The sequence below is a fragment of the Scyliorhinus torazame genome, chromosome 1 (assembly GCF_047496885.1).
Source record: "Scyliorhinus torazame isolate Kashiwa2021f chromosome 1, sScyTor2.1, whole genome shotgun sequence".
Taxonomy (NCBI): domain Eukaryota; kingdom Metazoa; phylum Chordata; class Chondrichthyes; order Carcharhiniformes; family Scyliorhinidae; genus Scyliorhinus; species Scyliorhinus torazame.
This window is the reverse complement of record NC_092707.1, coordinates 97,161,646-97,305,824: the sequence shown is the minus strand read 5'-3', so window position 1 is coordinate 97,305,824 and position 144,179 is coordinate 97,161,646. Positions and strand designations below refer to the sequence as shown.

Genomic DNA, 144,179 nt, shown 5'->3' with positions numbered 1-144,179 from the left:
GTTGCTGTATGTGGCGGATCCAGTGGAGGGGATGGTGGAGGTCATGCAGATCCTAAGGGAGTTTGGGGACTTCTCGGGCTATAAGCTCAATGTAGGGAAAAGTGAGCTCCTCGTGGTGCATTCAGGGGACCAGGGAAGAGGGATAGACGATCTACTGTTGAGGAGGGCGGAAAGGAGCTTTCAGTACTTGGGGATCCAAATAGCTAGGAGTTGGGGGACCCTGCATAAACTTAATTTGACGCGGCTGTGGAGCAGATGGAGGAGGACTTCAAACGATGGGACATGTTGCCACTCTCGCTAGCGGGCAGAGTACAGTCGATTAAAATGATGGTCTTCCCGAGGTTTTTTTTTGTGTTCCAGTGCCTTCCAATTGTGATCACCAAGGCCTTTTTTAAGAGGGCAGGCAGGAGCATTATGGGTTTTGTGTGGGCGAACAAGACCCCGAGGGTAAGGAGGGGGTTTCTGGAGTGTAGTAGAGATAGAGGAGGGCTGGCGGTGCCGAATCTGGGTGGCTACTATTGGGCAGCCAACGTGGCGATGATCCGTAAATGGGTGATGGAGGGAGAGGGGGCAGCATGGAAGAGGTTGGAGATGGCGTCCTGCAAAGGAACGAGCCTGAGGGCGCTGGTGACGGCACCGCTGCCGTTCTCGCCGACAAGGTACACCACGAGTCCGGTGGTGGCGGGAACGCTAAAGATCTGGGGGCAGTGGAGACGACACAAGGTTGCGGTGGGAGCCTCGGTGTGGTCCCCGATCAGAGATAACCATCGGTTTGTCCCAGGAAGGATGGACGGGGGGTTCAGAGCTGGCATCGGGCAGGGATTAGAAGAATGGGAGACCTGTTCATCGATGGGACGTGTGCGAGCTTAGGGGCGCTGGAGGAGAAGTTTGGGCTACCCCCGGGAAACGCTTTCAGGTACATGCAAGTGAGGGCGTTTGTGAGGCGGCAGGTGAGGGAATTTCCGTTGCTCCCGGCACAGGGGATTCAGGACAGGGTGATTTTGGGTGTATGGGTCGGAGAGAGCAAGGTGTCGGCGATATACCAGGAGATGAAAGAAGAGGAGGAGGCTTTGGTAGAGGAGCTGAAGGGCAAATGGGAGGAGGAGTTGGGAGAGGAGATTGAAGAGGGTCTGTGGGCTGATGCCCTGAGTAGGGTTAATTCTTCTTCCTCGTGTGCCAGGCTTAGCCTGATAGAGTTTAAGGTGATTCACAGAGCGCATATGACAGGGGCGAGGCTGAGTAGGTTCTTTGGGGTGGAGGACAGATGTGGGAGGTGCTCAGGAAGCCCGGTGAACCACGCCCATATGTTCTGGTCGTGCCCGGCACTGGATGGGTCCTGGACGGGAGTGGCGAGGACTATATCTAAGGTGGTGAAAGTCCAGGTCAAGCCAAGCTGGGGGCTAGCACTATTTGGAGTGACGGACGAGCCGGGAGTGCAGGAGGCGAAAGAGGCCGGTATCCTGGCCTTTGCGTCCCTGGTAGCCCGGCGGAGGATTTTGCTATTGTGGAAAGAAGCGAAGCCCCCCAGTGTGGAAGCCTGGATATATGACATGGCAGGGTTCATCAAGCTGGAGAGGATAAAGTTTGCCTTGAGAGGGTCTGCGCAGGGATTCTTCAGGCGGTGGCAACCGTTCCTAGACTATCTCGCGGAGCGTTAGATGGAGGTCGGTCAGCAGCAGCAGCAACCCGGGGGGGGGGGGCGTCTCTTTCGGGGGGGGGGTTCTGTATTATGTTGAATTGATATGTTTATGTCGTGCTATGCAACTTTTCTTTTTCTTTTTTGTTACGGGGGGGGGGGGGGGGTTTGAATGGTTGAAAATTTTTGTTGAAAAATTCTGAATAAACATATTTTTTTAAAAAGATGAAGAACATGGAAAAAAGGAGAACTTGCATTTATATAATTCCTTCAATGCAGAAAAACATCCCAAGGCGTGGAAAATGGCCACACAAACATATTCGGGCGAGGAACCATTTGGTTGAACATGAGAGTTTTAAGGACCATCTTAGAGAAAGAGTAGGCAATGGAGGGATTTTGGATAAAGTTTCAGATGACATGGGAGTGAACCACTGAGCTATCAGTGGTTCAGCAAAAGGAGGAGTTGTGCGTCAGAGACTGATTCAGGAATAGAGCGATTGGAGGGTGAAGGTTCGTGCAGCTGACGGAGGTACACCAAATGAGACTGTGGCGGGATTTAAGGAGGCGCATGGGAAATGTTTGAGTTGTTGGGGGATGTGCAAGCTGAAGTTGGGCATCCAGACTGGTGATAATGGGTGAGTCGGACTTGCTGCAAGGTAGACGACAAGCTGCAGAATTTTGGACAAATTAGATTTTATGGTGGCTGGAGAATGATTGACATTGAAGGGGAGCAGTGGAATAATTTAATCTGGAGGTGAATGAGGTTTGAGGGATGATTGCTGCAGAGTTGAAAGGTCTTTCTGCTTTAGAAGGTATAAAATCTGACTCGATATTGGGTCATTAATCGGTCTTTGTTTGATTTTATTCAGTAGAAGTGCTACTGAGATATCATAGAATTCCTGCAGTGTGGAAGGAGGCCATTTGGTCCATCGTGTCGGCACCAACCCTCAGAAAGAGCATCCTACCTAGGCCCAAGCTCCTGCCCTATCCGCATAACTCCGAAGGGGAAATATTGGCATTGCCAATCCAACTAACCTGCACATCTTTCGACTGTGGGAGGAAACAGGAGCACCCGGAGGAAACCCACGCAGACACGGAGAAAAAGTACAAACTCCATACAGACAGCCACCCAAGGCCGGAATCAAACCCAGGTCCCTGGCGCTGTGAGGCAGCAGTGCTAACCACTGTACCACCCCTATCTTGTTTAATTTGTATTACTTTTTTATGGCGATTATTTTGATTCAATTTCCTTTTCATGATGGGTTGTATATATTAAGAACAGCAGGACAATATGGATTGGGAACCAACAATCAGCTGTATGGATCCAGGACCATAGATCAGGAGTAAACACCAGGGACTATGGGACAATACAAATCCTGATCACGAATTTACCAAATCTATGCATGAGGAATGATAGGATTGTTCCTACAGTACAAATAAGGAACACCGGTGTAGATCCAGGATCAGGTATCAATAGTTCAGCATCAAGGAATCTGTAATATGTCAGGAGGGATTCATTGACAATGCACGTCAGGGATCTTGGAATCTGGAGTACACATTGAAAATGGCTACCTTGGGAAACGTTAATCAGTTGGTCATTTAGATTTTGATCAATTTCATCAGTATGTCCAGATTCCAGTGTAAGACAATTTTTTTCCTTTTCTGTATGTGTTTGTGATGATTTCTACAAAGGACAAAGAAACAGTGAAGGAAACTTTATTAAAATTTATTCAGTTCTCTAACTTTCAACAGTAACGATCCCTGTCAAGATCTTTATTTTCAGCGTTATATTTGGCTTGAGAAAAACAGATGGCTGCCGTACGATCGCAATCACAAATGTCAGCCTCACAAGGATTGTTCCTGTCTGAAAGAGACAACATCGATAGTTACGTTATTTACCTTTAGCACCGCACCTGGCAGCAAGAAACGGCCAGGCGCTTCAATGGTTTATTTAAAACATTTCCACCTTCTCCTAATAGCTGTTGCTGGAGCCTGGTTTGATAGGTGTATGGCGCCTGGTGCCTCATCATCCAAGTGACGCTTCCTCTTTTAAAAAAAAAACATTTTTCCAATTAAGGGACCCATCCACCTACCCTGCACATCTTTGGGTTGTGGGGGTGAAACCCACGCAGACACGGGGAGAATATGCAACGCCACACGGACAGTGCCCCAGGACCAGGATTGAACCCGGGTCCTCAGCGCCGTGAGGCAGCAATGCTACCAACTACGCCACCGTGCCACCTAAGTGACGCTTCATCACGAGTAAGCCTAATCAGTGAGTGTTACAAAGCTATTCAACCAGTTGTGGCTAAGCCCAATCCTGTCAGCAGCCAACTGCGCACTTACCAGCAGGTGAGAGTGTTGTATGAGGATTGGTAGCAGAGTGGATTAATTGGGGGGATGAATCTGGCTGAACTATGACCTCCCAGCACCGAGACCAATTCTATCAGCTACCCTGCTCAACACAAACTGGGGACCAAATCTGGGATCTTTAGGGTCAGTAGAAATCAATTAATGATAGTGTTTTTTTAATTGCGCCATCGAGCAGGCTACTTGTGAGGAATGATACTTTAGAAACGTGCTCACTAGCATCTTGAGGATCTCATTTCAAATATTTTTTACGTAAGCATCCTCAACATTTGTAAATAATGTCTAATGTTAAACTAATTTACATCTTGGCTGATTATTAGATCAGTGAGGATTTTTTTATCTCTCTCGACTTCATTGAACTTTAGAGCGCAGGAGGAGACCCGGCTCCTATCCAACTACTGCCATTTCCTTGTTTTTCTCCCCACACCCCCTCAATCTTTCCATCTTCCACTATATCTCCAGTTCCCTTACTGTGGAATCTCCTACCACCATCCTTGCAGGCTTCATATTGTAGATCATAACAACCCGTTATGTGAAATGTTTTCTCCTCATATCTATTCCAGACCCACCACCCTCTGGATCAAAAATATTTCTCCTGAATTGTGGTAGTCACCACTAGTTGAATTACATGTATTATGGCACTGCCCGTATAGTCGAGGTACATGGGTGAATCCCTGTCTGCTGGCTCCGCCCAGTAGGCGGTGTATACATGTGTGTGCTCACCGGTGCTGCAGCCATTCTGGTTCCAGCTACAGGAGGCACAACATCTTTGCTCAATAAAGCCTTGATTATTCCACTACTCTCGTCTTTGTGGTAATTGATAGTGCATCATGAATTCCCCTCTAATCCACCTATCAAAAATTTTAAATCTCTAGCCCACGATTATCGACTTCTCTGCTCAGGGAAATGGGTCTTTTTTATCCACTCTAAACAGACCACTTAGCGCTTTATACATCTCTCCTCAGCCCCAAGGCCAAGCAGCACTTAAACAGCAGTTGCTCAGCCAATCTCAGCCAGCTCAAAACAATGGCACCGAGAAGACCGGTCCCAAGATTCTGTGACGCAGACACCTAGACGCGTGGAGGCCAGGTCCCCTAAGGGTCCTGGAAGGTGAGACACAGGGCAGCCAATGCTGCCTGGGATGTGGTGGCAGCATTGTAGGCTCCAGGAGTATTAACAAGAGGTCTGGCCTCCAGAGCTGTAAAAAGGTCGACGACTTACACCAGGCAGCATGAGTGAGTAGACACCAACCCCTGCACCACCCCACCTCCAACCTGAGATCTTTCCGACCCCACAAAAGCATCCACCCCCCCCCCCTCCCCCCGCACAACTCTCCACGCGGTCTCCAACCCTCCCTTCACCCTCCACTCTCCCTTCAACCCGCCTCAGCCCTTCCTTCACATCCTTCCCCCACCACCACTGTGAACCACACATGTGGCTAACGATGCCCTCTCTGTGTCTCCTCAGGATAAGCATACGGAGGAAACCCACGCAGAAACGTGGAGAAAGTGCAAACTCCACACAGTCACCCAAGGCCAGAATTGGCCCGGGTTTCTGGTGCTGTGGATTTTAATGCTAATTTCTAGAGCTTTGAGAGGCTCAGATACTTACTGCTGCAGGTGATTGTCTTCCCAGAGCAAGAATAGGCATAAAGTTCAATGTACGGGCTGTCTACCAGATACTTGCAGTGATCCTTTTTCGTCTGCCTGTAGCATGCATCATGATTTAGGCAGCACCTAGAATGGAAAGAAAAAGTGAATGAAAGCAATGTTAGTATCAGAGGAGCAAGGTGATTGGCTCATTCTATTGGCTGATTGACAATCGCTTCACTCTGTCATACTTCAATGCTGTGACTACAGGTAACCAATTGAGGAGGAGTCTACACTTTATTTTCTCCAATTTTATCAGCTCTAACATTTTGAATATTTCAAGATTACATTAAATTGTTCTCATTCTCGCACACTGTGGCTGGAATTTTCCCGAGGGTATAACAGAGGTGCCTGATTTTCTTTTTCCTCTGTCTCCTACTGTTTGTCCATATTTTTCCTTGTTTCGTACACCACACAAAACTCAATAAAAACATTTTTTTAAAAAGTGATGCCTGATGAACTAGGGAATTTTCTGTCTCTTTTGCACAAGTTGGAGGCAGGATTTGCTGAACAGTCCGCCACCAGATGGTGACCTGCTATTGTCAGGTGGCGGGATTGTTTGGCCTCGCCATTGTCAATGGGGTTTCACGTTGAATGTACGCCTCCCACCGACATGAATGGCCAGAACGTTCCAGCCCGGTTTAAAGCAAAAAATAATATATATATTGCATTTTTCAAAATCCCAGGACATCCAAAAGCATTTTTACCCCAAATAAAATGCTTCTTTTTGAAGTGTAGCCACCTTTGTTTGAAACGCAGCAGCCAATTTATTCACAGCACGGTTGAAGCACAACAATGCAGTTATGACCAGATAAATCTGGGGCTCTTGTGAATTGTGATTTGAGTTTTAAGTATTGGTCAGGACTCTGGAAGGAACTCGTTTGCTCTTTACTACTCTCAGTCCTCCTTTAAGACCCCCACCCCTTAAAACCTACTCCTACTGAGCTTTCAGTCACCTGTCCTAATATTTCCTTTTGTTCACCCGTGTACTTCTTTAAAGGTTCTATATGTAATGACTTAGGCCAGGCCTTTGAGATTGGCCAATTAGAATACGAGTTCCCTGATTAGTGGACTAATCAGGAAACCCCTTTCTGTGTATATAACAGGGAGTGTAAGATCCTCTGCACTCCCGGTGTGGACAGCAGACTGAATGATCATGGTTGTTCAGCTGTTGGGTTTGTCAATAAAGAAAATTCTGGTGACAGGACCTCTGCCTCCATGGACTTATTACAGTGGCAACGAGGAAATCGGAACGACCCGAAGAAACCGCCTCGTCAGCAGCTGCCGCAATTGAGGGTCAGCCACTGACAGGCAAATGCCTTTATTCGGAAAGTTGGATTCTTTTGACCCTACAGTGGGCTGGGCCCAATATGTAGAGCGGATGAAGTACTTTTTTAGAGCAAACAATATAATTCCAGATGAAAAGCAATGGGTAATTCTGCTGACCGCGAGTAGGCCAGCAGCCTTTGCCGTTATGCGCAGTCTCTCTTTTCCAGAGACACCGGACACACAATCTTTCCAGGAATTGATGGACTTAGTAAAAGAGTACTATCACCCTAAGCCACCTCTGATTCTGCAAAGGTACCGGTTACAAACTTTTTAACAAGGTTAAGGCGATTAGCAGAGGCTTGCGAATTTGGCCTGACGCTAAATGAGATGCTCCGAGACCGTTTGGAAAAATAATTTAGCAATACAGAAACGTCTGTTAGCAGAGGCCAAGCTGGATTGCAAACAAGCATTGCAGCTGGCTTTGTCCATATAAAAAGCAGCAAGCGGAGCGCATGAGTTACAGGGTACTCCGATGGAGGTAGACGCCCATACCAGTGAAACTGAGTGAAGGGACTACCACTGGGGGATCGGCAGCTGCATAGCCACCTTCAGGAACGACTCAGCTACTAAGTTAACCAGGCTCACTCACAGAAGCCCTCCCAAGAAAGGGAAAATTAGGTCCAGACACACGGCAGCCCCTGCAGCCTTTAGCCCGGCAAAATATTGTAGTTGTTGCCAGAGATCGGAGCCAGAAAGGAGAAATAGAAGCCCAAAACCATCATCTTAGAGTGGGTCACGTAGGCCGAGGTACAGGAGAATGCATACCCTAGAAGCCCCACCTACCTCCAACAAGGAACAACTAAATTGTGTAACGATGGGGGCAGCATGGTGGTGCAGTGGTTAGCACTGCTGCCTCACGGTGCCGAGGTCCCAGGTTCGATCCCGGCTCTGGGTCACTGTCCGTGTGGAGTCTGCACATTCTCCCCGTGTTTGCGTGAGTTTCACCCCCACGACCCAAAAGATGTGCAGGATAGGTGGATTGGCCACGTTAAATTGCCCCATAATTGGAAAATGAATCAGGGACTCTAAATTTAAAAAAAAAAAATTGTGTGACGATGGTGAAATCAAAACCAATTAAATTATCCATAAGGTTGAATGGACACCCCACACTGATGGAAGTCGACACGGGAGCAGCCGTATCAGTGATAGGGGAAACAGTATTCAATACAATTCGCACTGGACTCCAACCATTATTCCTAACCAGGACCTCGGCAAAACTGAGGACATACACAGGGGAACCACTGAGTGTTGGGCACAACTCATGTAATTGTGGCTTATGGAGAGCAACTGGTTAGGCTGCCTTTAATGGTAGTGAAAGGTGTGGGGCCAAGCTTATTGGGACGAAACTGGCTAAAAGAGATCCAGCTGGATTGGGTAAACATTTTCCAACTGGAAAATGGCCGCCTGAGCGAACTCCTGTGCAAATACCCAGAGGTTTTCCGAGAAGGGCTCGGAACAATAAAGGTAGCAAAGACAACATTGCATGTCGATCCAGAGGCAGTCCCAAAATTCTTCAAGGCCCGACCAGTACCCTTTGCATTAAGGCAGAAAGTCGATATGGAAATAAAACAATTGGAGCGCGAGGGAATAATAAAACCGGTCCAGTTTGCAGAGTGGGCGGCACCCGTGGTGCCTATTCTTAAGCCGGACGGCTCAGTCCGCCTTTGAGGTGATTTCAAACAAACGATTAATCGCTACTCACAACTGGAAAAATGCCCAATTCCCCAGATTGAGGATTTGTCTGCAAAGATGGCTGGAGGCCTCCTATTCTCAAAGCTGGATATGAGCCACGCATATCTACAGCTGAAGCTGGACGAAGAGTCCGAAAAATTCTCAACGATAAACGCCCTGAAGGGCCTTTTTCAATATACAAGATTACCCTTCGGGGTATCGTCAGCTTGTGCGATATTCCAGAGGACAACGGGAATATGTTGCAAGGGCTACCACAAGTCGCCATTTACCTGGACGACATCCTCAGTACAGGAAAAAAAAAAGGCAGAACACCTGCAGAACCTGGAGGAAGTCCTTCGGAGGTTTTCAGCAGCAGGCGTGCGCCTAAAGAGGGAGAAATGTGTTTTCCTAGCACCTCAAGTAACCTATCTGGGGCACAAGGTTGACAATTCAGGGCTACACCCTTTGGAGGATTGGATGAGGGCGATTAAATATGCCCCGGCCCCCACCACAATCAAGGAGTTAAGATCTTTTTTAGGACTGGTGACATATTATGGAAAGTTCATACAGAACAGGGCTTCCATCCTGGACTCCCTGCACCAATTACTAAAAAAGGAGCAAGCCTGGGAGTGGTCCGCCTGCCAAGATAGGGCTTTCAAGAAGATAAAAGAACAGCTTTCCTCAGAGAACGTCTTGGCACACTACGACCCCAGGAAAGAGTTTGTGCTCACGTACGACGTGTCTCCATATGGCGTTGGTGCAGTTCTGGCACACAGAGGGCAAAACGGACAGGAACGACCTATAGGGTTTGCTTCTAGGACGCTGGCAGCAGCAGAACGAAAGTACGCCCAAATCGAAAAGGAAGGTCTGGCTGTGATCTTCGCGGTGAAGAAATGTCACCAGTATTTGTAGGACGGAAATTCACTATAATTACAGACCACAAGCCATTGCTGGGTTTGTTGAAAGAAGACAAAGCAATACCACCAATAGCTTCGGCCCGGATCCAACGTTGGGCCCTACTACTGGTGGCGTTCCAGTATCAACTGGAGCATCGGCCAGGAACCTGAGTGGCAAACGCCAATGCACTAAGCGGGCTGCCATGACTGGACGCCCCGCCATTAGTACCCAACATAGAGGAAACGGTAATGACGTTACATTTCCTGGACACCCTTCCAGTGGCCGCACAAAACATTTGTTTATGAACCCAAAGGGACCCGGGTTTATCAAAAAGAAAACATATGGTGCTAACTGGGGAGATGGAAAGACCGGTCCAGGCGGAATTCCACCCTTACTGGAGCAGAAGAGAGCAGATCACCGTGGAAGTCGGGATCCTGCTATGGGGGGCTCGAGTAATAGTTCCAAGTCAAGGCCGTCGAGCCATACTGGCTGAACTACATCCTGGGCACACTGGAGTCTCAAAAATGAAGATGCTGGCCAGGAGCTATGTCTGGTGGCCGGGCCTGGACACAGACAACGCGGCATTGGTAGGTTAGTGCCAAGAATGCCAACAAGGGTAGAAGGTGCCACCGACAGCCCCTCTGCACCCATGGGAATGGCCAGGTAGACAATGGTCGCGACTTCATGTCGCTTTTGCAGGCCCGTTTATGGGTTCAATGTTTTTTATAATAGTAGACGCCCATTCCAAATGGCCGGATGTCTACAAAATGAACTCTGCAAATTCAGCAACTACCATTGAAAAACTCCGCACCTCGTTCGCAACTCATGGTATCCCGGAGGTGTTAGTTTTGGATAATGGATCGGTTTTCACCAGCCAGGACCACAAAATGTATGCAGTCGAATGGCATTCGGCACATAAGGACGGCACCATATTACCCAGCATCGAATGGTTTGGCGGAGAGAGCCGTCCAGACCTTAAAAGTCGGGTTGAAGAAACAGTCAGCAGCACATTGGACACCAAACTGTCGTGCTGGCTATTTGACTACAGAACAACCCCACACGCCACAACGGGAATAGGACCGGTGGAGCTACTCATGGGCAGACGACTCCGAACCCGGCTGAGTCTACTATTCCCGAATTTAGGTGGCAGAATAGAGCGACACCAAGAGGCCCAATGCAGGGGCCATGACAACACTCGCCGAGAAAGGCAGTTCAACACGGGTGACAATGTATGGGTCAGAAATTATGAGAATGGCCCCACAGGGGTAGCAGGAACAGTCAAGGCCAGGACAGGACCTGTGTCGCATGAGATACGTGTGGGAAAACATGTAATAAAGAAACACCTGGACCAGGTGCGGGCATCAGATTTGTTTCCTCCCCCGGAGCTGACTCAGACCAGCAGACCAAGGACCGTGGAGAGTCCTCCCCGACAAACTATTCACGCCCCTCCGACACACCTGGTGAGTACATCGGACTCGGATATGGACAGCGTGGATGATGCCGCAGCTGTACCCCTGCCGCTGGGGGAAAGGGGCAAGCCGCCCCTCAGGCGCTCACATGGGAAAAGACGGCGCCTAGCCGTTACATCCCCCCTACGTCGGAGGCCGAAGTAGAGGAGCCGGACCCGGCGCAAAAATGAAGCAGGAGACCCATGAGTCACGAGGACCATGGGGGCTCCTTGGACTTTGGGGGGGGGGGGGGGGGGGGTAATGACTTAGGCCAGGCCTTTGAGATTGGCCAATTAGAATACGAGTTCCCTGATTAGTGGCCCAATCAGGGAACCCCTTTCTGTGTATATAACAGGGAGTGTCAGATCCTCTGCACTCCTGGTGCAGACTGAATGGTCATGGTTGTTCAGCTGTTGGGTTTGCAAATAAAGGGAATTCTGGTGACAGGACTTCTACCTCCGTGGACTTATTACGCTATATAAGTGCAAGTTGTTGTTATTTATGCAGTCTATCTGGAGCTTGCGCCAATTGCCTGCACAATCCTGCAGGTGATTGAGAGAAATCCAGTCAGGGCTTCAGTACCCCAGAGTTGACAGGGAAGCTGTCTTTCCTCAGCTAAGTAATGAAATCTCTGCAGAAGCAAGCTATGTTGATGGATCTGTAGATTAGTCGGGATATACAGAGGCGATGCTCATTGAATTATATTTGATGTTTCTGCAAGCTCAAGGCAGTTATTGCGTGTAAGTAACCTGGTTACAGGAAACACCTGTTCTTTAGTTGTTAATGCAGTAATTTTCCCGATTGTGTTTTGAATCAAGGATGATCAAAGAACTGGCATTTCAGAGCTCCAGGGATTACTTAATCATTGGCTGTACTCTAATTTATTTCATTCCAACTGGGGATACAAACCTGCTGGTTTTACTGGCAGTTCACATCACCAATGTATAACACATTGTAAAGTAGCCATAGTCCCGGATGACCATGGGCTGCTTTCCCCTTTGAGGGGGAGAGCTGACTGGTGGTGATTTAATCTGAGGAACACCACACCTCAGGTAAGGGGCAAGGTTCAGAATGCAGAGCCCTCATGAATAACCTCAGCCGGTACGAGAATTGAACCCGCACTATTGACCTTGCATCACAAACCAGCTGTCCAGGGCGGCAGCGTGGTGCAGTGGTTAGCACTGCTGCCTACAGCGCTGAGGACCCGGGTTCAATCCAGGCCCGGGGTCGCTGTCCGTGTGGAGTTTGCACATTCTCCCCGTGAATGCGTGGGTTTCACCCCCACAACCCAAAGGTAGGTGGATTGGCCACGCTAAATTGCCCCTTAATTGGAAAAAAATAATTGGGTACTCTAAATTTATTTTATACAAACCAGGGCTGCACGGTGGCGTGGTGGTTGGCGCTGCTGCCTTGCGGCGCCGAGAACCCTGGTTTGATCCCAGCCCCGGGTCGCTGGCTGTGGTCTCGTGGTCCCACCCCCACAACCCAAATAAAGATTGGTCACGCTGAATTGCAAATAAATAATTGGGCACTCTAAATTTATTTTAAAAAAGAAAAAAAAAACAGCTGTCCAGCCAACAAAGGTAAACAGGCCCCCAACATATTGTAAAGGCCTATGAAAGGTGGTTTAATCCAAAAAGTCCTGTCACTCAATAAACTTCATTAAAAAAAGACACTTGAACCCCTTTTGAACTGGGTCTATTTTTTGCCTTTTGGTATTATACTGTTATGTCACAAAACCTGGATGCATAACTCCTGTTTTTCTGGGCACGGAAAGTGATCATAGATGACCTAACAATGGTGTCCAAATTAGTTGCACCAGACATCCTATTGGTGAGAGCATTAGCTTGCACAGAGTATCTGCCAGAACTATGCAGGTAGATAATGACATTCATGCCAGCACTACCAATTTGGAGCATAATACTCCAGCTAACACAGTCTCTTAATTATGCAGCAGGAAGGTGTAGCCATCTGGAATGGCCACGTCCCGATTACAAATGGACACCCGCAAAGAATGCAGGGAAAATTGGACAATGCTAAGAAACGAGCAGGTGCAAGCTCTGTCTGTTGATCAGAACCTTAAACACTCAGACAGGACAGAAACTACCAAACAATCTACATACTAATCAGCCATCTCCGGGGACAAAAGGGAAACATTTAGATACACAATGTTAGGACAGACTCCCCGGCGCCAGAAGAAGCTAAGACAAAGCAGACTGAGTCACCAGGACACGCCCAGCGATCAGGGAACCACCCCTCTATTGAAGGAAAAGCGATACAGATCATTGGGAAAGACCCAATTAGTTGAGGCCAAGTTCAAGGCCCGCCCAAAAGAGCGCAAAGCCCTTTGCCGTATAAGAGGTATCACCCAAGGGAGAATCTTCCTCCTTTGGCTTTGGCTCTCACCGAAGAGAGAGACCTGCCTCGCAGCTGCACCAGACCAAGTAAGTCCCAAGTCAACGCACGCTACGAGATAGACGCTCCTAGTTGCTACCCTGTAAACAGCTCAACCCAGCAGCCTCAGAACCAAGCAACGGCCATTGTTCCTCTGACTGAGTGGACACCCAAAGCTAAGTATAGGCTTTAGTAATAGTGGTAGTTTAGTTCGTAGAATTTATCCATGAGTAGGTTTGGCTGTGTAAATAAATGAGCATTGCTTTTGAACTTACTAACTGGTGTATCGAGTCTTTGATCAGTATTCGGTTCTGAACCTTGTGGCGGTGTAGAAAGATACCTGGCGACTCTTGAGCAAACGTGATTAAACAGAGCCAAATTAAGAACCAACCAAAAGTTAGCAACAAAGGGCCCCACCATCGGCACTACTTACAGCGACCTTCAACTACGTTCAAGTTAGTTGTTGGTTGATTTCCACTGGCTGTCGCTTTGACTTGGTGTTTTCTAGAGTTCTTTTAAAGCTGCCATTTATGGGAAGTGGTGTGGCAGATGTTGAAGGAATTGGTCTGACTTATTTCTGCACAAACCAGTAGCTCCCAGTCATCGGAACAGTTGTATGCATTTCCTTCAGTCTATAGCATGACAGGAAGTATGCGTGAAGGTTGTACGGCGCAGCACCAGCTGTTGGACGAGGAAGCCCCCTGCTTCTTTCCTCTGTTAAAGACTTTCTTTTTTAAAAATAAATTTAGAATACCCAATTCATTTTTTCCAATTAAGGGGCAATTTAGCGGTGGCCAATCCACCTACCCTGCACACCTTTGGGTTGTGGGGGCGAAACCTATGCAAACATAGAACATAGAACGTACAGTGCAGAAGGAGGCCATTCGGCCCATCGAGTCTGCACCGACCCACTTAAGCCCTCACCTCCACCCTATCCCCATAACCCAATAACCCCTCCTAACCTTTTTGGTGACTAAGAGAAATTTATCATAGCCAACCAACTAGCCTGCACGTCTTTGGACTGTGGGAGGAAACCGGAGCACCCGGAGGAAACCCACCAGACACGGGGAGAACGTGCAGACTCCGCACAGACAGTGACCCAGCGAGGTATTGAACCTGGGCTCTGCCGCTGTGAAGCCACAGTGCTAACCATTTGTGCTACCGTGCTGCCAGACACGGGGAGAATGTGCAAACTCCACACGGACAGTGACCCAGAGCCGGGATTGAATCTGGGACCTCAGCGCCGTGAGGCAGCGGGGCTAACCCACTGCGCCACTGTGCTTCCCTGTTAAAGGCTTTCTTGACACCATCTGTGTGAAGCTACAACACAGGGCTACTTGTGTATCAAACAGCATAAGCAGCAAGGAATAGAGCGAAGTGATTCCACAACAAACTGTAAAGTTAAATGGGGAAGATGTCATTTGAAACATGAAGGTCTGAGAAAACCTGAAGGAAGATGAGAAAAAGCAAGAAGAATCCCACAAAGGTTTAACAGCATTCAGAAAAGAGGGTTTGAAATGCAAATAGCCTTTATCAGCTTGAAAAAGAATTGCCAGAATCTTAAGTGAATTACATGAAATAATTGCATTTGTGAATAATAGAAATGTCATGACATAATAATAATCGCTTATTGTCATAAGTAGGCTTCAATGAAGTTACTGTGAAAAGACCCTAGTCACCACATTCCGGCGCCTGTTCGGGGAGGCTGGAACGGGAATTGAACCCGCGCTGCTGGTCTTGTTCTGCATTACAAGCCAGCTGTTTAGAACAGTGTGCTGAACCAGCCTCATCTAACATCAGTTAGAAGTAGAAGTCTGGACATAACGGTTGAGTCTACTAAGGCATAAATGAAGACCAAGCAGGAATCAGTTTAACCATGACGAGAACCGAATGTGTCACTCCTCTAAGATTTGACAAGCATCAAAGCATCTTTTACCAATGCTTATCATTGAAGCATCCTCTTGTTAGACATGATGGAAACTAGATGAATAAAATGGACAAACAAAATTAAATAAATGAGCAGAAGATATTACTTGAAGATAATAAAATATAACCAACACGGCTGTGAGAAGGGTAATAGATATCCTGAATCGCTAACAGCCATCATCACTTCCAGCTCTCAGAGCTGATTCGGTAGATGGGAATGACTGAATGCAGGAGCCAAACAGGGGATTGAAGTTACTGAGAACACCCATAGATAAGAAGAGAGATTGTCAAGGGTGCCACGAAAGTCCAAACAACCGGAACGGAAAATCCAGAAGTGTGGGGCGGGATTCTCCGCGACCCGGCGGGCCAGGCCACTCCGGCGCCGAGGAGTGGCATGAACCACTCCACCGCGGGCCGGAGAATCGCTGGGGGGGCCGCTGCCAGTAGCCGCTGACCAGCGCGCCGCGATTCCCACCCCTGCCAAAACCCCGGCGCCGGAGAATTCGGCAGCCAGCGGGGGCGGGATACACGCCGCCCCCCCCGGCGATTCTCTGACCCTGCGGGGGGTCGGAGAATCCCGCCCATGATCTTTTTACTTGTTGTAAAGACAGCGATGTTATCTTTTGAAGTAAAATAAAGTAATTTAAAAATTAACCGTAACCTGAAACAGTGGTTATTACAAAAATATTGATAAGTGTACTATACTTTCTCAGCAAGGCGGGTCCCAGGACTGAAGTTACTGAGTGGTAAGTAGATAAAACCTTCTTTGAAGATATAGGTTATACCGGGGATAACTTGAAACATTAGTTTGACCCGAATAGCACCTACTTAAGTCTGCAAAGGAGTCAAGGAGTTAAAATCCTTGCGCACCATTTAGAACATCTTTTTTGACCCTTTTTGGTGTGGGGGGAGATTTCTAAGAATGTTGATGATTTAACTTCACAACTCATCAGATCTAAGCTCTGCAGTCCTGCCACATCCAGCCGTGAATAGTGGTGAACTATTAAACAACTCATTGGAAGAGGAGGCTCCACAAATATCCCCAACATCAATGATGGAGGAGCCCAGCACATATGTGTAAAAGACAAGGCTGAGACATTCGCAACAATCTTCAGCCAAAAGTGCCGAGTGGATGATCCATCGCAGCCTCCTCCAGAAGTCCCCAGCATCACAGATGTCAGTCTTCAGCCAATACGATTCACTCCACGTGATATCAAGAAACTGCTGAAGGCACTGGATACTGCAAAGGCTATGTTCTGGCAATAGTACTGAACACTTGTGCTCCAGAACTTGCTGCACCCCCAGCCAAGCTGTTCCAGTACAGCTACAACACTGGAATCTACCTGGCAATGTGGAAAATTGCCCAGCTGAGTCCTGTACACAAGAAACAGGACAAATCCAACCCAGCCAATTACCGCCCTATCAGTCTACTCTCCATGACCAGCAAAGTGATGGAAGGAGCCATCAACAGTGCTATCAAATGGCACTTCCTCGGCAATAACCTGCTCACGGATGCTCAATTTGGTTTCCGCCAGGGTCACTCAGCTCCTGACCTCATTATAGCCTTGGTTCAAACATGGACAAAAGAGCTGAATGCCAGAGGCTGCATTTGACCAAGTATGGCATCAAGGAGCCCTAACTAAACTAGAGTCAATGGGAATCAGAGGGAAAACTATCCGCTGGCGTAAAGGAAGATGGTTGTGGTGGTTGGAGGTCAATCATCTCAGCTCCAGGATATCACGGCAGGAGGTCCTCAGGGTAGTGTCCTAGGCCCAACCATCTTCAGCTGCTTCATCAATGACCTCCCATCATAAGGTCAGAAGTAGGGATGTTTGCAGATGACTGCACAATGTTCAGCACCATTCGCGATTCCTCAGATAATGAAGCAGTCCATGCCCAAATGCAGCAAGACCTGGACAATATCCAGGCTTGGGCTGACAAGTGGCAAGTTACATTCGTGCCACACAAGTGTCAGGCAATGACTATCTCCTATAAGAGAGGATCTAACCATCACCCCTTGACATTCAATGGCATTACCATCTCTGAGTCCCCCACAATCAAGATCCTAGGGGTTACCATTGATCAGAAACTGAACTGGACTAGCCACAGTAATACTGTGGTTACCAGGGCAGGTCAAAGGCTAGGAATCCTACGGCAAGTAACTCGCCTCTGATCCCCCAAAAGCCTGTCAACCATCTACAAGGCACAAGTCAGGAGTGTAACGGGATACTCTCCAATTGCCTGGATGAGTGCAGCTCCAAGTACTCTCAAGAAACTCAACAACATCCAGCTCAAAGCAGCCCGCTTGATTGCTCCTCCTTCCACAAACATTCAAACACTCCACCACCAATGAACAGTGGCAGCCTTGTGTACCATCTATAAGATGCACTGCAGGAACTCACCAAGGTTCCTCAGACAACACCTTCCAAACCCACGACCACTACCATCCAGAAGGACAAGAGCAGCAGATACCTGGGAACCCCACCACCTGGAGATTCCCCTCCAAGTGACTCACCACCCTGACTTGGAAATATATTGCCGTTCCTTCGCTGTTGCTGGGACAAAATCCTGGAACTCCCTCCCTAACAGCACAGTAGGTGTACCTACATCTGAAGGACTGCAGTGGTTCAAGAAGGAAACTCACCACCACCTTCTAAGGGCAACTAGGGTTGGGCAATAAATGCTGACCTAGCCAGAGTTGGCCCCATCCCATTAATGAATTTTTTAAAACTTGCAATCTCTCTCTACTGGCTGGCAATTTGTCTTGAAATACTTCACCCATTGTGTATTTCCAAGAGGCTTTAGGTGTGTCTGTCTGTGATAGCCATTGTTTCAAATGCAGTGCTTTGCATTTTAAATATCTCTTCCTTAGGTGGTTACAAATCTGGATGGGTGTCTAGATTATAAGAAATGTCTCCTCTTCACACACTCCTGATGATTATTTGTGGTTTCGCACCTTCTCCTTGGAATGTGGCCTTGCGTTTTAAGCAAATTACAAAAATTCCAGTCAGTTGGAAGTTGAAAAATAAAATGATTAAAAATAAAGCTCTGAGGTTGTAATTGTGACTGTTGCAGTGATGTCAAGCAACCTACCTATAGGGGGGTCCTTGGGCTTCCCCGCACCCCACCTCATAAAGGCAGGGCACCCCAGGTCCAATCCCTGGCATGGGCAAAATGCTACCTTGGCACCATGTCACTGACAGCCTGGCATTGCCCTTGCCACTGCCACCTGGGCACCCTGGCAGTGCCAGGGCGATAGCCAGATGGTACTGCCAGGGTGCCCTGGTGGAACTTCCAGCCTGGCAGTGCCAAGGCGCCCAAATGGCATCAGCAGTGCCAGCGTTCCACTCTACCCAAAAGCTGACCACCCGAGGGCCTCCAATCAGGAGGGAGGGTCCCCCCCACACAGGCCGCCCCCCGACCCTTCCACACCGAGTTCCCGTCGGCTGAGAGCAGGTGTGGACGGCGCCGGCGGGACTCAGCGTTTCCACGATGGCCGCTCGGCCCATCCCGGCCCGAGAATCGGCGAGCTGGCCGTGTGGAGTGGCCGTGACTGGCGCAGCGCCAAAATCGCCGGAGAATCGCGTGCCGGCGTCGGGGCAGTGTGGCCCGGTCGCGGGGATTTTACGGCCCAGCCCCGGGCTGAGAGAATCCCGCCCATTATAACTGATTAAACTTAATGGATTTTGTGGCCAAGGTCCCAAAGGTACAAGTGAATGACTGGAACCCAATAATGCTGTGCTCAAGTTTTAAGACCTTTTATGGGAAGTTTTAGGGGCACCTAACTATTCTGAGGTGGGATTGACGAGAGTAATGCAAAATTAATCCCACTGTCCCACTTTCCAATTTGGCTTCCCAGCTGAAGAAGGCGAATTTCCCATTAATCACAACTTCTGTTTCAAATAAACGCGATGACCACATCGGCCAGCAATCCATGGGATATGGGTTGTCGAATGTTGGCATAAGCGGACATACTTGTCTAATTCATCAACGTAAGTGTTGGCACCACCAAATCCACAGTTGCATCCATAATTATTGAAATCTAGGATGGGAAAACTGGACGGAACCACACATATAATCATCTTCCTGAACTGCCAGAGAGCATAAGGTGAAATGCTGGCACTTGCAACAGCTGTGGAGAGACACACAATAAATATTAATGTAAAGAAATATTGGCAGCTGTTCATGTTTGTTCTGGCAACCCAGCACATTCTCAATCTTTCCAATTGACAATAACTATTTCATCCAATGGTTCTCTTGAATGAAAATTAATTTCCGCGTTTTCCTGGGAAAATGCAGGATGAGCACAGGTGAATTGTGGAAAGTAAAGTACATTTTCTCATCAGACAGAATAAGAGCTTCATATGGAGGTCATACTGAATGGCATGTTCAGCTGCAGGCGAGAACATGCTGCCTTGCTACATTCAGACAGAGGTTTGGGCTGCCCAGGGCAGCTTGTTTGAATGTCTGACTTTGCTCCAGGCTATTTAAAGCAAGGGTATGTTTCCTCGCATCACAATTAACAGCTAATCATTTTGTTTTCACCAGCAGAAGCTGGAAACTTGTTTGCAATATCATCAGAGAGCACAAAATACACTTCATGACATTCCTCTGTCTGTTATTTTAACAGAGATATTAATCATTTCACATGAATGGGTGAACATTACATGTAACAAATGGAAGAGTGTATGACAAATATCTAAGCAAGCAGTCATTTCTAGGTTCAAATATTTAAGTAAAAAATAATTGATAGACCGTTAACAACAATACAGCAAATGAACCACCAATTAAGAATTACAATAACAATAACAACATTCTTTTAGATCCCTCTCCCTGTCCTCTGATCAACAATAAATGCGAGGAGTTTATGGACTTTTTGTCATGAAGTTCAAGGTATCTGATCAGCTGCCTGTCATTTCCCCTACCATCCAATAGTCTACCAGGCCAAAGTCTCTCTACTTTCTCTCCCATCTCCCCTCATGCCCTCTCTGAGCTCAATTTGTCTATCAGATCCACCTTCATCTCTCATTACCCTATTCCTACTAAATTGCTGACCATCCAAATTCCCCTGCTGATTCCATGATAGTCGATATTGTTAGTGGTTTACTCTCTTCAGGAGTTGTCCTTCTTGCCTTTAAATCTGCTGTCATCACCCCACTCCTTATTAAAAAACAGCCCTTGCAAACTACCGTCCCATCGCCAACCTCCCTTTCCTCTCCAAAGTCATTGACCATGCTGCCGCTTGCCAAATTGACTATCTCTTCAGGAACTTCATGCTTGAATCCCTCCAGTCAAAATTCTTCCCCTGCCACCAGCACCAAAACAACACTAATCCAATTCACAAATGGCATCCTGAGGGAAAGGTAAACCACCCCTCTTTGTCCTTTTTTCAAAAATATTTTTATTAAAGCATTTATATATATACGTCAACACAGCCATTAAAAAAAGCAAGCAAACAGGAATACAAGCAACAAAAAGAAATAAAAATCGAACACCCCACAGTCCTGCCTCCTGCTCTCCACTTCCCCTACCTCCTTTTTAACACCCCAACCCCCCCATTCTCCACTGCTGACATCTTAACTATTTTCAAAGAAGCCGATGAATGGCAAACCCCTCCACAGACCCTCTCAAGGCGAACTTTATCTTCTCCAGCCTGAGGAATTCTGCTAGGTCGCTCACCCAAACCCCCGCTTTCGGAGGCCCCCGAGTCCTGCCATTCTAATAAGATCCGTCTCCGGGTTACAAGGGAGACAAAAGTCAAAACATCGGCCTCTCTCGCCCCCTGAACCCCCGGGTCCTTTGACACTCCAAAGATTGCTATTTCTGGACTCAGGACCACCTTCATCCTCAAGACCTCCGACATAACGTCAGCAATCCCCCACCAGAATCCCTCCAGCTTCGGATAGGCCCATAACATGTGGACACGATTCGCGGGCCCACCCGTTCACCACCCACGCATATCCTCCACCTCCTCAAAAAACTGACTCATCCTGGCCACCGTCATATGTGCCCTGTGAACCACCTTGAACTGAATAAGGCTAAGCCTTGCACATGAAGAGGACACGTTCACCCTCCTCAGAGCCTCTTCCCACAATCCAGCCTCGAATCCCCTCCCCAGATCTTCCTCCCACTTAACGTTTCAGTACCACTATCGGGGCTCCCTCCCAATCCATTAGTTCTTTATAGGTTTTTGACATTCTGCCCTCACCCACCGTTGTTTTTGACACCGCTTTGTCCTGTAGCCCTTGGGGTGGCAGTGGGAAAAGGTTGGCTCCTGCTTCCTCACAAAATCCCTCACCTGCAAATACTGGAACTCATTCCTGCTGAGCAGCTCAAATTCCCCCACCAAAACCTCCAAGCTTGAAATGTTGCCTCCAACGAAAAGATTCCCAAACCGTTCAATCCCCGCCCGTCACCACCGCCAAAGCCCCCCATCCAGCCCCCCTGGAGCAAACCTATGGGCCAGGATTCTCTCACCCCGGGCCCGGCCGGAGAATGGGCGTTACCAGCACGAATCGCGCCACGCGCCGGTCCGTCGATTATCCGGAGCGCGGAGAATCACCGCCATTGGCACCGGCACGGTCGGCCGTTCGACGGGCACCCCCCCCCCCCCCCCCCCCCCCCCCCCCCCAGCGATTCTCGGCCCGGGTGAAAACTGGATCGGTGCTGGGCATCAATGCATTCCCAATGTTCCGGCCCCCCACTGGCATCAGGATTGAAGTTTACGCCCCGCGCCTGCGGGAGGATGCAAATGGATCATTAAGACCCATTTGCATCCTATTACTGAACCGGGCACCATATTTTCTAGGCCCTCATGATTCTCCAGTCCTCTGGGCCAGGAATCATGTGGGCGAGAATTGGTGCTGCTCCTGACAAGCATGTAGTGATGCGGAGGACCTCGCAGTGGGCCAAGGGGGTAACTCTTTAAGGGAGTTGCCCCCAAAGACCATCAGAGGGTGACCCTCCCCCTACAATGCAAGACCAGCAAATGCCACCCCAACCAGAACCCCCACTGCCCCCTACCAAAGACCCCTAAATAAAGAGAACCCCACAGGACCCCCAAATAAAATGACCTCCCACAGAGACCCCTTAAATATAGAATCCCCCAGAATAGAGATCCCTGTTGGGAAGCTAGAGAGCAGCCCAGACGGAGTCTGTGAAAAAAATCATTGTTTAAAACTCATCTGTGCAATACACCTGCTGGCTCAGGCAGAGGAAGCAACACCTGTCAATTCCTGGAAAGAGAAAACCAGTCAGCTGGGTTTAAACCCCATCAGATCTTTGATCTGCAAGCCATTAATTCATTTCTCTTTGATATTGATTTTACTAGGCTGTGATTGACAACTTCCACACACATTAGGTTGAATAACTTTGAAATGGTCAGCTGTGAAACTAACTGCAATGTTTATAAAAGCTTTGACTGACAGCTCCTGGATCACTTCAAACTGAGCTAAGTGCTGTTAGTTTCACAGCTGACCACTTCAAAGTTACTTGTGAAGGGAGATGAATGGAACAATGCTGACAGCTGGGTGTGTGTGTCGAAACTGTCAATCACAACCTAGTTAAATCAATATCAAAGGGAAATGAATGAATGCTTGAACCCAAGATGAGCTACTGACCATATATTTGCAGCATCACTAAGACAATTTATATCCACCTCATAAAGTCCTGTTTTCCTGCCACCCCTGTGGTTACTAAATCACACTTCCCCCAGTAAAGCAAAGTTGCGATTTTAAAACTTTCATCCTTGTTTTCAAATCTCCGCCTGGCCTCACCATCTCTATCTCTGTAATCTCCTCTAACCCCACAACCTTCCAAGGTGTCATGATATTCAAACACACACATCATGATGGACACACTAACAGGCAAATCAGAGTACACAACACCACAACCAATCACAGACAAGAACACCAACCACATAAAAAGCACGAGCACGACACCTGGAGGTCAGTAGGTCTGGGGAGTAGGAAACAAGAAAGAGCTGTTGAAACACCACAAGCAGGGAGCCCCCCACGTGCAGAGTGCAAAGACCAAGTTGTAAATAGTGAGTTTAAATAAAGAAGCGTTGTACCATATGCAACTGTGTTGGCTCATCCGTGTGTCAGAACACCCAACACCACATGGTACAGGAGTGGATCGATACCTGCCTACCAACCTGCCATTCTGGACATGGACCACACCGGCAAACCGCAGCCGATGCAAGTCACGGGGAACCTAGGCACCAACTGGAAGCTCTACAGGCAGCGATTTGACCTGTACATCCGTGCCACCGAAAAACAGAATGCCTCGGATGATTCGAAGATTGCAATGCTCCTCTTCTACGCAGGGCAGCACCCAAACGATGTCTTTAATTCACTGGTGTTCGAAGAAGGCGAAAACCAGGCCAAATATGACACGGTCATCCTCAAACTGGACCAGCACTTTCAAACTGAAGTAAACGAAACTTTCGAAAGATACATCTTTCAGCAACGCCTGCAAGGTAAGGAGGAGCTTTTTCAACCCTTTTTGACGCACCTCCGGATTCTAGCGCAGTCCTGCGGTTACGGCACCACAACAGAGTCCATGATCAGGGACCAGATTGTTTTTGGCGTTGCCTCTAGTGGCCTACGCCAGCAGCTTCTTAAAATAAAGAGCCTCACCTTAGCGTCTGCTGTGGAAGCCTGTGTCCTCCATGAAAATGCTACCTGCCGTTTTGCCCGATTTCAGGCGTCCGAGTTGGCACGGAGGGGGTCCCCAGCCGTCGAATCGGCAAGCCAGGCCACCCACGACGTTGAACGCATCCAGGCCGTCGATTTCTTCCCGCCCCACGGCCCGGACGACAGCGGCCGCTTCCCGCGCTTTTCGCGGTCTCCCGCGCAGATGCGCGCCAAAAATAACGGCCACAACGAGGGACGCACTGCGCAGGCGCGCCCACCGCAAGATCGCACTGCGCATGCGCAGTGGCGCAACGAACGTCGTGACGTCATGACGTGCAGCAATTGTGGAGGTCTACACTTAAAAGGGCAATGTCCTGCAAAATACCGACAGTGCAACAGATGTGCCATGATAGGCCACTACGCAGCCCGCTATCGTGCGGCTCAACCCATGGATCCGGCGCATCCTCGACAACCTCGCACACGAGTCAGGACCGTCCAGCCCACGCATCAAGACTTCCAGTTAAGTGATGCAGATGACCAGGATGACTTCCGAGTTGCCGTCATTGATGTCAACAAGGTCAATGCCATCAATCCAGACGATGAGTGGTGTGCCACCCTGACGGTCAACCGATCGCGCGTCGCCTTCCGTCTGGACACCGGCGCATCCGCCAACCTGATTGCTTACTCTGCAGTCCAGGCCATGAAGGTCAAACCACCCATCACACCATCCCGGCTTAAGATGGTTGACTATAACGGGAACGTTATCCCGTCCGTAGGATCTTGCCAGCTACAGGTGACTCACAAGAGGTACACGGCCACACTCCCCTTCGAAGTTGTGGGCTCATCAAAGGACTCGTTACTGGGCGCACAAGCGTGTAAGGTCCTTCACCTGGTACAGCGCATCATGTCTCTCTCTCCAGATGAGATATCCGACTTCCCGGATGCTGAGTTCCACGCGAATCTCCATTCCCTCCTCGCTCACAACCAGGAGGTTTTTGAAGGCATGGGGACATTGCCACACACGTACAAGATTCGACTCAGACCGGACGCCATCCCTGTCGTTCACGCACCTCGCAGGGTTCCTGCGCCTCTCAAAGACCGCCTCAAGGCACAACTGCAGATTCTTCAGGACCAAGGGGTCCTATCCAAGGTCACGGAGCCCACGCCATGGGTCAGCTCCATGGTCTGTGTAAAGAAGCCCTCTGGCGAGCTCCGTATATGTATAGATCCAAAAGATCTGAACAACAACATCATGCGGGAACACTATCCCATCCCGAAACGAGAAGACCTCACCAGCGAGATGGCGCGAGCCAACATATTCACTAAATTGGATGCGTCCAAAGGATTCTGGCAGATCAAACTGGACCCGGCCAGCCGAAGACTATGCACATTCAACACCCCTTTTGGCAGATTCTGCTACAACCGGATGCCATTCGGCATCATTTCGGCATCTGAAGTATTCCACCGCATTATGGAGCAGATGATGGAAGGCATCGAAGGGGTACGTGTATATGTGGACGATATCATCATTTGGTCCACCACTCCGCAGGAACACATGCATCGTCTTCGACGTGTCTTCACCCGCATACGGCAAAATGGCCTGCGTCTCAACCGTGCGAAGTGTGCTTTCGGCCAGACGGAGCTGAAATTCCTCGGGGACCACATCTCAAGGTCCGGGGTCCGTCCCGATGCAGACAAGGTTAGCGCCATCACAGCCATGCCACGACCGGCTGACAAGAAGGCTGTCTTAAGATTCCTGGGCATGGTCAACTTCCTTGGGAAGTTCATTCCCAACCTGGCTTCTCATACAACAAACATGCGCCATCTCGTAAAAAAATCGACGGAATTCAACTGGCACCAGTCGCATCAGCGGGAATGGGAGGAGCTCAAGCACAAACTGGTCACGGCACCAGTGCTGGCCTTCTTTGACACGACTCGCCCTACAAAGATCTCAACAGACGCCAGCCAATCTGGTATTGGAGCGGTACTCCTGCAAAAAGACAGCACGTCATCATGGGCCCCGGTTGCGTATGCCTCACGAGCCATGACCCCTACCGAACAGCGCTACGCGCAAATCGAAAAAGAATGCCTGGGCTTGTTAACTGGACTGGACAAGTTCCACGACTATGTGTATGGCCTGCCACGATTCACGGTCGAAACTGACCACCGCCCCCTGGTCAACATCATTAACAAAGACCTGAACGACATGACTCCTCGCCTCCAGCGCATCTTACTTAAACTCAGGAGGTACGATTTTGAACTGATCTACACTCCGGGGAAGGAACTCATAGTGGCGGACACTCTTTCCCGAGCAGTGAGCACACCACCAGATGCGGAGGGGTTCGTGCGTCAAATTGAGGCACACGTGACTCTGACAGCAGCAAATATGCCAGCTGATGATCCTTGTCTGGCCCACATACGCGCAGAGACGGCGACTGACCCTCTGCTGCAGCGAGTGATGCGCCACATGACGGAAGGGTGGCTAAAAGGGCAGTGCCCCCAGTTTTATAATGTGCGAGATGATCTCACCAATATAGACGGGGTCCTTATGAAATCGCATAGGATCGTCATTCCACACAGTGTGCGCCAGATGATTCTTCGTCAACTACACGAAGGCCACTTGGGCGTCGAAAAATGCAGACGAAGGGCCCGGGAGGCGGTATATTGGCCGGGTATTAATGAAGACATAGCCAACATGGTGCTCAACTGCACAACCTGTCAGAGGTTTCAGCCAGCGCAACCTCCGGAAACACTTCTACCACACGAGATGGTGACGTCCCCCTGGGCGAAGGTGGGTGTTGACCTATTTCACGCGCTCGGCAGAGATTACATTGTTATTATAGACTACTTCTCAAACTACCCGGAAGTCATGCCTCTCCATGATCTGACGTCGTCCGCAGTCATTGGGGCCTGCAAGGAAACGTTTGCTCGCCATGGCATTCCAAGGACTGTCATGTCAGACAATGGACCTTGTTTTGCCAGCCGTGAATGGTCGTCCTTTGCCGCAGCATATGGTTTCACTCATGTGACATCCAGCCCTCTGCATCCACAATCGAACGGGAAGGCTGAAAAGGGTGTCCACATCGCAAAGCGGCTCCTGTGCAAGGCGGCTGATGCCGGATCGGACTTTAACCTTGCCTTGCTGGCCTATCGATCGGCCCCGTTATCCACGGGCCTCTCGCCAGCGCAGCTACTAATGGGTCGCTCCCTCAGGACGACGGTACCTTCCGTCCTGGCACCGACAACAGACCATGAGGCGGTTCTTCGGAACATGCAACTGCAGCGTGATCGCCAGAAAGGTCGGTACGACACACGAGCGACGGACCTGCCCCCCCTGTCCTCCGGAGACAAAGTACGCGTCCATCAACCGTATGGTGGCTGGTCAGCACCGGCCGAAGTCCTCCGACAAGTGGCTCCCCGCTCGTTCCTGGTTCGCATGCCGGATGGTTCCGTGCGTCGCCGCAATCGGCGCGCCCTTCGCCGACTTCCACGCTCACAGCCACACAACACGCCAGATCCTCAACAGGCTTCCGAGGATGACTTTGTGGAGCTGCCGCACATCACGCCCTTTCCATCGCCACCCATGGCCATGCCTGCACAGCAGCCGGTGGTTCTTGATCCACCCTTAAGGCGGTCAACCCGAATTCATCGCAAACCCATTAGAATGGACTTATAATACAGTTCATATGTTTAATAAGTTGGACAATTTTACATGATAACCTGTTGTTGTTTATCGTTCCAGATCTCGTCTGACTGGACAACTGTTCAAATTTTTTTTCTTCTTCTCTCGTTCGCATTTCTGTTATGTTATGGTACAACTGGATTCATGTGACGCACTCGACATCGCCCCATGTACATAGTTCCGTCATAGACACATGCTGCACACGACACACACACACTCTTAGATGCACTCACGTCACGATCATATTTATTACCACGTAGGCACATATCTTTGTAAAAAGGGGGGATGTCATGATATTCAAACACACACATCATGATGGACACACTAACAGGCAAATCAGAGTACACAACACCACAACCAATCACAGACAAGAACACCAACCACATAAAAAGCACGAGCACGACACCTGGAGGTCAGTAGGTCTGGGGAGAAGGAAACAAGAAAGAGCTGTTGAAACACCACAAGCAGGGAGCCCCCCACGTGCAGAGTGCAAAGACCAAGTTGTAAATAGTGAGTTTAAATAAAGAAGCGTTGTACCATATGCAACTGTGTTGGCTCATCTGTGTGTCAGAACACCCAACACCACACAAGGTGTCTGGGCTCATCTAACTCTAGCCACTTGAACATCTTCAATTGAACATCGCTGCCTTTTGAATCCCTTGCCTACACCTCATTACCTTGTCACCTGACGACCTCTCCACCTCGCTTTGCTCCTTTAAGGCACTCCTGAAAACCTGCGTCTTTGACCAAGCTTTTATTCTTCTGAGCTAAGAGGTGTCTTGATGTCAATTTTTGTTTTATAATGCCCCTGTGAAACATGTTGATCATGTTAAAGGTGCTATATAGATATAAGTAGCTATTGTGGTTTAACAACACCTCTCGTTTACAAAAAGTCTTCAACATAGAAAATTGTCTCAAATTAATTTTCTTTTTCTTTTTTTTAAAGTTTAGAGTACCCAATTCATTTTTCCAATTAAGGGGCAATTTAGCGTGGCCAATCTACCTCCCCTGCACAGCTTTTTTGGGTTGTGGGGGCGAAACCCACGCAAACACAGGGAGAACGTGCAAATTCCACACGGACAGTGACCCAGAACCAGGATCGAACCTGGGTCCTCGGCGACGTGAGGCAGCAGAGCTAACCACTGTCCCACCGAACTGCCCTAATCTAAAAAAAAAATTCAAATTGGTAATGGCAAAAAATTGTAAAGTGAATTGAAGAAGGAAGGGGAAGTTAGCCAAGCGCTCTGCCAAAACAGATGGGTTTTAAAGATGGTCTTAAATTAGGAGGGGGGTTTAGATACATGGTGAGGATTAGGGAAGGAATTCCATAGCGTGGGGCCAGGGTAGCCGAAGGCACAGCCATCAATAATGGATCAAAGGAAGTGAAGATGCAACAAAGAGCAGAGTCAGAAAAATAGAGAATTTGGGCTGGACGAGGTTACAGAGAAAGCAAGAGAAAAGTAAACAGAAGGATCTAAATTGTGAATTGGACATATTGGGGCCCGGAATCCAGCAAGGATTAGCTTGATGAGTGAGCAGGATTTGCTCTAGGATAGGAGACTTGCAGCAGAGTTGTGGATAAATTGAAGTTTCTGAGGGAGGAAGATAGGAGGTTGGCCAGGAAACCATAAACTCCAGAGGCATGGAGGAGATTTTCAGCAGCAGGTGAGTTGAGGGCAGGGATTGGAATGGAAATGGTTCAGAAATGGAAGTAGGGAGCTCGTTTGATGCCAAGCTTATGGACAGGCTGTTCTATAATAATAATAATAGTAGTAATCTTTATAGGTTTACATTAACACTGCAATGAAGTTACTGTGAAAAGCCACTAGTCGCAACATTCCAGCACCTGTTCGGGTACACAGAGGGAGATTTCAGAATGTCCAAATTACCTAACACCACGTCTTACGGCACTTGCAGGAGGAAACCGGAACACACGGAGGAAACCCACGCAGACATAGGGAGAATGTGCAGACTCTGCTTAGACAGTGACCCAAGCCGGGAATTGAACCTGGGACCCTGCCGCTGAGAATGCAACAACGCTAAGCACTGTGCTACCCTGCTGCCCTAGCCATATACAGTAATTGATGGGAAGGAGTAGGTGGCAAACATGGATGGATCGACTGCCTTGTCCACTGACTGAAAGAGACAGGGTTTTCATGGATAAAGGGATTACCAATAATTCAGCATCAAATGGATCCATTCACAGGGGCACTCAGGAAATCTCCCTGGTTCCCTTGTATCAAGGATGTGGAATACATTGGTGGGGCTGGACCATAGCATTGGGCTTCCCAAGGTTTAACTGAAGGAAATTGTAACTAACTCAAGACTGGATGTCGGACAAGAGGGTAACAAACTCTATCCAAAGGCCAGATACAGTCTCTAGCCAGGCAATTCAATACCCTGATGATAGTTCTTTTAAAATAGTTCCTGATCTCCAGAGGTAATGAAGCGAAGGATTCGACCATCTTCAATACAGTATTACGCGATGATTCGAGGAAAATGGATCTGAAAATTGCTAACTTTCATGTCCCTTGTAGCTGCATGAATCATTTCACCAACAACAGTATAAAATACTTTTTATGGTTTTGTTTCAGTCAGCACCATTTTGAAGTTGAAACATCTATTCTGATGGAATAGCAGCTGGAAGGTAATCTTACAAACACCACAGGATCCACCATGCCCCATTGAGTCTTTGATTGGTTTATTCTCTTTCTATTCTGTAATCCCACCCAGTTCCCGATGAGAGTAGAATTTTACAGCAAAACTCAAATGCCACATGGGTGTCAAATTAGAGCTGCTTGTCAAGCAGGAGAAATACATGAAGTGTGCACCATTTGTACACCACCTATATCCAGGAAAATACTGGCTCCTCGAAGCTTGCCCTGGTCCTGATCTCTTCTGTTTGAGGAAACTGTAATCAGCCTCCCAGGAGCTAATATTAACACATACAAGGGTGGTACTGTTCAAGATATAAACATATTTTCATCTGTTACGCTGTATATAGTACAGTTGACGCAGACCTGCACATTGCTCAGTTAATGTACATAATGTGAACATAGATTCATAAATAAGTAACATGTCCAGTTTTAATTGGATACCCCCCCCCCCCCCCCCCCACCCCACTCCCCGCACAAAAGCCCTGCTTTCAACATTGTAAACCTATGTCTTAAAGCGGGTAACATCGCCAGTAACATATGGAGATGATGAGCACAACAGCACTACTTCCAATGTTTTGAAATATTATCCTTTCCCCACCATGCCTTACTGAACTCTCAATCATAGATCATAGATCTTACAGTGCAGAAGGAGGCCATTCGGCCCATTGAGTCTGCACCAGCCCTTGGAAAGAGCACCCTACTTAAGCCCACACCTCCACCCTATCCCCGTAACCCAGTCTAACCTTTTTGGACACTAAAGGCAATTTAGCATGCCCAATCCACCTAACCTGCACTTCTTTGGACTGTGGGAGGAAACCGGAGCACCCGGAGGCAACCCATGCAGATACAGGGAGAACGTGCAGTCTCCGCACAGTGATTCAAGCCGGGAATCAAACCTGGGACCCTGAAGCTGTGAAGCAACAGTGCTAACCACTGTGCTACGGTGCCGCCTTCAAAAGGTATGAAAGACCATAAGACATAGGGACAGAATTAGGCCAGTTGGCCCATCGAGTCTGCTCCGCCATTCAATCATGGCTGATATTTTCTCATCTCCATTCTCCTGCCTTCTCCCCATAACCCCTGATCCCCTCTGATCCTGAAAGGTAGCAACACATTGCCCCTTTTTTCCCCATGCAGTGCTTTGGGTATCCTTTCTACATACCTGCAAGCAGCACAGTGAGGACCAAGGATCGCATTTTCGATTCCCTTTCCGATGTTTAAGGACGCCTTTCTCGGATCCATCGGATTTATACCTGTGTTTTGTCCTTGAGAGTGTGTACTTTGCAAAGACAACATTTGTAAATTACAGACGGGACTTTCTCAAATTAACAGTGGAAACTTTCAACCAAAATAGCGAAAGATATTATCAAGACTGATAACATAAGGTACAGGATTTCACAATGCTGCTAAAACTGGCGAAAGGTGGGCATTGATACTGGCAAGGGTGAAAACACCTTAGATCATAAGACCTTAAGACATAGGAGCAGAAATAAGCCATTCCGCCGATTGAGTCTGCTTCACCATTCAATCATGGCTGATATGTTTCTCATGCCCATTCTGCTGCCTTCTTCCCATAACCCCTGATCCTCTTATTAATCAAGAACCTATCTATCTCTGTCTTAAAGACACTCAGTGATTTGCCTTCGTCCCAGTTAGAGACCAGTGAGGTGAAGCTTGGCTCGATGCTGGATGTAGTTGGAACAAAAGTACTCAATATGGAGTTTAGAATTTTGTGCCGGAACCAGTTCCATGGAATCCAGAGAATCCCTACAGTGCAGAAGAAGACCATTCAGCCCATCGTTTCTGCACTGAACTCCCCGAAAGAGCACTCTATCTCGGCCCACTCCCCATTCATCCCCATAATCCTGTAAGCCCACCTAACCTGCACATCTTTGGACACTAAGGGGAAATTTAGATTGGCCAATAAACCTAATCCACACATCTTTGGACTGTGGGAGGAAACCCGAGCATCTGGAGGAAACCCACACAGACATGGGGAGAACGTGCAAACCCCACATGGACAGTCACCCAAGGTCAGAATCAACCTCGGGTCCCTGGTGCTTCTGTGAGGCAGCAGTGCTAACCATTGTGCCACTGTGTCTGTGGAAAAGTAAGTGCAAGAGTTAAGGTTAAATAAAGTAATGTAGTGAGCCGGCTGTCGGTAAATTGGGTAATAATATTGTCAGATGGTAGTGCATGGGTTCCTCATCAGTCTGTAAGGCACCGAATGCAAGAACCTTCCCAATTGTGACACCAACCCTCCCAGCTGAAAGTTCAAGAACAACATCAATTGGATTGGGTAGGTAGGCTCCAATACCAAGCGGCAGATTCAGATTTGAGGGAGCTCCAGTCTCGACTGAAGGGTCCTGATGCTGCAAGTACATGTCAGGTGAGTGTGATGGCTGTTGAAATATACCAATATGCGTCCTGCTTTTGTAAGTAAAAAGCACAGTTATTAAGAGCACTGCGGAGACAGGCAGCAGAATCAGGCCCAGGAGGTGTCATATCATATGGCAATAATTCAGTCATCAGGAGACTTACTGACAACTGAAGTAAAGGTAGAATTTATAATCTGGAGATTCGTTGAACCACAGGGACTATCTCTAGACCCCCCGAGGTAACAGTGTCAAGTGGCTGTTCTCTGCTGCCACCTGCTGGTTGGAGGTCATATCTTTTAATATTTACATGACTGCTTATGCATATCATCACATCCCCTTTCCTTTGGAAATGCACAATATTTACATACATTGTTTAAATTCAGTACATGATACATATGATATGCATAATGCTTCACTTATTTACATGTTTGAAGTCCATCACAAATTCAATCTGCCTGAGTAGTTCTGTGTCTTGTCGACCTTTTAAGCACTAGTTGAACTTGTGAGTTTGATTTGCTTTCAACTGTTTCTGAAGATGGCTCTTGCTGTGTTTCTGTGTTTTGTACATCTTTAGCTTGTTTTGTTTCTGTGTGCTGAGATAGCGTTTGTTCAGCTGTCCTGGGTTTGCTTTCAAAATCATTCTGTGGTTCTGAAACAACGGGTTGCTGAACCTTCAGCAAGACTCTCCTGTTTCTTCTTAGCACTTGTCCTTCATCCATGACGATGATGTATATCTGCGGACCTGATGGTTGTATTACCTTTGCACACTTCAACCATCCACCTCCACCAGGATCTTCTACCCTGACCGTGTCATTCTTTGCTAACGGTTGCAGACATCTTGTGGATCTATCATAATATTTCTTCTGCCTCCTTTTTTTAAATGTGAGCTTCTTCACAGTTTTCAATTACTTGGTTCCTGTGAAATCTATGGTAAGGTAGTTCTGAGTTGTCGATTCATCAACAATTGTGAAGGTGATAACCCAATAATCAATGGTGCTGCCCTGTTGCTAAGTGACGTGAGTTATGGACCTTCCCAACTATCCATAGCTTTTTTCAGTCACTGCTTCACAATGTGAACACCTTTTCAGCCTTTCCATTGGATTGCAGATAAAGAGGATGAGAAATAAGGCGGCACGGTAGCACAGTGGTTAGCACTGCTGCTTCACAACGCCAGGATCCCAGGTTCGATTCCCGACTTGGGTCACTGTCTGTGCGGAGTCTGCACGTTTTCTCCGTGTCTGCGTGGGTTTCCTCCGGGTGCTCCAGTTTTCTCCCACAAGGTGCAGAAGTCACAGGGTAGTAGTCATGGGTGACTTTAACTTCCCAAATATCGAGTGGAAACTCTTTAGATCAAATAGTTTGGATGGGGTGGTGTTTGTGCAGTGTGTCCAGGAAGCTTTTCTAACACAGTATGTAGATTGTCCGACCAGAGGAGGGGCAATATTGGATTTAGTACTTGGTAATGAACCAGGGCAAGTGATAGATTTGTTAGTGGGGGAGCATTTTGGAGATAGTGACCACAATTCTGTGACTTTCACTTTAGTAATGGAGAGGGATAGGTGCGTGCAACAGGGCAAGGTTTACAATTGGGGGAAGGGTAAATACGATGTTGTCAGACAAGAATTGAAGTGCATAAGTTGGGAACATAGGCTGTCAGGGAAGGACACAAGTGAAATGTGGAACTTGTTCAAGGAACAGGTACTATGTGTCCTTGATATGTATGTCCCTGTCAGGCAGGGAAGAGATGGTCGAGTGAGGGAACCACGGTTGACAAGAGAGGTTGATTGTCTTGGTAAGAGGAAAAAGGAGACTTATGTAAGGCTGAGGAAACAAGGTTCAGACAGGGCATTGGAGGGATACAAGATAGCCAGGAGGGAACTGAAGAAAGGGATTAGGAGAGCTAAGAGAGGGCATGAACAATCTTTGGCGGGTAGGATCAAGGAAAACCCCAAGGCCTTTTACACATATGTGAGAAATATGAGAATGACTAGAGCGAGGGTAGGTCCGATCAAGGACAGTAGCGGGAGATTGTGCATTGAGTCTGAAGAGATAGGAGAGGTCTTGAACGAGTACTTTTCTTCAGTATTTACAAATGAGAGGGGCGATATTGTTGGAGAGGACAGTGTGAAACAGATTGGTAAGCTCGAGGAAATACTTGTTAGGAAGGAAGATGTGTTGGGCATGTTGAAAAACTTGAGGCTAGACAAGTCCCCCGGGCCTGACGGGATATATCCAAGGATTCTATGGGAAGCAAGAGATGAAATTGCAGAGCCGTTGGCAATGATCTTTTCGTCCTCGCTGTCAACAGGGGTGGTACCAGGGGATTGGAGAGTGGCGAATGTCGTGCCCCTGTTCAAAAAAGGGACTAGGGATAACCCTGGGAATTACAGGCCAGTTAGTCTTACCTCGGTGGTAGGCAAAGTAATGGAAAGGGTACTGAAGGGTAGGATTTCTGAGCATCTGGAAAGACACTGCTTGATTAGGGATAGTCAGCACGGATTTGTGAGGGGTAGGTCTTGCCTTACAAGTCTTATTGAATTATTTGAGGAGGTGACCAAGCATGTGGATGAAGGTAAAGCAGTGGATGTAGTGTACATGGATTTTAGTAAGGCATTTGATAAGGTTCCCCATGGTAGGCGTCTGCAGAAAGTAAGGAGGCATGGGATAGTGGGAAATTTGGCCAGTTGGATAATGAACTGGCTAACCGATAGAAGTCAGAGAGTGGTGGTGGATGGCAAATATTCAGCCTGGATCCCAGTTACCAGCGGCGTACCGCAGGGATCAATTCTGGGTCCTCTGCTGTTTGTGATTTTCATTAATGACTTGGATGAGGGAGTTGAAGGGTGGGTCAGTAAATTTGCAGACGATACGAAGATTGGTGGAGTTGTGGTTAGTAAGGAGGGCTGTTGTCGGCTGCAAAGAGACATAGATAGGATGCAGAGCTGGGCTGAGAAGTGGCAGATGGAGTTTAACCCTGAAAAGTGTGAGGTTGTCCATTTTGGAAGGACAAATATGAATGCGGAATACAGGGTTAACGGTAGAGTCCTTGGCAATGTGGAGGAGCAGAGAGATCTTGGGGGTCTATGTTCATACATCTTTGAAAGTTGCCACTCAAGTGGATAGAGCTGTGAAGAAGGCCTATGGTGTGCTCGCATTCATTAACAGAGGGATTGAATTTAAGAGCCGTGAGGTGATGATGCAGTTGTACAAAACTTTGGTAAGGCCACATTTGGAGTACTGTGTACAGTTCTGGTCGCCTCATTTTAGGAAGGATGTGGAAGCTCTGGAAAAGGTGCAAAGAAGATTTACCAGGATGTTGCCTGGAATGGAGAGTAGGTCTTACGAGGAAAGGTTGAGGGTGCTAGGCCTTTTCTCATTAGAACAGAGAAGGATGAGGGGCGACTTGATAGAGGTTGAAAGATGATCAGGGGAATAGATAGAGTAGACAGTCAGAGACTTTTTCCCCGGGTGGAACAAACCATTACAAGGGGACATAAATTTAAGATGAAAGGTGGAAGATATAGGAGGGATATCAGAGGTAGGTTCTTTACCCAGAGAGTAGTGGGGGCATGGAATGTACTGCTGTGGAAGTAGTTGAGTCGGAAACATTAGGGACCTTCAAGCAGTTATTGGATAAGTACATGGATTATGGTAAAATGATATAGTGTAGATTTATTTGTTCTTAAGGGCAGCACGGTAGCATTGTGGATAGCACAATTGCTTCACAGCTCCAGGGTCCCAGGTTCGATTCCGGCTTGGATCACTGTCTGTGCGGAGTCTGCACGTCCTCCCCGTGTGTGCGTGGGTTTCCTCCGGGTGCTCCGGTTTCCTCCCACAGTCCAAAGATGTGCAGGTTAGGTGGATTGGTCATGATAAATTGCCCTTCGTGTCCAAAATTGCCCTTGGTGTTGGGTGGAGGTGATGAGTTTGGGTAGGGTGCTCTTTCCAAGAGCCGGTGTAGACTCAAAGGGCCGAATGGCCTCCTTCTGCACTGTAAATTCAATGATAATCTATGATTAATCTAGGACAAAGGTTCGGCACAATATCGTGGGCTGAAGGGCCTGTTCTGTGCTGTATTTTTCTATGTTCTATGTTCCGAAAGACCTGCTTGTTAGGTGAATTGGACATTCTGAATTCTCCCTCTGTGTACCCGAACAGGCGCCGGAGTGTGGCAACTAGATTTTCATAGTAACTTCATTGCAGTGTTAATGTAAACCTACTTGTGACAATAATAAAGATTATTATTATTATTAGAAGTAATATGCCGACTTCTGGAAGCAGCCATGTCCGAATAGGTCGCGCACATGGCAGCTCCTGCCGGGATCGGAGTTTTGGGCCTTTAAACGGGGCGGCAACGGCACTTGGACGATGATTACCGGCATGGGAAGGGACACTGGAGAGGTTCCCCCCACACTGCTGTATGGAGGGAACCAGGAGCGGGGCTGTTAAAAGAGCGATTGCGGGGAAGCAAGCGGAGTGGGTCCGGGAGGACAAAATGGCGGCCGCCGCAGACCAAGCAACGTGGGCCCAGTGGCCGAGAGAGCAGGAGGACTTTCTGTGGAGCTGCTTCGCAGAGCTGAAGACAGAGATGCTGGTCCCTATGAAGGCCTCCATGGAAAAATGGTGGAGTCTCAGAAGGTGCAGGAGAAAGCGATTAAAGAGGTGGAGAGGAAGGTATTTGAGAATGAGGATGAGATCCTGGGCCTGGCGGTCAGGGTGGAGGCGTACGAGGCCTTACACAAACGATGGCAGGAGAGACTGGATGACCTCGAATATAGGTCTAGGAGTCACAACCTGCAGATTCTGGGCCTCCCTGAAGGTGCGGAGGGGGCGGACGCAAGTACGTCCTTGGAACTGGATGGGGCGCATAGAGTCCTCACGAGGAAGCCTAGGGCGAAAGAACCATCAAGACCGATGGTGATATGGTTCCACCGCTTCACAGACCGGGAGCGTGTCTTGCGTTGGGCAAAGAAGGAGCGGAGCAGTAAGTGGGAGAACGGCGAGATTCGCATGTACCAGGACTTGGGAGCTGAACTGGCTAGGAGGTGTGCAGGATTCAACCGGGCTAAGGCGGCCCTCCACAGCAAAGGGGTGAAGTTCGGACTCGTGCATTCGGCGAGACTTTGGGTTACGTACCAGGACAGGCACCATTATTTTGATATGCTGGACGGGGCGTGGACATTCATTAAGCACGAAAAGCTGGACTTGAACTAAGGGGCAGCTGCACGTGGGTGAAACGCGCTGGCGGGGATGTGTAATCGGGGGTTGGCCTGGTGTAAGATTGTTAGTAGAAGTTAAGTTGTTTGCTTTTCTTTTCCTGTTTTTGTTTCGGGGGCGGGGTGACGCCCGGGTTGTGTTGTCCGGCGCACGGGAAGGACCCAGATGGCACTTGCCCTCTTACCCTGTGGGGGAGAGGAGTTGGGGGCCCGAAGGAGGAGACAATAGTAAGTGTGGAGATAGAGGTGGGAGCGTCCGGGGTCAGCATGGGTCAGCTGACTTACGGAAGCATAATGGGGGGGAAATCAGTGCTAAGTGGGTGCTTGGCATGGGGGGGTTGGGATTGGGGGGCTGGAGGGGGGATGGGGTGCTGCTTTGTTGACTGAAGGGGAGCCAACTGTTGGGGACGGATGGAGAGTCGGGTTGGGGGGCCTCCGGTGGGAGGGCTGGAGCGAGCTGGGGGCGCAGGCACGTGGCTGGCCGAAAAAGGGAGATGGCTAGTCGGCAGGAAGGGGGGGTCAACCCCCCGTCCAGGCTGATCACGTGGAATGTGAGGGGCCTGAATGGGCCGGACAAGAGGGCCCACGTGTTCTCGCATTTAAAGGGGTTGAAGGCGGACATGGCCATGCTGCAGGAGACGCACTTAAAACTCGCTGACCACACGAGGTTAAGGAGGGGATGGGTGGGCCAGATGCTCCACTCGGGGCTGGACTACAAGACCAGAGGGGTGGCAATTCTGGTTAGTAAACGGGTGGCATTTGAGGCAGGGAGCATTGTGGCGGACAAGGGAGGCAGGTACATAATGGTGAGTGGCAAGCTACAGGGGGCCAGGATGGTGTTGGTGAACGTGTATGCCCCGAACTGGGATGATGCGGAATTCATGAGGCGCATGTTGGGTAAAATCCCGGAGTCAAGTAACTTGATCATGGGGGGGGACTTTAATACTGTCTTGGATCCGGCGCTGGACCGGTCTAAGTCCAGGTCAGGAAAGAGACCGGGGGGCAGCCAGGGCCCTGTGGGAGTTCATGGATCAGATGGGGGGCATGGACCCGTGGAGACTCGCGCGGCCAAGGGCGAAGGAGTTCTCCTTTTTCTCCCACGTCAATAAAGTCTACTCGCAGATTGACTTTTTTGTGTTGAGCAGGGCGTTAATCCCGAGGGTGGAGGGGGTCAAGTATTCGGCCATTGCGGTCTCGGACCATGCCCCGCACTGGGTGGACTTGGGACTGGGGGCGGAGCGGGGGCAGCGGCCTCTCTGGAGACTGGATGTGGGGCTGCTGGCGGATGAAGAGGTGTGTGGGCGGATAAGGAGGAGCATTCAAAACTATGTGGTAACAAATGACACAGGGGAGGTAACAGCGACAACGATTTGGGAGGCTATGAAGGCGGTCATTAGAGGGGAGTTATCTCTATTAGGTCCCACAGAGAGAAGAGGGAGAGGGCGGAGAGGGAAAGCCTGATGGGAGAGATGCTTAGGGTGGACAGGAAGTATGCGGAGACCCCCGAGGAGGGGCTGCTAAAGGAGCGCCGGAGATTACAGGCGGAGTTCGATTTGCTGACCACGGGGAAGGCGGAGGCACAGTTGAGGAAGGTGAAAGGGGCAGTCTACGAGTATGTGGAGAAGGCACGTAGGATGCTGGCGCACCAACTTCGCAGGAGGGAGGCGGCCAGGGAGATCGGGGGAGTGCGTGATAAGGAATGTAACACGGTGTTGAGCCCAGAGAGGATCAATGAAGTCTTCAAGGAGTTTTATGGGAAGCTGTACGAGTCAGAACCCCCGAGGGGATGGGAAGGGATGAAGCAATTTATGGATCGATTGAGGTTCCCAAGGGTGGACGAGGATCGGGTGGAGGGACTGGGGCCCCCGATTGAGTTGGAGGAGATAGTTAAGGGATTAGCAAGTATGTAGTCGGGCAAGACCCCGGGTCTGAACGGCTTCCCTGGAGAATTTTATAAGAAGTTCTCGGAGCTACTGAGCCCACTCCTGCAAAGAACCTTGATGCGACCATCAATTCACTTGAGATGGGAGAAGAAGTAAACCGTGGCTTTAATCAACTTAGAGCAGTGCCTGCCTGCGACTGATCCAATACTGAGAACCACCTACAGGGCGACTGCTCTTTATACCTCCCTTCAAGGGGAGGAGCTATGGGCAGAGCCCATACAGGCCCCAACATGTTCCCCTATACAATAATGCCATACAATGGCCCATAGGAGGAGCCCACAAGGGCAACAGCACAGATACAAATACAACGGTGGATTATTGGCATAATACATTCACCACATTCACCTCCTGTTAAAAAAATGAAGTCCGGCGGGGGTGACGAGTTCATAAGTTCAGCCGGTCCGGCGCACGGATTGTGCGCTGTGATCGCCGAAGCTCTGGCGTTGTTGCTGGCCCGGGTGTCGAGCTCATCCGTGCTGGCATTGGTAGTGAGGGCGCCGGTGCGGGTACAGACGTGGACTCCGGGAGCGTCTCTTCTGGAGCTTCATTTCTGTGGATCGGTGAAGGTGGGATGGCAGGCGGGAGGGAGCACGGGAGCCATATAGGGGCGGGGGTGCTGGTCATGGTAGGTTGGGCGGGATATGGTGGAGGGGTGGTGGTTGTGGTGGTGGTGGAACCGGCGGGCGCCAGGTCCCGGAGGGAGACAGTATCCTGTCGGCCATCGGGGTGTTCGATATAAGGGTACTGGGGGTTGGAGTGTGGGAGCTGGATCCTCTCTACCAGAGGATCGGACTTATGGCTCCTGACATGTTTTCTGAGTAGGACGGGCCCCGGTGTCTTCAGCCAGGACGGAAGCGAGGCCCCTGAGGTGGATCTCCTAGGGAAAACAAATAGGCGGTGATGAGGGGTCTCGTTTATGGCCGTGCAAAGTAGGGACCTAATAGAGTGTAGCGCATCGGGGAGGACCTCCTGCCAGTGAGAAACTGGGAGATTCCTGGACTGCAGGGTCAGTAGGACGGCCTTCCAGGCCGTCGCGTTCTCCCTCTCCACCTGCCCGTTTCCCCTGGGGTGGGGGTGGGGGAAAGGGGACGGGGAGGGGGAGAGGAGGAGAGGGGGAGGGGGTGGGGGGAGGGGATAAGGGGGAGGGGGAAGGAGGGGGAGGGGAGGAGGGGAGGGAAGGGGAGGAGGGGGTGAGGAGGGAGGAGGGTGGAGGGGAGGGTGAGTGGGGGAGGGGAAGGGGAAGGGGGAGGGAGGGGGAGGCAGGGGGAGGGGAGGGGGAGGGGAGGGAGGTTAGTGGGGGAGGGGGAGGGAGGGGGAGGGTGGGGGGAGGGAGGGGGAGGGAGGGGGTGGAGGTTAGGGAAGGGGAGGAGGGGGAGGGGGGAGGGGAGGAGTGGGGAGGGGGAGGGGGGAGGGGGAGGAAGGGGAGGGGAGGGGAAGGGGAGAGAAGGGAGGGGGAGAGAAGGCAGGGGGAGGGAGGGGCAGGGGAGGGGGGAAGGGAGGGGAAGGGGAGGGAGGGGTGGGGGAGGGAGGGGGTCAGGAGGGGGGCAGGAGGGGGAGGGAGGGGGGCAGGAGGGGGAGGGAGGGGGCAGGAGGGGTGGGGAGGGGGAGGGAGGAGGGGGAGGGGGTACGGGGAGGAGGGAGGAGGGGAAGGGGGTGGAGGGGGAGGGGAGGGGGATGGGGAGGAGTGGGGAGGGGAGGGAGAGGGGATGGAGAGGGGGATGGGGGAGTAGGGAGGAGGGGGAGGGAGGAGGGGGAGGAGGGGGCAGGGGGAGGAGGAGGGGGAGGGGGAAGAGTGCGGGAGGAGAGGAGGGGGAGGAGGGGAGGGGAGGGGGAGGAGGGGAGGGGGAGGAGGAGGGGAGGGGAGGGGGAGTGGGGGAGGGGAAGGGGGAGAGGGGTGGGAGGGGGGTGGAGGTTAGGGGAGTGGTAGGAGGGGGTAGGAGGGGAGGGGGAGGGTGTAGGGGCGTGGGGGGGGCGAGGGGGGGGTGGGAGGGGGGGATAATGTATATTTTCTTTCTGTACAATAGATTGTGGTATGGGGAGCACACGGCCCACTCTACAGGTGTGGTACAGCAGAAATGGAAAAGTATTTTTTACAGCAAAACAATGTTTATTCTATGAACTCAAGTTAACCTTTTTAAAACATACAGTGAACATCTTAGCAACCATTAATTCAAATACCACCCCCAAAGACTACAACACTAAGTAATCCTTTAAGCTTTCCTTTTAACATCCATACGACTTAGGTTTACACATTAGGTTTACAGTCACTACTGAGAACATTTACAATTCTGAATTCACCAAATGATCAGGAGATAGTCTTTTGATGGCAGAGGAAACAGCAGTATACCTACTGGTCTGGCTTCAGCTCCAATACTGAAAACAAAATTAAAAGGTACTCTCACTACAGATATTTATATGCACACCCATTTATAAACACCCATTTCTTAAAGGTACGCTCACATGACACAAGATTCACATGTACTTGCACATCCTCATCCATGCATTGTTCTTCCACCATATCCATAGCTCGTGAGAGTGCGTCAGCAACTACAGTATGTTTTCCAGGAGTAAAACTGAGATTGAATGAGATTGTACCTCATCATCATCATTTGTATTCTCGATGACATCTCATTTAAATTTTTTCTTCTGATTGCTACTCGTGGTCTATGACCAGTTTCAACCAAGAATGTTGGTAGGCCACATACGTGATCGTGGAATTTGTCTGAGCCATTTATCAAACCTAAACATTCTTTCTCGATCTGAGCATATCTACGTCACTAACCTTGAAGCATAGGCAATTGGAAGCCAATTTTCATCATTGGCTTGCTGCAATAGCACTGCTCCCAACCCATCTTTTGACGCATCTGTCGACATTTTTGTCTTCTTTGTAGGGTCAAAAAATGTCAGCACTGGAGCTGTTGTCAATGCTTCTTGTAGAATTAGCCACTCTTGCTCATGTCTTTCAGACCATTGGAAAATAGTAGCCTTTTTGATTATTTCCCACAAGCATGTAATTTTTGCTGATAACTACGAAATTGATCACAGCTAGCATCCTGAGGACTCCTTTCTTGTCTGTTGAATGTGGCATGTTTAGTATCGCCTTTATCTTCTCCAGGTCTGGTTGTACACTCGAGCAGACAGTTTGTCTCCCAAGAATGTAATTTTGTCAACACCAAACTGGCATTTGGCTTTATTTAATCTGAGACCATGCTTTTTTATGCTTCTCAGCACTTTGATAAATAAGCCTTTTGTCGTGCTCTTCTTTTGTTGAATACCAAACGATAATATCGTCTACACACACTCTGGCACCTAGAATGCCTTCTACAATGTGTTCCATTGCCCTATGGAAAGTTTCAGGTGCTGAAATAATACCAAATGGCATTCTGAGAAAACAGTATCACCCGAATGGAGTATTAAAGGTGCACAGCTTTGTGCTTTCTTCATCCAACTTGAGTTGCCAAAAGCCCTGTGATGCATCTAGTTTGCCAAAGCATGTCACGCCTGACATCTCACACGTAATCTGGTCTTGTTTCGGAATTGGATAATGTTCTCGCTTTATATTTACGTTGAGGTCTTTGGGGTCCATTCAAATTCTCGAGTCATTGTTTTGTTTCTTCACGCAGACCATGGAGTTCACCCAATCCATTGGTTCTTCAATTCGTTTTATCACTGCCAGATGTGTCATTCTCTACAGTTCATTTTTTAGTCAACCCTTTAATGGAGTTGGTACTCGCCTTGGTGCATGTATGACTGGTTGCGTATTCTCTTTCGATTGGATCCGATACGTGAATGGTGAAACTCCAAATTCTTGAAATATTTCTGGAAACGTTTTAATTTTTGAATCCACTGATGTACTTTGCGTGGTTACAGCAGCATCATATACTCTTTTTCCCAATTCGAGTGCTTCACATGCTTCCACTCCCAGTATTGATTCATGATCAGCTTCTACAATGAAAACTTTTATGTTATGCATTTTATTCTTTACCATGACCTCTAGTTCGCATACTCCTAGAGTGTTAATTCTTTTGTCACTATAATACTTCAAGATTAGCTCTTGCTGCTGTGTCGAGTTCAACATTGATTAATGTTTTATTAATCATTAGAGGAACTGTCTCTTTGAATGATTGTATTTGCATTGCTATTACTGCAGATTTGCTTTGAAGACTTTTCTGCTTGCATCCCGTTATAATGCTTTTCTTTACTTGATATAACATCAATAAAAAATGTCTTCCAGATTTATCTCTTCAATCGCGTTGATTGATTTTTGTATTTCTGATTTTTTTATTCGAAAAACATTGTTTTGCAAAGTGATTCTTGCCTTTGCATTTAGAACACATTTTTCCGAATGATGGACATTGCCTTTGCAAATGCTTGTTTCCGTATCATTTGCACAAAATGGTGGTATCGGTTGCTCGTTTGAAATGGCCACCGCTGCTGGGATCACATTTTGCTTTTGGGTGCGTCACAACATTAATGGTGTTGGCTGCACCTATGAGTTTCACAGTAAAATTCTTTATATTTAGTGTGCTAATCTGCTGCGCAGCTAGCTCACTGGCATTGCAGATTTTAATGGCATCGTCGAGCTGAAGATCACTCTCCCTCAACAACCTTTCATGAACTTTGTCATTGCTAATGCCGAACACAATCTGATCGAGGATCATGGACGCTTGCAAAGTTGCAAAATTATATCTCTGAGTCTTTAACCTCAAGTCTGTTAAGAAGTTGTTGAACAATTCACCTGCCTGTTGTTTACGCGTTCAGAAAAATGTAGCATTCAAACATTTTATTTTTTGGGTGTACAGTGCCGATCGAATTTTTTCACGAATTCATCAAAGTTATTTCTATCAGCTTGGTTATCAAATGTGAAAGTGTTACAGATTTCTATCACCGGTGGACCTGCTACGATGAGCAGCAATGGTATTCTCCATTCATCAGGCTGTGCCTGAAGACCTAGAGCGGCTACGTAGAGTGTGAATTGCTGTTTAAAAGCCAGCCAATTCGCATCTACATTACCAGTGACTCAAAGCTGGTGTGGTGCCTTCAAACCTCCCACCATTGACTTTGATGATGAGTAGTGCGTTGAGTTATATTCTGCCAGTGCTCTTTGTGGTTGGTAGAAAATGTTTTTTCTTCTTTTCCTTGTTATCTAGGTCTTTGGTCTTCTATCTTCAGAACTAATCCTGGTACCATGTTACGTTCTGGTGCTTGGCTGGACGGAATTAGTGCGATAGAGAAGGTTTCGTTCATGACTAGTTGAATGTTTATTGTTAAACAATAGCATGGGTCAGATAATAATAAGAAAATTATCAAAATCTACTAACTATAAATAACTAGTATAAATTACCTAAGAGCTCCTATAAATGCGACTATCCACCCCTCCCCTGACCGTCCCCACCACCATCACCCCAGGGAATCAATGGGACCGTGTGATGGAATGGCCAGCTCGCATGCAGGGATAACCCAGGTGGATGGTGTAAAGTGCTACCGTGGGCAGGAGTCAAAAGTTGTCAGATGTGGAGCGCCAGAGCTCATCGCAGAGTGGGTTGTGATCGTCTCTATCTCATGGACCAGACCTGCTGTTACTGCCAACCCAGGGCCCACATTCCGTAGTGTGTCAGGTATGGATGATGGAGGGGGTTGCAGGCAGGGGGGGATGGCCGGGGGTTGGGGAGGGGGGGGTGGAGTGAGGGGTGTGGTGATGGGATTGGGATGAGGTGTCCATGCTCCTAGCCAGTCCCCCCCCCCCCCCGCAGGCAATCAGAGCGTTCCATGCGCATTGGCCCTGGCGCATTCATCATGTGGCCTCCATTACCTGCCTGGGTCCCATGTCCTGCTCCTCCTTGCCCTCGCCCGCATCCTCCTCGAGGCCTGGCATTCCTGCTCCTCCTACAGCTTATCGCCCCACCGCTGTGCGATGTTGTGGAGGACGCAGCAGGCCGCCATGATGCGGGCAACCCTCTCAGCACCATACTGGAGAGCCCCACCAGAGCATTCCAGGCTCTTCAGGAGGCCGAACCACTGCTTGATCATGCTCCTGGTGGTTGTATGGGCGTCATTGTAGCGGGTCTCAGCGTCGGTCTGTGGCCTCCGGATAGGTGCCATCAGCCACGACCGCAGTGGATAACCCCTGCCACCCAGGAGCCAACCCCCTAGCCGGGGGGGCGTCTCAAACATGCCATGAATCGTCGAGTGTGCCAGGATGAATGCGTGGGGACACTGCCCAGGTATCGGGCTCAGAGGTGAATGAAGCGCAGCTGATGGTCACGTAGCAGCTGCTCATTCATTGAGTGGAACCCGTTTTGGTTTGTGTAGAGCAACCTGTCATCTGCAGGTGCTCGTAGGGGGACATGCACCCCGTAAATCACCCCCTGGGCCTGTGGCATCGGTGGCGGCGAACCCCGCCGCTTGGGCATCCTGGTGTGCTCGGTCCACATTGATATGGATGTATTGTGCCGACTAGGTATATAGGGCCTCCGTGATGACACGGATGCACCTGTGCACCGAGGTCTGTGAGATGCCGGACAGGTCCCCACTCGGCATCTGGAAAGACCCCATGGCATAAAGGTTCAGGGTGACCGTCATCTTGACAGATACCAGGAGCGGATCCCCTACCCCCCAATACCTCCACGGTGCCAGGTGTGCCATGATCTGGCAGATATGTTGTACTGTCTCCCTGCTCAGCCGGAGTCTTTGACAACGTGCCTGGTCTGGTAGGTCCTCGAATGACAGGCGCTGCTGGTACACACGGGGCCTCATGTGGCGCCTCATTTGCACCTCCTCCTCCTCAGCATGCTGGGCAGCTGGCTCTCCATCCTGGGTGGCTGCCACCTGCTCCTGTGCTGCACGCTCTGCTGTGGCACGCTCCACTGCTGCACGCTCCACTGCTGCAGCTTCCTCCTCCTCGTGCAGCTCCAGCTCGTACAGCCGCAGGGCATGCCCCAGGGCTGTGGCGACTAGCAGGAAGGCCACCAATGCTGGTTGAATTCCAGTATCCATTGTCTGCAGAGGGTGAAAGGCCGATATGTTATCATGGTGCGTACCACCGTGCCCAACCAGCTCCAACGGACTACACGATGGCACCGGTTGACACTGCGGACTCTGCCCCCACATGTCCCGTCCCTCCTCATCCCCGCACCCTTGGCGTTGGTGGCCGGCACAGTGGCGGCCACTGGCCTGGCGCATGTCACTGATGCCAGGGGTACCGTCAGCAGGCACCGCCCTTGTCGGGGTATGCTCTGTGGCCCTGCCTTGTGCCACCATAGGAGCTACAGTGGGCAATGTCCTGTGTCAGCTACCGGCAGGTGGCGGCCGGATGGTGGGGGGTTATGGCAGAGGGTGTGGTGGGGGCAGCCATGCGGCCAGCATCACTCTGTAGAACCAGGGGCCAAGGTGTGGGTGTCTGGATACGCAGCAAGGTGGCTGCCTTGCAGGCTGTGGTAATGGCGGTCCAGGACTGGACACTGCCACAGTTCCGTGGGGGTCACTCCAGCCACATCGCCTGTTCCCCATCACACCCCCAGGCCTGGCAGGCCCCCCACCCCAGGCAGCCCGGCCAGTGTCCGGCCGGCAGCTCAAGGTCGGTCTTCTCTGTGTCCTACCTCCTCTCTCTCCGTCATTAGCCACAATGCCTGTTGCACAATTTTTAAAAGTACAAGTGAACTGTAACTCGGCCCATCAGAGGAGCAGAATCACTGAGGCCCCGGAGAATACCGGGTCAGGCCTGATAATGACATGCAAACAATGTTTACTGTACATATGTTCTGGAACGCATTGATGCCACTGATGAAGTGACGGCAAATCGCAATTTTATCATGATGCGGACAACGATTTTGGCGCGGAACCTGTCACCGCCCAGTCATGTTTCCCGATTTCGGCGACGGCCAATGGAGAATCCCGCCACTGAAGAGTGTAGATTAGACCTGATGGGAGAAGGTCTGAACCTTGTGCATTCATTCAGGTAGCCAGGTAAGGTACCCCTTTGCATATGGTTCCGGGACCCCTTTGGGAGAGGTACGACACCCTTCTTGAGCGGTAGAGTACCTTTTGCAGTAATCAGGTGCCCTTTGGAATTATTAAATGTAGACATGAGTGTGTGGAAAAAGTTCATAAACTCATTGGAACTGTCAATCTGTCAACAAGTTGTCAAACTGTCAAAGAACTGTCAATCTGTGACAACTGTCAAAGCTTTCAAATAATTGTCAACATGTCAAAAAACTGCCATACTCATTAGAACTGTGAAAGCCCACTGGAACTGTCAAAGCTGTCAAGGGATTTAACTTTGCTGGGTTTTAAATGTAAAAGAAAAGTGTGGAGTTTTTTTTAAAGCAGTGCTTGGTATTTCATTCTGTCTGTTGACATGTTTATAACCTATCCTTATCACAGTGGAGTGCCTGTTAGATGTTTTATTGACAACTCCATGTGGTTAATTAATTGATTTTTTTGTATTCATAAGAATTATTGAAGGAATTTCAATGTATTGAATGTCTGTTTTTATCAACAATGTTTTTTTTTAAATAGTGATGTGATCAATAGATGCATAGCTTTATTTTCTCATGGTAAATACAGGGCAGCACGCCATAGAATCATAGAATTCACAGTACAGGAGGCCATTTGGCCCATCGAGTCTGCACCTGCCCTTGGAAAGAGCACCCTACTTAAGCCCCTGCCTCCACCCTATCCCCGTAACCCAGTAACGCCACCTAATGTTTTTGGACATTAAGGACAATTTAGCATGGCCAATCCACCTAATCCACACATCTTTGTACTGTGGGAGGAAACCGGAGCACCGGGAGGAAACCCACACAGACACAGGGAGCAGGTGCAGACTCCACACAGACAGTGACCCAATTGAACCTGGGACCCTGGAGCTGTGAATTTGTATGTACAATTTTCTTCATCGTGTATATAGAAAAATGTTAACACAAAAAAAGGGGGATGTAGTGATCTCTGTATATGTTAATACATGATTAGTTAATGTGCAGTCAGTACAGTCAGAATCGAATCGAACCTGGGACCCTGGAGCTGTGAAGAAACTGTGCTAACCACTGTGCTACCGTGCTGCCCTCATGCATGCATTAGTATGAATTGGCACTAAAATGGCATAGAGGCCATAAAAGGCCCTGGCAATGAGTGGGGGCCTCGCTTAGCATAGGATGTATGCAGGACATATGGGAAATGTGGAGTGATATATGGTGGTATAGGGATATGAGAGGCCTTTAGGATAAATAGAAGGGTACAAGGTGACATTGGGGTATGAGAGGGCATATGGGTGGGTAGAGTGATATAGGGTGACATTAGTGGTATGAGGAACCATGGGAGGCGGCTAGGGGAATGAGGTGACATTGGTTAGCATGGATATAGCATGGGTGGAGGTGGTGGTGGCTGTTATATTACAGAGATGTAATATATATATATATATTACTCATTTGTCTTGCCGCGTTGTATTTAACTTGATGCTAAATAGTCAAAGTTTTCCAGTTGATAACAAATTATTTATTGAGTAACAAAATAATATACTTGTGAGTTCTTTTTCTTTAATACTTTGACTAGTAATAGAATTAACTAAGATTAGATTAAATTAACAATTATTATAATACACTACACTCAGAGCTGGTCACTTCTATCCTCTAGCTGTAATACGCATAAACTAACAGTAAGAAAGAGCGGGAAACTCCTTATATAGTTCCTGTTAGTGTTGCCATCTATGACGATCTGACTGTACTGACTGCACATTAACTAATCATGTATTAACATATACAGAGATCACTACATCCCCCTTTTTTTGTGTTAACATTTTTCTATATACACGATGAAGAAAATTGTACATACAAAATGAAGTATTCTGTCATGCATAGTACATCAGTTATGAATCAATCAGTCAAATGTTCATAAGTTCAAATGATTCGGTTTTCTTCTTCACCTAGTTGATCTTCTTAACTTGTTTGGAGAAGTCGACACTTTAATGTTTTCTGTTCACTTTCAACAGATTGTTTGATATTCACATGTTGACTTAAAGATTGATTTAAATTCAAAGTTGGAAAGACAGGTTGACGAATGTGCACTTTCAAAAGGTCACGGTAATTCCTTCTCATCAATCTACCCTTTGTAGTTTTGATTATGTTGGAGCATCGTGACCTCCATCAGGAGGTCTGATTCTAACAATGTCATTTGGTGTTAGAGGTTTCAGTGGTTTTGCGTGCCTGTCATAATAACTTTGTTGTTTTTCACGTTGCTGTTGAATTCTTTTCAGCACACCCAGTTGATCTGGATCACCAACATGAATTTTCGGTAGAGTTGTTCTTATTTCACGATTGTACAACATTTGAGCTGGGGATAAACCTGAATTTAACAGAGAGGCTCTGTATGATAGTAAAGCCAAGTAAAAATCCGATTGTAAATCTCTGGCTTCGCTTAACAATTGCTTCACAATGTGTACACCTTTCTCCACTTTCCCGTTTGATTGAGGAAAATGGGGACTTGCGGTAATGTGGTTGAAGTTATCTGTTCTTGAAAATTCCGTCCACTCCCAGCTTGCAAAGCACGGACCACTATCTGACATAACAGTTTGCGGAATGCCATGTCTCCAAAACTTTCCGTACACGCTTTGATCACTGCTGTAGAGGTGAGATCAGGTAGTCTCGTCACTTCCGGAAAGTTGGAATAATAATCAATGGTAAGAACATAGTCTTTTCCACTTACGTGGAACAAGTCAATGCCTACTTTCCCCCATGGTGACATAGCGATGTCATGTTGTTGTAGTGTTTCTTTACATTGTGCCGGTTAATGCCGTTGACATGTCGAACACAACATTATCATCTCTGTGATGTCTTTGTTTATTCCCGGACAATACACAGCTTGTCTAGCTCTTCTTTTGCACTTCTCGATGCTGAGATGTCCTTCATGAATTTTGCTGAGTATTTCTGACCAGAGATTTGATGGAATGACAATCCTGTCATTTCATAATAGTATGCTATCTACCACAGTAAGTTCTGCTTGAATACTTTGATGCTGAATACAGTGTTCTTCTGGCCACCCATGCTGTAGATGATTGATAACTCTAAGCAAGTTTACATCTTTTTGTGTTTCAACATGTATCTGCTTCAACTTTTCATCTGATGCAGGAAGTGTTTCTCTATATAACTGCAGTTTAGCTTCTAATGAATACCATTGATGGATTCAAATGGTAGATTCTCAGTATGTATAGATCTTGAAAGTGTTTCTGCAATTAGGAGATCTTTCCCAGGAGTATAGATTAATGTAAAATTATACCTCCTCAACTTCATCATCATTCTCTGTAATCTTAATAATAATCACTTATTGTCACAAGTAGGCTTCAATGAAGTTACTGTGAAAAGCCACATTCTGGTGCCTGTTCGGGGAGGCCGGTATGGAAATTGAACCCCCGCTGCTGCCTTGTTCTGCATTACAAGCCAGTCGTTTAGCCCACTGTGCTAAATCTGCCCCTTGGTGTCATATCATTGAGGTTTTTCTCTATGATATTTACTAGAGGTCGATGATCAGTCTCAACTATGAACTTAGGTAGACCGTACACACAGCCATGAAACTTAGTGATGCCTGTTCTTAGTCTTAGACATTCTTTTTCTATTTGCGTATACCTGCACTCCGTGGCGGTCATCGCTCTATTCTGCATGGTGGCGTGGAGTCCACTCAAACTCAGTATTCTTTCTGGTCAAGTTTCGTAGAGCAACAGTTCTTGAAGATAAGTTGGAGATGAATTTCCCGAGGAAATTTACGAATCCAAAACATCTAAGTACAGCTTTCTTGTCCTTTGGTTGCTGCATTTTCTGTATGGCTGATATCTTTTCTTCATCCGGTCTGACACCTTTAGCTGAGATGGTATCACCTAAAGAAATTCAACGACGAGGTAGAAAATGTGCATTTAGAGTGGTTCAATTTTAAACCATAATGATGTATTCAGTGAAATATATTCCTTAGCCTTACAATATGCTCTTCCTCAGTAGTTGACCATATAATGTGTCGTCCACATAAACGCGAACACCATCTATGTTTTTTGTCATCTGCTCCATAATTCGGTGAAAAATCTCTGAGGCAGAGATGATCCCGAAGGGCATTCCATTAAAGCAGTACCTTCCAAAAGGCATGTTGAATGTACAGAGTAGCTTGCTGGAGTCGTCGAGCTGCATCTGCCAAAAACCTTGTGAAGCATCTAACTTTGTAAAAATGCGTGCGTTTGACATTTCAGAAGTAATTTCTTCTCGTTTGGGAATAGGGTAATGTTCCCTACGTATGTTTTTATTTAGATTTTTGGGATCCATACAAATTTTAAGATCTCCTGAAGGTTTTTTGACACAAACAAACGAGCTGACCCAGTCAGTTGGTTGTGTGACTTTGGAAATTATGCCTTGAGAATTGTAATCTCTGCATTTCAATTTTTAATCTCTCTCGTAGAGGTGCGGGAACTCTTCTTGGTGGATGTATGACGAGTTTTGCATCCTGTTTGAGTAAAATTTTGTACTAGTATGGCAATGTGCCCAAACCGCAAAATACATCAGGGTATTCACTGAGTAATTGTTGAATGTCTTCTTCCAGTCGTGATGTCTCATTTGAGTGCATGAAGATTCTTTCAATTAACTGCAACTCCTTGCATGCTTGAGCACCTAATAAAGAAGCTTTGTGATCATCCACAATTTCAAAACAAAGTGTTTTCGGCGCTTCTTTGTTGACAACTTTTAAATGGCACGATCCATGTGACACAATTTGGTTACCATTATAACCTCTTAATTTGCATGCCGCAGGTACAATCTCGTAATCTCCTTGGATTGATGAGAGATCTTTGCAATTCATCAAGTTGGCGGAAGCACCAGTGTCAAGCTTGAATATTATTGGGCTGTTATTCACATGTACTGCCGTTGTCCATTCATTGTTGTTGTCAATGAAGTTAATTCGATGAGGAGCCTTTTTTGTTGATTGAAGATCCTTTGCTGTTGGCTGAAGATTCTTTTTTTTAAATTTTGAGTACCCAATTCATTTTTCCAATTAAGGGGCAATTTAGCGTGGCCAATCCACCTACCCTGCACATCTTTGGGTTGTGGGGACGAAACCCATGCAAACACAGGGAGAATGTGCAAACTCCATACGGACAGTGACCCAGAGCCGGGATCGAACCTGTGACCTTGGCGCCGTGAGGCAGCAGGGCTAAGCCACTGCGCCACCTTGTTGCCCTTGATTGAAGATTCTTGATGTTGATTGAAGATCCTCTGATGTTGATTGAAGATTCTTTGCTGTTGATTGAAGATTCTTTGATGGTGATTGAAGATCCTCTGATGTATCAATGATGCCAACAAAAAACATATTTTTCAGAGAAAGATTTTCATCATCTTCTGAGAAATTAAGTAAGTTGTCAGGGTGGCCAAGTGGTCTAAGGCGCCAGACTTAATCAGACATTGAGGACTTGATGATTTCTGGTCCCTTTCTAGGGTTGTGGGTTCAAATCCCACTCATGACATTCACCTTCCGGGCGGCACGGTAGCACAGTAGCATTGTCGCTTCACAGCTCCAGGGTCCCAGTCCAAAGACGTGCAGGTTAGGTGGATTGGCCATGCTAAATTGCCCTTAGTGTCCAAAGGGGTTGGGTGGGGTTGCTGAGTTACGGGTATGGGGCAGAGTTCTGGGCTTAAAATGGGGGTGCTCTTTCCAAGGGCCGGTGCAGGCTCAATGGGCTGAATGTCCTCCTTCTGCATTGTAAATTCTATGCAATCTATATGTAAATTCTTTTGTGAATTTTTGTTTTCTGTTTTATTGATGGATCGAACATTGAAATGCTTTTTCTGTGTGCATTGAGATAATTTGCTGCTGATTGACACTGAGAAGCGAAATGGTTAAGATTTGAGCACTTTAAACACTATTTTCCCTGAGCAGGACAATTCCCCTTTAAGTGGGCGTTACCACATCTGTTGTACATCATGATGTTGTCTCTCTGACTCATGAGTGACATTTGCGCATGCGCAGACTTCTTCTGTTGAGTCTCGCATTTCTGAACGAACTGTGCATGCCCTGAGTTGGAATGTGCGTGCACAAGATAGCTGCCTTCTCGAATGTGCTTCTTTGCTGCCTGTGGCACCATTTTAACATTCCTAACCTCGTGGTGGACTTTCGCGCCCTTTTCTCGGTAATAAAATTCCAAGTATTGATTTCTACTCTGCACAGGTGAAATGCATTTTCTATTGCTATTGTGAGAGATAAATCATTCCATCTTAGTAATGCTTCTCTTAGGCTTTCATCATTTGGTCCATAAACCATTTGATCTCTTATTAAAGAGTCGTGTAAATCAGCAAAATTACATGTCTGCGCTTTTAGTTTTAAGTCGGTGATAAAGCTTGTGATTGGTTCGCCGATTTTCTGTAACCCCTAATGAAACCTGAAATGCTCCAGTATTTCATTTGTCTGAATCTTGCAGTGGTCATCAAACTTCGCAACAATCACTCCAAATTTGCTTTTGTCTTCGCCTTTGGCGTATATAAATGAATTATATATTTCTATAGTTGCTGACATGCCATTGACAGTAGCAGTGCTATTCTTCTATCTTCAGAGGCTGTATTTAAGTCATGAGCTTCCAAATAGAGTTGGAACTGCTGTTTGAATAATTTAACAGTTAAATTTAAGTTACCGGTAGTTTTCAGCTGCCGTGGAGCTTGAATGTGACCCATCAAATCAATTTGTTGTCAAGGATCCATTTGCTGCGAGGACTTCCACAGTCAAATAGTCTGTGTCAGAACTTTTTCTTTTCTTTCCTAATCTTACGACTAGTTGTTCTTAAAGCTTTTTTTTACCTGGTACCATGTTATATTACAGAGATGTAATATATATTACTCATTTGTCTTGCCGAGTTGTATTTAACTTGATGATAAACAATCAAAGTCTTCCAGTTGATGACAAATTATTTATTGAGTAACAAAATAATATACTTGTGAGTTCTTTAATTTTAATACTTTGACTAAGAATTAACTAAGATTAGATTAAATTAACAATTAATATAATACACTACACTCTGAGCTGGCCACTTCTATCCTCTAGCTGCAATGCACACACACTAACACTAAGAAAGAGTGGGAAACTCATTATGTAATTCCTGTTAGTGCTGCTATCTAGTGATCATCTGACTGAACTGACTGCACATTAACTAATCATGTAGTAACATATACAGAGATCACTACAGCGGCATGAGCGGGTGAGGTGTGAAGAGATATTTTTTTGCTTTGTCATAGGGCCTGACTTCTAATCCAAACGACCCCTCCAGAACAGAAATGTGACATTCTGGGCCTCTTTTTCACGGTTCGTGTTCGCAGAGCCAGGAAATAACCTGGAGCCACTGGTGATACCCAGCGAGGCAGATGAGCCCCTCGAGTCCGAGTAGCGGGAGGTCTACTCATTCGACCCAGATTCAGACATGTAGACTTTGCATACAGCAGCCGAAACAGGCCCAGTAGTGACTGCCGGGCCGAGCACAGCAGAATCACCCAGGCATTTGGCCCAAAATCAATGCTTCCTGATTCGTTATACCCCTCCGGATCCACAACAGCAGGGGTTCGGGAGACATCCGCAAGCAAAGCAGGCAAAGGATCTCCCCACTCCTGCCACCTGTCAAGGAATGGGTTAAGAGACATTCTAATTAAATGTCAAATTTATGTTAAGTATCCAGTAATTGACACTGATATGTAAAGAAGCTTCAGGTGGTCTTTGTAGCATGTGATGTGATGATAGACTTTTTAATGCAGAATTGTGTTAAAGGAAAATAAAGGTGTTTGTGAGAAGGAGCAGAACTTTTGACTTTTTATACAACAGCAGCTAGGCGGCTAACAGTGGTAGCAGAGGACGGTTGCTGTGCAAATGTGAAGGGTTGAAAGGTACAACTTTTCCAGACCCATCCAAGGAGTGAGTGAAAAAAAAAGTATATATATGGCTGAACCTAGGATAAAGATGGCCGGATATGACTATCGCCCTCTTATTTTCTGAAAGGGGATCATACGACCAATGGAGAAGTTCAATATTTATGTGGACTAAGGTAACTGCCTTGGGAAAGAGGAAACAAGGTATGGCATTGGCTCTTTCTCTACCTTATGAAAGAAAATCCGAAGCAAAGTGTTTTTTGAGCTGGAATTGAAAGAGTTAGACTCAGAAGAATGTCTGAAGACTCTATTAGGTTATATGGATAAGATTTATCAAAAGGATGACTTGTTAAAGTGTATGAAGCCTGGTCAGATTTTAATAGATTCCAGAAAACAGAGGATGTCTTCATTGAAGACTATATAATGGAATTTAGCAGACTATATAAAAGGCTGCAGAAACACAGCCTGGAATTTCCACAATCTGTGTTGGCATTTAAATTACTGGACTGTGCTAGAGTGAGCAACATGGATAGGCTCCTGGTTTTGACAGGAGTTCAGTTTGCGGATCAGGATACCTTATTCGATCAGATGACAGAGGCCTTAAAAAAGTTTCTGGGGAATCATTCGATTCCTTTGGCTCTGATGACCCAAATAGGACAGCCAGCAATAAAGCAGAATGTGGAAGATACACTACTGACAGGATGGCAAAATCGTACTGCTACGAACAGGTTGCAAGAGTATGGTAGGTGATCGGGACCCGGAAATTATGAGGACAGAGACCCATTTAGAACCTATAATAGGAGGAGGGACATGGGGAATGGAAATAGGAAGATGAACCCCAGAAATGCCCGGGTTATGATAAATCGATGTTTTCGGTGTGACTCTCAATACCATTATGCTTTCAACTGTCCAACACGTTATAATAGAGTATTTGAAGCGACACATGACACGGAAGAGTTGGAAGAGGAAAAAGATAGTGACCAGAAAGAAGGAATTGTCCTGTTAACAAGCAGTTTTACTCCGGTAATGAGGGTGTTAGTTGCAGAATCCTTCAACTGTGCTGTATTGGACAGTGGCTGCACATCTACTGTGTGTGGAATTGACTGATTAAAACGTTACCTGGACTCTTTGAATGCTGAAAATCGTAACAAGGTTAAGGAATTTGAAAGTTCCACAAGTTTCAGGTTTTGGGATGATAATACTATGAAGTCGCTGAAAAGAGTGGTGATCCCTTGCAATATTGCCGGAGTGAATCATTTCATTAGCACGGATGTTGTATCAAGTGAGATACCTTTGCTTCTGAGAAACTGGATATGGAACAGGATAAGGCAACAGTTTTTGGAAAGACGGTGGACTTGCAATTTACACAGTCGGGACACTATTGTATCCATTACTGACAAATAATATTTCAGGTGCAGTTGTTAAGGATATGTTAATGGCAGTTGGAAATGGGACTTTAGCTGATAAAAAGCTTGTGGTATTAAAACTGCATAAACAATTTGCGCATCCGTCTCCTCGGAGGCTGAAATTTTTTTTAAACAATGCAGGGGTAAGGGATGAAGACTATACTAAACTGATAGAACAGGTTAGTGATTGCTGTTAAGTTTGTAGGAAGTACAGAAGGACACCATCACAACCAATAGTAACCCTACCTTTGGCCGGGGATTTTAACGACATTGTGGCCATGGACTTTAAGATCTGGGATAAAGCTAACAATATATTTATTTTGCATTTTGTAGATTTAGCAACCAGATTTAGTCAATCAACTATTGTGCGAAGTAAAGAAAAGAGAGTAATTCTGGATCAAATCGTGGAAAAATGGATAGGGACAGGAATAGGCCCACTGGCAAAATTCCTTACGGACAATGGGGGAGAATTTACTAATGATGAGTTTAGGGATATGTGTGAAAACATGAATATCACAGTTATGAATATGGCTGCGGAAAGCCCATTTAGTAATGGTGTGTGTGAAAGAAACCATGCCATAATAGATGACATGATTCGGAAAATTTTGGCAGATAGACCAAATTGCAAGTTAAATTCAGCTTTAGCATGGGCGGTACATGCAAAAAATTCATTGCAGATGGTTGGGGGCTATAGTCCGTATCAATTGACTGGAAAAGATATAGTTCGAGTACAATAGATGGGTCGTTTTTTGTACAGTGTGTGCAGGAGGGTTTCCTGAAACAATATGTTGACAGGCCAACAAGAGGCGAGGCCACGTTGGATTTGGTTTTGGGTAATGAACCAGGCCAGGTGTTGGATTTGGAGGTAGGAGAGCACTTTGGGGACAGTGACCACAATTCGGTGACGTTTACGTTAATGATGGAAAGGGATAAGTATACACCGCAGGGCAAGAGTTATAGCTGGGGGAAGGGCAATTATGATGCCATTAGACGTGACTTGGGGGGGATAAGGTGGAGAAGTAGGCTGCAAGTGTTGGGCACACTGGACAAGTGGGGCTTGTTCAAGGATCAGCTACTGCGTGTTCTTGATAAGTATGTACCGGTCAGGCAGGGAGGAAGGCGTCGAGCGAGGGAACCGTGGTTTACCAAGGAAGTGGAATCTCTTGTTAAGAGGAAGAAGGAGGCCTATGTGAAGATGAGGTGTGAAGTTTCGGTTGGGGCGATGGAGAGTTACAAGGTAGCGAGGAAGGATCTAAAGAGAGAGCTAAGACGAGCAAGGAGGGGACATGAGAAGTATTTGGCAGGAAGGATCAAGGAAAACCCAAAAGCTTTCTATAGGTATGTCAGGAATAAGCGAATGACTAGGGAAAGAGTAGGACCAGTCAAGGACAGGGATGGGAAATTGTGTGTGGAGTCTGAAGAGATAGGCGAGATACTAAATGAATATTTTTCGTCAGTATTCACTCAGGAAAAAGATAATGTTGTGGAGGAGAATGCTGAGCCCCAGGCTAATAGAATAGATGGCATTGAGGTACGTAGGGAAGAGGTGTTGGCAATTCTGGACAGGCTGAAAATAGATAAGTCCCCGGGACCTGATGGGATTTATCCTAGGATTCTCTGGGAGGCCAGGGAAGAGATTGCTGGACCTTTGGCTTTGATTTTTATGTCATCATTGGCTACAGGAATAGTGCCAGAGGACTGGAGAACAGCAAATGTGGTCCCTTTGTTCAAAAAGGGGAGCAGAGACAACCCCGGCAGCTATAGACCAGTGAGCCTCACGTCTGTAGTGGGTAAAGTCTTGGAGGGGATTATAAGAGACAAGATTTATAATCATCTAGATAGGAATAATATGATCAGGGATAGTCAGCATGGCTTTGTGAAGGGTAGGTCATGCCTCACAAACCTTATTGAGTTCTTTGAGAAGGTGACTGAACCGATAGATGAGGGTAGAGCAGTTGATGTGGTGTATATGGATTTCAGCAAAGCGTTTGATAAGGTTCCCCACGGTAGGCTATTGCAGAAAATACGGAGGCTGGGGATTGAGGGTGATTTAGAGATGTGGATCAGAAATTGGCTAGCTGAAAGAAGACAGAGGGTGGTGGTTGATGGGAAATGTTCAGAATGGAGCACAGTCACAAGTGGAGTACCACAAGGATCTGTTCTGGGGCCGTTGCTGTTTGTCATTTTTATCAATGACCTAGAGGAAGGCGCAGAAGGGTGGGTGAGTAAATTTGCAGACGATACTAAAGTCGGTGGTGTTGTCGATAGTGTGGAAGGATGTAGCAGGTTACAGAGGGATATAGATAAGCTGCAGAGCTGGGCTGAGAGGTGGCAAATGGAGTTTAATGTAGAGAAGTGTGAGGTGATTCACTTTGGAAGGAATAACAGGAATGCAGAATATTTGGCTAATGGTAAAGTTCTTGAAAGTGTGGATGAGCAGAGGGATCTAGGTGTCCATGTACATAGATCCCTGAAAGTTGCCACCCAGGTTGATAGGGTTGTGAAGAAGGCCTATGGAGTGTTGGCCTTTATTGGTAGAGGGATTGAGTTCCGGAGTCGGGAGGTCATGTTGCAGCTGTACAGAACTCTGGTACGGCCGCATTTGGAGTATTGCGTACAGTTCTGGTCACCGCATTATAGGAAGGACGTGGAGGCTTTGGAGCGGGTGCAGAGGAGATTTACCAGGATGTTGCCTGGTATGGAGGGAAAATCTTATGAGGAAAGGCTGATGGACTTGAGGTTGTTTTCGTTGGAGAGAAGAAGGTTAAGAGGAGACTTAATAGAGGCATACAAAATGATCAGGGGGTTGGATAGGGTGGACAGTGAGAGCCTTCTCCCGCGGATGGAAATGGCTGGCACGAGGGGACATAACTTTAAACTGAGGGGTAATAGATATAGGACAGAGGTCAGAGGTAGGTTCTTTACGCAAAGAGTAGTGAGGCCGTGGAATGCCCTACCTGCTACAGTAGTGAACTCGCCAACATTGAGGGCATTTAAAAGTTTATTGGATAAACATATGGATGATAATGGCATAGTGTAGGTTAGATGGCTTTTGTTTCGGTGCAACATCGTGGGCCGAAGGGCCTGTACTGCGCTGTATTGTTCTATGTTCTATAATTAGTGTTTGGTAGAAATCCTAAAATTCTGTCCATTTTGGATGACCAGCCTCCAGCTTAGGAAGGGACTACGATTATCTCTGCCTTTGCTGAGCATTTAAATGCATTACACAGCAGTAGAAAAGCCTTTTTGGAAGCAGAAGTCTCTGAAAGAATTCGCAGAACTTCACGGCATAATGTACGGCCATTAAATACTGTTTTTCAGCAAGGAGACATAGTATACTATAAGAGAGACAATTTTAATGAATGGAAAGGCCCTGGGAAGATCATAGGCATAGATGGCAAAACAATTATTTGCAACATGGCAATCAAACTGTTAGGGTATATTCATCAAGGATAATGGGTACAGATTACAAATTTTCAAATTTAGACAGAGCAGACAGACATGACGAGGAACCAGGGTCATCTGGTACGCACATGTAACAGAACTATGAGACCAGTTAACTGATATAGACAGGATTTCTGTAGAGGAACGCAATACAGCTGATGAATTTTTCCGGCCATTTTTCCAAAAGGACAACTGCCAAAAGTTGGCACAAAAGTAACATACTTGTCTGAAGCATCTAGTCAATGGAAGGATGCAACTGTTATTAATAGAGCAGGAAAGGCCACTGGAAAGTATAAACATTGGTTGAATGTACAGCATTCGGGGGAGGGTGTCAAGACAATGGATTGGGAAAACAAAGTTCAAAAATGGAGGGCACAGAAACGCAGTGCCAGTTCAGATAGTACATCGGATAGTGAACAGATTCACAGGAAAAGGTTGAGCACTATTGAAAGGACAGCCCACAGCAGAAGGGAAAGATCAAGCAGTAGCAGTACAGAACGAGATACCAGGCAGAATAGGGGACGTAGTTTATCAAGGTATCGGAATATGGGTAAGACTATAAATACTACTAGGAGTAGAAGCCCACATGCACATGAGATTTTGGTGTCTTCCAATAAATTAGATGAAAAAGTTATAAAAGATGCCAGACAGCAAGAACTGCATCGTTGGAGTGAATTTGGGGTATACACGGAAGTACCAGATAGGAGACAAAGAGCTCTATCCCACAGATGGATTTACACGGAAAAGGTTCTTCCGGATGGAACTTATAAGGCAAAGGCCAGGCTTGTGGCAAGGGGATTTGACGGAAACTTAGAAGATCAGGATTTAAGGGTAGATTCACCTATGGCAGGAAAGGTTATTTTAAAGATCTTCTTGGCTCTATTAGCCACAAAGGCATGGGAATGCAAATCTATAGATATAAAAGCTGCCCTTTTGCAGGGGCATCAGCTTCAGAGACATTTTTCTCCATCCTCCTAAAGAGGCAGCTAACACAGAAGGGGTACTGTGGAAGTGGAACAGGTGTGTATGTGGATTAAATGATGCGTCTAGAGTCTGGTATTTTTCGGTAAGATCAGTTTTGTTAAAATTAGGCTGTTGCCAGTTGAAAGCAGATCCGGCAATGTTTTACTGGCACTATAAAGGAAATATTTCTGGCATCTTTATGATGCACGTCGATGATTTTTTGTGGGGTGGGACTGGTGATTTTGAAGCTATTGTAATCTCTGGTTTGAGGAAAGAATTCAGGGTTGGAAGTCAGGCTTCCGGTGCATTTAAATATATTGGACTGGAAATCGGACAGACTAAGTTAGGGGCAACTTTACGTTAGCAATCTTATTTGGAGAGCATCAGCTCAATAGCAATTAGTCGTGATCGGGTTTCACAAAAAGATGCAGTGGTTTCAAAGATGGAAAAATAGCAATTGCGAAGTTTAATTGGGCAACTAAATTGGTTAGGTAGACAGACTAGACCGGGTGTTAGTTTTGATCTCTTATGTTTCTCCAGCACCCAAATGTATATTTACCTCCCCAGTAGCCCCCCCCCCCCCCCCCTCCTCCCTCCACCCCACAAACAGTCACCTACCTATGTGTTGTAAATAATTTTGCCAGGTGTACAGAGTTGCTGCTGTTGAGCTGGTGCACAATACCCTATCAGTTATTCTATTTTATTTTTTATTATTACTTTTTTTTTGGTGTGTTTGGGTGTGCCCTTCTCTTCTATATATGTATATATATATATATATATATCTTATTCTGCGTACATAACGGTAAATATACTTTGTTCAAAAACCCAATAAGAACATTTTTTTTTTTAAAGTTTTGATGTCTTAGAGTTGAGTACAAAAATGAATGATCCCAAAATGAAAGACATAATAAGAGCAAATAAAGCATTGGTCAAACTAAAAATGCAGGAGCGTGTTTTGAGGTTCCCGGTTTTAGATGACCTTAAGCAAATGAAACTCATAGTTTATAGTGATGCATCTTATGCAAATTTATGTGATGGGGTTTCAAGCACAGGAGGTTTTATAATTATTCTTTTGGGGAACAAAGGTAAATGTTGCCCGCTTGTGTGGGAAACAAAGAAAATAAGGAGAGTGGTAAAAAGCACTTTGGCTGCTGAGACGTTAAACCTTGTCGAGGCAGTGGATATGGCATTTTATATATCTTGGATATTGACAGAAATTTTGGGATTACGGGATTTGGGTAACATACCCATTGAGTGTCACATTGACAATAAATCCCTGTGGGAAAATGTGCACTCTACAAAAAGTGTCAATGAGAAAAGATTAAGGATAGACATCGCAAGTTTGAAGCAGATGTTGGACAGAGGGGAGATAGCAAAAATTAAATGGGTCGACAGTAGCTATCAATTGTCCGAATGTTTTACAAAAAGAGGGGCTAGCTCACAGAAACGTTTGGATATTGTTAATGAAGGGCGCCTTTTTCTGTGACTTTGTTTTTTTTCCTTCCAAAACTAAAAAAATAGAAGGTGGGAAACTGTGTGTGTGTTTTTGAGTTTCTTGTAATCTTGTTTTCACCAAATTATTTTTTTCCTCCAAGGAAGGGGAGACTGTTAAGGAATGGGTTAAGAGACATTCCAATTAAATGTCTCATTTATGTTAAGTATCCAGTAATTGACACTGATATGTAAAGAAGCTTCAGGTGGCCTTTGTAGCATGTGATGTGATGATAGAGGTTTTTGTACAGAATTATGTTAAAGGAAAATAAAGGTGTTTGTGAGAAGGAGCAGAACTTTTGACTCTTGAAACAACAGCAGCTAGACGGATAACACCATCAAGATGGAAGATGTATCAGACTTGGGGGGCAGGGGTGTTATAACCCTACAGGAGGCCAAGGGATCTGCAACCTGTATCCCTAGGGCGGCACGGTAGCACAGTGGTTAGCACTGTTGCTTCACAGCGCCAGGGTCCCAGGTTCGATTCCTGGCTTGAGTCACTGTCTGTGCGGAATCTGCACGTTCTCCCCATGTCTGCGTGGGTTTCCTCCGGGTGCTCCGGTTTCCTCCCACAGTTCAAAGATGTGCAGGTTAGGTGGATTGGCCATGCTAAATTACCCTTAGGTTAGGCGGGGTTACTGGGTTACGGGGATAGGGTGGAGGTACGGGCTTAAGTGGGATGCTCTATCCAAGAACTGTTGCAGAATCAATGGGCCGAATGGTCTCCTTCTGCACTGTAAATTCTATGATTCTATGGGAGAACCTGGGGCTGAGAATTAAGGTTTGGTTGTGCCTGGTCCTCTCTTTGACTTTGTCCTTGTTGTTTTGCCATCTGAACGTATAGGATGGCTGTCCGTTCTATTCTGGATCCGGAGAAGAGTTCAAATTGCACTGTCAGAAGTAATCGATTCCTCCTTAGTACTGGAGTTCTCAGGGTACTGTTTTCTCCTTCTGTCATTTTGTTTTGTAGCTACGGGTCTCATGTAGGTCTAGAATGTTGCCTGTATCCTGTTTAGATAGGTCATTTATCCGTGGGGGAGATCTTGTTGGAGAGATTTTGTCTATGATTCATCTGGTCTTATTTGTTCCCATCTATATAATGACTGTTGTTTTGTGCTGTACCTGATGTACATTGATAACTATAGCTATTTTTCTGCTTTTGTTTGATGCGATCTTATATATAAATATTTTACAATAAGAATTGGGATTCTGCTTGAACAATGTTTTAACAGGTGAAAGACCAGATGGAGCTTCAGAACGCAGATAAAAGAGGGAAAAAATTGCTTTTGAGTTTGTCAATCTGTAAGGTGGAAAAAACCCAGCTGAAATCATAATACCTGTTGCTATTCAGAGACCATTATTGGAAAAAGGCCCTTGTAAGAATGTTGGACATGAACGTGATCAGAATCAGTGCGGCATGTTCTAACACTTTATTGTCTAAGCTCAATGTGTGAGGATTGACCACTTGCACAAGTTTTTTAGAGGACACCAAGTACCTGGACCAGAATTGTGTATAAGGTGAGGGAAAAGGTGAGAAAATACAAACAAATGTATTGAAATTATACATGATTGAAACTCAAACAGGATTATGAGAGTTGCCAAATGCCATGATGGGCATTAGAGAACAACCTTTTTGTCGAACTTATAAGGCGGGATTCTCCGGACCCCCAGCCGCATGTTTCTCAGCGGCGCGCCATTCGCTAACGGCGGGATTTTCTACTCCCGTTGCTTGTCAATGGGATTTCCCTTTGAATCCATCCTGTGCTGCCGGAAAACCCACTGGTGGGGGTGCGCTGCCAGTGAGAATAGAATATCCTAATAGCCTGAGAATTCTGGCCATACTTTCTCTTCTCCTTCCTTGTGCCAATTTTCTGTGTCTCTGTGATCTCTTCTTGTCAGTGTTTGGTTCAATGGGAACCTGCCATTCTCTGTTCCCTTGTCTCAATGGCCATTTTTCATGTGTGTCCCTAAAAATGTAATATCAGCGGGATATTTAACTGTGACAACACAGGCATGCCCTCACTTCCCATGGTGAGTGCTGGACAGCAATCTGATAGCATATGCAATTATCTGTGGATTTTCTGCCCAATTAAGAGCAGAGACCCCTTGTACAATCAGAAGATACCCTGATCAATCAAGAGAAAGCATCCTAGCCAACTTTTCGCTCAGTAAACCAAGGGCAATGAGGTCAATTTTGGTGACCAATTTTAAAAGCTCAGGAGGCCAGAGAAGGAAATTGAATAACATTTATTTATTAAACATAAAGTAAAGGCTGCAACACAACTTAGAACTTGAAGGTCTGAGTCAGGACTACCAGAAGTGGTGGTCCCAGTCTGAACCGGCTTTTCAAGGGCGAGTTTATGAGCCCCAGCTGGGTGGACCTCCGTCCACGAGCGGGGAGCTTGTATTCTACAGTCCCATGGGGAGGTTGATCAGCAAATCCCTGTGGGTCTCGTGAGTGTTAAGCCAAGATTGGCTAATGTAATATTGTGTCACAGAAGAAACCTGGGACATTCCTGATCTGTATGGGTCAATTTCCCCATGCTATAGCTAGCTTTTTCTTTAATTATTCATGGGCATCAACTTCGCTGACAAGGCCGGTACTTGTTGCCCAGCCCTACAATTAGCCTTAAACTATGTCAGGTGAAGAAGTAGGTTTTATCGCTGAATTATATATTTTTTTCTTTTGGGAACGGAATCAGCTGTGGGAGTGAGCATGAGTCTTATCAGGGTTTAGAGACTTAAAAGTATTTACGCATACAGGTTAACATCTGCTAACTTTCAGGGGCTTCCATTGATTTTCCACCACTAAATTTGAGTCTGTGTGCGTGCGAGAGAGTGGTTAAAAGCTGAAACAATAGTTTGTGTTTGCGGCAGGGAGCAGCTTGAATGTGATTTGTGTTGGGCTGATTGGATTTAAGCAATCCAAGTTTTATTTAATTTGAACTGTTTTTGATTTTAATTTGTGAGGTATGTTCCTTTTACTGAAAAGATTACGTGCCTTTTAATAGCTTAAAGCAATTGAAAAAAGTGAGAACTTAAATTGCATCTGCTCAGTGATTATGATTATCCTCCAGACTAAGGTCAATAGAGTTGTGGAATAAGTTACCAGTGAGGAGGACACAGTAGAAAGGGATTAAAGGGATAATTAGATGCATTTCTGGCTGAAGTCATATCTCATATAATGGAAGAGGGTTTTTTTTTGACTGGAAGCCTGTGTCCAGTGGGGTCCCCCAGGGATCAGTGTTGGGGCCCTTGATGTTTGCGGTTCATATAAATTATTTAGACATGAGTGTAGGTGCGCTGATCCGTAAGTTGATGGAGGGGTCAATGACCTGGGGGCATAGATTTAAGGTAAGGGGCAGGAGGTTTAGAGGGGATATGAGGAAAGATGTTTTCACCCAGAGGGTGGTGGGAGTCTGGAACTCGCTGCCTGAAAGAGGCAGAGACCCTCATAACATTTAAGAATTATTTCGATGTGCACTTGCGATGCCAAGGCACACATGGCTATGGACCAAGTGCTGGAAAATGGGATTAGAATAGTTAGGTGGTTATTTTTGACCAGTGCGAGGTGATGGCCCAAAGGTCCTTGTCTGTGCAGTAGACCTCTATGACTCTCAGGTGATTGTGGTAGCTGGAGGCCAATCATCTCAGCCCTAGGACATTGATACAGGAGTTTCTCAGGATGGTGTCGTAGGCCCAACCACCTTCAGCTGCTTCATCAACTACCTTTTCCTACATCATAAGGTCAGAAGATGGGAATGGTCATTGATAATTGCACAACTTCCCAGACACTAAAACAGTTTGTGTGCTGTAAAACCAGAGCAATATTCAGACTTGGATTGATAAGTGGTAAGTAACATTTGTGCAATACAAGTTCCAGGTAATGACCATTACCAACATGACAGGAATCACCTAACCACCTCTTCTTGATTTTTACTGGGCTTACCTTCACTGAATCCCCTACCATCAACACTCTGGGGTTACCACTGGCCAGAGGCTTAACTGTACAAGCCGGATAAATACTGTGGCTATCAGAGCTGGTCAAAAGCTGTGTATTTTGTGGCAAATAAGTCACCTTCTGAAACTCAAATCCCAAAGTCTGAGCATCATCTACCCCAACCTGTTCAGTCTTTCCTTGTCAGTAATTTCCAATCGACAGTCAGCTTTGTGCTCACTTGATGAGGAACTATCAATGCACCGACACCAGTCCTTCAGGGAAAGGCTAATTGATCCCAAAGCTGCAACGGTGCAAACCACCGTAAGTACAGATTAACTTACTTACCTTGCAGGTCAGCTGTTGAGTTCGGGAGTGAGAGCTGGGACCTTAGAATCAGCGCGGGAATTTGAAAAAGCGCGGGGGCTGCGAGGCAGAGGGGACCGTTTAAAAGGTCGCTGCCTGTGGTGAGGTAAGTACAGATTAACTTACTTACCTTGCAGGTCAGCTGTTGAGTTCGGGAGTGAGAGCTGGGACCTTAGAATCAGCGCGGGAATTTGAAAAAGCGCGGGAGCTGCGAGGCAGAGGGGACCATTTAAAAGGTCGCTCTCTGTGGTGAGGTAAGTACAGATTAACTTACTTACCTTGCAGGTCAGCTGTTGAGTTCGGGAGTGAGAGCTGGGACCTTAGAATCAGCGCGGGAATTTGAAAAAGCGCGGGAGGTGCGAGGCAGCGGGGACCGTTTAAAAGGTCGCTGCCTGTGGTGAGGTAAGTACAGATTAACTTGCTTACCTTGCAGGTCAGCTGTTGAGTTCGGGAGTGAGAGCTGGGACCTTAGAATCAGCGCGGGAATTTGAAAAAGCGCGGGAGCTGCGAGGCAGAGGGGACCGTTTAAAAGGTCGCTGTCTGTGGTGAGGTGAGTACAGATTAATTTACTTACCTTGCAGGTCAGCTGTTGAGTTCGGGAGTGAGAGCTGGGACCTTAGAATCAGCGCGGGAATTTGAAAAAGCGCGGGGGCTGCGAGGCAGAGGGGACCGTTTAAAAGGTCGCTGCCTGTGGTGAGGTAAGTACAGATTAACAACTTACTTACCTTGCAGGTCAGCTGTTGAGTTCGGGAGTGAGAGCTGGGACCTTAGAATCAGCGCGGGAATTTGAAAAAGCGCGGGAGGTGCGAGGCAGCGGGGACCGTTTAAAAGGTCGCTGCCTGTGGTGAGGTAAGTACAGATTAACTTACTTACCTTGCAGGTCAGCTGTTGAGTTCGGGAGTGAGAGCTGGGACCTTAGAATCAGCGCGGGAATTTGAAAAAGCGCGGGAGGTGCGAGGCAGCGGGGACCGTTTAAAAGGTCGCTGCCTGTGGTGAGGTAAGTACAGATTAACTTGCTTACCTTGCAGGTCAGCTGTTGAGTTCGGGAGTGAGAGCTGGGACCTTAGAATCAGCGCGGGAATTTGAAAAAGCGCGGGAGCTGCGAGGCAGAGGGGACCGTTTAAAAGGTCGCTGTCTGTGGTGAGGTGAGTACAGATTAATTTACTTACCTTGCAGGTCAGCTGTTGAGTTCGGGAGTGAGAGCTGGGACCTTAGAATCAGCGCGGGAATTTGAAAAAGCGCGGGGGCTGCGAGGCAGAGGGGACCGTTTAAAAGGTCGCTGCCTGTGGTGAGGTAAGTACAGATTAACAACTTACTTACCTTGCAGGTCAGCTGTTGAGTTCGGGAGTGAGAGCTGGGACCTTAGAATCAGCGCGGGAATTTGAAAAAGCGCGGGAGGTGCGAGGCAGCGGGGACCGTTTAAAAGGTCGCTGCCTGTGGTGAGGTAAGTACAGATTAACTTGCTTACCTTGCAGGTCAGCTGTTGAGTTCGGGAGTGAGAGCTGGGACCTTAGAATCAGCGCGGGAATTTGAAAAAGCGCGGGAGCTGCGAGGCAGAGGGGACCGTTTAAAAGGTCGCTGTCTGTGGTGAGGTGAGTACAGATTAATTTACTTACCTTGCAGGTCAGCTGTTGAGTTCGGGAGTGAGAGCTGGGACCTTAGAATCAGCGCGGGAATTTGAAAAAGCGCGGGGGCTGCGAGGCAGAGGGGACCGTTTAAAAGGTCGCTGCCTGTGGTGAGGTAAGTACAGATTAACAACTTACTTACCTTGCAGGTCAGCTGTTGAGTTCGGGAGTGAGAGCTGGGACCTTAGAATCAGCGCGGGAATTTGAAAAAGCGCGGGAGGTGCGAGGCAGCGGGGACCGTTTAAAAGGTCGCTGCCTGTGGTGAGGTAAGTACAGATTAACTTGCTTACCTTGCAGGTCAGCTGTTGAGTTCGGGAGTGAGAGCTGGGACCTTAGAATCAGCGCGGGAATTTGAAAAAGCGCGGGAGCTGCGAGGCAGAGGGGACCGTTTAAAAGGTCGCTGTCTGTGGTGAGGTGAGTACAGATTAATTTACTTACCTTGCAGGTCAGCTGTTGAGTTCGGGAGTGAGAGCTGGGACCTTAGAATCAGCGCGGGAATTTGAAAAAGCGCGGGGGCTGCGAGGCAGAGGGGACCGTTTAAAAGGTCGCTGCCTGTGGTGAGGTAAGTACAGATTAACAACTTACTTACCTTGCAGGTCAGCTGTTGAGTTCGGGAGTGAGAGCTGGGACCTTAGAATCAGCGCGGGAATTTGAAAAAGCGCGGGGGCTGCGAGGCAGAGGGGACCGTTTAAAAGGTCGCTGCCTGTGGTGAGGTATGTACAGATTAATTTACTTACCTTGCAGGTCAGCTGTTGAGATCGGGAGTGAGAGCTGGGACCTTAGAATCAGCGCAGGAATTTGAAAAAGCGCGGGGGCTGCGAGGCAGAGGGGACCATTTAAAAGGTCGCTGTCTGTGGTGAGGTAAGTACAGATTAACTTACTTACCTTGCAGGTCAGCTGTTGAGTTCGGGAGTGAGAGCTGGGACCTTAGAATCAGCAAACAAACAAACAAAGAAATGTACAGCACAGGAACAGGCCCTTCGGCCCTCCAAGCCCGTGCCGACCATACTGCCCGACTCAACTACAATCTTCTACACTTCCTGGGTCCGTATCCTTCTATTCCCATCCTATTCATATATTTGTCAAGATGCCCCTTAAATGTCCCTATCGTCCCTGCTTCCACTACCTCCTCCGGTAGCGAGTTCCAGGCACCCACTACCCTCTGCGTAAAAAACTTGCCTCGTACATCTACTCTAAACCTTGCCCCTCTCACCTTAAACCTATGCCCCCTAGTAATTGACCCCTCTACCCTGGGGAAAAGCCTCTGACTATCCACTCTGTCTATGCCCCTCATAATTTTGTATACCTCTATCAGGTCGCCCCTCAACCTCCTTCGTTCCAGTGAGAACAAACCGAGTTTATTCAATCGCTCCTCATAGCTTATGCCCTCCATACCAGGCAACATTCTGGTAAATCTCTTCTGCACCCTCTCTAAAGCCTCCACATCCTTCTGGTAGTGTGGCGACCAGAATTGAACACTATACTCCAAGTGTGGCCTAACTAAGGTTCTATACAGCTGCAACATGACTTGCCAATTCTTATACTCAATGCCCCGGCCAATGAAGGCAAGCATGCCGTATGCCTTCTTGACTACCTTCTCCACCTGTGTTGCCCCTTTCAATGACCTGTGGATCTGTACTCCTAGATCTCTTTGACTTTCAATACTCTTGAGGGTTCTACCATTCACTGTATATTCCCTACCTACATTAGCCCTTCCAAAATGCATTACCTCACATTTGTCCGGATTAAACTCCATCTGCCATCTCTCCGCCCAAGTCTCCAGACAATCTAAATCCTGCTGTATCCTCAGACAGTCCTCATCGCTATCCGCAATTCCACCAACCTTTGTGTCGTCTGCAAACTTACTAATCAAGTTTGGGAATTTGAAAAAGCGCGGGGGCTGCGAGGCAGGGGGGACCATTTAAAAGGTCGCTGCCTGTGGTGAGGTAAGTACAGATTAACTTACTTACCTTGCAGGTCAGCTGTTGAGTTCGGGAGTGAGAGCTGGGACCTTAGAATCAGCGCGGGAATTTGAAAAAGCGCGGGAGCTGCGAGGCAGCGGGGACCGTTTAAAAGGTCGCTGCCTGTGGTGAGGTAAGTACAGATTAACTTACTTACCTTGCAGGTCAGCTGTTGAGTTCGGGAGTGAGAGCTGGGACCTTAGAATCAGCGCGGGAATTTGAAAAAGCGCGGGGGCTGCGAGGCAGAGGGGACCGTTTAAAAGGTCGCTGCCTGTGGTGAGGTAAGTACAGATTAACAACTTACTTACCTTGCAGGTCAGCTGTTGAGTTCGGGAGTGAGAGCTGGGACCTTAGAATCAGCGCGGGAATTTGAAAAAGCGCGGGAGCTGCGAGGCAGAGGGGACCGTTTAAAAGGTCGCTGCCTGTGGTGAGGTAAGTACTGATTAACAACTTACTTACTTTGCAGGCCAAGTCGATTTCAGCAGGAGCGGAGCAGGCTAGTCCATTTCAGCGGGGGCAGTGCGGAAGTGATTTCTGGGAGGTAAGTTCCTCCTTTAAATTTTTTTTTTTAAATTCTAGTGTTTAAGGTGGGAACAGGAAGTCGACCCGCGGACTTCTGGGAAGACCCTCACAAATAAATTCTGGTGGAGAGGAAACCCGAGACACTACACGTGTAGTGTCTCCCACCCGCCCTCCTCCTCTAACCTAATAATAAAACCCATTGGTGTGAGGTAAGTACCATATTTTATTATTGTTATTAATTTTCTTTTTTTTATATAAAAAATTTAATTTAGTTGTTAGCCAGATCTTGGTAGAAAGTTAGAGGAATGGCAGGGAAGGGAGTGCAATGTTCCTCCTGCAGGATGTTTGAGGTGAGGGATGCCGTTAGTGTCCCTGCTGATTTTACCTGCAGGAAGTGCTGCCATCTCCAGCTCCTCCAAGACCGAGTTAGGGAACTGGAGCTGGAGTTGGAAGAACTTCGGATCATTCGGGAGGCAGAGGGGGTCATAGATAGCAGCTTCAGGGAATTAGTTACACCAAAGATTGGAGATAGATGGGTAACTGTAAGAGGGACTGGGAAAAAACAGTCAGTGCAGGGATCCCCTGCGGTCGATCCCCTGAGAAACAAGTATACCGCTTTGGATACTTGTGGGGGGGGGGGGGACTTACCAGGGGTAAGCCATGGGGTACGGGCCTCTGGCACGGAGTCTGTCCCTGTTGCTCAGAAGGGAAGGGGGGAGAGGAGCAGAGCATTAGTAATTGGGGACTCTATAGTCAGGGGCACAGATAGGAGATTTTGTGGGAGCGTGAGAGACTCACGTTTGGTATGTTGCCTCCCAGGTGCAAGGGTACGTGATGTCTCGGATCGTGTTTTCCGGGTCCTTAAGGGGGAGGGGGAGCAGCCCCAAGTCGTGGTCCACATTGGCACTAACGACATAGGTAGGAAAGGGGATAAGGATGTCAGGCAGGCTTTCAGGGAGCTAGGATGGAAGCTCAGAACTAGAACAAACAGAGTTGTTATCTCTAGGTTGTTGCCCGTGCCACGTGATAGTGAGATGAGGAATAGGGAGAGAGAGCAATTAAACACGTGGCTACAGGGATGGTGCAGGCGGGAAGGATTCAGATTTCTGGATAACTGGGGCTCTTTCTGGGGAAGGTGGGACCTCTACAGACAGGATGGTCTACATCTGAACCTGCGGGGCACAAATATCCTGGGGGGGGAGATTTGTTAGTGCTCTTTGGGGGGGTTTAAACTAATGTAGCAGGGGCATGGGAACCTGGATTGTAGTTTTAGGGTAAGGGAGAATGAGAGTATAGAGGTCAGGAGCTCAGATTTGACGTCGCAGGAGGGGGCCAGTGTTCAGGTAGGTGGTTTGAAGTGTGTCTACTTCAATGCCAGGAGTATACAAAATAAGGTAGGGGAACTGGCATCATGGGTTGGTACCTGGGACTTCGATGTTGTGGCCATTTCGGAGACATGGATAGAGGAGGGACAGGAATGGATGTTGCAGGTTCCGGGGTTTAGGTGTTTTAGTAAGCTCAGAGAAGGAGGCAAAAGAGGGGGAGGTGTGGCGCTGCTAGTCAAGAGCAGTATTACGGTGGCGGAGAGGATGCTAGATGGGGACTCATCTTCTGAGGTAGTATGGGCTGAGGTTAGAAACATGAAAGGAGAGGTCACACTGTTGGGAGTCTTCTATAGGCCTCCAAATAGTTCTAGGGATGTAGAGGAAAGGATGGCGAGGATGATCCTGGATAAGAGCGAAAGTAACAGGGTAGTTATTATGGGAGACTTTAACTTTCCAAATATTGACTGGAAAAGATATAGTTTGAGTACATTAGATGGGTCGTTTTTTGTACAGTGTGTGCAGGAGGGTTTCCTGACACAGTTATTTGACAGGCCAACAAGAGGCGAGGCCACATTGGATTTGGTTTTGGGTAATGAACCAGGCCAGGTGTTGGAGGTGAGCACTTTGGGGACAGTGACCACAATTCGGTGACGTTTACGTTAAGGATGGAAAGGGATAAGTATACACCGCAGGGCAAGAGTTATAGCTGGGGGAAGGGCAATTATGATGCCATTAGACGTGACTTGGGGGGGATAAGGTGGAGAAGTAGGCTGCAAGTGTTGGACACACTGGATAAGTGGAGCTTGTTCAAGGATCAGCTACTGCGTGTTCTTGATAAGTATGTACCGGTCAGGCAGGGAGGAAGGTGCCGAGCGAGGGAACCGTGGTTTACCAAAGAAGTGGAATCTCTTGTTAAGAGGAAGAAGGAGGCCTATGTGAAGATGAGGTGTGAAGTTTCAGTTGGGGCGATGGATAGTTACAAGGTAGCGAGGAAGGATCTAAAGAGAGAGCTAAGACGAGCAAGGAGGGGTCATGAGAAGTATTTGGCAGGAAGGATCAAGGAAAACCCAAAAGCTTTCTATAGGTATGTCAGGAATAAGCGAATGACTAGGGAAAGAGTAGGACCAGTCAAGGACAGGGATGGGAAGTTGTGTGTAGAGTCTGAAGAGATAGGCGAGATACTAAATGAATATTTTTCGTCAGTATTCACTCAGGAAAAAGGATAATGTTGTGGAGGAGAATGCTGAGCTCCAGGTAAATAGATTAGATGGCATTGAGGTACGTAGGGAAGAGGTGTTGGCAATTCTGGACAGGCTGAAAATAGATAAGTCCCCGGGACCTGATGGGATTTATCCTAGGATTCTCTGGGAGGCCAAGGAAGAGATTGCTGGACCATTGGCTTTGATTTTTATGTCATCATTGGCCACAGGAATAGTGCCAGAGGACTGGAGGATAGCAAATGTGGTCCCTTTGTTCAAAAAGGGGAGCAGAGACAACCCCGGCAACTATAGACCGGTGAGCCTCACGTCTGTAGTGGGTAAAGTCTTGGAGGGGATTATAAGAGACAAGATTTATAATCATCTAGATAGGAATAATATGATCAGGGATAGTCAACATGGCTTTGTGAAGGGTAGGTCATGCCTCACAAACCTTATCGAGTTCTTTGAGAAGGTGACTGAACAGATAGACGAGGGTAGAGCAGTTGATGTGGTGTATATGGATTTCAGCAAAGCGTTTGATAAGGTTCCCCACGGTAGGCTATTGCAGAAAATACGGAGGCTGGGGATTGAGGGTGATTTAGAGATGTGGATCAGAAATTGGCTAGCTGAAAGAAGACAGAGGGTGGTGGTTGATGGGAAATGTTCAGAATGGAGTTCAGTCACAAGTGGAGTACCACAAGGATCTGTTCTGGGGCCGTTGCTGTTTGTCATTTTTATCAATGACCTAGAGGAAGGCGCAGAAGGGTGGGTGAGTAAATTTGCAGACGATACTAAAGTCGGTGGTGTTGTCGATAGTGTGGAAGGAAGTAGCAGGTTACAGAGGGATATAGATAAGCTGCAGTGCTGGGCTGAGAGGTGGCAAATGGAGTTTAATGTAGAGAAGTGTGAGGTGATTCACTTTGGAAGGAATAACAGGAATGTGGAATATTTGGCTAATGGAAAAGTTCTTGAAAGTGTGGATGAGCAGAGGGATCTAGGTGTCCATGTACATAGATCCCTGAAAGTTGCCACCCAGGTTGATAGGGTGGTGAAGAAGGCCTATGGAGTGTTGGCCTTTATTGGTAGAGGGATTGAGTTCCGGAGTCAGGAGGTCATGTTGCAGCTGTACAGAACTCTGGTACGGCCGCATTTGGAGTATTGCGTACAGTTCTGGTCACCGCATTATAGGAAGGACGTGGAGGCTTTGGAAAGGGTGCAGAGGAGATTTACCAGGATGTTGCCTGGTATGGAGGGAAAATCTTATGAGGAAAGGCTGATGGACTTGAGGTTGTTTTCGTTAGAGAGAAGAAGGTTAAGAGGAGACTTAATAGAGGCATACAAAATGATCAGAGGGTTAGATAGGGTGGACAGTGAGAGCCGTCTCCCGCGGATGGAAATGGCTAGCACGAGGGGACATAGCCTTAAACTGAGGGGTAATAGATATAGGACAGAGGTCAGAGGTAGGTTCTTTACGCAAAGAGTAGTGAGGCCGTGGAATGCCCTACCTGCTACAGTAGTGAACTCGACAACATTGAGGGCATTTAAAAGTTTATTGGATAAACATATGGATGATAATGGCATAGTGTAGGTTAGATGGCTTTTGTTTCAGTGCAACATCGTGGGCTGAAGGGCCTGTACTGCGCTGTATTGTTCTATGTTCTATGTTCTAAACCACAGTGTTTCTGAGGCACCTGTTTCAGCACTCGAGGCTAATTTGCCCCAGAATTCCAGGGAAATGGCTTATGAGCATGTGTATGGTTTGACACCACTACAGAGTTTCCAATGCACAAATACCTTTGCAGTACAAGAGTTGGGGGAACAGGAGTGGGGAGAGGCTTAGAGCAGCATGGCCTGGAGTGCTTGACCGTGTGTGTACTGCATTGGGTGGCACCTTCCATCCGGCCCCTCCGTGGCGTGGCGGAGACAGCTTGCCATTGGCCGCTGGTTGGATCTTCCTGTCCCGCTGAAGTCTACGCCGTTTTGCGTGTCTCGCCCATCTCGTTGTCGGGGAACCTGCCGCGGTGGGGGATGGTAGGGGGTCACCTTCGTCAGGAACCTAAGACCCCACTGGCAGGGAGGGTCAGAAAATCCCGCACATTGTGAATACTTCTAAAGTTAATGTAGTTAAATAATATTTACCAGTGCTGGTGATTGTATCGCTTTCTAAGCATGACATGAGGCAGGTGTTTGACCTGTTTATGGTCATATTTGTCAATCGTTAATGAAATGAATAACTGCAGGATCTGAATCTTAATGTCGTGTCCTTGCATAAAATTATTAGGCAGCGCGGAAACTCCGATCCCGTTGCAGTGGATGGGATATTTGGCTGAGCGCCAAATTCTCCATCCTCGCTCGCAGCAGGGCAGACATGGTACAGAGAATCCCGACCTTCATTTTCATTGATCCTTTTGCAAATTTGCTGCATTCATCAAGAGTGAAATGGGCAGAAATGTGAAATTAAAATTGCCCCCAGGATTTGGTAATTTATTTCATTTCATTGGGAGCTTGCTGTGCTCGAATTGGTAACAGCATTTCCTACATTAATGCAGTGTCTACACTCCAAAAGTACCGCACGGTGGCTCCAGCTCCAGGGACCCAGGTTCAATTCCGGCCTCAGATGACTGTGTAGAGTTTGCACTTTCTGCCCGTGTCTGCGTGGATTTCCTCCGGGTGCTCCGGTTTCCTCCCACAGTCCAAAGATGTGCAGGTTAGGTGGATTGACCATGCTAAATTGCCCTTAGTGTCCAAAAAGGCCAGGTGGGGTTACTGGGTTACATGGATAGGGTGGAGGTGTAGGCTTAGGTAGGATGGTCTTTCCAAGGGCTGGTGCAGACTCGATGAGTCAAATGGCCTCCTTCAGCACTGTAATTTCTATGATTTTATCAATCTATGATTCTACTGATTTGGCTGTGAGCTACTTCGCAACATCCTGAGGTCATGAAAGGTGGCTTATAATGTAAATCTTCTTTTTTTTGATGTGGACCTAATCCACAGTAAGAGATTTATTTTCTTTCTGCTCCTTTATTTTTAATAGCATTTTGTATTTCTTCACACCTTCCACAATAACATGACTGCCAACTGAACAGAAATTCAATAATTATATCTCCTGGCACCCGAAAATCAGCTTATCATATCATAGAATCCCTACATTCAACCCATCGCGTCTGCGCTAATACTCTGAAAGAGCATCCTACCTAGGCCCACTCGCCCACAACCCCATAACCCCACCTAACTTGTACATTTTTGGACACTAAGGGCAATTTAGCATGGGTAATCTACCGAACCTGCACATCGGTGGATAGCAAGAGTGAAATACCCTCAATTACGACTCAGGAGAGAAGATTGATAATTTAAAGGCTTTAATTACCAGAGAACCAGACAGCTGCCGAGAAGTGTGCTCACTGCACGCTGCCTCCTGAACATAACCTTATATACAGTTCCCTGGGGGCAGAGCCGGAGGCGGAGTCCCCCAGGGTTCCAAACCCGGTCTTAAAGGGGCCTACACATTAAAGGTACATGTGTATACAGATATCATTCATCACATTCACCCCCTGTTTAAAAAGAAACGCATAGTCCATCGGGGGTGAAGTGGCATTAGAAGTTCAGTCTTTTGGGTGGTCTGATTGCCCGTGTCGATCTTCTCAGCTTCGGCGGTGGTGCAGCGGATACGGTCGTCCTCGGTGGTGGTATATCCAGAAGCATGGTTGTCTGAGCCTTTGCCCGCGTTGGAGCAGGGGGGGTATCCGGGGTGACTAGGGTGATTGGTGCCGGTGCCGGCTGGGGGGCGCTATGGGGGGGGGGCTCTGTCGGAGTCGACAGCCGGTGCGGGGAGGGGAGCGTCGGTCGAAGAGGTGGCGTCGGTGGGCGAGCCAGCGGGTGCCAGGTCTCACAGGGAAACAGTGTCCTGCCTGCCGTCGGGGTGCTCGACGTAGGCGTATTTAGGGCTTGCGTGTAGTAGTTGGACCCTCTCAACCAGTGGATCTGTCTTATGGCTCCTCACGTGCCTCCGGAGTAGAACTGGTCCCGGAGGCGTCAGCCAACATGGAAGCGAGACCCCAGAGGTGGAATTCATGGGGAAGACAAACAAACGGTTGTGAGGGGTCCCATTCGTGGCCGTACAGAGGAGCGACCTAATGGAGTGTAGGACATCGGATAGGACCTCCTGCCAGCGGGCGATTGGGAGACTTCTTGACCGTAGGGCTAGAAGGACAGCCTTCCAAACTGTTGCGTTCTCCCTCTCCACCTGCCCGTTTCCCCGCAGGTTATAGCTGGTCGTTCTGCTCGAGGCGCTGCCCTTGTTGACCAGATATCGACGCAGCTCATTGCTCATGAACGATGTACCCCGGTCGCTCTGGATATAAGCAGGGAAACCGAACAGCATGAAGATGCTGTGCAGTGCCTTGATACGGAGGCTGAGGTCATATCGGGGCAGGGGGTAGCGAAGGGGAAGCGGGAGAATTCATCGATGACAGTGAGGAAATAACTGTTGCGGTTGGTGGACCGGGAGGGGCCCTTTGAAGTCCACGCTTAGTCGCTCAAAGGGCCCAGAAGCCTTTACCAGGCAAGCCTTGTTTGGTCGATAGAAGTGCGGTTTGCACTCCGCACAGATCTGGCAAGCCTTGGTCTTGGCCTTGACCTCCTCGGTGGAGTAAGGTAAGTTGCGGGACTTGATGAAATGGGCAAGCTGGGTGACCCCCGGGTGGCAGAGGTCATCATGGATGGCCCTCAGGTGGTCTTTTTGCACGTTGGCGCACGTGCCGCGGGACAGGGCATCTGAGGACTCGTTGAGCTTCCCCAGACAATATGTAATGTCGTGCGTGTAGGTGGAGAGTTTGATCCTCCACCTCAGAATTTTATCATTCTTTATTTTGCCCCGTTGTGCGTTATCGAACATAAAGGTGACCGACCGTTGGTCGGTGACGAGGGCGAACCTCCTACCGGCTAGGTAGTGCCTCCAGTGCCGCACGGCCTCCACTATGGCTTGTGCCTCCTTCTCGACTGCAGAGTGTCGAATTTCCGAGGCGGTAAGGGTTCGGGAGAAGAACGCTACTGGTCTGCCCGCCTGGTTGAGGGTAGCAGCCAGGGCGACGTCTGATGCGTCGCTTTCTATCTGGAAGGGAATGGTTTCGTCCACCGCGTGCATGGCGGCCTTGATGATATTGGCCTTGATACGACTGAAAGCCGACTGAGCCTCAGCCGTCAGGGGGAAAACCGTGGTCTTAATGAGTGGACGGGCTTTGTCCGCATATCTGGGGACCCACTGGGCATAATAGGAAAAGAGCCCCAGGCACCGTTTGAGTGCCTTGAGGCTATGGGGGAGGGGAAGTTCCGCTGGCATGCGGTCGGGGTCTGGGCCTCGGACCACGTTTTCCACGACGTAGCCGAGGATGGCAAGCCTGGTTGTGTGGGACACGCATTTCTCTTTATTATATGTCAGATTGAGGGCCCGGGCTGTCTGGAGGAACTTCCCCAGGTTTTTGTCATGGTCCTGCTGGTCATGGCCGCAGATGGTGACGTTGTCCAAGTATGGGTATGTAGCCCGTAAGCCGTATGGTCCACCATTTGATCCATCGCCCTTGGAAAACGGAGACTCTGTTTGTGACACCGAAAGGGACCCTGAGGAAGTGGAAGAGCCGACCGGCTGCTTCAAAGGCCATATAGGGGCGGTCCTCTGGGCACATAGGGAGTTGAGGATAGGCAGATTTTAGGTCGACCGTGGAGAATACTCGATACTGGGCGATTTGGTTCACCATTTCTGCTATGCGGGGAACTGCGTACGCATCGAGTTGCGTAAAACGGTTTATGGTCTGACTATAGTCCACCACCATACGTTGTTTTTCTCCAGAGCGGACTACCAGTACTTGTGCCCTCCAAGGGCTGTTGCTAGCCTCTATGACCCCTTCTTTTAGTAGCCGCTGAACCTCTGACTTGATGAAAGTCATGTCATGGGCACTGTATGGCCGGTGGCGACAGGCTTACAGTTGGAAGTGAGGTGGTGCAACTTTGAATGTCGCCAGGCTACATACCGTGAGCGGGGGCAGGGGTCCGCCGAACTTCAGTGTCAGGCTTCGGTGGCTGCCCCGAAAGCCCAGACCGAGCAGAAGGGGGGCGCAGAGGTGAGGGAGGACATAAAGTTTAAAACGGGCGTATTTGGCATGTTGAATAGCGAGGTTCGCGACACAATACCCCGTGATTTGGACCGAATGAGACCCAGATGCGAGGGCGATAGTATGGGAGGCAGAATAGGTGCGCAGGGAGCAGCGTCTTACCATGTCTGGATGGATAAAACTCTCCGTGCTCCCGGAGTCAAAAAGGCAGGGGGTGTCGCGGCCGTTGATTTGAACCTGCATCAATGAGTTTCGCAGGCGCTTCGGCTGAGATTGATCGAGCGTGATCACTCCTAGTTGCGGGCAGTCAGAGTCCTAGTTTGAATCGGACTCGCAAAATGGCCGCCGCCGTCGGTCGCACGTTTTGGGTTTTAAAGATGGCCGCCACCAAGATGGCCACCCCATGACTCGCACGAGGCCGATGACGCGTCGGAAGTTGGCCTGTGGTCCCGGGAGTTCGATTTCTGGGCCCGATGAGATTTATGTTTCTGGCCTTTGGACCCAGCCAGGCAGACCTTCGCGAAGTACCCCTTCTTTCCGCATTCGTTGCAGATAGCGGAGCGGGTCGGGCAACGCTGGCGTGAGTGCTGGCCTTGCCCACTGAAATAGCATGGGGGGCCCCCGGTGTGAGCAGATCGCCGCGCGGCACAGGCCTGTAGCGTGGCCGAGTCAGAAGGGGATTGAGAGGGGTTTGCAAGGTCCGCGGATTACGTGCGGAGATTATGGTGGGCCGCTTTCAGGGAAGAGGCGAGCGTTACCGTGCCTTGGAGGTCCTTCGCTCCGTCTTCTAGGAGCCGCTGCTGGATGTACGTGGATCGGATACCGGGCTCGAAAGCATCACGAATATGTAAGTTCATGTGGCGTTCTGCCGTCACCTCTTTATGGTCGCAGTTCCTGGCGAGCGGGGTGAGTCTCTCCAAGTATTCATCTAGCGTTTCCCCGGAGTGCTGGCGGCAGGTCGAGAACAAATGTCTGGCATGTACCTCGTTTATCGGCTTTCCGAAGCCCTTCCGTAGGATTTTGACTGCCGTTTCGTACGTTGTAGCTTTCTCGATCACGGAGGATAGTCAGTGGCCCACCCGGGCATGTAGTAAGCTCAGCTTGCAGTCTCTGAAGAATTCAGATAGGCCTCAAAGCACCGGAGCCAGTACTTAAAAATTTCAGTGGCCTCCGGCAACTGAGCGTCCAAATTGAGCTTCTCCGGCTTTAGACCGCTGTCCATCTTGATGTAGTCTGGTAATTAAATTGAGATACCCTCAATTACGACTCAGAAGAGAAGATTGATAATTTAAAGGCTTTAATTACCAGAGAACCAGACAGCTGCCGAGAAGTGTGCTCACTGCACGCTGCCTACTGAACGTAACCTTATATACAGTTCCCTGGGGGTGGAGCCGGAGGCGGAGTCCCCCAGGGTTCCAAACCCGGTCTTAAAGGGGCCTACACATTAAAGGTACATGTGTATACAGATATCATTCATCACAAGGAGGAAACTGGAGCACCCGAAGGAAACCCGTGCACACACTGGGAGAATGTGCAAACTCTACACAGTCATCCAAGGTCGGAATCGAACCCGGGTCCCTGACACTGTGAGGTAGCAGTGCTAACCACCATGCCGCTGTGTTAGAGAATTAGCCAAACACATGAGTTTGAGAAGTTTTCAATGGTAGTTAACAGCATCATGCTGATTATTTTATTTTCAGATTGCAATGTTTTCTGGGGACTATTTCAGAATAGAACCTGGACTGGAAATATAATAATATTATAGTGTCGAAATATAGTGCAGTAAGTTACACAGCAGACAGCATGGAATACTATCTTTAGTTGATTCTGGCTTTCCAGAGTGTGGAGTGAATGGCTAGTAGTTATACTGAGCACTGAGAGATCTCGGTTTATTTTGGAACTGCTGCAGTTCTCTGGAAACAGTTTTTGTACAAATTTCTGCTGAATTGTGGAATGTGGTCCATGAGCAATAATAAAAGACTTGAAATTCCATGCAATAAGAAGGATTTTTAGCGTATTCTGTTGCCAAAAGCGATGATCTTGGGTTTATTCAGAACTATTTCTGGTTTATTTTGATGTTTTGGAAAATGTTTACCTTCCCTGGCACGTGTGAGTGGTGGTTTAGTGCATTCAAAGAAGTGGAATAGGAAGATAAATTGAGGTTGAGCTTTATTTATTCTTTCCCCATGTGGTTGCGTAGCATTTTTAGACGCAGTACTTCTCTGTCTCCAGGTGTTTATATTCTTCCTTGTATGGAGCGTCAGCAAAGCACAAGGCTGCCTGCCGATCACATTCACAGACATAGGCTTCACAGGGACTGTTATCAGCTGCAGAGAAAAGAAAGGAACAATTTCTAAAGCATTTTCGAACTAGATCTCGTACCGAGGCCAGTATCATTTGGTACAAAGTCTGGCTTCCGTGTTTACAGAGAATTGTCCCGATTTCTAACCACTGAAACCAGAGGCCACATTTAGTCTCGGCTGGAATTCTCCAGCCATTGGGATTCTCTTTTCCCGCTGGCAGTACATCCCGACCTGTGGGTTTCCCGACGGTGTGCGGTGGCTTCAATGAGAAATCCATCCCGGGAAGAGAGAATTCCACCGCCAGCAATGGCGCACTGCCGAGAGACACGCAACTGGGGGACCGGAGAATCCCGCCCATATTTTTCCTGTTATGTTTCTGATATGCTTTGGAGAATACAGTCATGGTTTTCTAGCCATGTTGTGGCGGGACCCGTGTGGATGATGCAGTGGGCAGAAAATGTTTTCATTTTTGTTTCCATAAGGTACTGACCTTTCAGAATATTTTTTGGAACAGGAAAAGTCTGTTTGGCCCCTCATTGAGTAATATCACACCGATAACTTCTTGCCTATTTCAAGCCTTCACATAGGCAACTAAATAAATGTACCGTCCCTGTGTGAAAGGAGCCAGCAGTCCTATTTTTTGAAGTTTATCTATTAATATTCAGAGAAGCATATTTATCTTCTAGTTCTAAGATCAGGTGAACGGTCTTCAACTTGAATGTTAACCCAATTTTCAGACACTCGTGGACGTTATCCTTTATTTGGAGCATTTTTTATACCTTCAACCTGACAAAAGTTAACCAAGAACAGGGAAATGGGAGCAAATAGGAATATCTTTCCAATTTTTAAAAATAGTTCAGTATTGTTGCTTTGAGGGTGGCACAATAGCACAGTAGTTCGCACTGTTGCTTTACAGCGCCAGGATCCCAGGTTCTATTCCCAGCTTGAGTCGCTGTCTGTGCGGAGTCTGCACGTTCTCCCCGTGTCTGTGTGGGTTTCCTCCGGGTGCTCTGGTTTCCTCCCACAAGTACCGAAAGAAGTGCTAGTTAGGTGAATTGGGCATTTTGAATTCTCCCTCAGTGAACCCGAACGGTGCTGGAGTGTGGCGACTAGGGGATATTCACAGTAACTTCATTGCATTGTTAATGTAAGCCTACTTGTGACAATAAAGATTATTATTATTATTTATTGGTTAGAATGATAATTGGACAATTCAATATGGTTTCCTTATCACAGATCAGTTTGGATTTGTTTTAATAAAATATATTTATCAAGATTAAAAATTTATCAATGTTAGATGTTGTGTAAATAATGAATACAACAATCTAGAGCTGAGTGGAAATCCTCCCATGAAACCAAATTTCTCTGAACTTCAGTGAAAGGTTTTGGCATCAAGTCCACAGGTTGCAAGGTTTCATATCAACTGGGATAACAGGAGTGGAAAAATAAATTATTCTAACTAGACAGATGCTAATATACAACTTGTTCTTTCCACGAGTTCATTGCCTTCAGCATCAAAGGGTTTCAAAGTGCCATCAGGGAAAAGTAAAAATAATTCTAAAGGCACTTGGTGGGATTCTCCGCCAACGCCGGAATCAGGAAATGCAATTGGGTGGAGATTCGGCCTTGACGCCAAAATCATGGCCGGCGCCGGGTTCATGGCAAATCGCAATTCATCGGTGCCACGACAGTGGCGTCAATGCGTTCCACTCCGCACGTACCGTAAACGCCTTTGCATATCATCAGCAGGCCTGACCCGATATTCCTGGGGCCTCCGCGATTCTCCGCCTCCACCAGGGGTAAATTCTGACGGCAAGGTTAACTGATGCTTTTAAAAATCAGGAAACCGGCGCCGCTGCTGATGAGGGAGAGGGGGAGGTAGGACACGCAGAGGGGCGACCGTGGCGTGCCGGTCCTGACACTGGCCAGGCTGTGATGACTAGGGGACAGATTGGGGGGGGGGGGGGGAGCGATGGCTAAGGGACGGGCTGTGGGGCCTGGCTGTCTTGCTGCGCACCCCACTGACCGCCCACCTTAGTTTTGCAGAGTGCCACTGGCTAAATGGGTGGCCCCACCCCTCCATCTCTGCACCTTACCCTCCGCCATACCAAACCCCCAACCAGTTGCCACACAACGCCATGGTATCACGTGGCCCACCCAAGGGCAACGCCCACAGTAGCCCCAACAGGTGGACGTCAAACGGGGGCTGGGGAGCATACCACTGGCATGGGTAGTGCCAGCCGACTGTACTCCTGGCAGCAGGGACGGTCGCCAGAGCCAGAGCCAAAGGCCCCCACAGTGCCAGGCACCGACGGAGCCAAGGTTGTGGAGATGGAGGAGGGAGGGCAGTGGACATGCGCGGGCAGGGTATGCAATGCAAACCGGGCCCACCATGTAGCTCGTTGGACCTGGTTGGGCACTTGGATACACACCATGTTAAAATGTCGGCCTTTCTGCAGACAATGGATATTGGAATTCAACCAGGAATGATGGCCTTCCTCCTAGTCTCTGTAGCCGTGGGGTATGCACTGTTGCTGTACGAGCTGTTCCATGAGGAGATCAATGCCCAGAGGAACAGGAGGCAGCTGCCCGACAGGCCGAGGAGGAGGTGGGAAGGAGGTACCGCATCAGACCTCGTGTGTACCAGCAGCGCCTGTCATTCGAGGACCTGCTGGACTGGGCACGCTGTCGAAGACTCCAGCTGAGCAGGGAGACAGTGCAACGTATCTACCAGATCATGGCACAACTGGCACCGCGGAGGAATCAGGGAGGACACCCGCTCCCGGTGGCAAACAAGGTGATAGTCGCCCTGAACATTTACACCACGGCGTCCTTCCACACATCGAGTGGGGACCTGTCTGGGATATCACAGAGCTAGGTGCACAGATCCATCTGCACTGCCACAGAGGCCTATTTGCCCTGTTTCCACTATGCATCCATTTAAATGTGGACCGAGCCCACCAGGATGCCCGGGCAGCAGGATTCGCCGCCATCGCCATGATGCCCCAGGGGGTGATCGACGAGATGCATGTCGCCCTATGAGAACCTGCAGATGACATTCCGGTCTTCACAAACCGAAAGGGGTTCCACTCGAATGTGCAGCTGGTGTGTGACCACATCATGCATGTCTGCGCTTGATACCCGGGCAGTGTGCATGACGCCTTCATCCTGGCACACTCAACAGTCAACCCCTGAGGCTCCCCCACGCTGCCAGTTCTGGAGGCCCACCCTCGTCTTGACTAGGATCTCCATGCTCACGGTCTGCACCACATCACCCAGTGACTGTGCCACCATCTTCTGGGTCTGTGCTACATCAGCCAGTGACTGCGCCAACTCCCTGTGGGACTGGAAAACTCTCCCCCCGCCCCCTCTGTGTCTGTGGCACGTCACCCAGCGCCCAGGCAATGCCGCCGCCGCTCTCGGTGATGACCCGCTGTAACTGGGCCACGCTCTGGAGCGTCGCTGCAATGACCAGTTGGCTCTGGTACATGGCTGCCTGTGACGTGGCAGCCCTGTTCTGGACCTCGGCCACCGCCTGCACAGAGTGCCCCAGACCTTGGACATGTTGACCCATGACCCGAAACCTTTGCCCCAAGGCCTCCACGGCAGACGCCACCCATGCTGTGTTGGCCTCCTGCTCCTGCACACGGTTGGACTCCTCCAACTGCACCTGCAGGCGCTGGATCAAAGAATCATAGAATTTACAGTGCAGAAGGAGGCCATTCAGCCCATCGAGTATGCACCGGCTCTTGGAAAGAGCACCCTACTTAAGCCCAGGACTGCACCCGATCCCCGTAACCCGACCTAACCTTTTGGACACTGAGGGCAATTTATCATGGCCAATCCACCTGACCTGCACATCTTTCGACTGTGGGAGGAAACGGAGCACCCGGAGGAAACCCACGCACACACGGGGAGAAAGTCCACACAGTCACCCGAGGCTGGAATTGAACCCGGGAACCTGAAATTGTGAGGCAACAGTGCTAACCATTGTGCCCCCCCCCCCCCCTCCTCCCCATTGGATACTTGCCAACACTCCCTCATGCTGGCTCTGAGACTGCATCTCCACAATCAATGGGACCATCCGTTCCAGAAGCCTGAAACCTGTCTGGACAGCAGCTAGTCCCTGGGGTCGGCCCGCCCTCTGACTGTCCGCCCCCTCCCGGTTTTCTAACTCCACCTGTGGTACTGCAGCACGTGAGTGGTGCACACCACATAGTGCCCCAGGAGCTTCTTCACTAAAGTGCCCACCGAAGTGAGTGTGTCTGGGACGGTGGAGGATGTTGGAGACAGCTGTGACGGGATGTTGATCTCTTCGCCGGACTTGAGCTCCGAGATGTCCCAGGGTGTGGGTCGAGGGCTCCTGTCGCTGTCCGTGCCCTCGCCATCGCTGCTCTCCACCTCTGGATGTGATTGTGGTTGGGGGCGGGGGACACCAGAAGGGCCCACGCCATCACCAGGACCTTCTCCAAGAAACAAGTCAGGACACATGATTGGACCATGGGCTGGTGGGGGAGGATGTTTGGGGAGGGGGGTTGGTGGTGGAGTGGGATGTGGGGGTGGTGTGGGTGGAGGGGTGGTGGTAGGGAGGGGGTGACACGTGCCAAGGGGAACCTCAACTCAGCAGGGTCTCACTTCCTTGCCGGTGCCGACCTCCGCTTCACCTACTGCTCTTTCTCTGGGCCCACAGACCACGTCCAGTGCCCTCTGTTCTGATGCGGTGAGGGGCTGCAGGTCCGGTGGCCCCCCCTCCAGTCTTCTCCCTCTCATGGCGATTATGAGTGGCCGTCTCCTGGGTGGGGGCGGGGTCAGAAAACGCACAGTGTTAGACAGTCCAACACATGCAGCCCAGGGGGTGGCTGAAGCAGGTGGCATCAGTGGCCAGGACACCCGGCCATGGCGGCAGGTATGTGTGCCGGCATGTGGTGCAGGGTGGGGGGTTGCTGCCTACTCATCCTGGCCACCCTGAGCAGGTCGTGCAATTTTTTACGGCACTGCTGGCAGTGTTGGCCATGGTGCTCACGACCTCCAGGCACGGTGAATGACGGCGGTGGTCTGCAGCCTCCTTCCCACCCCAGGTACAGGGTCGCATCTCCTCCACGGCGTCCAGCAGGGTCTCGAGTTCAGCGTCCGTGAATACAGACAATCAAAATGAAGGTGCTGCCCAGGTTCCTCTTTCTGTTCAGACCCCTCCCAATCTACATCCCCGAGGTCTTTTTCAACAGTTGACAAACTAATCATGGTGTTTGTGTGTGTGTGGGTGGGGGGGATGGTGGGGGGTGGGGGGGGGGGTGGAACCTGGGGATCCAAAAATGGTCCTACAAAGGAGAAGAAACGTGGGAGGCCTGGCCCTTCCGAACCTACAGTTCTGCCACTGGGCGGCCACCACAGGAGGAGTACGGGGATGGGTTAAGGATGGAAGAGAGTTCCTGCATAGGGACATCCCTCTGATCCCTCGCCACAGCGGCTCTCCCATCCCCCCCAGCCAAATACTTGAGGAGCCCAGTGGTAGTAGCCACGCTCCAGACATGGTATCAAACAAAGTAACACTTCGGCCTAATTGAAATGTCCACCATGGGCCCCATCTGCAACAATCACAGGTTCACTCCCGCAATAATGGACGCCAGGGAATGGGGTGGAGAGAAGGGGGAGGGCGGAACGAAGGCACGCAAAATGAACATGAGGGACAAGGAACAAAGCCACAGGGGACCCGTCCGAGGGCAAGCTAAGGCCCAAACCAAACTGTAAATAGACACTTGTAAATGCATGCTTTGGTCATGTTGGGAAGCATGAAATATGTATGACAACTAAAGGCCAATCACGGTCATAGTTGCAGCAAAGACACATGATTGTCATAGTCGTAGATGTTTACAGCATGGAAACAGGTCCATTTGGCCCAGCTTGTCCATGCCGCCCAGTTTCTATCACTAACTAGTCCCACTTGCCTGCATTTGGCTCATATCCCTCTATACCCATCCTGCCCATGTAACTGTCTAACTGTTTTTTAAAGGAAAAAATTGGACCCGCCTCCACCACTGCCTCTGGCAGCCCGTTCCAGATGCTCACCACCCATTGTGTGAAGAAATTTCCCCTCTGGTCTCTTTTGTATCTCTCCTCTCTCACTTTAAACCTATGCCCTCTAGTTCTAGACTCCTCTACCTTTGGGAAAAGATGTTGACTATCTACCTCATCTATGCTCCTCTTTACTTTATAGACCTCTATAAAATCACCCCTAAGCCTCCTACGCTCCAGTGAAAAAAGTCCCAGCCTATCCAGCCTCTCCTAACTCAGACCATCCAGTCCTGGTAGCATCCTCGTAAATCTCTTCTGCACTCTTTCTAGTTTAACAATATCCTTCCTATAATAGGCTGACCAGAACTAAACACAGTATTCCATGTGTGGTCTTACCAATGTCTTGTACAACCTCAACAAGACGTCCCAACTCCTGTATTCAATATTCTGACCAATAAAACCTAGCATGCTGAATGCCTTCTTCACCACCCTGTACACCTACGACTCCACCTTCAAGGAGCTATGAACCTGTACTTCTAGATCTCTTTGTTCTTTAACTCTCCCCAACTCCCTCCCATTAACTGAGTAGGTCCTGGCCTGATTTGATCTATCAAAATACATCATCTCACATTTATCCAAATTAAACTCCATCTGCCATTCATCGGCCCACTGGCCTAATTGTTCAAGATCCTGTTGAAATCTTATATAACCTTCTTCACTGTCCAATCTTGGTGTCATCTGCAAACTTACTCACCATGCCTCTTATGTTCTCATCCAAATCATTAATATATATCACAAATAACAGTGGACCCAGCACCAATCCCTGAGGCACACCGCTGGTCTCAGTCCTCCAGTTTGAAAAACCACCCTCGACGACCATCCTTTAGCTTCGGTTGCCAAGTCAATTTTGTATCCAATTGGCTACCTCACCCTGGATTATGTGAGATTTAACCTTTTGCAACAACCTACCATGCGGTACCTTGGCAAAGGCCTTGCTAAAGTCCATGTAGACAACGTCGACTGCATTGTCCTCATCTACCTTCTTGGTTACCCCTTCAAAATACTAAATTGAATTTGTGAGACACGACTTTCCCCTTACAAAGCCATGCTGACTTTCTCTAATTAGCCCTTGCCTGTCTAAATGCCTGTAGATCCTGTCCCTCAGAATACCTTCTAACAATTTACCCACTACAGAAGTAAGGCTAACCGGTGCGTAGTTCCCTCCAGCCCTTCTTAAACAAGGGCACAACATTTGCTACCCTCCAATCTTCAGGCCCCTCTCCTGTGGCTGTCGATTCAAATATCTCAGCTAGGGGGCTGTCCTGGGATACATTTCCTCAGGTTCCGGGGATTTATCTATCTTTTTTTTAAAAAAATGTTATTCTCCTCCTTTTTCACATTTTCTCCCACATTTACATCCATCAACAATAAACAATAATCAGCAAGAGATGTCAGTCCCCATAATAACAACGATCCCATCTACCCACCAACCCCCAAACCTCAACCCGCATGTTTACATAAACAAATGACAAAAAGGAATCAGGGATTACCCATAGTCACCCTTAATCTTACACAGCTCTCCCCCCCGCCCCAGGCCTCCAGCTCCTCCCGTCCACTGCCTCTTGTAAAACTCCTCCTTCCAGCCTCGGTTCCTTCCCCCCAACTTTCCACCCCGGCTAGACCACTCGGACCCTGTTCTGCCAGGCTCCGATGGCCGCAGCCCCTCCCCCCACCTCACTCCCGTTCACTGGCCGGCTTAAACCGGCCAGCGTGGAGGCCCCCGCCCGGGTCCCTTTCCCACTTGCCTGGCCCTAGGAAAGCCCAAAGATCCCCTTTTAGCACACAAACCCCGCATATCCACCTACACCCCAAAGAACCCTCATTTCGAGTGAAAGTCCCATCCCTTCCCTTGTCCAAATATATACCACATTAGCTCCTTTAGTCTCTACACCCGCGCGCAGTGATACAAAAAAGAAGAAAATACAGTCATGAGGTTACATCGGCACATGGCCATTCCTCAATTTGTCAGTTCTGCCACAGTCCTTCTGCTTTCGCAAACTCCTCCGCTGCTTCCGCCGTTCCAAATTAAAAGTCCCTGAGCTTGTAAGTCACCCTCAGCTTCGCTGGATATACAATGCCGCACCGCACCTTGCTAATGTACAGTGCCCTCTTCACCCGGTTGAAGGCAGCCCGCCTTCTTGCCAGCTCCACCGTAAAGTCCTGGTATACACATATACCAGCTCCAGCCCACTGCACCACCCGCTTCTGCTTGGCCCAGCTCAGGACCTTCTCCTTCACACTGCACCTACGGAAGCACAGAGTCACTGCCCTTGGCAGCTCACTCGCCTTTGGTACAGGCCTCCACGACCGATGAGCCCGATCCAGTTCATATCGGGAGGGATCCTCCCCCTCCCCCAATAGTTTTGCCAGCATCGTGGCAAAATACTCAGTCGGCTTCGGTCCTTCAACTCCTTCGGGCAGCCCCACAATCCTCAAATTCTGTCGCCTGGATCTGTTTTCCAGGTCTTCCATTTTTCCTCGCAGATCCTTGTTAGTATCCATCACCTTCCGCATCTCTTTCCCCATCGAGGCAAGTTGATCACCGTGCTGCAATAACGTCTCCTCCACTTCCTTCAGCGCCTCCCCTTGCTCTCGCACCTTCGCCACTGCGCTCGCCACCTCCGTCCTCACCGGGGAAACCGCCTCCTCCACCAGCACACTCAAAACCTTCCTCATCTCCTTCCCCACCGTCTCCATGCATTTCGCAATCTGCGCCAACTGCTTTTCAAATTCCGCAGCCATCACCTTAGTTATTTCTTCAGCCGTAAGCAGTGTGGCCTTCCCTGGTGCTCCAGCCTCCATTTTCCTTGGTGACCCCGCGGTGACCTTTCCACTCCCCGACGGACCTTCAGCTGTTTTTTTCCCAGCCGTTTTCTTGCTCACCCTCGACATTTTTCTTTGTTCTTTTTTTCCTCCTGTGTCTTCACTGTGCCTCCTCCGTGCCTTCTCCCTGCTTCTGCCGCCTCCGTGGACCCTGGGACCGGCTTAAAGCCCTGAAAATGCCATTGCCAAATGGGAGCCCTCCATTGTGCGGCCGCCTCCCGCCCGCCGTCACCGGAAGTCCGATTTATCTATCTTAATGCGCTTTAATACCTCCAGCACCTCCTTCTCAACAATAAATACTGACGATAAATATTCAGTTAGGACCTCTCATATCCCTTGTGGATCTGTACATAGATGACCTTCTTTATCCTTAAGAGGCCTGCCCTCTCCCTAGTCACTCTTTTACCCTTTATGTATCTGTAAAAGCTCTTTGAATTTTCCTTTGCCTTATCTGCCAAGATAATCTCATGTCCCCTTTTTGCCCTCCTGACTTCTCTCTTAACTCTACTCCGACAAGGCCTATACTCTTCAAGGGATCCATTTGATCCCAGCTGCCTATGCATGTCATATGTCTCCTTCTTCCTTTTGACCATGGCCTCAATATCCCGAGTCATCCAGGGTTCCCTACTTCTACCAGCCTTATCCTTCACTCTAAGAGGAATGTGCTCACCTTGAACCCTAGTTAACACCTTTTTGAAAGATTCCCACTTACCAGCTGTCCCCTTGCCTGCAAATAGGCACCCCCAATCAATTTTTTTAAGTTCCCACCTAATATCCTCGAAATTGGCCTTGCCCCAATTAAAAATTTTAACTTTTGGGCCGGAACTGTCATTCTCCACAGTTATCTTAAAACTAATGGAATTATGGTCACTGGTCCCAAAGTGATCTCTTACTAACACTTCCGTCACCTGCCCTTCCTTATTCCCCAAGAGGAGGTCAGGTTTTGCCCCCTTTCTAGTTGGGCCATCCATATATTGAATGAGGAGTTTTTTCCTGAATACACTCGACAAATTTCGCTCCATCCAAACCCCTAGTGCTATGGCTATCCAAGTTAATGTTGGGAAAGTTAAATTCCCCAACTATTACCACCCTATTTTTCCGGCAGCTATCTGTAATCTCTTTACATATTTGCTCCTCAATATCCCACTGACTATTTGGGGGCCTATAGCACAGTCCTATCAAAGTGATCTCACCCTTATTTTTCAGTTCTACCCATATAGACTCAGTGGGCGAACCCTCGGATATATCCTCTCTCTGTACTGCCGTGATACTAGCCCTAATCAAATACACAACTCTCCCTCCTCTCTTACCTCCTGTTTTATCTTTCCAATAGCATCTGTACCCCGGAACATTGAGCTGCCAGTCCTGCCCTGCTTTAGCCAAGTTTCAGTAATAGCTATAATATCCCAGTTCCATGTACCTATCCATGCCCTGAGTTCATCCTTGCCCGTTGGGCCTCTGGCATTGAAATAAACGCAGTTCAATCCGCTTCTCTGCCTTCCACTTTTCTCCTTACTGACTTTTGTTTCTATCCTCTCTTTACTACGCTCTGACTTCTGACATTAGTTCCCATCCCCTACCACATTAGTTTAAACCCTCCCCAACAGCACTAGCAAACAACCCCCTGAGGACATTGGTTCCAGTCCTGTCCAGGTGTAGACTGTCTGATTTGTTATGGTCCCACCTCCCCCAAAACTGGTTCCAATGTCCCAAAAATCTGAATCCCTCCCTCCTGCACCATCTCTCAAGCCACGCATTCATCCTGTCTATCCTGTCATTCCAACTTTGACTAGCACTAAATATTGTAAATATATGTGTTGGTTTTTTGGCGTGGTTTTGTAAGTTGTAATTTATGAATGGTTGGAGTTAAAATATGAAAATGCAATAAAAACATTTTCAAAAAAATAGAATTCAGTTTCAAAGAGAAGGAGGTGGTTCTTCGATGGGCAAGGGAGCACCAGGCTTACACATGGGAAGACCACTCTATTAGGCTGTATCAGGTCACGAGTGCAGACCTAGCTAGGGGCCGTTTTAAATACAGTGAAATCCATCCTGTACAAGAGTGGAGTCAAGTTTGGGAAGATCTATCCAGCTCGCCATCAAGTAATGTTTCAAGAAAAAGACCACTCTTTTGATCACCGGGAGCTGCGGACTCCTTTACCCAGAGGAGCAAGTTGTACTCTGTTTAATTTGTTATTTAGCTCTGTATATTTTGTATTTAGTTTCTTTTCATGTTTGTGGTTTGGGTGCATTCTTATTACCCTTACCTACAGTTAAGAGATTTCTGCTGTTTGTTCCTTATATCAACCTATTGTTTCCCTTTCTCATTTTATTGTTATCGTTTGGCGTGGCTATTAGTCGCCAATGTGGCGTAAGTTGAATAAGTTTTTATTCTCTGGTTGGGAGTATCCCTGCCAACAAGGTTGTGTTAGTTAACGTGAGTGATATTAGAGGGTTTACTGCAGCTCATAATATTAGATTTTAAAATCAGTTTGTATTTCGTTATGTTTTGTCATTTGTAGGCTTTAGGTTAAGTTATTGTTTGTCATCAGTTCTTTTGCTTTGGGGTGCGGTTATACTCAACGGTGATGGCGTTATTGGGGTGGGTTTTAGTTTTAGTTTGTTGACGGTGTTTGCTGGTCTCATTTTGCCGAGTCATCTGACTTGGTTCGGTGGCCACCTTGAGTGGATCTTTTTGCTTTATCTTACCTGTGTCTCTTGTTTAACTTCTCCCCTCGAGAATGGCTGACTCCAGTTTGAGGGGTGGTGGGAGACCTGCAATCTGACTGATTACCTGGAACATTAGGGGCTTCAATGACCCTGTAATACAGTCAAGAGCATTCGCTCATCTTGAGACCCAAAACTCTGGGCATGTTTTTTCACTCTAGTTTCAATAGCAGGGCCAGCGGAATGGCGATTGTAATTAATCAAAGAGTCCAGTTCTCCTCTTCTCAGATCGTGGCTGACCCCAATGGTTGATACATAATCATTTGCAGCTCCCTGTCCAACGTTCTTGTCAACGTCTCTGCCCCAAACTTGGATGACACAAATTTCATTAATTCCCTGTTAGCTTCCCTCCCCAACCTCGATTCACGCCATCTTATTTTAGGAGGCGGTCTCAACTGTGTTTTGGACCCTAATTTGGATCATTCGAACCCCAAACCTTTTGTCCCTTCAGGGATGGCCAGAGCTTTGTCTTCTTTTATGGGCCAGATTGGGCGGGGTGTAGGTTTCCTGGTGTTTTTTGCTTCGGAGTGACAGGGATTTCACCTTTTCTCTCATGTTCACCATGCATTTTTCCGCATTGATTTTTTCATTTTAGGTAAGTCTCTCCTCCCATCGGTAGTGACAGTTGAGTACTCAGGTATCGGAATCTCTGATCACGCCTCATACTTTGTTAATCTGTTGTTGGAGACCTGCCCCACCCAACACCCACTCTGGAGATTGGATACCAACTTTGCTGGCCGGTAAGAATTTTTGTGAGCGCTTAGCCACTTCTTTTGAGAACTATAAGGCTGTACATCAGGTACAACGCTCCAGGGGTGCTTTCTATGAATATAGGGAGAAAGCCAGTCATCTTCTGATAGAGGTCTACAAAATTATGCTGTTTATGGGGCATCTTGACAAATACATGAATAGGATGGGAATAGAGGGATACGGACTCTGGAAGTGTAGAAGATTGTAGTTTAGTCGGGCAGCATGGTTGGCGCAGGCTTGGAGGGCCGAACGGCCTGTTCCTGTGCTGTACTTTTCTTTGTTCTTTGTTCTGTCTCACCAACTTAAATGCCAGACGGCCTCCCATAAGATACTCAGCCTGGGTGGTTACCGCCGCTCGCCAGGTCAATGTGGCATTTCAGTCCTATTCCTGTGGCCTTTATAAATCTGAGCCTCCCGCGGACAAGTTGATCATGTCTGAGTTTCTGGGTAATCTGCCCACCCCAACTGTCAAAGCAGACAAGAGGGGCTGGATTCACCAATTTGGAGACTATGTTCCCACGCCGGTGTGGGAACGGTGACACGCCGGGTAAACTGGCACAAAATGACCACCGATTCCCCCTTTTGCTGGGGCCCAGCAGGGAGGCAGCGTAGAGCACCCGGCTCCAGCTGCTGATATTGCCGGGTCCATGCTTCATGGCGGAAGCCACTCGGGGACCCGGCCCGCGAAATAGTCTCCTCCTTCGGCCGGCTTGCGCGCCCCGGACTGTCCGACCACAGTGCCCCCAGCCCCGAATATGTCCACCCCTGCCTGCGGATCGGCCCTCCCCCGACTGTGACAGCGCTATACTGAGTCCGCAGCCGCCACACTGAGTTCCCGACGGGTGTGACCATGAGAGACCCACGTCATCGGGAACTTGGCCAGTCGGAGACAATGACCACCAATGTACGGAGGTCGTGGGGGGGGGGGGGAGCATCGTGAAAGTGGCGTGGCCCTCGATTTCGGCGGCATCGGGGATTCTACGCCTCATTGCTGAACGCGATTTCGGTGTTGGAATCGGAGAAACCAGCCCGAGGTATGAATTGGACTCCCTGTTATTCCCTGACGAGATTTTAAAATATATTGGGCTGATGCAGCTGGCAAGGCCCCAGGCCCAGATGGCTTTCTGATCGAATTTTATAAGACGTTCTCTGAACAGCTTGCACCTTTGTTGTTAGACATGTTTAATAACTCACTATCCCGCGGTTCATTGCGTTCAACCCTTACTCAGGCCTCTATTCTTTGCTCCTTAAGAGGACAAGGACCCAACTAAGTGTGGTTCATACTGACCCATCGCACTTTTAAACTTAGACATAAGTTTAGTTGCTCGCTAAGGTTCTGGCGCAACGGTTGAATTGCCTTCCAAGTCTAATTTTGGAGCATCAAACAGGCTTTGTAAAGGGCTGGCAATTATCAGCCAATGTATGTCGCCTGCTAATTTCTCCTGATGCTGAGAAAACTTTTGACAGGGTGGGGTGGGAATATTTATTTGAGATTCTCGGGAGATTTGGGTTCGGCCACAAATTTACCTCTTGGATTCGCTTGTTATATAATGGCCAACGTTCGCACGAACATCTTTTATTCAGACTGCTTCCCCTTGAATAGGGGCACCAGGAAAGGCTGTCCACTCTCTCCACTTTTATTCACCCTGGCAATAGAGCCACCATCTATAGCCCTGAGGGCTTCCAATCAATGGAGAGGTATTAATCGAGATGGGGTGGAACATTGGGCATGTCTTTATGCTGCAGACTTACTTTTATATAATACAGACCCAATTCCCTCCATAGGTGGCATAAAGAAGACTCTTAATACCTTCGACTCCTTCTCTGGCTATAAGCTAAATCTATCCTAGAATTAATGTTTTTGGGTTAACCTCCATGGAAGGTGAGTCCATTTAGGCATGTTACCCTTTTGCCTCTCCAATACAAGTTTTTGTTACTTGGGGGTCAGAGTGGCCCACAATTGGGCCTCATTTCATAAATTAAATTATTCAAGCCTGATCAATAATGTCAAAACACCGACAGAGATGGAACAACCTTCCTCTATTTTAGGCAGCCATGATTCAATCAATTAAAATGAATTTACTCCCTTGGTTTTTATTTCTCTTTCAATGCCTCCCCATTTTACTGCCCAAATCGCTTTCTTTATTAAGATTAATAAATTGACATCTGCTTTTATTTGGGCATGGAAGAATCCCAGAATCCACGTGTTCTACTTCGAGAGATAGACGGACAGGGGGCTTGGCCCACCCAAACCTATTGTTTTATTTCTGGGCCGCTAATGTCCAAAAAATCTTACTGTGGATCAGTGATCCCGGTTCAATCTGGGGGCAAATGGAGGCTCGCTCTTGCACTATTCATGTGGGCCCAGTAGATGCATGCCTGTGACTGGGCATCCCTGGCCTGAGCCTCAGCCAGAGACCGCACAGTGTACCCCAAGTCTTGGACGTCTTGACCCAAGACAGTGACTTTTTGACCCAAGGCTTCCACCATGGATGCCACCCGTTCAGTGTTGGCCTGGGTACCACAGATTGTCGGCACCATCTCCTGACCTGGAGGCGGGTGGACTTCTCCAGCTGCACTTGCAGGTGCTGAAACGTTGCTGACACCCCGTCCTTTTGATCCTGGCTCTGCGTCTGCACATCCACCAGTGATGAGATCATACTTTCCAGAAGCAGGGCGACATGGTGGCACAGTGGTTAGCGCTACTGCCTCACGGGAATGAGGTCGCAGGTTCGATCCTGGCTCAGGGTCACTGGCCGTGTGGAGTTTGCACATTCTCCCCGTGTCTGCGTAGGTTTCACCCCCACAACCCAAAGATGTTCAGAGTAGGTGGATTGGTCACGCTAAATTGCCCCTTAATTGGAAAAAAATAATTGTGTACTCTAAATTTAAAAATATTCTTTCCAGAAGCGCGAGACCTGTCTGGACTACAGCTGTTTCCTGGGATCGGGCAGCCCTCCGCCTGTCTGTTCCCCCTGGAGTCCCACCTGAGGTACTGCAGTATGCTTGACGTGCATACACATGCCGCAAGCTACAGATTCCTCGCGTAACTCGCCTCCATGCATCTCACCATGTCCTTTATGCATCCCTAGGAAAAGGACACCAGAAGGTGATCCGGGAGCCTCCTCACTAAAGTGCCCCACCGAGGTGGAGGATGCAGGTGAATGAAGTGCCAATAAGTCAGTGTCTCCCCGGACTTGTCCCCTGGCGTGTACTGAAGCTGTTGCTGGGGGCAAGCTACCCCAGATGGGCCGGCATGGACTGATGGTGAATCTGCAAGTCAAAAGACAAGACACATGGTGAGAACGTGGGAAGGAGTGATCTGGGGGAGAGGGGTGACTCACTTGCTATAGTGATATCATTTTGCGTTAGGGGCTCACTTGGTTGTTGCATGCAGATCTCCGCCTCAGAGACAGCCCTCTCTTGCACCTCCACAGCTAACTCCATTGCCCTCTGCTTGACGGGGGTGAGAGCCCTGACCGGGAAGCCCCCTCTGGTCTTCTCCTGCTCTCTTCTGTTATGGGCCACCTTTTCCTACGGGACACATAAAGGACATGGTTGTTTTGTTATGTTTCCTTTGTAACATAAGCGGCTTCCTTGTGTTGCATTTGTCAAGGAAGGTCGAGACGTGTAAATAACTTCAACTCATTTATTTCCACTATGTACACTTTTATAACTTGAGTTCGACACTACTGCTAATCCTATTGTAGCTACCTAACTGACTAACCAGCTGCTGTCTTCCACGTGGTGGGTGTGATAATGAATCAACCCTGTGCCTCTCCTCACTGACTGTCTCCACTGGCCAAAAGGGCTGATCATGTGTGTGGTGTCCTTTATGTATGGGTTGGTGTAATGCCCCGCTGTGGTCGTGTCACCTCCTTGTGTATCGTGAATGTCCATTGGTCGCCTCCCATCTAACTTATCTATTGGTTGAGTGTGTGTGTGTGATGTTTCTGGTGCTCCCTCTAGTGTCTGTCTAGCTTACATGTATTTACAGTGATGCACATCACCACATCCTCCCCTTTTTATATGTTCATATTTTCTGTACACTTTAAGAAAAACTGAACAAAGAACAGGTAGAGAAGGTAAGGTACAAGTCATGGGAACGGTGATTAAACAATAAGTCCAAATCATTCATGTGAGTCAATAAACCATCAATCATCATGGTCAAATGTCTCTCTTGGTTATGAACGCCATCAACAGGAACCAAGAAGTGGTCGAATCACTGCGCTGTCCGATTTGGAGTCTTTGTCTTTTTAAAAAATGTTTGTGGTGGTGCTGTCGGATGGCATCTTGTAGCTGATAGGTCGGTGACATTGAAGAGGTACCATCAACAGTATCATTAGAGGTCATGGATGTGCCAGATGTTGAAGTCGGATGAGACTGTGCATACTGGTTCTGGCCACATGCTGTGCTGGAAGGGTGATTCTGCTGAGAAGCGTTGAAGCATGTCGATTTGGAGTCAGAATTGCTGCTCGCATCAATGTCTGGTGATGGTGTGAAACTAGAACATTGCATCTGATAGGAATATGCTATCTGGCCAGGCTGTGGTGCAGCAAATCCTGTGCAGTAACTAAGGCATCCAGTCTGTAGTGTAGATTGCGCTGGCGGTAGTCCTTCTTCGGTCTTGATTCCATTAGTGGGCAATCCGTAGTGCTGGCCTGTTTGAGAATATGCTGCATAGACTGCTGGCTGCTGCAGGCTTGAATACTGGGTCTGTCCAGCATGAGCTGTCATTGGCCGCACTGTCGGTGTGGAACAAATGTGTGGATATAGCTGTGGTGTAAATTGGTGTATTCCTCTTGGACTGTAGCTGCTGCTTGTTATTGCTGACCCAGTGTGATTGTCACGTGATCCATCTCCTGTCGTTGTGGCATCTGCTGTCACCCTGAGCGTGCCATCACTGAGGTTGCGACACTGCCTGTCTGGATTAAAGTCTGGCTTACGTGAATCAGAGTCGGCGTTTGGTTGCTCCCCATCTGGAGTCTGGTCTGTTTTTTTTGTTGATGCTCCCCGTCCGGAGTCTTAGCAGGTTCACTGGAGTCAGCTGAGATTTCTTGAAGCTGCACGTCTGGAGTCGGAACATGCAGGAATGCATTGACTAGTGGAGAGGTTCGAGCAATTGAGGGTGGAAGTAGTGTGGTGTCACCGGAGTCACCAGTGGTCTCACCGTGATCGTCGAGTGCCTCTGTATGCACTAGCTGAGGTCTGTCACTTTGCACCTTTTGCATGGGAAGTAGGATGCTGTCGTCACTCGTTGCACATACCGTGGGTAGATCCTCAGTAGCTGCTTGCTGTTCACTAGGGTTGGGTAAATTGTCAGAGTTTTCATATGGTGGTGCAAACAATGTGGGTGGACTGTCATTGTCTTGCCGTTGTCCTTCATTTGGGCTTTTCTTCTTTGGAATTTTAAATCTTCCCCCAGGCATTACAGAACCTTGTTCATTTCCCTCAATTTCTCCCATATGTAGGGCATCAAATGTTAGATCCAATATTTCTTTCATCATTGTACTAGTTTCCAAAGAACAGTCCATTTCAATTTTCTTCTCAGTTACTTCATATGCATCCTTTTCTAATGTACATGCCTTCATAGTCTCTGGCTCTGATTTTGCTGGGACTGGCACAGTCACAGTCTCTCTTTTACTGTTCTCAATTGCCCACATTCTACTCCCCAGACATAAATGCTTAATCTCTGGAGTTAATGTGGTACAATGGATAATCGGGTCGACCTTATCTGCATCTTCACCATCACTGGAAAGCACAATTGGTTCACATGAAACTGCTGCGGGTTTTAAGTGCTTTATCTGGCTACTCGATGTCGGTGTCCTCAGGATTCTTGCTCCAATGTTCTGCTCATTTATCAGTGGAGTGTGCATAGGTTGAATGCGATTAATATTCCCATCAGGGATTGAAGAGTCATTACTGACTAACTGCTGGTCTCTGTAGTTGGGACTTTGCGGTTTTGTGTTGAAGGGAGACAGTTGTCCCTGCTGTAGATATGATTCAGGTTGTGTTATTTCCATTAAATGAGGATCAATGTCTTGTCCATTTTTTCAATCCGTACTAAAGCATTGGCAATTTTCAGTCTGCTCCTTGCAAGTTAGAAATACAAGAAATTTCTTTAGCAAATCCTCAGCATCCTTCTGTGACTGTGCAGCATTATTAATATCTCTTCGGCTAGAATGATCCTGAAGGTCAGCGCATAATCCTTTTTTCTTCGGGCTTGGAAGAGGCGATTCCTTTGGCTTGTCTTCATTTGGGCTTGAACAGTCATCAGCGCTGTGCCCTTCATTGTAGCATGATAGACCGTCATGGTCGTCCTGCTGTGCAGTGGAGCGTGGTAGACTGTTATAGCCTTCTTGCTGTTTACGTGAGCATGGCAGATTTGCATCGTCTGCCGCTAGTTGGTCAGAGGAGGTTGCTAGATCCTCATGGTCTTGTTCCTGCAAGGACTGCGCATCGAGTCATGCGTTTCTGCCATTGTGGAGTCTGTCCATGAGCTTGCTGTGGAGTCTTGTGACACTGGAGTCACGTCTTGTTCCTTCAAGGACTGCGGTGTGGAGTCTTGCATGTCTTCTTTCGTAGAGTCGGGAACCCTGAGCGGGGCGTGGACCACGCTCTGTGTGGCAGCAGGCCGCTCTCTGTGGGCTTGTACCGCTTTCTGTCTCTTAATTTCAGGCTGCAGCATCATCCTGCACTGATGAGTTGGGACGTCATATCTGCTGGATTGAAGATCCTCAAATCCGAAAAATGAATCCGCGTCGGATTCAATGTGAGGGTCGCCAATGTGCAACACGAAAGGTTCGTCTGGGTCGTAGTCGTCTAGGACCATGGAGCTTTCATTGGGCTCGCGAAGTCCAGAAAAAATGTAAAGATCGGTATCGAAGTATTCGAGGTCGGAATCATCGGTTTGTGCGTAGGTAACTGCTTGTTGCAGGGTTCTTCGGAGGTTAAATTCATTTCCTGGTTCAATTTGAGGCATTGTGCTGTCATCCCAGGTGAACGAAGGTTGTTTTACAGTTTTAAAAGATTTTTTCTTTGATTTGGGACTTTCCCCTTTAAATGGGTGCGGTCTGGGGCCTGTGACGTCATGACGCGCATGACGTAGCAAGTAGGAAGCGATTGCACATGTGCAGATCGCTGTTCCTTTACCGATGGCCGTTTTCTTGATTGCGCATGCACGGCGACTTGCGCATGCGCAAACGAACCTTCCGGTTCTGCGCACTTCTCGCGCAACTGAGCTAGTGTAGTCCCTTTAGCAAGATGGCCGCCGACCTCGACCCAAATCGCTCTCTGGTCCGGGATTTCAGCCTCGAGGTGAGTACTGGCGCTTCTCCTACCTTTCCTTGCCGATTGGAGTGTGTCTTCCTCACAGCATTTGTCAAATTTGTCCAGGACTGCCTGGAAGTCGTACCTGTTTTGCCCCTTGGAGAACTTGAATTTTTTTAAGATATCCTCTGCTTTTGCACCGGCGATGGTGAGGAGAAACTCCATTTTTTCATTATCGGCCAGGTCTTTAAGTTTGGCTGCCACCAGGTAGAATTCAAACGTTTGCCGGAATCGCTGCCAGTTTTCGCGGAGATCGCCATGGCACTGGAGCGGCTGCGGAATCGGGAGCCCGTACATCTTGCCTGGGTATTGCTGGTTGTCACTGTACGCTGAGGTATGGCTATCTGGATTTAAGCAGTTCACTACTGGTACCATGTTTTGTTATGTTTCCTTTGTAACATAAGCGGCTTCCTTGTGTTGCATTTGTTAGGGAAACGTCGAGACGTGTAAATAACTTCAACTCATTTATTTACACTATGTACACTTTTATAACTTGAGTTCGACACTACTGCTAATCCTATTGTAGCTACCTAACTGACTAACCAGCTGCTGTCTTCCACGTGGTGGGTGTAATCTTGAATCAACCCTGTGCCTCTCCTCACTGACTGTCTCCACTGGCCAAAAGGGCTGATCATGTGTGTGGTGTCCTTTATGTATGGGTTGGTGTAATGCCCCGCTGTGGTCGTGTCACCTCCTTGTGTATCGTGAATGTCCATTGGTCGCCTCCCATCTAACTTATCTATTGGTTGAGTGTGTGTGTGTGATGTTTCTGGTGCTCCCTCTAGTGTCTGTCTAGCTTACATGTATTTACAGTGATGCACATCACCACAATGGTGAGACGCATGGAGGCCAGTTACATGGGGGGTCTGTAGCTGGTGGCATGTGTGTGCAAGGCATCTAGCCAAAGAGGACAATACAGGTGTTGGGGTTTGGTGCAGGGTGAGATGGGAGGAAGATGCAGGCAGGTGGGTTTTGATTCACCTTTAAGGGAGTAAGGGTGTGATGTGAGGAGTGAGGGACAGGGGTGATGCCAGGCGAACAAAGGCACCCGAGCTGCCTTAAGAAGGTTGTTCATCTTCTTGTGACACTTCGTGCCAGACCGCCTGATGAGGCTCACAGCACTGACTGTCTCAGCCAGCTGTGCCCAAGCCCGGTTGACGACCGTGGGTGGGAGCCATCTGCCCACGGTGGGGAAGAGGGTGTCCAACCTCTCCACCACATCCAACATTCGATCGAGCTCCGAGTCGGTGAAGCATGGTGCTGCTCTTCTCTGGGCCATTGTCTTAGCTGGAATGAGAGTGTGTGAGGAGTGACGTGCTTATAAGCAGCTCCAGCTTGTCAAGCTGTTCAGCGTCAATTCCGGCCCCAGCGAATCGACACTGTGGGAATTGCTCTAGATTCACCTGGGCAGAATGCTGGCTCATTAATATGTCCTGAATTGCTCCATAAATAGCATCTCCAATGGGAACGCGAACCGCACACAATTCAGTCCGGGCATCAACACTTAGGGCACTTAGAGCAATCAGTCATGTTGTGCCGGGTGCGAAAACAAGTGGGCCGGATAGATTGCGGGTGAGACCAATATTGGGAACCACGCCGGGCGCCGATTGGTTTCTGATCTAACTGTCCGGCTACCATTGGCGAGACCTGGATCCCGCCGTGGCGTGGCGAGAAACCAATAATCAACAATTAAGTACAGTCTCCATACCATCAATAGGAAGGACTCCCCATCAAATGGTCCCCGTGATCCAACCGCCTCCCCAGCAAGCGATCACGCGGGCGTCTTTTAAAAACGTGAAGGTGGCGAATGGCATAATGGGGGCAGCTCCAGCTGTTGCCTGTCTGTCCCACTGACAGAGCCCCATCTATGGTAATATGGTGAAGGTCACTTTAAGTCCCACTGCCCGTGGCAGCCGCAGGCCGCACTGCTGAAGGCTATTGTTGATGGGGAATTGGCAATTCTAGTAATGTGAGCACCTCACAGCTCCCAAGTGGATTCCTGTGGGTAGGCATGTCATGAAGCAGGCAGTTGGTACTGTCTGGCATCCCAATCAGGCTGTGAGTCCTGGACACTTTGCCTGAACTCCAGAGGCATCAGCACCACAGAGGCAGCAGGCACCATTCTGAGTCACAGCATTGGGGTCATCCCCACGACCAGAGAGTGGGTTTATGGACTGGGGAGGGGACCAGCGCCCGATCCAGGTAATGTTTCCATCAAGTGTCTGGGGTACAGGGTCTGGGGTCCATTGCCCAGGCGCCCCTGCTGCAGCCGGGGATTCGTGTGCAGGGCGGGTTGGGTGGCACCATAAGGGGTGGCAGGGGATTTGGGGAAGCTTGGGGACCTGCAGGTCCGGGGTGGATGCCAAAGCTGATTGCTAGTATCTCACCCTCTCCAATTTCTTACACATATCACATTATGTATGATATTGTGGTCCCCGTGGAGCTGCTGGCAGGCCAGGAGGCCAGACGCTGGAGAAGGCATTGACAGAGGCCCAAGAGGGTGGCCCATGTGTAGGAGCCCTCCCCACACCCTGAGGGCCCAGCCACCCATCAGGCTGGGTAGGGATCCAGAGAGGGAGGCCGGCGATGGCCCACGGTGTACAGGCGGCGCTGGCCTTTTGAACTGATGTCGGTCAGCATGTGCCGCAAGAGGTTCCGCCACAAGAAGGCGATGCGGCACCTGTACCATGTCGTTGCAAACCTGGCACCACCTGGAGGAGGGGGATACCCGCTCCCGGTGGCCGTCAAGCGGGGGCTCTGGCATTTCTCAGCCAACAGTCCACAAGTGAAGTCACGGATGCCCTGTTTGCCCAGGCGGCTGACTACGTGAACTTTGACCTGTACCAAGCCCAACAAGATGCTACGCCATCACCAGGATGCCCCTGGTCCAGGGGGTAATAGATGGCACGCATGTCCCCTTGCGTGCACTGAGCAGTCCTGGAGCGCCCTTCATCAACAGGAAGGGGTTCCACCCCCTCAGTGTTCAACTTGTGTGCGACCACCACCTGTAGCTCATGCACATGTGAGCACGCATCTCTGGGAGTGTGCACAACAACTACATCCTGGGGCGGTTGGAGAACCCTGGCATCTTTGATGGACACCCCAGGTAACCAGTTGGCTCTTAGGGGATAAGGAGTACCCGTTTAAGTCCTGACTAATGATGTAGTACAGAGACCAGAGACCGATGTGGGACCTGCTATGACGAGGCCCATGAGGCCACCCTGGCTGTCATTAAGCGGTGCATAGGAATGCTGAAAATGCCATTCTGATGCCTCAACTGCTCTGGTGGTGCACTGCAGTACACCCCCAGGATGGTCGCCCGCTTTGTGGTGGTCTGTTGTGCCCTGCACAACCTGGCACGGCAGTGGGGCAACTTGCTGAAGGTGGAGGAGAAGGGACATACAGCCTCGTCAGGTCCAGGGGAGGCTGAAGTACAAGCCTGGGGAGGTAACCTGAACATACTGCCAGCATTCTCCCCGTGTCTGCATTCTCCTCCGGGTGTTCCGATTTCCTCCCACGGTCCAAAGATGTGCAGACTGACCATTGCTATGTGGATTGGCCATGCTAAATTGCCCCTTTGTGTCCAAAAGATTAAGTGGGGTCACGGGGAGAGGCTGGAGGTGTGGGCTTAAGTAGGGTGTTCTTTCCAAGGGCCAGTGCAGACTTGAGGAGCCGAATGGCCTCCTTCTGCACTGTAAATTCTGTGATTCTACGACACACAGGACCAGCCAGAGGATGGAGGTGGTGGCGGCGAGGGTCTGGCATGCCCGGAGGACCAGGGAGGGCCTCATCCTGATCCGCTTCTCAAAGGACATGGCTTCAGCCATCACCTCATCCCCTCTCCCCATCCCACCCACCGACCCCCACAACTGTGCCCCCTCCCCCCAGCAATCACCCTGTTCCACCCTCTCAGGGCCTGTGTTACATCACTTCAGTGTGATGGGCCTGTGTCGGCACTGTCAGCGGGTCAATATACGAAGCAGGATGGTGATGATAACCCGCTGTGAGCTGAGCTCTGGTGCTCCTCAATCTATGCCGTAGCATGACTCCTGTCTGTCTGCTGAGTGCGCACTCACACCCATCACCTGTACATGGTATGCCTTGGTCGGGGGGGGGGGGGGGGGGGGGGGGGGGGGCAGCACTCACACCCCGTCTCTTTCCACAGACCAACATCTACAGAGTGAGAGTGAGACAGGGTGTATCCTCAGCATCACTCCCCAGCACGTGGCTCAGAGCAAAGCTGGTTCAGTTAGACTGAGTTACTACATTTAGAATAGCAGAGTCGAACTCATTGAGAACTGTGTTAATAGTTCAATAAAACACATTGAACTCACTTCAAAGTCTGGAGCATCTTTTACTCAAAACTGTGTTATTCCAAATTACAGAACACAACATGATACTAGGAGTTCAATCGAGTTAGTTCAACTCAGCAAGATCGGGTTATGGAGAGAGAGCGGGTAAATGGAGTTGAAATCAGCCATGATTGAATGGTGGAGTGGACTCGATGGGCCGAATGGCCTTACTTCCACTCCTATGTCTTATGGTCTTATGGTCTTATCCGTGACGACCAGCGAATGTATACCGGCACAATGGAAAAGATTCCGGCTCCTCACCAGCTCAGGACCTCCGGCAATCTCAGTGACAACTGGCGGAAATTCAAGCAAAAATTTCAGCTTTACTTCGAAGCATCAGACCTCAATGGTGCGTCTGATGCACGGAAGATAGCTCTTTTCCTCACCACAGCGGGAAATATTCAACTCCTTTCACTTCACCGAAGACCAGGAGAAGACGTTTCAGACCATCCTGGACAAGTTTGACACCAACGAAATCTTCGAGCACTACATATTCAAGCAGCGATTGCAAGGTAAAGACAAATCCTTCAACTCATATTTAACTAACCTTAGACTGCTAGCGCAATCCTGCAACTTCAGTGATATCACTGACTCCATGATCAGAGACCAAATCGTTTTTGGAGTTCACTCTGATCCTCTGAGAGAGCAGTTACTGAAGATCAAGCATATGACCCTGCCAGTCGCGATTGAAACATGCACAGTGCATGAGCACGCTGAAAATCGCTATTCCCAGTACAAAACAGCAGAAAATGATAAACTAGCCTCCCACGAGACGGAGAGTGTGCAGACCATCTCCCGGATGCAGTGCCTTAACATTGACGAAAGCGGCCATTTTGCACGCTCTTCCCAGGGCCCGACGCATGCACAATGCGAACGGGATAACGAAGTGGCCGAAACCCGCACTGCGCAGGTGCAGACATGCACTATGCATGTGCAACGACGCACGGAGCGTCAGCACGTCGACGTCATGACGTGTTCGAACTGTGGCACCGCCCATTTAAAGAAACACTGCCCTTCAAGAGGCAGAAGCTGTTTAAACTGCGGGAAGCCAGGCCACTGTGCAGCCCTGTGCAGATCTGCACCACCAGTCAGGAGCCAGCGCTCCCAATTCCGACAACGGCGCATCCGGAGTGTGCAACACCGCCTACAGGATTCTGATCCCGGCAGTGCAACGGATCCAGATGATGAATGCCTGGACAATGGCTACCGTGTGGGCATTACTACAATGTGTGAATATGCCACACCAGACTCATCGCACGTCCAGTCAATCTTAGCTGTGGATTCCGAAGACGAATGGCGAGCAGTGATGAAGGTCAACCACTGCCCCATCCAGTTCAAGCTGGACACAGGTGCCTCTGCCAACCTCCTCTCACAGGCAGACTTGAGACGCATTAAGAAGCCCCCCACTGTCCTTCCAGCTGCCTGCAAGCTCCTGGATTAAAACGGGAATGCCATCACGGCACTGGGATCCTGCCATCTGCACGTATCCAACTGACACACACAAGCACGGTTACGCTTTTAAATTGTTGAGCCGGACAGGGCATCCCTACAAGGTGCGCACGCCTGCAAGCAGCTGAACCTCATTCAAAGGGTTTACACCACGACATCCTCCCATGGGGATCTTCAGGCCGGCATCGACGACATCCTCGCCCAGGATTCAGATGTGTTCAACAGGATGGGCACGCTGCCGTATTGATACAAGATTCTGCTACGACCTGATGCCAAGCCAGTGGTCCACGCACCACAAAGTGTCCCTGCTCCACTGAGAGAGCGCCTGAAGGCACAGCTCAAGGATCTTCAGCAAAAAGGCATCATATCCAAGGTCACCGAACTGATTGACTGGGTCAGCTCGATAGTGTGCGTAAAGAGGCCTTCGGGGGACCTGCGCATCTGCATTGATCCCAAGGATCTCAATAAAAATATCATGCGGGAACACTACCCCATCCCGAAGCGGGAGGAACTCACGAGTGAGATGGCACGCGCACGCTTCTTCACCAAATTGGATCCATCACAGGGATTTTGGCAAATCTAGCTGGAAGAGCCCAGCAGAAGGCTCTGCACATTCAACACGCCTTTTGGCAGATATTGCTACAATCGCATGCCATTTGGCATCATCTCAGCATCGGAGATATTCCATCGCATCATGGAGCAGATGATGGAAGGCATTTTAGGAGTTTGTGTGTACGTGGACGACATCATCATATGGTCCACGACCCCTGAAGAATATGTGTCCCGTCTCCAGAAGGTATTCCGCTGTGTACATGCCAATGGCCAAAAGTTAAACAGGTCCAAATGTTATTTTGGCACATCGACGCTCAAATTCCCAGGCGACCAGATCTCACAGCATGGTGTGCGCCCGGACACAGACAAAATCAAGGCCATCGAGGTGATGAAGATCCCTGAGGACAAAAAGGCGGTGCTGCGCTTCTTGGGTATGGACAATTTTCTGGGCAAATTCATTCCAAACATGGCCACACACACCATGGCCCTCCGCAACCTGGTGAAAAAGTCCACTGCCTTTGAGTGGAAGGCGGCACACCAGACAGAGTGGCTGGAGCTAAAAGCCAAGCTCACCACTGCACCAGTCCTGGCATTCATCGACCCGTACCGGGAGACAAAGATATACACAGAGGCGAGTCAAGATGGCATCTGTGTGGTGTTGCTTCAACGAGATGACACATAATCCTGGGCACCAGTAGCCTACGCATAAAGGGCGATGATGCCCATTGAAACCAGATATGCTCAGATTGAGAAGGAGTGCTTGGGTCTTCTCACCGGCATCCTCACATTTCATGATTATGTCTAAGGCCTGCCGACATTCAGTGTGTAGACGGATCATAGGCCTCTGGTCCACATCATGCACAAGGACCTGAACGACATGACGCCTCGGTTGCAGAGAATCCTGCTTAAACTTAGGAGGTATGACTTCAACTTGGTGTACACACCTGGCAAGGAGCTCATCATCGCTGATGCATTTTCCCGCTCCGTCACCTCGCCCAGTGAGCCGCTGGAGATCACCAGCACATCGAATCGCAGGTGCAGCTGTGTGCTAGCACTCTCCCGGCGACAGATGAGAAGGTAGTTCTCATCCGTGATGAGACAGCCAAAGACCCCCTCTTGCAGCGCGTCATCCACAACCTCACCAATGGCTGGCAGAAAGGGCAGTGCCCTCAATTTTACAATATGAAGGATGACCTGACGGTGATTGATGGTATCCTCCTCAAGCTGGACCGGATTGTCATTCCGTTCAGACTCCAGAGCTTGGTGCTGCGCCAGATTCATGAGGGACACCTGGGCGTCGAGAAGTGCATACGCAGAGCCCGGCAAGCTGTCTATTGGCCCGGCATCAGCCAGGACATCACAAACATGGTCCTGAACTGTGCTATCTGTCAGCGGTTCCAGCCAGCACAGAGCAAGGAGACGCTCCAACAGCACGACATAGTGACCTCGCCGTGGTCCAAGGTTGGCATCGACCTCTTTCATGCGAATGGTCACGACTATGTATTGACCATCGACTATTTCTCAAATTACCCTGAGGTGCTGAAACTCCCAGATTTCACCTCTCAGACCGTCATCAAAGCCTGTAAGGCGACGTTCTCAAGGCATGGCATCCCATTCACCGACATGAGCGACAATGGCCCGTGCTTTAACAGTCGATAATGGTCCACGTTTGCCAGGTCATACAATTTCCAGCATGTCACCTCCAGTCTGCACTATCCGCAGTCCAATGGAAAAGTCGAGAAAGGGGTGCACATTGTGAATCAGCCCATCTGCAAGGCCGCGGACTCTGCTTCCGACATACACCTTGCACTGCTCGCGTACAGGGCGACTCCATTGTCCACTGGCATGTCGCCGGCTCAACTCCTGATGAACAGGGACCTGCGGACGACGATTCCAGCCATACACCCGACCAACCTGGATCACCTCCCGGTGCTGCAGAAGATGCAGCAACGCAGAGACCGTCAAAAGCAGGGCTATGATGCCCATGCCACCGATCTGGCCGTGCTATCCCCGGCAGACACTGTCAGGATCAAAATACCGGATGGTGGGTGGTCTGCCCTGACTGTCGTTGTTCGACAGGCCGCGCCCCGCTCTTATGTTGTACGTATGGCTGATGGCTCCATCGTGCGAAGGAATCGACGGGCACTGCGCAAAGTTGCCTGCCCGCAACCACTTTCTCCTCCATTTCCATATGTTGAATTGCCACCTCCTGATACCTCGCACCACGAGGCTACCAGTCAGGCTTCCATCCCGCCTATCAAAGCGCCGTCGTCCCCTCCGCCACCTCTCCGACGGTCGACCAGGATCAGACGCAAGCCCCAGAGACTGGACTTGTGAACGTTTGTTTTGTTTGCTCTGTTCTGTTGTCCTCCGTCAGTCACGTTAGACAGACTCATTCACATGTAAATACATTCACATCCGCCAACAAAACATTTTTAAAAAGGGAGATGTCATGATATGCAAACATGCAGCTAATGAACACATAGAATAGGACACGACCAATGAGCACTCAGGGGTGGTATCTCACTGTAAAAGCGACGAGGCACTCACACCCCACCTCTTTCCACAGACCAACATCTACAGAGTGAGACAGGGTGTATCCTCAGCATCACACCCCAGCACGTGGCTTAGAGCAAGGCTGGTTCAGTTAGACTGAGTTACTACATTTAGATTGGCGAGAGTCGAACTCATTGAGAACTGTGCTAATAATTCAATAAAACACATTGAACTCACTTCAAAGTCTGGAACATCTTTTACTCAAAACTGCATCAAGTGGCAGCTTGTGTTATTCCAAATTACACAACACAACAGGAGGCTTCGTGTGTCTCAGGTGTAACGCGTTATAATAATGTACAAGTACAATAGTAACCCCCAACTGTCTCTAGCTACCGATGGTGTTGCCCCCCTGCCTCCCCATCGCTAACTTCCGATGCCCGGTAAGGTCTATCTGAGGCTATGACATGTCCCCCAGCGAGTGGGACATGCTCCGCAGCACCTTGGAAAGATCCACCTGCATCAAGGATACGTTCCCCAGTGACTCAGCCACGTCTGTCACTCACTGAGCCACGCCTGGGACACCACCACTCATGCTGCTGATGTTGTGCTCCAGACTCTACACAGCGGTAGCTCTCCGAGCAGTGATGGTCTTGGTGCTGCGCATTGCCGACGCTATCTCCTGCGTCCTTAGTCTCTGGGAGACAAGCTGGACAGCAGGCACTGACTGCAGTCACAGATAAAGCAGCTCCTGAGTCAACAGTAACTAATAATAGTTAATCATAGTTGTTTGAATTTAGCCGTCGTATCCAACCGTAATCTTTGTAGACTTCATAGAAACCCGTTAGTGTTTTATTGAATTAATAAACAGTTTTGTCCATTTACAAAGCCGTTTGTTCTCTGATCACTTCAACTACAAAGACCTCGCCATCCGTGCTGACAGAGAACATTACTTGTGGGGCTCCTCCAATTGGCTATGGAGCCACTGGAGTGTTGCTGACATCCCCCTCTGAACCTCATGGCCGCACCCATCTGCTCCATCAGCTCTGGTCCAGAGGCTCAACATCTGACTGGAATTCAGCTGGGTCCTGGGATCCAGCAGTCCTCTGACTGCTGTCTCCACTGGACATTCGTGCTTCCGCCTGATGTACATCTGCAACTATGTGGTGATCACCAGATTGTGCCCCGGAAACCTGTCCACTACTTACGCCCACCGAGATGTGTGTCTCTGCGTTGGGGGAGGATGGGGATGACAGCCGTGACGCATCGATGGTGGCATCCTCGGAGCTCTCCTCCGAGATGTTCATGTGGGAGGCAGGGGGCACCCCGGATAGGCTGGCACCGCCAGCTGGAGATCCTGAGAGAGATAGGTCATGTGATCAGTGTGGTAATCCACGTTATTGTCTTATATTCACTGTGCTGTGAGTACATGCCTGGTCTTGTCCAGGCTGGCATCGCCTGTGGCTCCTCCCCTCAGGCTTCTGTATAAAAGTGGCAAGTCTCCGCCTCCGGACCCAGTTCGAGTCCAGAGGCAGGAGGCTTGCTGTTTAGTGTATTAGAGCCTCAGTTACGTTCATCACTCGTCGTGTATTATTGATGGTGTATCAATTTAATACACTCAACTTCTAAAGATGAACTCTTCACTCAAGATGAACTCCTCACTCAAGCCTGATCGCTTGCAACTGGACCCACAGGCAGCCGACACTACAGAGACGTGTGAAAACTGGCTAAGCTGCTTCGAGGCGTACCTTGCATCTTTCAAATAAAACTTCACAGACCTCCAGAAGAAGCAGGTCTTCCACGCACGGGTGAGCCCAAGAGTCTTTTACCTCATCAGGGACGCCCCCTCGTAAGCGGCGGCAATAATGCATCTAAAGGGACATTACGTGAAATCCGTTAACCAGGTATATGCTAGGCACCTCCTCGCCACGAGACGCCAATGCCCTGGGGAATCACTCGCGGAATTTCTGTGCGCCTTGCGCATCCTCTGCCGGAACTGTGACTGCCGGGCGATATCGGCCACCCAGCACGCGGAGCTGCTGATCAGGGAGCCTATTTCACGGGCATGCACTCGGACTATATCTGCCAGCGATTATTAAAAGGGAGGACACTCAGCCTCCCAGAGACAGTACAACTCTCCAACTCACTGGAGGTGGCCTCCCAGAACATGGGGCTAGGCCCAGCAGCGCTGCCTGCTGCCTATCGGGGCTGCCCCCAGCTGCCGCGCCACCTGCCATGTACGACCCATGGGGGCGTCATCTTAGACGCCATCTTGGGACCACTGCGCGGCCTCCCGGGAGCCTGGTTCACCCGACCGTACGCTGGCCGCCGCCACCTCCGACCTGCCTACCGACCGCCTTCCAACACTCACCTCCGTCACACTCGACCAGTCCCGGCCGCACCACCTCGTGAAGTCCACGATGACCTTCCGGATCAACGGGCACGAGTAGGCCTGCCTTTTCGACTCCGGGAGCACAGACAGCTTCATAAACCCAGATACGGAAGTCCACCTCCGGGGTCTCGCTTACATGGGTGCAGTATTGTGCTGGGGAGGGGTACCAGGCACAGAGCCGCCGGGGTCATCGGGGATGGCAGGCAGGACCAGTGCCAGGGGGCCAATGCCAACTCACCCATGCAGCCCAGTGGAGTTTGTTGATCTTCTTGTGGCACTGGATGCCGGTCCTCCTGGTGACACTCACCGAGTTGATGGCTGTTGCCACCACCTCCCAAGTGATACAGGCTAACCTTTGGCTGACACTCCAACCTCTCGGGGAACAGGGTATCCATCCTGGACTCCACCATGTCCATCAGTCTGGCCAGATCGGCATCCCGAATCGTGGAGCTGGTTTGTGCAGTGGCATGGCAGCGTGGCCTGGGGTTTGCTCTGTGGGATTGGTTTAAGTGTTGCACCCTTCGTTAGCAGTGAATCAGCTGGCAAAACAGTGATTTGTGGCGTAAAGCCCGTGGGGCATCATTAAGTGCCCTAATAATGTCAGATACCAGTGGAGCTTTACCGGGTCGGCTGTCGGGAAACACCCAGCGATTCCCGCTCGCTACCACACTTAGAACAAATTTGGTTTGATCATGTCCTTAAGGCGCGATTCTCTGGCTTTGTTGCACTTTCGCTCAAGCAAAACGAGGCCGGTGAATAGATCGGGGGCAACCGGGGGCAACCACTCGTGGCACAACCATGTCAACCCCTGGATTGTGGGGACAACCCTTGTCCCTGGCCGTCTGCCCCAACAAACACCCATAACCCCCCACCGACTGCTGAGGCCACTGGCTGCACGGCTAAAGGCTATTGCTAATAGGAAATTGGCAATCGTGGTTGATGCACGATCAATTGGACAAAGACGAGAGTTGAATACAACTGAGGCTTTATTGCTCTAAGATGTGTGGCCTCCCACAGCAGCTGGCAAAATGGCTGCAGCACGGAGGACACACATATTTATACTCCGCCTACTGGGCGGAGCCAGCAGGCAGGGACTACCGCTGTACCTGTCCTACCGCACATCACATAATATAGGTGCAACAGTGGTTTACCAAATTCACCCCCTGGTAAAATTGAGTCCGGCGGGGGGGGTGGAGAACTATATACAGCAATTGAATTTACATATACAATATTTGCGGGGAAAACATTTATTTTGTAGTCCAATGAACCAGTTAGAGGTTTAACTGGTCGGGGGCCTTGATACGCCGCTGGGAGCGACGCAGTGGTGGCAGCGATGCCGATGCTGGTCTGGTCTTCGGTGACTCCGGGAGCGTGCCGCAATCCTCTTCATCCTCGGGCGTGGGCAGGGGGAGGACGGATGGTCCTGGGGGGGTTGCTGCAGGGAGCACATGGGGAGGGGGGGGTGGAGCCGGACCAGAGGTGTGTGTGTGTGTGTGTTGAACCTTCTGGTGCCAGGTCCCTGAGGGAGACAGTATCCTGGCGGCCGTCGGGGTACGCTACGTAGGCATACTGGGGGTTCGCATGGAGCAACTGAACCCTCTCCACCAACGGGTCCGCCTTGTGGAATCGGATGTGCCGACGGAGAAGCACGGGTCCTGGATCTGCGAGCCAAGTCGGGAGCGACACCCCCGGATGTGGACTTCCTGGGAAAGGCAAATAGACGCTCATGGGGTGTGTTGTTAGTGGCGGTGCACAGTAGTGACCGAATGGAGTGTAGTGCATCAGGGAGGACCTCCTGCCAGCGGGAGGCCGGGAGGTTCCTGGGCCGTAGGGCCAGTTGGACGGCCCTCCAGACCGTCCCGTTCTCCCTCTCTACCTGTCTGTTTCCCCGGGGGTTATAGCTGGTCGTCCTGCTGGAGGCGATACCACTGCTGAGCAGGAACTGACGCAGCTCATCACTCATGAATGAGGATCCCCTGTCACTGTGGATGTAGGCGGGGAAACCGAACAGAGTGAAGATTGTGTTGAGGGCTTTGATGACGGTGGCAGACGTCATGTCGGGGCATGGGATGGTGAAGGGGAATCTGGAGTACTCATCGACCACACTGAAAAAATACGTGTTACGGTCGGTGGAGGGGAGGGGCCCTTTGAAATCCACGCTGAGGCGTTCAAAGGCGTGGGTGGCCTTCACCAGGCGCACACGGTCTGGCTGGTAGAAGTGCGGTTTGCACTCCGCACAGACCTGGCAGTCCCTGGTGATTGTCCGTACTTCCTCGACGGAGTAGGACAGATTGGGGGCCTTTATGAAATGATACAACCGTGTGACTCCCGGGTGACAAAGGCTGTTGTGCAGGGCCCGGAGTCGGTCTACTTGTGCGCTGGCACATGTACCTCGGGATAGGGCGTCTGGGGGCTCGTTGGGCTTGCCGGGGCGATACAAAATCTCGTAATTGTAGGTGGAGAGCCGTTGGTTACCTCCACCTCAAGATCTTATCATTCTTGATCTTGCCCCGCTGTGTGTTATTGAACATGAAGGCTACCGACCGTTGGTCAGTGAGGAGAGTGAATCTCCTGCCGGCCAGGTAATGCTTCCAATGCCGCACAGCTTCAACAATAGCTTGGGCCTCTTTTTCAACGGATGATTGCCGAATTTCTGAGGCATGAAGCGTGCGGGAAAAGAATGCCACGGGCCTGCCTGCCTGATTGAGGGTGGCGGCTAGGGCAACGTCTGATGCATCGCTCTCCACTTGAAAGGGCAGCGTCTCGTCTACTGCGTGCACCCCGACCTTGGCGATATCGGCTCTGATATGGGCGAAGGCCTGTTCAGCCTCGGCCGTCAGCGGAAAATGGGTGGACTGGATGAGTGGGCGGGCCTTGTCCACGTAGTTTGGGACCCACTGGACGTAGTATGAAAAGAACCCCAGGCAGCGTTTGAGGGCCTTGGGGCAGTGGGGAAGGGGGAGCTCCATGAGGAGGCGCATGCGGTCGGAATCGGGCCCCAGAACTCCGTTCTGGACCACATAGCCGAGGATGGCTAAGCGGTTCGTGCTGAACACACACTTCTCCTTGTTATAGGTGAGGTTTAGGAGAGTGACGGTGTGGAGAAATTTGGCAAGGTTGGCATCATGGTCCTGCTGATCGTGGCCGCAGATGATGACGTTGTCTAGGTACGGGAAGGTGGCCCGCAAACCATACCCGTCGACTATTCGGTCCATCTCCCTTTGGAAGACCGAGACCCCGTTGGTGACGCCGTTGGTTACCGTATCCGGGTGGATGAGGCTTTCGGTGCTTCCAGAGTCCAGCAGGCAAGAGGTCACGTGTCCGTCGATTTTAACGCTGGTCAATGCGGTGGCCAGGTTGTGCGGACGAGACTGGTCGATGGCCACTGAGGCGAGTCGTGGTTGGTCGTCGCTGCTGTCGGATGGTGGGGTGCCTGGGGGGCACGGGTCCTGGAACGCTGGTGGTGCCCATGTGCCGTGGGGGAGACAAGATGGCGGCGCCTGAAGATCTTGAGGAGGACAAAATGGCGGCACCCATGGGCCGCACATGACGGGGGTTGAACAAGATGGCAGCGCCCATGGGTCGCACGTGGTCTGAGGGGGAGAAGATGGCGGCGCCCACTGGCCGCACATGGTCCGGGGGGGTGAAGATGGCAGCGCCCATTGTGCGTAAATGAAGGGGGTGGGGGTGATAGCGGCGACTGCGCAGGCCTGGCACACCTCAGCGAAGTGCCCCTTCTTACCGCAAGCCTTACAAAGGGCAGCGCGGGCCGGGCAGCGTTGGCGGGGGTGTTTTTGCTGGCCCCAAAAGTAACAGCGGCGACCCCCGGGGTTAGCTGGCTGGCGCGTGGCGCAGGCATATTGGCTGGGTAATGCCCCCGCTGGGGCGGCCATCTGTGGGGTCCACAATGCATAGGAGGGGTGGGCCGCACGGCTGGGGGTGTAGGCCTGAATATGTCGCAAGGCGACCGTCATAGAGAGCGCTCGCTTCTTTGTCACTGCAAGATCGAGCGTGGCCCCTTCTAAAAGTTGCTGGCGTATGAGGTCCGACCCAATCCCCGTGACAAAAGCGTCCCGCATAAGGAGGTTTGAATGTTCAGTGTCCGTAATGGCCTGACAGTCACAGTCCCGGACTAGTGGGATTAGGGCTGGCCAGAAGTCTTCTATGGACTCACCAGGGAGTTGAGAGCGAGTGGCGAGTACGTGTCTGGCGAAGAGCGTGTTCGTCCGCTGGGTGTAATTTTCTTTAAGTAGCGCCATGGCTTCGTCGTAGTTCGGCGCGTCCTGGATTGACTACAGCTCCGCCTTCAACACCATAATCCCAGCCAAGCTCATCTCAAAGCTCCAAAACCTAGGACTTGGCTCCCCACTCTGCAACTGGATCCTCGATTTTCTGACCAACAGACCACAATCAGTAAGAATGAACAACAACACCTCCTCCACAATAGTCCTCAACACCGGTGCCCCGCAAGGCTGCGTACTTAGCCCCCTACTCTACTCCCTGTACACACACGACTGCGTGGCAAAACTTGGTTCCAACTCCATCTGCAAGTTTGCTGACGATATGACCATACTGGGCCGGATCTCAAATAACGATGAGTCCGAATACAGGAGGGAGATAGAGAACCTAGTGGAGTGGTGTAGTGACAACAATCTCTCCCTCAATGCCAGCAAAACTAAAGAGCTGGTAAATGACTTCAGGAAACAAAGTACTGTACACACCCCTGTCAGCATCAACGGGGCCGAGGTGGAGATGGTTAGCAGTTTCAAATTCCTCGGGGTGCACAGCTCCAAAAATCTGTCCTGGTCCACCCACGTCGACGCTACCACCAAGAAAGCACAACAGCGCCTATACTTCCTCAGGAAACTAAGGAAATTCAGCATGTTCACATTGACTCTTACCAACTTTTACAGATGCACCATAGAAAGCATCCTATCGGGCTGCATCACAGCCTGGTATGGCATCTGCTCGGCCCAGGACCGCAAGAAACTTCAGAGAGTCGTGAACACCGCCTAGTCCATCACACGAACCTGCCTCCCATCCATTGACTCCATCTACACCTCCCGCTGCCTGAGGAAAGCGGGCAGTATAATCAAAGATCCCTCCCACCCGGCTTACTCACTCTTCCAACTTCTTCCATCGGGCAGGAGATACAGAAGTCTGAGAACACGCACGAACAGACTCAAAAACAGCTTCTTCCCCACTGTCACCAGACTCCTCAATGACCCTCTTATGGACTGACCTCATTAACACTACACCCTGTATGCTTCATCCGATGCCAGTGCTTATGTAGTTACATTGTATATGTTGTGTTGCCCTATTATGTATTTTCTTTTATTCCCTTTTCTTCTCATGTACTTAATGATATGTTGAGCTGCTCGCATAAAAATACTTTTCACTATACCTCGGTACACGTGACAATAAACAAATCCAATCCAATCAGCGGAAAGACGTTGGAGCTCAACCTCGAGCACGGTATCTGTATTTTCTGAACCACCGGAACAGGGTCTGGTGCAGACCTGATGTACGCCTCGAAACAAGCCATACAGTGCTGAAAGTCCTTTATGGCGTGGCTTGATTGCGGATCCAGCTGCAGGCGATCTGGCTTGATACGGAGATCCATCTTCTGAAAATCTTAGAGCAATAAATTGATGCACGATCAATTGGACAAAGACGAGAGTTGAATACAACTGTGGCTTCATTGCTCTAAGATGTGTGGCCTCCCACAGCAGCTGGCGAAATGGCTGCTGCACGGAGGACACACATGTTGATACTCCGCCTACTGGGCGGAGCCAGCAGGCAGGGACTACCGCCGTACCTGTAGTACAGGTCCTACCGTACATCACCTAATATAGGTGCAACAGTGGTTTACCACAGTGGTTAAGTGGGCACTTCACACAAGCCAAGTGGATACCCATGGGCGGGCCATGTAGCATGTGGGAGTCATTGCCTAGCAACCCAATCACACCATGATGCCTGGACATTTTGCTTGAACACTGAGGGAGGCAATACCATACACGCAACATCCGAACACCCAGGGGATGGGACACAGCCCCGGGGACATGTCCACGGCCAGAAGGCTGGTGAGTGCCACAGGGAAGGGGGTGATGTCTGGAGAGATGGGCAAAGGGTCCGGAGGTCAGCCCGCATTGCGGAAGAAAGTGACAGAGGCATTGTAATGGTTGTGCAAAAAGGTGTTTAATGTGTTATGCAATACCCCACTCCCGGTGGCATTGCCACCCCCGCCCCCAACCCACCCTCTCCTCCCCACCCCCTGTCTACCGCCCCCCCCTCCCTCCCACCCCTCCCCTGATACCCTCAGTGATCCTCAACGTGCTTGGCCATCCTAGCTCCTCCACTACGTCTAGGTGTCTCCCCAGGATGCACATCAGAGGTGGAGGCAGCCAGCTGCTTACCTCTTCCTATGGCCTTCGATGCCCCTGGGGGCTCTGGGGTCAGTGGGCCCCGGCTCACTTGTTGGCAGCAAATGCACAGCCGTGCCACCCTGTACCGTGTACTGACCCCGAAACGCAGCCTCATCAGAGGGGTGGACCTTGGGGGAGCTGGCGGCCACCATCCCCACTCCATGGGACAGGTTTGAGTTGGCACTCAGCACCCCCTCCTCCCGGTCTGTGCCCATAGGGCCCTGGGGTTCACCTTGGGACAGAGGGGCAGCTGATTCGAGCCCCGGATGCCCCTGCATCATCTGGCTCTGCGAGCCCTGGCGGTTCCCCATGGTCTGCACCATCGTGTCGTTACCCTCAGCGATGCTCATCAGTGACTGGGCCATGCTCTGCAGCACCTCGGCCATGTCCACCTGCAACTGGGAGAAGCTCCGCAGGGCCTCGACCATTGCCATCTGAGAGCGGGACATGTCCCACAGCACCTCATCAAGGTCAGTCTGATACTGGGTCACATCCCCCAGCGAGGCGGACATTCTGCTGAGACCACCAGCCATGACTGTCACTGACTGTGCCACGCCTTGGACACCTTCACTAATGGTGCCGACATCGTGCACCAGGCTCTCCACTGCGGTCGCCACCCTAGCAGTGTTGGCCTCGGTGTCCCTCATTGCGGCGCCATCTCCTGCGCTCGTAGCCTCTGGGACTACGCCAATCAGCTATGGATCTGCTGGAGTGACACTGACATCTCGCTCTGAATATCACGGCTGCACCTTAATGTCTTCATCAGCTCTGAGTCCTCTGCATCACAGGCTCAGCATCAGGCTGGGACCCAGTTGGGACCTGGGATCCAGCAGCCCTCCGACTGCTGCCTTGCCTGGGGTTTCCTGCCTCCACCTGATGTGCATCAGCAGCAGTGTGGTGCTCACCAGATTGTGCCCCAGAAGCCTGACCACTAACATGTGCCACCGAGGTGTCTGTATCTGCGCTGGTGGAGGGTGGGGATGTTAGCTGTGCCGTGACTATAACAGTTGCATCCTCAGAGGTCTCCTCCGAGGTGTTCTCCTCGGAGTCAGGAGAAGGGACCGCCTGGGGTGGGCCGGCGCCGTTGGTTGGATGACCTGCGGGAGAATGGACATGTGGTCAGTGGGAGGGGTGGGTTAGTCAGTAAGGCAATAACAGCTCACGTTTGACAAGTCCTCCGGGTGAAGCCTGGTGGAGCCTCACCTCTGCGGCGTCCGCCAGTCTCCGCGTGGGTGACTGATCTGTTCTTGGCCACCCCAGTCACCTCCAGGGCAGGTTCCTCGAAGGAGGTGAGAATTCTAAAGTCTGGGCCATCTCCCACCGATTATTGGAGAGCTTTTCCTGAGGAGACACAGAGAGGACACAGTGGTGGGGGAGCGGTGTGAAGGGAGAGTTGAGGGGGGGGGGGGGGTAGAAGGGGGAGGAGGTGGAGGAAGGGTTGGGGATTGCGCAGGGAGTTGGGGGAGGGGAAATGCTCCCTTGGGGGGGGAGCGGCGGGGGGGGGGGGGGGGTGTCGGTGTCTATTGACTCATGCTGCCCGGTGTCGGTCTTTGACCTTCTTACGGCACTGAAGGCCAGTGCTCCTGGCCACACTCCCCGAGCTGACAGCTGCCGCCACCTCATCCCAGGCAGCACTGGCTGCCTTGTGGCTGATTCTCTGTGACCCTCGGGGAAATAGGACAACCCTCCTGGCCTCCATGGCATCTAGCAGCCTCCCCAGGTCAGCATCCCCGAATCGTGAGGCCGATCTTCTCGGTACCATTATTGCGAGCTGGCTGGGGCTGGCTGAGCAAGTGCAGCTTAAGTGCTGCTCAACCTTGCTAAAAATGGAAAAAAAATGAAAATTGCTTATTGTCACAAGTAGGCTTCAAATGAAGTTACTGTGAAAAGCCCCTAGTCGCCACATTCCGGCGCCTGTTCGGGGAGGCTGTTATGGGAATCGAACCGTACTGCTGGCCTGCCTGGGTCTGCTTTCAAAGCCAGTGATTTAGCCCTGTGCTAAAGTGGGGGTCTGGCGAGCGCGGTGCCGGCGAATCAGCTGGCGAGCTTTCATTTGCGACAAGAAGCCCGTGACCAATTAACATTGAATTGCGTTGCCGGCCTCGCTGGGACGAGCGCCGGGAAGCTCGCAGCAATTCGCACTCGCGACCACACTTATGAAATTTTTCTGGAGCCCTGAGTCTCCCAAGCGGAGAATTTTGCCCATAGCTTTTAAGTTTTTTATTACTTTTTCTTTGCTTACTGTGTTTGATTCTTGTATTTATGATGATTGTTTGTTATTATGGAAAATGTTATGAACATACTTTATGAAAACAAAAGTATTTTAGAAGAGAAAGGCAAAATGGAATTATGTGGAGTCTGTGTGGGTAGAGTTGAGGAACCACAAATGCAAAAAAACCATAATGGGAGTTATGTACAGGCCTCCTAACAGTGGTCAGGACCGGGGGCACAAAATGCACTACGAAACAGAAAGGGCATGTCAGAAAGGCAAGGTCACAGTGATCATGGGGGACTTCAATATGCAGGTGGACTGGGTAAATAATGCTGCCAGTGGACCCAAGGAAAGGGAATTCATTGAATGTTTACAGGAGGGTTTTTGGAACAGCTTGTGATGGAGCCCACGAGGGGACAGGCCATTCTGGACTTAGTGTTATGTAATGAGCCAGACTTGATTAAAGATCTTAAAGTAAGGGAGCACTTAGGAGGTAGTGATCATAATATGGTAGAATTCAATCTCCAATTTGAAAGAAAGAAGGTAGAATCAGATGTAAAGGTGTTACAGTTAAATATAGATGTGGAGATGCCGGCGTTGGACTGGGGTGAGCACAGTACGAAGTCTTACAACACCAGGTTAAAGTCCAACAGGTTTGTTTCGATGTCACTAGCTTTCGGAGCGCTGCTCCTTCCTCAGGTGAATGAAGAGGTATGTTCCAGAAACACATATATAGACAAATTCAAAGATGCCAAACAATGCTTGGAATGCGACCATTAGCAGGTGATTAAATCTTTACAGATCCAGAGATGGGGTAACCCCAGGTTAAGGAGGTGTGAATTGTATCAAGCCAGGACAGTTGGTAGGATTTTGCAGGTCAGATGGTGGGGGATGAATGTAATGCGACATGAATCCCAGGTCCCGGTTGAGGCCGTACTCATGTGTGCGGAACTTGGCTATAAGTTTCTGCTCGGCGATTCTGCGTTGTCGCGCGTCCTGAAGGCCGCCTTGGAGAACGCTTACCCGGAGATCAGAGGCTGAATGCCCTTGACTGCTGAAGTGTTCCCCGACTGGAAGGGAACATTCCTGCCTGGTGATTGTTGCGCGATGTCCGTTCATGCGTTGTCGCATGGTCTCGCCAATGTACCACGCTTTGGGACATCCTTTCCTGCAGCGTATGAGGTAGACAACGTTGGCCGAGTTGTCTACCTCATACGCTGCAGGAAAAGATGTCCCGAAGCGTGGTACATTGGCGAGACCATGCAGACGCTGCGACAACGAATGAACGGACATCGCGCAACAATCACCAGGCAGGAATGTTCCCTTCCAGTCGGGGAACACTTCAGCAGTCAAGGGCATTCAGCCTCTGATCTCCGGGTAAGCGTTCTCCAAGGCGGCCTTCAGGACGCGCGACAACGCAGAATCGCCGAGCAGAAACTTATAGCCAAGTTCCGCACACATGAGTGCGGCCTCAACCGGGACCTGGGATTCATGTCGCATTACATTCATCCCCCACCATCTGGCCTGCGAAATCCTACCAACTGTCCTGGCTTGATACAATTCACACCTCTTTAACCTGGGGTTACCCCATCTCTGGATCTGTAAAGATTTAATCACCTGCTAATGGTCGCATTCCAAGCATTGTTTGGCATCTTTGAATTTGTCTATATATGTGTTTCTGGAACATACCTCTTCATTCACCTGAGGAAGGAGCAGCGCTCCGAAAGCTAGTGACATCGAAACAAACCTGTTGGACTTTAACCTGGTGTTGTAAGACTTCGTACTGAGTTAAATAAAGGTAACTACAGGGGCATGCGGGAGGAACTGATGAAAATCCACTGGGAGCAGAGCCTAGTGGGAAAGACAGTAGAACAGCAATGGCAGGAGTTTCTGGGAGTAATTGAGGACACAGTACAGAGGTTCATCCCAAAGAAAAGAAAGGTTATCAGAGGGGGGATTAGGCAGCCATGGCTGACAAAGGAAGTTAGGGAATGCATCAAAGCAAAAGAGAAAGCCTATAATGTGGCAAAGAGTAGTGGGAAGTCAGAAGATTGGGAAGACTACAAAAACAAACAGAGGATAACAAAGAGAGAAATAAGGAAAGAGAGGATCAAATTTGAAAGTAGGCTAGCCAGTAACATTAGGAATGATAGTAAAAGTTTCTTTAAATACATTAAAAACAAATGGGAGGCAAAAGTTGACATTGGGCCGCTCCAAAATGACGCTGGTAATTTTGTGATGGGAGACAAGGAAATAGCTGAGGAACTGAATAAGTACTTTGCGTCAGTCTTCACAGTAGAAGACATGAGTAATATCCCAACAATTCCGGCGAGTCAGGGGGCAGAGTTGAATATGGTAGCCATCACAAAGGAGAAAGTGCTAGAGAAACTAAGAGGTCTAAAAATTGATAAATCCCCGGGCCCAGATGGGCTACATCCTAGAATTCTAAAGGAGATAGCTGAAGAAATAGTGGAGGCGTTAGTTATGACCTTTCAAAAGTCACTGGAGTCAGGGAAAGTCCCAGAGGATTGGAAAATCGCTGTTGTAACCCCCCTGTTCAAGAAGGGAACAAGGAAAAAGATGGAAAATTATAGGCCAATTAGCCTAACCTCGGTTGTTGGCAAGATTCTAGAATCCATTGTTAAGGATGAGATTTCTAAATTCTTGGAAGTGCAGGGTCGGATTAGGACAAGTCAGCATGGATTTAGTAAGGGGAGGTCGTGCCTGACAAACCTGTTAGAGTTCTTTGAAGAGATAACAAATAGGTTAGACCAAGGAGAGCCAATGGATGTTATCTATCTTGACTTCCAAAAGGCCTTTGATAAGGTGCCTCACGGGAGACTGCGGAGTAAAATAAGGGCCCATGGTATTCGAGGCAAGGTACTAACATGGATTGACGATTGGCTGTCAGGCAGAAGGCAGAGAGTTGGGATAAAAGGTTCTTTTTCGGAATGGCAACCGGTGACGAGTGGTGTCCCTCAGGGTTCAGTGTTGGGGCCACAGCTGTTCTCTTTATATATTAACGATCTAGATGATGGGACTGGGGGCATTCTGGTTAAATTTGCCGATGATACAAAGATAGGTGGAGGGGCAGGTAGTATGGAGGAGGTGGGGAGGCTGCAGAAAGATTTAGACAGTTTAGGAGAGTGGTCCAAGAAATGGCTGATGAAATTCAACGTGGGCAAGTGCGAGGTCTTGCACTTTGGAAAAAAGAATAGAGGCATGGACTATTTTCTAAACGGTGACAAAATTCATAATGCTGAAGTGCAAAGGGATTTGGGAGTCCTAGTCCAGGATTCTCTAAAGGTAAACTTGCAGGTTGAGTCCGTAATTAAGAAAGCAAATGCAATGTTGTCATTCATCTCAAGAGGTTTGGAATATAAAAGCAGGGATGTACTTCTGAAGCTTTATAAAGCATTAGTTAGGCCCCATTTAGAATACTGTGAGCAATTTTGGGCCCCACACCTCAGGAAGGACATACTGGCACTGGAGCGGGTCCAGCAGAGATTCACACGGATGATCCCAGGAATGGTAGGCCTAACATACGATGAACGTCTGAGGATCCTGGGATTATATTCATTGGAGTTCAGGAGGTTGAGGGGAGATCTAATAGAAACTTACAAGATAACGAATGGCTTAGATCGGGTGGATGTAGGGAAGTTGTTTCCATTAGCAGGGGAGACTAGGACCCGTGGGCACAGCCTTAGAATAAAAGGGAGTCACTTTAGAACAGAGATGAGGAGAAATTTCTTCTGTCAGAGAGTGGTGGGTCTGTGGAATTCATTGCCACAGAGGGCGGTGGAGGCCGGGACCTTGAGTGTCTTTAAGACAGAAGTTGATAAATTCTTGATTTCTCGAGGAATTAAGGGCTATGGAGAGAGAGCAGGTAAATGGAGTTGAAATCAGCCATGATTGAATGGTGGAGTGGACTCGATGGGCCGAATGGCCTGACTTCCACTCCTATGTCTTATGGTCTTATGGAATCAGTACTTGCACTGGCTCTCCTCAATATATATAGAACATGGAACATACAGTGCAAAAGGAGACCATTCGGCCCATCGAATCTGCACCGACCCGTAACCCAATAACCCCTCCTAATCTTTTTGGTCACTAAGGGCAATTTATCACACAGTCCAAAGATGTGGGTTTCCTCCCACAGTCCAAAGATGTGCGGGTTAGGTGGATTGGCCATGCTAAATTGCCCATAGTGTCCAAAATTGCCCTTAGTGTTGGGTGGGGTTACTGGGTTATGGGGATAGGGTGGAGGTGTAGACCTTGGGTAGGGTGCTCTTTCCAAGAGCCGATGCAGACTCGATGGGCCGAATGGCCTCCTTCTGCACTGTAAATTCTATGATCACGGCCAATCTACCTAACCTGCACATCTTTGGACTGTGGGAGGAAACCGGAGCACCCGGAGGAAACCCACGCAGACACGGGGAGAACGTGCAGACTCCGCACAGACAGTGACCCAGCGGGGAATCGAACCTGGTGCCCTGGCGCTGTGAAGCGACAGCGCTATCCACTTGTGCTACCGTGCTGCCCACCTTCCCATAAAGTCATGGCTCCTCATATATGTTGGTGACTTGGCCCTGGCGTTGCAGGATAAGGAACATCAGGACATTGAGAAAAGACTCATTGAAGATCTATATTCTCCGGAAGCCTACTTCAGAAAATAGAGGGCTGGATTCTCCGCTAATTTGGGGATTTCCTAACGGCGTGGGGCTGCCCACATTGAGAAACCCCACTGGCCGGCTGCAGGACGGAGAATTCCGTTGCCAGTGGGTGCGCGCCGCACCAGAAAACAGGAGCAGCGGGATGGAGTATCCTGCCCAGAGACTTTGACAAACACTACCATGACTGCTTTTCGAGCCTCCCACCTGGACAACTCAAAGGCCAGGGAAGGACTTCATATCGAGTTCTGTGATCGACCACTCACTCACAACCTAATGGCAATATATCTTGGCATCACTCTTGCCCAAACATTGACCCACCGGCAACATTGCCTAGTACAAAGGTATTTTCCCCCAGCCTGTATTCAAACTTTATTTGCATATCAGTATCTTAAAGAAGAATTATTTTTCTGATTATATTGCTTGTTCTTGCCCGAACAAATATTTTTATTATTTGAACTGGAGGTTGGATTAGATAGAACTGCAGAGCCACAGGGGTTTACAACACAGATTAAGACCATTCAGCCTATTGCATCTCTGTGGTAGTATGCATTAGGGGTCATGTGGGACTGTGAAGCCATGATGTCATTGGCTGACAGATCCCGGGTCCTGGTTGGACGTTGACCTCTAGCTCCGCCCTGAAGGTGGAGTATAAGTACCTGGAGTCCTCCCCCGCAGGCAGTCTACTACTGAACTGCGGGGGAAACAGTCACGCTTAATAAAGCCTCATCGACTTCACTCTATTCGTCTCTCGGAGTCTTTGTGCGCTACAATTTATTAAGCGTGACTGTTTCCCCCGCAGTTCAGTGGTAGACTTTTTAGTGCTGCGAACGCCGTCTGGAAATCCTCTGCGTCTTCGATGAGAGAGAAAATCTCCGTGCTTAACCTCGAGTGCAGGACCTGTAGTTTTTGGTCTTCTGTGACCCGGCCGGTGGCTGTTCTGAGGTAGGCCTCAAAACAAGTCTGCCAGTGCTTGAAAGCTGCTGCCGCGTTCACTGCATGGGGGCTGATCCTCAGGCATTCCGGGATGATCCTGAGCTCCATAGTCCTTTAGTCACGCTTAATAAATTGTAGCGCACAAAGACTCCGAGAGACGAATAGAGTGAAGTTGATGAGGCTTTCCCAGTAAACCAGATCTACGCTCGCTATCAACTCGCAACGAGACGGCAAAGTCCCGGAGAATCGATAGATGAATTCTACGCCGCACTACTAATTTTGGGACGAGCCTGCAGCTGCCCGTCGGTGAACGCAAATGAACACACGGACATGTTAATGCGCGATGCTTTTGTGGCAGGTATGAACTCCTCCCAAATCCGCCAAAGACTTCTAGAAAAAGAGTCGCTAGGACTCTCAGAGGCACGGGCCCTAGCAGCCTCCCTAGACGTGGCCGCGCGAAATACCCGCGCCTACGGCCCCGACCGCGCGGCAGCCTATTGGGCTCTGTACGTACCCGTCGCGACAAACCCACCCCCTCCCCCGGACACCACACAGGCTTGCGCGGTCCAAACGCCAAGTCGCACCGGGGGCGCCCGCTGCTATTTCTGCGGCCAGGCGAAACACCCCCGGCAGCGCTGCCCGGCCCGCGCAGCGATCTGCAAGAGCTGCGGGAAAAAGGGCCATTTCGCTGCTGTGTGCCGGTCCCGCGAGGTCGCCGCTGTCCCGGGAGAACAGGGAGCCCTGCACGCCGTTTACGCTCCCCAACCCCCCCAGCGCCCCATGTATGACCCGCAGGCGCAGCCACTCTGGGTCCCGACCACCGCAGTCCCGGGAGAACAGGGAGCCCTGCACGCCGCATACGCTCCCCAACCCCCCGCGCCCCATGTATGACCCGCCGGCGCTACCACTTTGGGTCCCGACCACTGCTCTCCCCGGAGAAGAAGGAGTTCTGCGCGTCTCTAACCCCCCCCAAACGCCCCCCCGCGCCCCATGTCTGACCCGCCGGCGCTACCAATTTGGGTCCCGACCACCGCTGTCCCCAGAGATGAGGGAGCCCCGCGCGTTCCTAACGCTCCCCAAACGCCCCCAGCGCCCCATGTGCGACCCGCAGACGCCGCCATTTTGGGTCCCGGCCACCACGAGGGGAGGAAGGGCGCCGCCATCTTGGACCACCCCAGACCTGTACGACGCATGGGGGCGGCCATTTTGTCCACCCCCGCCGCCATCTTGTGACCCCCCAGCCATGTGCGATGCATGGGGGCAGCCATTTTGTTCACCCCCGACGCCATCTTGGACGGCAACAACGGACCCCAGTATCGACGGCTCCACGGGGTTCGAAGAAGACGCTCAACTACTACAACCACGTCTCGCTTCAATGACGCTGGACCAAGCTCGGCCCCGGACACTCCAGACGACGATGACAACGGTGCTGATAAACGGGCACGAGACACCATGCGTAGTCAACTCCGGGAGCACGGAGAGCTTCATCCACCCCGACACGGTAAGACGCTGTTCTTTGACCACCCATCCCAGCGCACAAAAGATTTCCCTAGCTGCAGGATCCCACTCCATACAGATCAAAGGCTTCTGCATAGTTACCCTAACGGTGCAAGGGAGGGAGTTCAAAAACTACAGGCTCTACGTCCTTCCCCAACTCTGCGCCCCCACATTACTGGGATTAGACTTCCAGTGCAATCTACAGAGCCTAACCTTCAAATTCGGCGGCCCAATACCCCCACTCACTATCTGCGGCCTCGCAACCCTCAAGGTGCAACCCCCGTCCTTGTTTGCAAACCTCACCCCGGATTGCAAACCCGTCGCCACTAGGAGCAGACGGTACAGCGCCCAGGACCGGACCTTCATTCGGTCCGAAGTCCAGCGGCTACTAAAGGAAGGCATAATCCAGGCCAGCAATAGTCCCTGGAGAGCACAGGTGGTAGTAGTAAAGACAGGGGAGAAGCAAAGGATGGTCATAGACTATAGCCAGACCATCAACAGGTACACACAACTAGACGCGTACCCTCTCCCCCGCATATCCGACATGGTCAATCGGATTGCCCAATATAAAGTCTTCTCCACCGTGGACCTCAGGTCCGCCTACCATCAGCTCCCCATCCGCCCAAGTGACCGCAAGTACACAGCCTTCGAGGCAGACGGGCGATTATACCATTTCCTAAGGGTCCCATTTGGCGTCACAAACGGGGTCTCGGTCTTCCAACGAGAGATGGACCGAATGGTTGATCAACACGGGTTGCGGGCCACGTTCCCGTATCTCGACAATGTAACCATCTGCGGCCACGATCAGCAGGACCACGACGCCAACTTCCAAAAATTCCTCCAGACCGCTAAAGCCTTGAACCTCACGTACAACGAGGACAAGTGCGTTTTCAGCACAAACCGGCTGGCCATCCTGGGATACGTAGTGCACAATGGGATAATAGGCCCCGACCCCGAACGTATGCGCGCCCTCATGGAATTTCCCCTCCCGCACTGCTCAAAAGCCCTGAAACGCTGCCTGGGGTTCTTTTCATACTACGCCCAGTGGGTCCCCCAGTACGCAGACAAGGCCCACCCCCTAATACAGGCCACGACCTTCCCTCTGTCGACAGAGGCTTGCCAGGCCTTCAGCCGCATCAAAGCGGATATCGCAAAGGCCACGATGCGCGCCATCGACGAGTCCCTCCCCTTCCAGGTCGAGAGCGACGCCTCCGACGTAGCTCTAGCGGCCACCCTTAACCAAGCGGGCAGACCTGTGGCCTTTTTCTCCCGAACCCTCCACACTTCAGAAATCCGCCACTCCTCAGTGGAAAAGGAAGCCCAAGCCATAGTGGAAGGTGTGCGACATTGGAGGCATTACCTGGCCGGCAGGAGATTCACTCTCCTCACGGACCAACGGTCGGCAGCCTTCATGTTCGATAATGCACAGCGGGGCAAAATCAAAAACGACAAGAACTTAAGGTGGAGGATCGAGCTCTCCACCTTCAACTACGAGATCTTGTATCGTCCCGGAAAGCTGAACGAGCCGTCCGATGCCCTATCCCGCGGCACATGTGCCAACGCACAAATTAACCGCCTCCAAACCCTCCACGAGGACCTCTGCCACCCGGGGGTCACTCGGTTTTACCACTTTATCAAGTCCCGCAACCTCCCATACTCCTTAGAGGAGGTCCGTACAGTCACAAGGAACTGCCACACCTGCGCAGAGTGCAAACCGCATTTTTTCAGGCCGGATGGTGCGCACCTGATTAAGGCTTCCCGCCCCTTTGAACGCCTTAGTCTGGATTTCAAAGGACCCCTCCCCTCCACCGACCATACTTCCTTAATGTGGTGGACGAGTACTCCCGCTTCCCATTCGCCATCCCCTCTTCTGACATGACCGCGGCCACAGTCATTAAAGCCCTGAACACCATATTCACACTGTTCGGTTGCCCCACATACGTCCACAGCGACAGGGGGTCCTCCTTCATGAGTGACGAGCTGCGCCAGTTCCTGCTCAGCAACGGGATAGCCTCGAGCAGGACGACCAGCTACAACCCCCGGGGGAATGGGCAAGTAGAGAGGGAGAACGGCACGGTCTGGAAGACCGTCCTACTGGCCCTACGGTCCAGGGACCTCCCAGTTTCACGGTGGCAGGAGGTCCTTCCGGACGCCCTCCACTACATCCGGTCACTACTGTGTACTAGCACTAACCAAACGCCTCATGAGCGCCTCCTTGTCTTCCCCAGGAAGTCCTCCTCTGGAACGTCGCTGCCGACCTGGCTGGCGGCCCCAGGACCCATCTTGCTCCGAAAGCACGTGCGGGCGCACAAGTCGGACCCGTTGGTCGAAAGGGTTCACCTCCTTCACGCGAACCCGCAGTACGCTTACGTGGAGTACCCCGACGGCCAACAGGACACGGTCTCTCTGCGAGATCTGGCGCCCGCCGGCAACACACACACCCCCCCGACACCAATCACCCAACCCCCCCCCTTCCTGCCACCGCCGCACCCCGCGACCGCCCCCTTCCCAGGAGGATCAGTCCTCCTCCCAGGCCCGACCAGGAATGAAGCCCAAGCTGAAACCGTAAGGCTCCCGGAGACGACAACACCGGAACAAGCACCACCACCACCACCGGGGCCGAGGCGATCGACACGGACGACCAGACCGCCCGACCGACTCGTGGCGTTGATCTAACAGTACAATATGTGGACTTTTAACGAGAACATTTTGTCTTTTCCTGACGATTACTGTAAATAGTTTGAGAAAAAAAAAACCTTGTACATACTGTAATAACATGCGAAAGTTTTCCTCCCAGGACCAGCCTTGTAAACCCTTACCACCATGCGAAGCATCACCCCGCCGGGTTCATTTTTAACAAGGGGTGAATGTGGTAGTATGCATTAGGGGTCATGTGGGACTGTGAAGCCATGATGTCATTGGCTGACAGATCCCAGGTCCTGGTTGGACGTTGACCTCTAGCTCCGCCCTGAAGGTGGAGTATAAATACCTGGAGTCCTCCCCCGCAGGCAGTCTACTACTGAACTGCGGGGGAAACAGTCACGCTTAATAAAGCCTCATCGACTTCACTCTATTCATCTCTCGGAGTCTTTGTGCACTACAATCTCTATCAGCTCTTGTCTACAATCACATGCTAACTTTTCTTCACTGGTCTCTTCCCACAGCTTCCATGGCTTTCAATACTTAACCAGTTTTCTGTAAAAGATGCGGTAGTTTCTGCCTTAAACCTCACTGTGCCAAAACATTCTGTATTCCAATAGCCACAAGATGCACAAGAGCACACAATGTTATCTTCACAACAATATTATTCACAAAAGGGGACATGTAGGGCGGGATTCTGTGATCCTGAGGCTAAGTGTTGACCCTGCCGGAAATGCCATCGCGTTTCCCGACGTTGTCAACATGGCCCCAGGATCAGCAAATCAGCAATTCTGACCCCCTACAGGGGGCCAGCACAGCACTGGAGCGGTTCACGCCGTTCCAGCTGCTGATCCCGGCGTCAACTGGTCGCTGCGGGATCTGCGCATGCGCAGTGGCACCAGCGCCAATGCACACATGCACAGTGGCTCCCTTCAACACTCCGGCCCCGACGCAACATGGACCAGGGCTAAAGGGGCTGGCGCGGAAGAAAGGAGGCCCCCAGCCAGAGAGGCTGGCCCGCCAATCGGTGGGCCCTGATCACGGGCCAGGCCACACCAGAGGCCCCCCGCCCTGGGGTCGGACTCGCCCCCCCCCCCCCCCCCAACAGGCCGCCCCCAGACCCTTCCATGTCGAGTTCCTGCCGGCTGAGAGCAGGTGTAGACGGGGCCGGTGGGACTCGGCTTTTTTACGGCGGCCGCTTGGCCCATCCTGCGGCAATTGGAGAATCGCGTGCCGGCTTCGGGGCAGCATGGCGCGATTTGCACCGGTCTCCGGCCCGGCCCCAGGCTGAGAGAATCCCGCCCATACTTTCGGAGACTTTTGCTGTGGCCTCGCTACACTTAAGCTTTGGAATATCTGATGGATCAACTAGTAAGTGCATTGCCTAATGTGGAACTGAGCCAGTTTGATCCCCAGTCTTGTGATGAGTGAATTAACCTAAGCAAGCCCTGCTGGTGATAAGAGTGGCAGCCGGGGGGGGGGGGGGGGGGGGGGGGGAGAGCTATAATGGGCTTAGGTGTGATGTTTCCCATGGAATAGCAGCCTCACAGGCAACCCTCACACCTGATAGATGGCCCACAGGTGAGAATTTGTTGCCCAGGAGAATACAACAGTTTTAGAGTAAGGTGATGTCACCAGGGGCTGGGTGCTGGAAGGACAGTACTTATCTCATAAGATTCTCCAGTTTCTTGACAGTTTTCCCCTACCAAGGTGACCACAGGGAGTAAACCTATAAGTCACATGACAGACCGATAGCAAACTTTATCATGAATCAGTGCAATGAAGATCAGCTGTATAGCCTTGGTAGACTATATAGACAGAGCACTGCCAACTTGGTGAATGCAAGGAAGGTGGCTTGGAGAGTGAAGAATTTGCTGTGTGCTTATTGCTGCCCTCAGGCTCTACGAAAAGCCTGATTTGGATTGAACTTTGGCCTATGTGAGAACCCATACTGGTAATCTGACTGTCACTGTTATATACTGTGTTGAAATTTTCCTGGGAAATGGATTAGCTGTCCAGGTTTAAATAAGGATAGGCCGTCTGTAAAGTTAGGCTCAGAGAAGTGCTAGGTGTTTAATTCCTTTCTCTTCTGTTTTGCTGAGTATCTGAAGACCTTTAAATAAACGTTCAGTTTTTGATTTTTGGACAACTGTGTTAGCTATTGAACTGGGTGAACTCCACCCCACCTATCAGCATCCACAGCCCCCTGCGATATCACAGTCGGAATGGCAGAAGGTTAAAGGGAGATGTACTTACGGCCGCAGGTGGCAATGCCCCCAGAACAGGAGTATTTGTACAGCTTGATGTAGGGGTTGTCATAGATTGGCCGGCATTCCTTAACGTTGCTGGTACCTCCATAGCAAAGATCATGGACCTGGCAGCATCTGAATTAATACACGGGGGGAGGGGGGAATCTGTTAGTCACTAATAATAATAATAATCATTATTGTCACAAGTAGGCTTACATTAACACTGCAATGAAGTTACTGTGAAAAGCCCCTGGTCGCTACATTCCGGCACCTGTTCGGATACACAAAGGGAGAATTCGGAATGTCCAAATTACCTAACAACGCGTCTTTCTGAGCTTGTGGGAGGAAATGGGAGCACCCGGAGGAAATCCACACAGACACAGGGAGAACGTGCAGACTCTGCACAGTGACCCAAGCCGGGAATCGAACCTGGGACCTTGGCGCTATGAAGAACATCATAACAAAACAATCAGCATCCCAGCTCTGGATTCAGATTCCAATCTTCAATCTCCATTTTCAGGCATCTGAATCCTGCAATTGCATGGAGCCGCAATACACATTTGTGTGCACTATTCCCCTCATCCTAATCTTGTCCACACCTGCCAAAAGCACTAGCCTGTCAACTCTGGATTCAGATTCCAATCTTCAATTCCACGTCCCTAGAAAAGAGAAGGCCAAGGGGTGATCTGATTGAGGTCTATAAAATTATGGAGGGGTTTTGTTAGGGTAGATTGTGACGGGTTTAGGTTCACCGGACCCGAAAACACTATCTACAAACCTATTATTAAGGTTAAGCCACTAAAAGAGGGAAATCTTTCTCTCCTAAGACTCAGAATAGCTCTCACAAAGGGAGGATGCCTTGGTTTCTCTTATCAGATATTGATGGATCTTGTGGGCTAAAAATGTATTTGCATCGTTTTTTGGGGGATCGCAATTCACAACCTGGCAGTGCCAGTCCCCTTGGAGATAGGCAGCAGAAAGATTTGGTGCTCTGACCTCATTACCATTATTACAGCCCTGTGCTGCTGATGTCCTCTTTGCACTGCCAACTTCTCCTGCACTCAACAGGGGGGGAGGGGGAGTTGCAGTGGCAGCAATGCCACAAGAATTCTAAAACCTCACCCTGGTGGCCAAGGTCAGTGAATGTATCTTCACATGGTTCCTCTCAGCCACCAACACCACCAGCCTCTTATTCTGCTCAATGCACCAAATTCCCATCACTCACCCAACAGCACCCCTTGGTATTGAAGACTCCTGCCTACTCACACACCCACCTCTCGCTGCCCCCACAAACTGTCAGCTTTTCAGAACCCAAACACAGTGCTACACAATAACTGTGATTCTTCCCTCTGTGTTTTGCAGGATAAGGGTAGCATACAATGGAAAGGAACAGAGGAGAGCCGTGGGGTATAGGGATAACTTTGTCTCCTGAACCCTACAGAGGTGATGGCCTTCAGCATCATTGAGCCATCTGCAACAGAGCCCATTGCATCCAGCATCACTGAGAATATTGAGGGTGATACTATCGTCCTGTCTTATGGCCCATTTATCAACCCCAGCTCACCCACCACTGCTACCTGCCATGATGAAAAAGCTGCTGGTGGTATAACCTTCCACCTCATGGACCTCACACCAACTTTCCTCTTTGGTTTTCCTGCTTTCAGTCACCCAGAAATTGTCACCGGCCCAACCACAGCAGGCCTAAGGCAAAAGAGTGTGCAACAGCCCTGGACTAATGAAGGGGCCCTGTCAATTGAGCTGACACTCGTATTACGAGCTCAAATACTGACACTGCACATACCTTGAAGGCTAGTAGAGAGCTGGGGTCAGGATGCGCAGAGTCATCCGCCAAAAGTAGATTGCAATCAGGCCAGGGGTAAAGGATGGTTGGTATGCCAGCTCACAGGAGGGCACAGTCACAGATGAATTCTGCTGCAGAGGACTCAGATGAATACCTCTATGGGGCAGTATACAGGAGAGTACGAATAGGCACACACAGCAGGCTGCTGGATGCAAGAAGGAGTCCAGTCTCAAGTTGGCAGAGGGCATCACACTGCACACCCGAACAAAGCAAAATTAGGGAGAGCTGTAGAAACGGATTTTGCACACCATTCGTTTTCCTGTCGTTTTCTCCTTTGAAATTCGAAAATTCCTGTCCATCATGTCCTGGACATACAAGGGGAGTGGGAGCATGGGAAAATCATCAACTCTAAGTAACACACCACCTCAAGTTGGGAATATACAATCATTCCTTCATCATCGTTGGGCCAAAAGCCTGGAACATTCTCATCTAACAGCACGGTACGAGTACCTGACCACACAGCTCACCACCATCTTAGGGGTAATTAGGGATGGAAAATAAATGCAGGCCTCGCTTGTGATGCCCATATCCCAAGAATTTTTTTTTAAAAGGCTCAAATGCTTCTCCCACTCTTCTTAAAAATGTTGATTGACACACGGCTAGGCACTTGTACCTGCTCCAATTCTTCTCATTAAGTGAACATGGGTTCTCCTCTGCACAACATCCCACTTTCTCTTTAATCCTCCATCCCAGTTAACAGAAAGAGCTCACATTACCTGTCCAGTTCATCGACTGGAATTCCAGACCCTCCAAATCCACAGTAACATCCATAATCGCTGTAGTCAAAGACAGGGCGGCTGTTTGGAACAACACACTTGATCATGTTGTGAAACTGCCAGATGGCATTGGGCCGAAAACCTTCTCCAAGGAGGGCACCTGAAACACAGAAATGGGCCAATCAACTTAGATTCTCCTCCACACTGAGATCCGGGGCTTCTAACATTCAGAGCTCACATTTCTACAACGTCTTCTGTGGCTTCAAGATGTCCCCAAGTGTGTTATCACCAATGAAGTGTTGTCACTGGCGTAATGTAGGGAAACTGTTATAAGCTGCCTGCTTACCACTGGCTGGGGACTAATGGCAATCCTACAATCCTTTGGGAGTATGAGCTTCCCCAATGGGGGGGGGGGGCGGGCGGATAAATCATTAGCAGATTCTCTGCATAAATAAAGCTAGCCAGTTTGAAACCAGCTAGAGAGGAGTGAGCAGCAAGGAGTTGCTGTGTTGTATATATATGTTATTGGAAATAAATGTTATTTCTTTCTATCCTTCAACTTGTGCTGGATTCTTCATGGCCCTCACAAAACTGGCGATGAGGGTTAAAGTGGATAGCTGTCTACGCTGTTGAAGCCACCTCCCTGGATTTTTGTTGGATACAGGTTGGAAGTTGTTTTCCTGTTACACCATGTCTCTGTATGGACGTTTGGATGATTTTGATGCTGCGCTGGAAAGTTGGAACCAGTACACACAACGGATGCGTTACTATTTCCGGGCAAACAACATCACCGAAAATGAGCGCCGGGTGGTCATTTTGCTCACCGCCTGTGGCCCGCATACATTTGGGGTGATTAGGAGCCTTACGTACATAGCTGCGCCGGACACCAAGGTGATTGATGAACTTGTGAACTTAGTGGGGCAACATTTTAACCCAACCCCATCCACGATAGTCCAGCGTTACCGGTTTAATACCGCTGAGAGGACCCCAGGAGAATCCCTTGCAGAGTTTCTATCCAGGCTACGCAGGATTACGGAGTACTGTGACTATGGTGAGACCTTGTCAGAAATGTTATGCAACCATTTGGTTTGCGGTATTAACAATGCGGCCACCCAGAGAAAGTTGTTAGCTGAGCCAACATTGACTTTTCAACAGGCCATTCAAATAGTATTGTCCCGAGAGAGCGCAGAACAGGGAGTGCAGGAGCTACAGGGAATGGAGGTGCACGCCTTGGGGCGCAACCCCTTCCATCCAAAAGCATCTCCCCGCACCACTGTGGTACCTTGGACGGGGCGACGTCCGGATCGACGCCAGTGGCCGTCGGACGTTCCTCCCCGAAGGGAGCCTTCTCCAGAACCAATGGATGAGAAGCTATGTCCGTGTCGGACTTGTGGGCGCCGAGCCCGTCGCGGACGCCGGTCCTGGAGGCGCCAGAGGCGCCGTCATTCCGACAGAAACTGGGGCCAGCCCAGGGGCCGTACCTTCCATTTGAATGAACTGCGGCGACTACTCCCGAGGACGTGGAGACGGAGGACGACTGCCTGCAGCTGCATTGTGTGGCAGCTCCCCGTGTGGCCCCCATTAAGGTGACAGTATGGGTCAATGGTCACCCACTTGAGATGGTGTTGGACACTGGCGCAGCGGTCTCCATGATCGCCCAGAGGACTTTTGACCGCATCAAGCAGAGAATACAGACCCTTACATTAACCGACACACAGGCCAGGTTGGCCACCTACAATGACCCCTGTTGCTTATGGACGCCAATAGGGGAGTTTCCCACTTACTGCGGTGGGCGGCGACGGGCCCAGCCAGTTGGGTTGGGACTGGTTGCGCTCTTTGCGGCTGCAGTGATAGCACACCCTCCAAACAGGTTCTGGAGGGTTGACGGAGGTACTAGGACGCTACCCAGATGTATTCCAGCCTGGTTTGGGGAAAATAAAAGGGGACGTAGCCCGTATCCAAGTCGAACCAGGAGCCGCGCCGCGCTATTTCCAGGTGCGCCCGGTGCCTTACGCCTTGCTCGAGAAGGTAGAAGGGGAGCTCACTCATTTGGAGACCTTGGGTATTATCAGGCCCGGACGTTTCGCTGACTGGGCAGCACCAATTGTACCTGTAATGAAGCCAGATGCCATAGTTCGCTTGTGCGGCGACTATAAACTTACAGTGAATATGGCTCCCCGGCTCGACCGATATCCAATGCCTCGCATAGAGGATCTCTACATGAAGCTTGCAGGCGGGCTCTCGTTCACGAAATTAGATATGCGTCACGCCTACCTACAGTTGGAGCTGGACCTTGCCTCCCGGCCATCTGTAACTATTAATACACACCGGGGCCTGTATGAATATACACGGTTGCCTTTTGGGGTATCCTCTGCCTGCACTATTCTTCAACGCGTCATGGAGGGCATCTTGAGAGGTTTACCGCGTGTCGCTGTCTACTTAGACGACGTTTGGTTACAGGGAGGTCGGAAAAGGAGCATTTGGAAAATTTGGCGGCTATCCTTTGACGCTTTTCAGAGGCTGGAGTCCGTTTACGTCGCAGAAAATGCAGGCGAAGGAAGTAGTCTACCTGGGTTATCGGGTGGACCGCGAAGGTTTGCACCCCGTCGCAGAGAAGGTGCGTGCAATTCAACAGGCCCCCGCCCCGACTGACACTTCGCATCTTCGTTCTTTTCTCGGCCTCGTAAGCTATTAGGGGAAGTTCCTCCCCAATCTACGCTGGCCCCGTTGCACCTTCTGCTAAAGAAGAATCACACCTGGGGTTGGGGTCAGCCGCAAGAAACCGTTTTTCGCCGGGTAAAACAATAATTGTCGTCGTCTGGGTTACTAACCCACTATGATCCTGGAAAGCCTTTGCTCATCACGTGTGATGCATCCCTGTACGGTATTGGGGACGTCCTGTCCCACAAGATGGAGGACGGGGCCGAGCAGCCGATAGCTTTCGCCTCCCGCACATTGACTGCAGCGGAAAAGAAGTATGCGCAGATGGAGAAGGAGGGCCTGGCAGTGGTCTTTGCAGTGAAACGCTTCCACCAGTATGTGTATGGCCGCCACTTCACTATCGTGACTGATCATAAGCCTCTGCTGGGACTTTTCAGAGAGGATAACCCAATACCGCCCATTGCTTCTGCACGGATCCAGCGCTGGGCTTTGTTGCTCCCTGCCCACGAGTATTCTCTGGAGCACAAACCAGGAAAGCAGATAGCGAATGCCGACGTACTGAGCCAATTGCCTTTATCGACCGACCCCATGTCGACCCCCACGACCGGTGAGGTGTTAGCAACCCTAACTTTTATGGACTCCTTGCCTGTCACAGCATCACAGATCCGTGAGTGGACCCAGACAGAGCCAGTCCTGTCAAAGGGTCGGCACATAGTCCTGTATGGTGGGCAGCATAGACAGCTCCCAGGCGAGTTGCGGGCATTTTCCTCCAAGCTGTCAGAATTTAGCGTGGAAGACGGTATCCTCTTGTGGGGGACGTGTGTGATTGTCCCAGAAAAAGGACAGGAGCTGATACTAAGGGACTTGCACAGTGGGCATCTGGGTGTGACCAAAATGAAAATGTTGGCCCGGAGTTATGTCTGGTGGCCAGGCCTCGACACCGACATTGAGAAGGTGGCCCAAAACTGCTCCATTTGCCAGGAGCATCAGAAGCTTCCGCCGGCCGCGCCCCTACATCACTGGGAATGGCCAGGGCGGCCTGGGGCACGCTTACATGCGGATTTCGCCAGCCCTTTTCAAGGATCCATGTTCCTTCTATTAATCGATGCCCAGTCTAAATGGTTAGAGGTGCATAAGATGGTAGGCACAACGTCCTACGCAACAATCAAGAAGATGCGTTTGTCTTTCAGTATGCATGGCCTCCCCGAGGTGCTGGTCACGGATAACGCACTCCATTCACAAGTGAGAAGTCTACAAGGTTCATGAAGGTGAACGGCATACGCCATATCCGCACCGCTCCATACCAACCGGCTTCCAATGGGTTGGCGGAGTGCGCAGTGCAGACATTCAAACGAGGCCTAAAGAAGCAGTCTTCCGGGTCTATGGACACGAAACTGGCTCGTTTTTTGTTTTCATATAGGACCACTCCACATGCGGTGACTGAGGTAGCTCCCGCAGAACTCCTAATGGGCCGGAGAATTCGCACCCGCTTTAGCATGGTTTTCCCGGACATTGGCGCAAAAGTACGCCGCACACAAGAACGACAGGGACAGGGTTTTTCTCAGCATCAGCCGATTCGGCAGTTTGCGCCCGGTGACCCAGTGTTCGTTCGAAATTTTGCTGGTGGTGCCCAGTGGGTCCCTGGCGTTATCTTTCGCCGAACGGGCCCTATCTCTTACCAGGTGCAAGCCCAGGGTCATCTCCAGCGCAAACATGTAGACCACGTTCGGTCCAGAAGACCATCTCTTCCAAAGATTCCCCGCCCCCGGAGCTCATTTCTACAGCCACAGAGACCAGACACAGTGGAGAGTATTCCTCACAATCTTCCTCTGGTGCCTCACTCAAAGCCTGCGCAGGTTGTTGCAGAATCGCGTGGAGATAGAGCCGCCAAGATGACGGAGGTAACGGACTCCAACTCCGAGATGGAGACACAGGACGCTTCAGAGGGGGAGTCCTCAAGCCCACAGGCCGTGGATGTACAACCGTTACGCCGTTCATCACGGAAGCGCTGTTCCCCGTCTTGCTACATGCCGCCTGATCCAGCGCCTCGTGCAAATGGTGTCTGGCCTGCGGCAAAACGAGTCCGATGCCCTCCTTCGCCAGTGGATTCCTTGGACTTTGGGGGGGGAGGGATGTTATAACCTGCCTGCTAACCACTGGCTGGGGAGTAATGGCAATCCCACAATCCTTTGGGAGTATGAGCTTCCCCAATGAGGGGGGGCGGAGAAATCATTAGCAGATTCCCTGCATAAATAAAGCTGGCCAGTTTGGAACCAGCTAGAGAGGAGTGAGCAGCAAGGGAGTTACTGCTGCTATTGTATATATATGTTATTGTAAATAAATGTTATTTCTTTCTATCCTTCAACTCGTGCTGGATTCTTCATGGCCCTCACAAAAGAAACCCAGCCAATCTATGCACAGCAAGGTTCCACAGACAGTAAGTGGGATAATGACCAGATAAACCTGCCTTCGGGATGATTGTTGAGAAATAAATGTTGGCCAGTACAGCAGAGAGAACTCCGCTACTCTCCTTTGCATCCAGCTGAGAGGGCAGACATGAGAGGACCTCATCCAAAAGATGGCACCATTGACAGTGCTGCACAGGCAGGTCAGCCATGTTTATGTGCTCAGTGTGTAGAGCCTTCCGACTCAGAGGTGAGACTGCTTAAATTGAAGCTAGACTGACACTTGTATGCCACAAATAATATTCTACAACTTTCTATTAGGATGTTGTTTTGAGCTTCCCGAATGGTTCAGTGTGTCAGTCGCACAGTGCTCTGCAGTACTGGACCATGCTCACCAGAGTGGCCTGGGTTTGACTCTTGATTTGGACTGAGTGAGTGGGTCTCACCTCATGCAGCTCTGGTAACACTATAGCATTTCTGTGCATGGCCAGAGTTTCCCAAGCTGACAGTGATCCTTGCTGGTAGGGACAAGCATCTGCTTGTGGGCATTAGAATGGGTACTAGGCACAGCCGTGAGGTCTCGCGATGTATTAGCCAGACAACAATCACTGCCTCAACTCAAACATGGATACATAAGAGAGCAGTCAAGTGCCGTGAAAATGTACCCAAACATTAATCAATGCCTTCCTGGGACAAGCAGAGAAGAACGGGGGTTTGACTTCCTATATCTATTTAGCCATTTATATCTACTGGTCGTCTGTACTCATCTGCCTGGTTTGGGTCTATCTTTCCAGTGACAGTAAGAGAATATCCTGCATTGACTTTTCTTCTCGTGCCCATGCTGTCACCTCCGGAGTTCCCCAAGGAGCTATCCCTTGGCTCCTTGCTGTTTCTCATCTACAAATTGCCTCTTCCTCATATCATCAGTAAATACTCCTTCTGCACTGTAGCAATTCCATGTACACAGATAACACCCAGCTCTACCACCCCACCACCCCTCTTAATCCCGCCTCTGTCTCTAATTTGTCACAATGTTTGTCCAGTATTGGATGAGCAGAAATTCCTTCTAACTAAATATTGGTAAATCTGAATCCATTGTCTTTGGGTCGAGCCACTGACCCCCATCCCCCCTCGTTGGTCATGTTTGAAGCTGAACCAAACTGTTGCAACCTTGGCTTTGAGATCAGCTTCTGTCTCCAAAACTACTCCATCACCACTCGATTTCACCTCCACAATATCACCCATTCCCAACCCTCTCGGCCAGCCTTGCACTTTCTGTAAACTTGAGCTCATCCAAAACCCTGCTGCCCGTAGCTTAACTCGCACCAAATCCCATTCGCCCATCACCTCTGCACTCACTGAGCTGTATTTGCTCCTGTTCCAGTAACAGCTCAATTTTAAACTTTACGTCCTGATGCGCGATCAATTACACTCAAGACGAAGTGATTTCATAACTGAAGGCTTTAATCTACTAGAATTTGTTCCCCAGCAGCTTCGGTACAGAAAGTGAAGGCTGCTGGGACGGCACCGTTTCTTATACTCCGCCTGTCAGGGCGGAGCTACGTAACAACAGCCAATGGTAGACTCCTGGGTCTAACCAATGGTCATCAGCCTCTTAGGTACCGCAATACCTGGTACTACCACACATCCATGTTTTCAAATTCCTCCTCTCCCCTCCCTATCTCTGTAACTTCCTCCAGCCCTACAATCCTCCAAGATCTCTATGCTCCCATAATCCTGGTCTCTTGTTCGTCCCTGATTTTCATCGCTCCATCACAGGCAGCTATGCCTTCAAATACCACAATTCTAAAGTCTGGAATCATCTCTCTGCCTCGCGCCTCTCTCTCTAACTTCAAGGGAGTCCCCAGAATCTACCTCTTGATCGAGTATTGGGCTACCTGTCCTAATATCTCCTTGCCTGTCTTGATGTCAAATTTTGTTTGAGAACGCTCCTGTAAAGCACCTTGGGATGTTTTACGGGTCATATATAAATTAAAGTTGTTGTTGTATTGAAAAATGAAATGAAATGAAAATCCCTTATTGTCACAAGTAGGCTTCAAATGAAGTTAACAGGTTATTTTTATAAAGGCAGTCAGCCATAAGTTATTGCTTATTATTAGATGAAAAGTCAATTTTCTGAACTAAACAGACTCTCTGCATAAACAGCCTCTGTGCACTCGTTAATCATCTCCATTTCTTACCAGTAAGCAGAGAAGCGAAAAGCAGGCACCACATGTTTTCCCTCTTGTGGAAGCAACTGAATTGTAGACTCAAAAGAATTGCAAGGGAGGAGCCCAGAGACTGATGATAAACTTTATACCTAGACGCTGACCTTCAGAGTTCAAAAGAACTCGTGTGACCGACCCAGAAGCTGGCTGGACAGGTGGGCCCCTTCACAGACAGTGAAAGGGCAAACTAATCAAATCCTTGTTGACAGCTTCAGTGAACTGTCCTGTTGGTGTTCTGGCCTGCAACAGCAAATAACTGGAATGATGCTGACATACCGAATAACCATTGGTTGCTGTCAGAATCTCACTTTGTAACTTTGACGAACATAAACTTGACTAGCATAAGCTCAAGCAATATAACTTTGATCAGTATTAGCTCAACCACTATGAACT

The 144,179-nt window shown here is 49.4% G+C and overlaps 2 protein-coding genes across 3 annotated transcripts; both read right to left on the bottom strand.

Annotated features, from left to right (window-relative positions):
- Positions 1 to 3,346: 3,346 nt before the first annotated feature.
- Positions 3,347 to 31,530, bottom strand: LOC140410407 (phospholipase A2, minor isoenzyme-like). Its single transcript, XM_072498478.1, has 4 exons — positions 31,458 to 31,530; positions 19,296 to 19,452; positions 5,618 to 5,742; positions 3,347 to 3,500 (listed from the first exon to the last, which is right to left on the bottom strand). Exons 1-4 carry the CDS (start codon positions 31,489 to 31,491, stop codon positions 3,382 to 3,384), a joined length of 435 nt encoding a protein of 144 aa, XP_072354579.1. The 5' UTR covers positions 31,492 to 31,530; the 3' UTR covers positions 3,347 to 3,381.
- A 50,666-nt stretch (positions 31,531 to 82,196) lies between these two features.
- LOC140410392 (phospholipase A2, minor isoenzyme-like) lies at positions 82,197 to 143,828 on the bottom strand. 2 transcript variants are annotated; one of them, XM_072498460.1, is made up of 5 exons: positions 143,760 to 143,828; positions 136,493 to 136,652; positions 133,923 to 134,050; positions 97,790 to 97,992; positions 82,315 to 82,371 (listed from the first exon to the last, which is right to left on the bottom strand). In XM_072498460.1, the coding sequence occupies exons 1-4, from the start codon at positions 143,791 to 143,793 to the stop codon at positions 97,808 to 97,810; spliced, it is 507 nt and encodes a 168-aa protein (XP_072354561.1). In that variant the 5' UTR covers positions 143,794 to 143,828; the 3' UTR covers positions 82,315 to 82,371; positions 97,790 to 97,807. The 2 variants fall into 2 exon arrangements, with proteins under 2 accessions (XP_072354569.1, XP_072354561.1); XM_072498468.1 differs by lacking the exon at positions 97,790 to 97,992 and having other exon boundaries at positions 82,197 to 82,371.
- Between the last annotated feature and the right edge of the window lie 351 nt (positions 143,829 to 144,179).

Bases quoted from the DNA above. Each gene is read 5' to 3' on its own strand.
- LOC140410392 (XM_072498460.1), bottom strand. From the start codon at position 143,793: ATGTGGTGCCTGCTTTTCGCTTCTCTGCTTACTG. The intron at 136,653-143,759 runs GTAAGAAATGGA...TCTGTGTTTCAG, and splicing joins TTTCGCTTCTCTGCTTACTG to GTGCCCTCCTTGGAGAAGGT. The intron at 97,993-133,922 runs GTAAGTACATCT...TTTGACTTGCAG, and splicing joins GGGCATTGCCACCTGCGGCC to ATTCACCATCAGTCCATGCC.
- LOC140410407 (XM_072498478.1), bottom strand. From the start codon at position 31,491: ATGCGATCCTTGGTCCTCACTGTGCTGCTTGCAG. The intron at 5,743-19,295 runs GTATGTCCGCTT...TTTCCATTCTAG, and splicing joins TACGTTGATGAATTAGACAA to GTGCTGCCTAAATCATGATG. The intron at 3,501-5,617 runs GTAAGTATCTGA...TGTCTCTTTCAG, and splicing joins GAAGACAATCACCTGCAGCA to ACAGGAACAATCCTTGTGAG.